Genomic DNA, 144,179 nt, shown 5'->3' with positions numbered 1-144,179 from the left:
ACCCTGGTCACGGTAAAATTTTACCTTTCATCTACAATCTGTGTCAAGCTGCTTGAGGTAACAGGTAGAAGTGTTACAGAGAGTAGATACTCTCTCTTATTTTAAGATTAAGAGAAGTGAAAACCTCAAAATAATTTTCAATAATCGTTGATTCAACTCCTGATGTTACACATAATATGAATGAGTCTGGATATCCTGAAGAACATTTTATAGATTTTTAAAAATTAAGACTACAGAAAAAGAACTTAATGGTTCATTTTTTGAATTTCTTAAAGTTCATGGCTTATACATTCGAATTACCACAGACAATCGTTTGATAGTGCTTCAATTATGACTGGGGTCTAGTCTGTATTACAAACTAGATTAAAAGAAGCAAATCTAATTGATATTTTATGTGCTGTCCTCTGCTTATTCCATTAACTTTGTGGAATCTAATACAGCAGAATACTACAATCTTTCTAGATTATTCATCAATTTGTTACTAGGCCTCTACAATTTTTTTTCTTCATCGACCCGTTGATAGAATCAATGTTAGAATAATTTTTCAAGCCTAATGATAAGAACTTCTCTGTAAAATCACTGAGCATAACAAGATAGCCGACCAAGGAAGAAGCATGTAAAAGTCTAAACAGAAATTTTGAGTCAATTGCAAAGGTTCTCAAAAGTGTGACCAATATCAAAGTGAAAATGAAAAAACAAAGAACAAAGTCAAAGGGCTTTTAAGAAAACTTGTTTGCACAGAAACTTTGTTTATTGCAGCCTTATGGGGTGACAATCTCAATAAATTTAACTCTGTTAATGAAAAGATATAGTTATGCTATATGAATGTAGCTACAGTTGTGATGAACAAATTTTTGATGGAATAAATGGTCTGTTTCACTTCTATAAGATGGCGGGTGAAAAAAACTAGACTGTCCAAACTCTTCTTGAAAATGAATTTGATGGTGAATGTGTAGAAGATAGCCCTAAAAGATCAAGAAAAAGAAGATGTTGTTTGAAGAATCTGATTCATCTGAACCAGGAGAGGAGGAGGAAGAAGAAAACACTGACCATAGTTTACAAGAAAGCTTTGATGTGATCCTTAATAAGCTTCTTTCAAACTTAAGCAAAATGTCAGTGTCTGTATTGAGTTTCACAGCAGATTCTCCTTCTTAACAAATCTATGCAGCTTGAATGCTGGGGAAATCACCACAGCAGTCTTCTTTACAGAAAATTTATGCAACTGACATTGAAGAATCTTCATTTGTTGTTGAGTGTTTTCATTTAAAAGAATTTTTAACTCAAGACAAATTAGTCTTTACCAATGCTGAAGAAATGTCACTATTGCAATTTAACAGATTTCTAATATCAAAAAATCTTCAGATCTTATATCCTAACATATGTATTTTCCATACACCAGCAAAAATATGTGCAGCTGAAAGATCATTTTCCACATTATCAAGAAACAAAAATTATTCGAGATCTACTCTTTCTCAGAAGAGATTGGTACATCTAGCTGTTTTAGTAATTAAAAAAGACTTGACAGTTAAACCTGATTTTCTTGCTGGTATTAATGATTTTGCTCATATGTAAGCAAGACATAAGGACATAAGCAGTTTTGATGTATTATAGTTTCACTTGTTTCAGAAATTTCACATACATAAGCTAGCTTTTTTTGTAATATAACCTCTATATTATACTTGAAAACTGTTATACCATGTTGAATACCTTTTACACCATGTTTTTAAAGGTCAGTTTTCACCTTTGTAATTACAGTAGTAATGTATAAAAAGATAACGTATTAAGTACAAGTATATAGTAGGATAGTATACACTTATACGTGTATAACTTGTCTACGTTGTTTTAAAATTTTTTAAAGAAAATGATTACAAACTTTAATAAATTTTATTTTTTTATTAAGGTGATTTAGTAGGATAGTTGGAATACCAACTATGATTAAACCACCTGTTGGTTAAAAACTGAATCCAGAGGAGGATAGTCAAGGGGGAGTGACGGCATCAGTGGGAAGCATGTGGGGGCGACAATTTCACATTTTTGCATGCAAAACATGTAAATCACTCTCCACATACAGGTAGGAAGGAATTTAAGAATGGTAACTTGTTACTTTTACTAGAAAAAAATTAATCAGAACACTCATGAATTTTTCACTTGCGTAAATGCATGTTTGAGTAGCATTTAAGTTAGTTGATCATTCCAATAATAAATGAATAAAATGACTTCAGATAGGAACTTTGAACTTCTCTGGTATATCTTTTGTAATTTTCTAAACTCTTACGATCTTTTTTTTACAAATCCTTCTTTTCTAAGATTCAAGGTTAATTTCATAAAATTAGGTACACTTTTGTGAATTATTATACCTTTATTAGATTTATTATCCATTTATTTACTAGTAGAAAACTATTAAGTGCTTTTCTTCTAGTTATTTTGTTTTTTCTTACTGTTTACTTCTTTTTTCCTGTTTAGCTTCTGGTAATTACCTTTCAGATAATACTTCAGAGGATGAATGAGGATGATATGTATGAGTGTAAATGAAGTGTAGTCTTGTACAGTCTCAGTTTGACCATTCCTGAGATGTGTGGTTAATTGAAACCCAACCACCAAAGAGCATCGGTATCACGATCTAGTATTCAAATCCGTGTAAAAATAACTGGCTTTACTAGGACTTGAATGCTGGAACTTTCGACTTCCAAATCAGCTGATTTGGGAAGACATGTTCACCACTAGACCAACCCGGTGGGTTTTCTTATTGTTTACTAGTTGAACAGATTGCAACATACACATTAGAAAACAAAAAACTTTAATTTAATAAAATAATAAATTAAGAAACCTTGAAAAATAAATGAAAAACCTGATACCTTACAATTAAACTTCTTTGATAAATTTTGTAAAAATAATACTCTCTTAGTCCACCAGGCTGGTCTAGTGGTTGAAAATCAGTTAACAGCTCTTTTTCAAAGTTGAAGGTTTTGAGGTTCAAATCCCAAACTTAAATTTAAAAGTTAATTGCTTTTATTCAGATCTGAATAATAGTCAGCGGATACAGGTGTACTCAGATGGTTGCGGTTCAATTAACCACACATCTCAGGAATTGACGGCCTAAGTCTATACAAGACTACACTTCATTCCCTATCATCATCTCCATGAGCCGTGGGGGATTGCTTATTGTTCACTAGTTGAACAGATTGCAGCATATAAATTAGTAAAATATAAATAAATAATTACACCAAAAATAACATTATTTGTCTGATATAATATTAAAGGCACTGTTGGTATTTATTATTATTATTATTACTTAGAATCATTGTTTTGTACGTTGTTGAACAATCTGTTTATTCATTTAATATTTCCAATGACGCTTGTCGCACATGTTCAGCCAACATGCAAAATGTAAAATTCGTAAGTATTAATATAAAAATAATTATTTTTGATTTAGACTTTTTGACAATCAAAAATTTCGCAGAACTACTCTTAAAAAATTACCAGTAGTTATAAGAGAATACTTTCAAAATTTAATTAAATAAATCATCAAACAGTCAACATTCTAAAAAAAATACTTTGACGTAAAATGAATATATTATAAAATTACTTTTAATTTAATTTGTTGATTAAATAATAACTATTTCTAAATAAATTTTAGTGTATTTTTTGGCGTGATGGGAAAAATAATTTCTATTCTATCGCACAATTGTCAGATTGGCTAGCACTGTTTATTTGTATATAACCTATCTTCTAGATTTCAGTGTTTGGTGGTCGTTGTATATAATTTGTTATGTGAAAGCTTGTTGAGTGTATTGTTTCGCTGGTTTTGTAAGTGATTCATTATGTTTAGTTTTTTATGGTTAAGCTTGTATAATTATTTAAGACCATTTATTAAATGGATATTGAGAAAAACTACTAAATTGTGTGAACTTCAAAGAATATGTTACGGTGAGCCGGTTGGCTATTTGCGTTCATACAGCGTTGAACAGTCTTTGTATTTATCAAAGAGTCGAGAAATTAAGGAGATGCTGGCTAGTTTAAATAAATTAAGCGAAGACCGAAAACTACACGGAAGATGTCTGAAGTCTGCGCTTGAATACGCAGTCAATACTGTTGTAGGAGTAAAAGACATTAATCCGTATTATCATAAACAATTTATACCATCGTTTGTTAGATGTTCGGAACATATCTGGGGTTATCGACAACTGCTACATGAGGTAGAAAGTCTTCGAACTACACCATATGACCCTACCAATAGTGAGCATGAAAAAAAATTATTACGTTTGTGGTCGTTATTAATGCCCAATGTGGAACTTGAAGGAAGGGTTACAAAACAGTGGCAAGATATTGGGTTCCAGGGTGATGATCCTAAGACAGATTTCCGAGGAATGGGAATTCTGGGGCTTGATAATCTTGTATTCTTTGCAGAAGAATTTTCTGGGCCTGCAACTCATGTTCTTTCACATTCTTTACATCCTCAATATGGTTATGCATTTGCAATTGTTGGTATAAATTTGACAAGTATGGCTTACCATCTCTTAAAAGATGGTGCTGTTAAAACTCACATTTACAACTCATCAAAAAGTATGCCAAGTATAAGACTCTTTCATCAGTTATATTGCTATTTATTTTATGAGTTTGATCGTTTTTGGTTACAGTCTAAACCAAAAAATATAATGGATTTTACATCTGTTCGTGATAAATTTGAAAACAATATTCGTACTTCATTATCTAATCCTTATACTGTTTTTAGAATAAATATATTAACTGTTGATACTATATGAAAAAGGTAATAAAATAAACAATATTTTTATTAGCTTTAAATTAAACATTAGTAAAAATCTTTACTTTAAGGTTTTATTTATGTGTATGGTGAAGAGGTTGTTAAGACTACCTTTATTAGTAAAATATATTATGAAGTTTCATATTTAACTTTATAATAAATATATAGGGTTATGATGGATGAGTGTTTCTTTTTTTCTTTTATTAGTACATTTTTAAAAACTGTTTAGTATTATTAATAACTTCTAATATTGTTGTTTCTAGTAAAAAAAATGACCATACATGAATTGCGACTGAATAAAGAATTGTTATTAGGGCCATTAATCTCTTTTTGCTGCAGTTGTGTCAATATTATGTATATAATGTAGATTTCTTTATTTGTTAGACATACTGTTTACAGTAATTTTGAATTTACAATAATTAGTGAATTTTAATATTTTCAATTTAAAATGTTCTAAGCACAGTTTCATAATATTTAAAACATGGTTCTTGCTTTTACATAATTAATATCATGAATTCTGCTAATTGTATACCATGATGATGAAGTACTTATTTTTCTTAGTTTTTTGTTTATATAAACCATAAAATTGGACATGGATATTCATTTCAGTTTTTTGTATGAGGCTTCATTGAAATAGTGTAACTTGTAAGTTATTTTAAGCTAAAAGTATATTTTTTCAACTAACCAAAGAACTGTAATTTACAATGTGTAAAATAATTATAAATCAAATAGGTCTAAATCTCTGTTAAGTCTGTTATTCTTTATTTTTGTCATAATAAATTTGTAATGATAAAAACAGACAAATTATAGAAACTGGAAAAAAAACAGTCAAAGAGGCTCATTTTATTTTTATTTAGTATATTTTTTAAATTCAGATTTTTAAATTGTACAATTACAGTCTTGTCACACAGGAAATGCAAAACTTGTTTCAAACCATTTGCTTTCTGCTTTACATTACAAATACTGATATATTAATTAGAGTAATTTTGTTAGTACATCCACATCATTATACTTGTGTGTGTGTGTGTGGGTGTGTGTATATGTATATATATATATACACACACACAAAAATTGTTTATGTGCAATATTTATTTTACATAGAATCTTACATTTTTTAATCAATATTAATTAATATATTTTTAATTTGAATGAATATCTTTTGATTAAAAAAAAATAATTTTTCATTTCAAATAATTTCCATAAGTATACAAAATATTTTTATCTGAATTAAGTTTTCCAAATTAATTTTGTATATCTATTTATTCACAGTTGGATAAAAGTAACGCACAGTGGTAATTGAGCTTATTAGTCTGTTGTCAGGTAGTTTATATAAAAATAAAAAAGGTGTGTTATCTTTATGTTTTGTAGAAAAATGACTGAAAAGACTGATTACCAAATTGTAATTAGGCTTATAGTCTAATTAGGCTGTTGTCTGACAGTACGTTTCAATATAGAAATAAAAATGGAGTACTGCTGTGAAACCTCCTAGCATTTTTATAAAACTTAAAATGGAATTTCTACTGCCTGTCAGTGATAAAATTAAAAAATTAATTGTAAAATTTCAGTAATGTTTTAAGGGTTCTTACCAATAAAAATATTTTTTATAATGGTATGTTAAGCTGGTCAGAATTTATAAAAACCATTAAAAATACCCTAAATATCTGATAAAGGTTAAAAAGAATTCCATTCTGATTTAACAAACAAAACAGAAAAAATAAATTGATAAAGTTTTATTAATTCCAGTTTATTTAACAAACAAAACAGAGTCATGTTGATTGAAAGAGAAAAAAGTTAATAAATTTAATAGAACTTGTATTTCTAAATGTGGCATTGTATTACACCCAAAACCCTCTGATAGGCTCGAAAACTATTTGCACACTGCCATCTTATTTAGAGAAGACAGATTTTGATAATCTCTTAGTAAAAAATAATTTTAAAAAATCCAAAAAGCTCTGTGTACATTTCCATTGTTAAACTAATCATTATAAGTAGGTAAAAAGACATCGATAAACATTAAAAAACTAAATAGATGAATAAAAAAGAATTATTGATAAAAATAAATTAGTCAATTAATATGTTTGAAACATTGTTGTGATAAGTATATTTCTCTACACATGTTAGTAAAACAAAAAAATCATAATTGTTTAGGTGGTCAAAAGATAAAATTATATTAATTAAATTATTTATGGGCAGGAAAGTTCTTTTTCAAATATTTTCTTCAAAGATTTTTCAGTGGTATTTGTATTAGTCTTTAAAAATCTAATACATTATGATAAAATATTAATACATTTTGTATAAATATATAAAAGAAGTACTTCATCTAATTAGAAAAAAACCTAATACATAAAATTTCACACATTTCATTATTATTTATTAAACTATTCCTTGGTATAAAGCCATCTGGAGTCCAACAAACACATGTATCCATATAAAATTTTAGTATTCAAAATATTGAAAAATCCTAAGATCGACACTGTTCCTTAATTGATTGACAGCAGTACTTTTTCTCCATTATGTTCTTTTTATTACATCTTGGAAGTAAAACTATTCAGAGAAAAAATTGAATAATTTTAATATAGTTTTGATATTTTTCAAAATGAATCAAACATTAGGTCTTACTTTATGAAAAATGTTAATGTTTTTTAAGGAGACTATATTTGCAGGACAGCAGTTTACTTAATTTTTATGTGCTAGTACCTGCTAGATTTGAAGTTAGCTCGGTTTTTGTGGAAACCAATTTTTTAATTATTTATTTTATCCAAACCATAGTTGTATTACATTTAAGATGTGGCAATATTTTAATAATATTGATAATATTTAATAAAAATAGGTAAGATTATTTTGCTTGACTTAACTGAATCTGATAAAAGTAAGCAAATGACAGACATCTCTTAAATTTTTATAATAGACAAAGATAATAGTAAATTTTATTATGTTAAGTAATAATGATATAAAAATGTAGAGATTGTTAGCAGCATCTTTTGAAAATGAAAGAATTTTATTTTTTTAAGCTACTTATGAATGTTATATAGTTTTTGTGGTTATATTGTTGTCAATTTTGTTAATATATATCACAATATATGTATTCTATTTCCTGTGATTCTTGTGGTACTTCCTTTTGTAGAGTTTGGTTTTAATATTTATATTTTTAATTTCTGCTTTCTTCTTGAAATGCTCATTGTTAAAGTAAAAGTAACAATTAAAAATAAAACAATTTAAATTTTTACACACATACTATTTAAAATTAATTAAATTAAAAGATAACATGTGAAATTTCTTTTTGGCCCCAATAATTTATAATTAGTTTGCATTCTAATTAATCATACGTTGTGAGAAAAGAAAGTTTATTGTTGTGTTAATTCAGTAAATGAAAACTGTAGAGTAGCACAATATATATATATATATATATATATATATGTATGTGTGGGTGTGTGAATTTATCTGTAATTTATTTATTTATTTATTCATATTGTTTTTCATTATCTTTTATTTGATATGTAAAATCTAAAACTGTTGTTTTGTATATAGAATCTGAATATTAATATTATGATATGTGTAATCATTGACTTATAGACAATATAAAATTACTTTATCAAATTTGAATTTATTATTGTGGCCTTTATTCTATAAGTGAATTAAATTATATACATAGTTAAGTTTTACTGAATTATTTTATTACTGTTTTTATTAAGTTAAATTTATTCTCTATTCATAAATATAAAGGTTGTTAGAATTTTAATATTTTATTAATCCTTTTGCAATATTCTACTAGTTCCTTTCTACAAGGTTGTGCACATGTTGAGACCGATTAACTCTCCCATTTGAGAAAAATACTGGAATGCTCTATAGCTGTTTATTTTTTAATAAACCCCCTTTTAAAATTCTTGTGCACAAGCTTGCCTTTCTAAGTATAATATTCAATTAGTTGTATTATTCTTGCCATATTATAGTTATTTTCTTATAAATATATATATATTGGTTTTGTTTTAATATAAGTATTAAAACTGCAATTTGATTGAGAATTATGTAGTCTGAATGATAGTTGATTTAATCTTGTGTATAACATGGTTTAAAACTGAAAATATAATAAACTGAAATAATAAAAAGTTTTTTTTTTACAACACAAGACCTAGCTTTGAAGTCCTAACAGTTAAAGTGTACAAAGTATTCTCTCACAATCACAAATATATTGACAATATTTTTTAGCCTCAGCCATTTAGAACAACTCTATTGGAACAAGGTGGGTCTTATTCAAAAAAGAAAATTTAATTTTTCAGTGTTTTTTTTGGTGCTACCTTCTTGTATGTTTCTCTGCTATGAAAAAATAATGTCTCTGAAGGTTTAGCTATATTTTATTAAATTAATATTTGCTGCCAAGTTCAGGAAAATTAAAAAAAAATTCATGATTATATAAATTAAGTATATAAATTTATATATTATATAAATATAGATTATATTTTTATTAGATTTAATTTTTTATTTGATACCTGTCATTATTTTTCTAATGTATTATGAAATGCGAAAAACTATTTAAGAATCTTAAATGTGTACTTCCTTCTTGGCTTTTGTTTGCCACATTATAATTATTAATATAAATTTTGAGTCATGAAATGTTAAAATAAGGATTTTCTTTACTATATTATTAACAGTTTATTATTATTAAAAAATTACAGTGATGAAATAATTCTTGAATTATTATTATTATTATTATTGGAACTTATTTTGTAGTTGAAATTCATACAAGTCTAGTAATAGTGTGACTACTGTGAGATCAGATTATTATTTTCAAATTGTATGTTGTACCTTTAGTTAAACTGTACCAACTATCATTTAGATAATCTTAAATATAGTCAATTTGTGGTAACTACTTTCATTGTTAAATGTCTTATTTGAATTTATTTAAGTTATTTATTGTGTACCTGTTAAAATATTAATTAGATTTATTGTGAATTAATGGTTATTTAATGTAATTTTGTTTTGTTAAAAAGATTCATTCTTTTTCAAAGTTGTTAAAAATAACATTTGTGTTTGCAACTGTTAATATAAAAGCATAATATTGAGAAATGTATTTCTGTTAGCTTATAACCATAGGGGGAACTAATTGCTAGCTGTTCTTTGTTGTATTTTGTTCAGATTTAATTACAAGTCTGGTTTCATGATTGGCTTGCTGCTTCGTAGTTATATATTCTACAGACATCATAAAAAAATGTGTCATATTTCATTTTTTCTCTCGAGTAGAGTATGTTCATTAGAGTAACAATTAAGTTTTTCTAAGTATTCTAAGATTTCTTTTTCTTTTTCTTGCTCTGCCCTTTTTATACAATTTTATTAAATCATGATCCTAATTTATTTTACTATAAAATAGAACTATAGATTTTTCAAATAATAATAGATAATTTTTATTCTGATTAGTTTTCCTCTTTGAATTCATATTTGTACAATTAAATTTACAAATTTTGCTTTCAGATGAACCCAGAAGTATAATGTTTTTAATTAATCCATTTTTAAATAACTTTTTTTGCCTCTGAACTGGCCGTATTTATGAGAAATTACCAAGAATTGAACTTAGAATCTACTGTACTTGAGTACCAATTACCAGTTACCATTTTTTTAATGTTAGGATACTAGTGAGTGGTGCTAAACAGGGTAGAAATAGAAAGTAATTAATTTGCCGTAAGACAAAATTATAAAAAAATTATCTTTTAATTTGTTTTAACTTATTATTTTAGTAAAGCTTTTCCATTTCCCACCAGACCACCAGAGGCTTCTTCATCTTTTCTTTTTGCTTCTACATTTTTTAATACTAATTACTAGCATATGATTTATTATATTTATATATATATATATATATCATTATGATTATTTATATTTGTCTCTTTTTAAGTATTAAAATCGTCAATTAGGCCCCCAACACAATGCTAAAAAAGACATTTATTAATCATTTTTAATTATTTATTTTAATAATTGAGTTTTCTTCAAGAAACTCAATATAAAATTATATTGAATTTTAAGATTTATAATTTAATTTTATATTTCATTGAGTTATTCAAGGGTTTATTATATTATGGATATTTTTATTATATTTTATTGTTTATGTAATTAAATTGCATATTTTTAATTAGAATTAAATTGTTAAGAGTTTTAATATTATTATATTTTGTACCTGTTTCTTAATAATTTAATTATTTTAATGAAATTATGCTTATGTTAGGGAGTGGTAGTTTTATTGTTATAATTAGAATTCCATTACTTATTTTGATGTTAATGAAAACAAATTATCAATAATATCTATGTATTTTAGTGTATTAGTTAGCTAGTGATATTAATATCTTATTTTATTTATTTTAATGTTGTTTTTTTATGTAATTGTAATCAATTATTTCACAATGGACACCATATTGTACAATCCATAATTAATATTTTTTAACCCAAATTGGTGAAAGACAATAACCATATTTACCTTTTGCTATTGAAAACATAAGATTTGAAGACAATTTTCAATTCTGTTATTGTGTAAACATTATTTATAATAGGGTTTATAAACTCTATTAAAATTAATTACAAGAAATTAAGATCGATTGTACATAGGTTGTGGAAATTATTTTCTGATAGTTAGAAGCTGTGTAATAAATTTCCAATGTTGGCTACTCATGATTTTCCTCTTACTATACTTATAGACAGGTAAAAGTGTATAACATTTTTAGAACAATTCTGTATTTATATATTAGTGTAGAGCTTTTCGTGGGTCACATAGCACGTACAATTTGTGTCATTTCAGCATTGCACAAATTGTATGATTAGTTCCATTGTTTTTCTAGCTGATGATAAACTGAATGATGACGTTAATGTCATGTTATTTATTAGGTTCAACAAAGCCTGGAACTGGATAACACCATTAAGTTCTGGCACTTGCATCAGTTAGTGATTTAGAATCAAGATAAGTAAGAATCAAGATGATTTCATATTATTTGAACTGTCGCTCATGTTTTTCTTAATATACTTTATAAACTACATCTGTACTTTTATTTTTTGAAAAGAATGAAATCCTCTATATATCATAATAGATTTTTTCTGTGTGGTCGTATATTTCTTTGGTATCAATTAGATTGTTGATTGGGGCTCTATTGTTTGTTTATATGAATATAAACATTGCATTGTTCATATTAGTGCATAATGTAATAAAGTTTATATTTACCATAATGATTCATTGGCAGGTGGGTGTGTACTGAAGTATCATTCCAGCACAACTTTTTTACTGAAATATATTTATTAACTATAATATTTGAATGAATATCTTTTGTTGAGGTAGAATGACCATTTGTCCCAGAAACTCAGAATAGTTATCATTTAACATCTCATGAAGCAGTTATTCTTAGTATCACAACTGTGCTGGTGACAACTGGTTATACAATAATTTGAAGAAGATAAATTTTTTATGTTAAGATACATTTTTTTCTTTTGTACAAAAAAACAAAATTGTTTGAAATTTGTAAATTTGATTATTAGACTAAAAAAAACTAGAAAGTAATTTCCTGAAAATGTATACATTGGTTTTTTTTTTTAATAATATCGCCCATGAAAAATAGTTAACAGTTACAAAAATATAATTATTCATCACTTAATTAAATATGAACATCTTTTTTTTAATAATTAAAATAAATTGAATCTGGAAATTATTAAGAGAAATAGTTTGAAAATATTATCAAAAAACACGTTATAAACTTAAAAATTAATATAGTTTCAGTATTCATTTTAAAAAATTTGCATTTAAATAAATAGAATATTAAATTACTTGAACACATTTTCAAAGTATCACAAGGTAATATTAAAATTTAAAAGAATTTAAAAAAAAGTTTATTTATGAAACCAATATAATCATTTCTATTTCTTAGCTCCAGAATCCCATCATCAAAAGTCATTTATCTTTTAACTTTTATAATAAAAATAATATTTTGACCTAATGAAGCAAATTCCTTTTGTATTGATCTTTCAGCATTTAGTCTCTGTGTGATTGCAATGCAGCTACTGCCAAACACATTTTGTAAGTTTAATGAAATTTTATAATAAGTTTCCTGCTGTTAGACAAAATATCGTACAGTAATGATTTTTCATAAAGCTTCAAAATGGGGATTGATATATTTTTAAGGTGAAGGAGAGCTGCAATATAGGATAAGATTTTGTTGACAACTCATGAACATATTGTTGTCTCTCCGCTGTTGAATATCACCAACCTCTTCCTGTCTGTCTTTCTGCATATACCAGTTTGATGTCTTACTCTTTTATGTTTTATACTTTACACAATTTGTAAGTCTGACATTTATAATTGAATATTATCTTATTAATGTACTGTCTCATGCTTTTCTCAGTGCAGTAAAACTATGTATTTATAAACTTTTTTTGTCATTACCCCCTCAGATACCATATTTTTTATTTAAAAAAATGGTATAATTAAGATAACTGTGTGACAGTATTCAGGAATGTTCCTTGGAAACAGTGCCTACAATATTTTTAATATATTAAGATTATTATTTCTGGCACTAGCTAGGCCTTTCATATCCAATTGTAATCAGTTCTATTCTGCATTTCATATAAATTTCATCTTATTAATTCATTTCATTGTAGAGCTCAGTTTATAAATTCATTGCATAATGAATGAGGTCTTCTGTTCTCTCAGAACTAGCTGTTTTATACCCAATAGATTTGTAGACAGCATATATATTAGTGATTGAATGTAAGGTGGAATTTCTTTTTGTTCATTTTCAACATTATACTTGTTTTGAGGCTTCATTGATTTGTTTTACTATTTTTCAGTTAAAGTAGGAGATATTTTAGTCAAACTATTTATCATTTATTACAAGATAGAAATGTGTCTTAAGATGTTAAATTTGTTATTTATGACTGATCAAAGAAAGATAACTGCATCTGCTTACTGCATTTTTTAGGTCAGCTGGCATTGATTTTTTGTTATAAATCAACTCACAATCCAAGCCTTAGGAATTAGTATTCTTTAATTATATTTTCTCAAATAATTGTGCCCAGCAATGGGAAATGATTACTGATGTTGGCTTTCATGCATTCTATACAAGATGAACTGCTGTAAATCTGCGATACACATGTAACTCATGTGTCTGATTTTGTTTATGTATTTTTTTAATGTTTTTATTGTTTATTTTCTTAATATTTTTCAGGCTGTATTTCTTTTAACGTTTATTATAACTAATTATTACATATTTACTATTATTTAAGTTATGGTATTAGTTGCCTTGCTACAAAAACTGCACAACTACAGCTGCAGTACTAATAAAAATAACATATCTATATTTATAAAATGATACTTTATTATTATTATTTTGCAGTAACTTAAAAAGGTTATTGCAGCATGTGCCCAAGGCAAAAATATTTGTTACAGTATATAGAATACTTATCAGTTTCATTTTTATACTCTGCCAGTGATGAAATGGGTGTTACATAACAGTTGGGTTAAAATATTCCAAACTTTTTGCAGATCTGGGAAAATCTTCTTGTGATTGTAACATGTAATAAAAATTTAGTTCTTGAGTAAATTTTCATAAAAAAAATTTACTTCTATAAAACAAAATTGCCAGGAGAAGAATTGACTAGACTAGTATTTTGTTATTTTAAGCCACTGACATTTAGAATTGAATAAAAATATCTAAAATTGCCAGTTTCTGTAACATTATATATAGTAAGACATCTTTTCAGTATGTTAACACTAGATTTCATATCATCATGAGCAATCATGTCTAGCCTGAAATGGCCTCCTATCATTTAGTTAAAGGCGTTGGTGGAAACTTGATGTAGCAATATTTTCATTATTTTTGTAAATATGTGGTATTATAGTTGATGATATTTGATATATATTCATTATCTTTCCTAGCCTTCTCTTTAGCAACAAATTACAGTGGAAATTTTGCTTGACTTTCTTAGTGTTCCAACAAATAACAATATCCTTTTAAGAAAATATTCAAAAAATCAAAACTGAACTAGAGAAAGGTAAAAAACTTGTTTACATGCGTGGTCATTAACTATTTACAATAGCGTTACAATATTGAAACAGCATCTATGATCATGTTTTTTGTGTTCATCTTTCCATGTAATATATTATTTAATAATTTGTGGAAAACCAGCTCACATTAAGATTAAGCTAAAAATTTAATTCATGTTTTGTAATATGTATTTTCTGTATTCTCTTCAATCTGTACTTAAAAATATGATGAGAAAATTTTTACATTTAAAAATAAAGATTACTTAAATGTTTAAGAGGAATAATAAAAAGAGTAATGCAAGTTGTTCTAAATATAAAGTAGGTTGACTTATCCCTCAGATACATAACCAGCACCTGTATATTGTCTGGTCAAGTTGTGTACAGTTATTGATCGTGTACTTGTATTTTTCATTTTTCTTAATACAGTTTTGATTTCTACATAAACTACACCTAACTTGCTTCTGTAAATCAATTAAACCATTATTTTTTTATTTGTAAATCGATTGGGATGGTACTTTAACATCAAAAGATTTATTATTGACCTTACATGGCCAGCTTGGAATGTGTTCCTGCATATATATTTAGATTATGTATTAAGTAAGCTTTAGCATTAACTGAAGATTATTTTCTTATGAAAAATACATTTGCCAGTGAACGATGCTGACATCAATCTTGTATTATTTTTACAATCCCTGAAAATAGATCTTATATCAAAGGTTATTTTACATTTTCTTTTCTTGTTGTTTAAACTTATTAAATGTAAAAATTGAAGGAGAGACTTGAAACAAATTCACTCATTGCTAAATGAAACAATTCCATACAGTCACCATCTTACCTCCCTGAATCAATCAAAACAGATCAATTTCTATGAAAGATTCTATTAAGAATTGAAGTTAATCTTCAACTCATCTGAAGTTGAGTCAACTAATTTTTGACAGTGCATTGGCCATTTCTTTCATTTACAAAGCTTGTTTTAATTAGTTGAATGTGATAAATAATGGATTTGATGATTAAATATGACGTTCAGCTCAAATAATTTTGTTACATAATTAATTTCAATTTCCATGTATTTCATTGCTTGGTATATATGCGATCAGTATTCAATTTCTGCCCATGCATGATATCTCATCTGTTATAGTTTTAATAACTTCCTTAATTCGTCCTTTAAGTAACGTAGGTCATAAGAAAAAATCACAAGGGGTTCTGGATTTCTTGGAGACAAGGCTACAGAACCTTCTCTGTCTATCCATCTGTCTGAAAGTTTTTCATTCATAGCTTGGCTAACAAATCCATTAAAGAGTGGGAATGTACTATCTTGTTCCAAATAAATTTAATGTACATTTTAGAGTTCATCCACTTTAGGAGAGCAATATTCATTTATCACATAGATAGATAAACATATCTATTAATAGTCCTTTGAACAAAGGAAAAACTCTATTACATGATGTTTCATCAAATCATACCAAATATTAACTTTAGGTTATTCAGTTTTTTTTCTGATACAGAAGAATTTTATATGCATACAAGTGCAACCTTTTACATAGAACTTTATGAATGGATGTTTTTGGAATTTCAATACAAGATTGATTTATTAGGAATTCTGTTAGAACATCATCCAGTTCATTCAACATTTCTTTTGATACTAGTAACCTTCCACATGGTTCCTTTTTGACCACAGAAACTGTTTCTTTGAACCGATTGAACTAGCACCACATTTTGTTTTCATGTGGAATTGCACAATGAACTAAAATTATTGACCTGAGTTTGACTGCCATAAAAAATGCACTGTGCTTTTTCTTGAACAGAAAACAGAATAAACTAAGAAACACATTTCAACGACAATGCAGAAACTGATACAGTGGTTAAAATGGCTGTTGTACACATTTTTCAGGTGAAGGCTGTCAGTGCTATCAACTTAATTTCTAAAAATGTCCGTAATTCCTGGGATCTGAGCCAATGAAACCTCACCATTCTTTTATGATAACCCTGTATTTTCAGTTAACAAAATACAGTGATACTGTATTTTCAATATATTCATTTATGAATAATCTTGTGAATTAAGTCAAAAGGTTGTGCTGTTTTTCTTCTGCTACATTTAAGCTTCATCACCCTCCACTGTGTTTTTTTACATTTAACACTAGAAAAATATGATAAAAGGATTTTCAACTGTTCCTTCGCGAGTTTTGTCTTGTTATGTATGTTGCCTTCTTCGTGTATATTCAAGTCTTCAAATCCAGTCATCTATATTGCAGTTCTCCATTCAATATGTTACCAGTTTAAAAAATACTTTTTTCCCTTTAATGTTACTTATATCTTTCAGAAAAATATATCTTTGTTACATAATTGAATCCAGATCTGTACAGGAATTACAAATTGGTTTCAACAAAAATACTTATATTGTAAATTCAACAAAACATCTCTTCCACCGCAAAAACAGATTAATGTTACTGGCCATGTAAAATATATTTACAATATAAATAGTGTTTTCCAAAGGTTTAGGTCACACATTGTTAAATAATTACAGTAAATGTAGCAGAACCGTCGGTTTTTAGAAATTAATATTCCTTTTAATATAAATTTACCTCCCACTAATACCATTTCACACAGATGCATACTAGGTCAGATACATGAAATTTAACTCTATGTTTTAGTGCTATTCCATAATATTAATTGTCAAATATAATATTTATTCTCGTTAAAAGCTGTGTTATTTTTTTTTTTTAATCCCGACTATATTTTAATTTGTTAAGGTTCAGTTGGTTTTTATTTAAAATAAATGTATAAATTAATATACATATTTCCAAAATTTGAATTATGAAACTATTAATTGATACTTTACTCAAAAGAAAATAACAATATATCGTTTAGTATTTTTTTTAAATATTTGTACCTTTTCAAAAGTATTGTATGCTACTTATATTATATTATGAGTAAGTTGATTTTATGAATGAGCATTTATTATTGTTATTATCATGCATTTTGTAAATAAATAATGTTGATATTTCTTATCATTTACTATAGGTTAAACTAAGAGAAGAAAATAGTTTGGTTTTCAATTAAATGGAATTTTTAAAACTGCAATATTTTTATTATGTATTCTGATTTTTTGTCACTTATTATTTATTATTAGGTGTTAATCATTTCAGCTCTGCATTAAAGATAATTAAGTTATGTTATTTTTATAGTAATGCATTATTCGTATTTTTTTAAACATAAAATTGATGTGAATTATTCTAAATTATTATAATAGTATTTGTTGACTGTACTGTGAAGACTTATTACATTATAATCTAAATCATTTAAATTAAAATGCACAAAATGTATTATTATTATTCTTGTTTTGTAATCAAATATAGTGAGTGGTATTAATTCTGACTAATTATTTAAATGTTTTTTTAAAAGCGTTTCATTTATAAGATTTTTAAACAAATTTTTTAACTACCACTTTGCCTTATCATGTGAATTTCGTCTTCCAATTTTTTTTTTTATATAAGAAAGCTAAAGTTAGATAAAGAAAATATTTTTATTTTATTAATTTGGTCAGTTTTTAATTTGTAATTAATGATTTTTTAACATATTGTGCAGATACTTATTAAAAAAAAAAATCAAAATAATTATTTGTATTAAGGAAATTATAAATATTCTCCAAGTTTCTTGCAGCCCAATACTAAAAATAAAAATTATTTTGGAAGGATTTTTTGCATTTAATGTTTAATAAATACCAATATTTAAATGCATAAATATTTTAATTTATAAATTGATTTGATTTAAAGTGATATAAATTAAATTGATTTATACAAGATCAAAATTTTCATGTATTTTTTGTTATATTAAGTAATTTTTTTAATAAAAAACCTTTAACTTATCTTTATTAGAATGCTTTTGGCCCTAGAATCTCTCTTTAACTGTGTTAAAATAGTTTATACATATATATTTAGAATAATTAAAAATAAATCTTTATAGTTTTTTTACAATTTTTTGAACAGTAAAATGTTTGTGTCATCTTTGTATTTATTATAATCTTGAAATAAGCTTGTTATTATGCCATATATATACACTTAATCCTTAACAACTCATTTTAACTAATTTATGTGTATACTTAATTTTTATAGAGATCAATACCATTATGTTTTGAAGTTTTAGGGCTAATTTTATCATGATTGTTCTTAAATATTTCTTTTTAATATTTTAATTCATTTTTTCATACTATTAACATTCATGGTATTTTCCTTCTTTTTTTTTAATTTGAAAATGCTGGTAAAATTATATTGTAGTTGTTTTTATATTAAATTTTAGTTTACTGATATTGTCATAATCAATACTAACACATGATTCTGATGGCACAACTGTGTTCCCAGTTGATAGAAGGAATTAATTTCACTAGCATTAGAGCATGAAGGCATAGTAGAAAAGCATATTTGCCTCAAGATTTTCAGTTAAAAAAATTAAATATAGAATAGAATTCTATAGCCTTCTAGCATGTTACATGAATCAAGATGTTACCATCTGACTGTCAAGTTTGGAACATCTGTTGCTAGTATTCTCTAGTTATATATGAATAAGGGTTTTTGGATATAAAAAGAAACTGCATAACTGCAGAAAAAACAGCTATAGTTAGAAGAAAAACAGAATTTTTATAGCTATAGTTTCACACAATATTTATTACATCACTGTGCTCATTTTGTTAAAGATTTTACTGTGGTATTACCCAAAAAGATGATAAAAAATGAATTTAAAAATTTGTGTGAATGTATTGTTAAATTGCCTTAAATCACTGCCAATATTAATTTTTCATTAATCCTTTGTTTTTAAAGTTTTAGCCAATTTTTAACATGCTATCGAATCTAATTATAATTAATATTGTAATTTTTAATCTCAATAATATGCACATTATAAGTATTAACTTACAGTGGAACAAGTTGTATTTTTTATGTATCAAATGAAATTGTAAATTTTATTTTTTGTTCTTATTTTAATTTGCATTGTTTTTTTAGCAATTATATGTTCTTGTTCCATGCTGAATTTGTTTTTCATTTTACCTTGAATTAAGTCTTAGTCTTTATACTGATTTTGTTTCTGAAGCCATTCAGGTAAGTAATATAAATTTTTGACAGTTTTATTGATTTTTCCATTTAAAATGATTTTTGTTTTATGGAGAGAATTAATTTTAATAAACAATTCATGATGAAAATCATGGTGTGCTGATACTGTCATAATGAATACTAACACATGATTCTAATGGCATAACTGCTTTTCCAGTTGATAGAAAAAATTAATTATCTGCAGCACTTACTGTGCCACATAGAAAAAAAAACATTTTGTTTTTACAGGAAACAAAAATTACAGTGTATACAAAATATGTACAATGTTAAAATGTAATGAGTTTTGTGTTTTTTCATTAAATAAAAACTTGTACAAACAATACGGAAGTATTGTTCAGGAAATAAAAATTATATTAGATTAAGACTTTAATTTTTATTTCTCTGATTCAAAAAAAGGCTATATTAGATAATTATATTTTTTAATGGTTTATGATTTGTTATTTTTAGGATAATGTTTTTTTTTATTTCATGCCACTCTTTATAACAAGAGTGGATATTCTTATTTAAGGATTGAAAATTGTTATTAATCCTTTTTATTTATTATTAAGAGATGTATTAAAATATTTCACTTATCTTGTATATGCCGCCAAATTAATTGTAACATCAGTCCAGAACTGTAAAACTAGCTGTGTTTTATCATTGTATTAGCCAAAAAAGAAGTTCAGTTACGTTAAATTTCATTACTTGATTTTGTACGTACGTGATTTGTATCATTACAATAGTTGTGATTTATAACAGGATTTAAAAAAACGATTAAATTAGTCAAGAGAGATTTAAACAGATCCTCAAATGTTAGAATTGAAAAGACTTTGTGTTCCTGGACATCTGCTATGTGTGATAATACTATTTTCACACATTTTCAGTATTACATTATTCCGGGAGATGTTTTCTGCCCATGGAATTGTGTTACCTGCAGTTCCACCAACAAAGGACCATAAAATTAGCACAATAGATTTTGTAGAAGCATAATTCTTTGTATTTTGAAAGCATTTTTAATTATTTTAAAATAGGATGTATGATTTTTTATCTTTAATAATCTGTTCTTTGTCTGTTTTTTTTTATTGGTGCCACAAATATAAAGGTTTAGTTAACCTGATATAAGTCATTCCTGAAAATGGATCACCTTTTATTGCTTTAATAATAATATCTTTAGTATAATACTTCACTATATTGTCATTTAGAATTCCATTTATTCCACTGATTTATCAATGAAGTTTGTTATTCTGAAGAATAAAAAGATGCCTGCTTACTAGGAATAGTTAGGAAGCAAATAGTTTCCCTTTGCCTTTTTCACTGAACTAAATAGGAGTGCACATCTGCATACCAATCTCATCAAAGTGCAGGTAAAATTTAATCATAGAAATATCACCTTCAGTGTGTACACCAGAAACTAACTGGTGTCTTGTACCAAATGTGGTTAACATTCATTACGAATATTAGAAAGGGTAAAATGGTTTTGTAAAATGATTATTGCAGTTTTTTTGTTGTCAAAGAATGTGTTACACGCCTCATTTTAGCACCCTTCAAGTTTTGTTTGCTACACATCATAATTAAGCATATACATAGTATTTGCATCTTGACAAGGGAGTCTGCAAATCATTTGAATTTTTTTTTTTCTTTTTACACAATTCTGAAAAACAGGAATTTTTGATGGTAGAAGAGGAAATGTTTGGAATTATTCACAAGTATAATTTGTAAATCAGCATTATGAGATTGAACATTTTTGTGTATTAATGAATTAAATTCTTAATTTAAATTAACAATTTCCTTTCAGTTTTATCTTTAAGTACATATGTATATTGGAGGGGGCATAGATGGTTAGTGGTAGCCTTTCTATACAGGAGATTGATAGAGAATTTGCTGAACTAGTAATATTTTACGACTAAATGCTCCTTAAACAGTCACTCGGCTACCTCTCAGATGTTGGATTCTAATTAACCAAATACCCGTGGACATTGCAATTTTCAAATATTCTCATGACATGATGCAGCTGCTTATAGGTTCTGACTGAAAAAAGCTTACAAAATACAAGTAACATACAAATTGATCTCTTCTAAGTAGGTATCAGCATTGTGTAATACTGTTTTTTTTAAGAATATAAATTTCTAAAAAGAAGGAATCTAATTAATTCATTGCATTATTTTTTAATAGATCCTGTTAGTTTTTGTTATAAGAAGTTTCTGTTGGGTAATTAACTAATCGTTCATTAACACAAAACCTCGTACAAACGGTACTGAAATACTGTACTGGAAATCAAAGTTATATTAGAACAATACTTTAAACTTTTATTTATTCATTATTTCTGTAATTCAAAAAAAGGCTATTTTAGATAATTATCTTTTTTTAATTATTTTGTGATTGCTACTCATATTTCCATGAAAAAGTTGTGGAATTTTAATGTTTTGGATTTTTATAATGGCATGATAAAAATGTATTTGCCAAATATCTGGGTCATACCTCCTCCACTATAAAAGAAGTGCCTCTGTCAGAATTTAACAAATCAAACTTCTACAAAGTTTTAAATAAGTACAAAAACATTTAAAAAAAAAAAAAACCAATAAAATATTCCACTAATTTTTTAAGAAATACATTGTGAAATATTACATTAAGGATAATATGAATAAAATTAAAAGATACTTTATTAGATTATTTATATATAGAATATTTGTATAATTTAAAAAAAAATATCAACTTTTCTGGGATTCAAACTCAGAACTTAACAGAAAATTATGTTTCTATTTCGACCCAAAAATCGATAGTTTCTCAGACAAATTTAAGTTCTATATTCAGTGTGCACTACAATTGTATGTAACTTCTCTTCGATACATGAAATAACCTGAATCTGTAAGAAAGTTGAAACATACAGTGAGGGTATTTGAAAAATAATTGTACATCTGTTGTGTAGAGTAATTGTGTTGTGTAGTCACAGTAATTGTTGGAGATAGTTTCTTTGAATATCCGGATATATTTGCTTGCATTTCTTGTTCTCACACAGACTGTTCATTTAGAATGTTCTTGGTGAAAAAGTTCCTGCAGGCTTTGGGGCTTTCCTTGATAATTATTACTTTTAAAAACAAGTTTGCCTCAAACCCCTACAAATGATTCATTCTCCAAAAACCTGAAGTTCATGGACTGCCTGGCTCTATCCATAGTCATGCCTTCTTGTTGAATTTATACATGGCTAATTTCATCCTGGTTTAACTTTTCCATGAACTGGTAAATGATTTCATAATAATAAAGCTAAATTTATTGTTTCTGCCAAGAGTATTGGAGACCAACTATTTTTCTCTTAGGTATTCTAACCAACATCCCAATCATCTTGTCATGTAATTATGTTAAATATTTAGGTTATTGATACACTATAATTGTGAGTTCTGTGCATGCACATAGTCCAAAATATCACAGGATTGTCCACTAAAAACTACTGAAACCATTTACATTATTGAGTTTGCTTTCCAAAATCTTGGCCAATAATTTTTTTTATTTATGTGAGATAAAACAGATTCTTATGAACTCTGTTATGTGCAGTAGCAGCACCTATTTTTCTGATGGCCAACTTTCATATGGACTTATTGGGATTACATTGCCCTAGCAGTTTATACATATTGATGGCCTACCTTCACTCATAATCTTTTACCAATCTGGTCTTCCTAAATTTCTCAATTAGCACTCTTAAACTAGGTCAAATAGGAACCAGTAGAAATCCAACTGGCAACTGTTCTTTCATTGTCTGTATATATACTCACCATGCTCAAAAAAGAAGTATTCGATGAGAAATATTCATCATTCTGAGCGCTCATGGAAAGACTTTGTCTCAATTGTTCAAAAGCAACAAAAACAAAGAACCAGTTACCTCATCTTAGGTCACCACTCTGACTGGCTTACGAAAGGAAACTGCACATAATGCAGGATTACCAATCTTTGCAGAAAAATTACTTGCATTGCAAGAATTCAATCCCTGAATATTATTTTATACAATAATGTGAAGAATATGATTCATGATTAATACTTTGTACATTCATAATTATAATATATGAAGGAAATCTTGTAAATCCTCTCACCAATTTTTAGTACATTAATTAATTATTAATAATATACAAACACCAGCATAGAAAATGAGAGAAAGGTCATTTTACTTTTATGTAATCACAATAATGTACGTGATTATTCAATCAGTAGCCTGTTTTTTTTATTTACAAACTCACATAAGCTATTAATAGTCATGCCATGATTTATTTTAATAATACTGCAGGAAATTTCAATAATGTAGAAAAAACAAAACTACTTATGTTTGATTTGGAACCACAAAAAAACACTTGTTAAGAAGACTATTCATTCTCTATTATATTAAAAAAGCTGATAAAGTTGTTATATTTTCCTGGCATTGATTATTTATTCTTATATAGTGGAAAAATTATACATCTGTATATTAATATATAATATTGTCATTAATACTGCATAAAGTAGAATTTATGCAGTATTAATGACAATATATATTGGAAAACAGTACATGGAAAAAATTTAAAAAATCAATATTTTTTACTTTTTTGCCCTCCCCCCACATTTTGATTATGGGTGAAATTTTTTTTTATTGTAATAAGCATGCATGCATGTTCCGAATTTAATATAAAGTGGGGTTATGTTTCCAAAATTTTGAGAAAATTGATCCCAAAGAAACTCTCTTCCCAACCCTGGGGAGATACTGACCTCAAACTTTTATCAACAAATTGCCCCATATACACAAATTTGTAAGAAATTTAATCAAAATCGGTTTACCCAGTCAAAAGTTAAGTTTCAAACACATCAACACAAAATCAGTGGTGGGTGTAATGTTCATATGTATGAACACATTTATTGTTTTTTTTTGGGGTCCGTGGGTCATAAAATGCAAAAAACCCATGCCTCATTTTTTGACTGATTACACTGATAAACATAATTTTTGTTTCCTAACATGTGATACATGATAAGTCTTTTTATGCTTAAAATGAATATGAACTCAATCTTCCTATCGCCCACCATTTTTGAAAAACGTTTAAATTTTAATTAAAGGATTTTTTCATTTTTCTCTTACAAGTATATTGTATTTTGTTAGCTCATTTTTTATTGTTTAACATTGTTAACATAATTTGTAAGTTATAAATAAACAGTATAAAAAGAATTAAATCATATCATAGTTATGTATTGTGATATATCTAATACTGAAGAGTGAGCCTTTATGGACAAGATTAATCAAGTCTGTGCTAGTCAAAACATGTAGCTGAAAACATAGCTGTGTTTGTATTAAGCACTAAATTTAAGAATGGAATTAATTTTGTTTATTGCTGTCTTAAGTTTCTTAACAGTACAGTGTCATAATGCCTTGAAATTGTGTAAATAATGTGGATGCCTTTTGTTATGTAGTGGTGAGTTACCGTAAAATCAAATATAAAAAACTTTATACCTTTAATTAAAAAAGATATCGTTTGTACTTTCAGTGTAAAATTGGTGATCAGGACTTATCCTGATAGTATGCACTAATTGTTCTATATATTTAAGAGGATGGCTGAAAGGTACATGGAAGGCTTTGCCATTTGGTGTACCTATGGTTTGGTGTGAACCAAAGGATCATGTAATCAATTGTTACTTTTGTTTAACAATCATGTCTGGAGTTTCTAAAAAATCCAAACAAACTGTAAAATATCCTTCATTGCAATCAGGCCTGTACCTCACAGTGAAATTCCAGTTCCTGAGCCGCCTGTGAATGTATGTTTTTAAAGCAGTGATGAAGAATAAGGCAGTACTGAAGAAGACAACAATAATTTTAATTTTGAATTATATTCAAATAAGCTATATTTTAAGGTGAATTAAATGACTTGGTTAGGGATTTAAATTTATGAAAAAATCAAGCTGAACTGTTAGGATTAAGACTCCAAGGTTGGAATCTACTTCAAAAAAATACAGAAATTTCAGGCTTTCAAAGACAACAAAGAGAACTTTCTCAGTACTTTATTGATGAAAATAATTTGGATTATTGCACAAATATTGATGAGCTTATATTGCACTTAGGACAAGTTCATAAACCTGAGGACTGGCACCTTTTCATAGATTCATCCAAGTGTAGTTTAAAAGTGGTTCTGCTATACAACAGTAACAAATATCCTTTGATACCAACTGCTTATGGTATTAATTTAAGGAGACATATGATGTGATGAAAGATGTTCTTGAAAAAATAAATTATAAAAAACAGCTGGAACATATGTGATGATTTGAAAGTTATAGATATTTTGTTAGGCAAGCAGTTAGGCTATACTAAGAACAAGTGTTTTCTTTGCGAATGGGACAGCTGAGCTAGGGATAAATATTATGTTACCAAAGAGTAGAAGAATCGATACAACTTAACTCCAAATGGCAAAAATATTCGTGAGCCCTTAGTTGAACCCAAAAAAATATTTTTACCCCCTCGCCATATCAAGCTAGGAATAATGAAAAAGGATAGTCCCGGATTTTTTTACATCAGGCAGAAATTTACGAATGTAAGTGAAGGAAAAATTAAAGAAGGAATATTTGTTGGTCTTCAGATAAGAGAGTTAGTCAAAGATTTAACTCGGTGTTAAATAATGTAGAAAGTGCAGCTTGGGCTTCACTTAAAGGTGTTTGCAAAAATTTTCTCGGCAAACAAAAATCCGACAATTACCACGATATTGTTAATAACTTCTTACTTCATAAAGATATGGCATGTAATATGTCTTTGAAAATACATTTCCTCCGCTCACATTTGGATTTTTTTCCCGGACAACCTCGGCGATTTAAGTGACGAACACGGTTAACGTTTTCACAAAGACATTTCGGTGATGGAAAGCCGCTAAAAGGGAAGTGGATACTAACATGCTAGTTGATTACTGTTGGACATTAAATCGGGATGTGCCTGAGGCTATTTATAAAAGAAAAGCAATAAATTTTACAGAGTTTAATTATATTTTCCCTTAATTTTTTTTGAAGCGTAATTTATTTAAAACTAAGGGTTATAGAAAAGTTGTATTACAGATTTATAATGTATGCAAAACAGCAATTCATGAAAATGTATCACCCTTAGAGAAACATTAAAAAAATTTATTTTTGTCTATCAATACTTTTTGCTTCTTGAAACATAGCTTAAGAACTATGATGCCAGGAGTGTAAAATTGATTTAAAGATGTAATTTAGTCCATTTAAATGTTTAAATATTTTTAGATACCATTTATAGCTTTTGCGTTCTTTGTTCATTCAATGCTTATTTTGTGCGACTTAATATTTATGAAATGTTAAAATTTCCGCTTCATCCATTATTCCACTATCAAAGGGATTGAATTTCTGTATAAATAATTATTATTATAACATATTATTGTTTAAAAAAACAAGGAAAAATAAATAAGAAGTGTTCGCTTCTGCGAGTATTTGAATGATTTCTCGGTTTAATTTCCTTTAAACATTCAGGGTTATTTACTATTAGTTCTGGTAATAGACAATCAATGTTAGCCGATTTCTGTTTATATAATTTAATTTTTGATGAATAGGAAGAAATAACATTTTCCCCTAATATTATGATTTAAAATATTTTATAATGATACAGGTTATATATTTGTGGTGATTAGTATAGCTATATGAAATATTACTTTTTCAAGAAAAAATTTTTATTTTTATGCAATATATTTTAATCGTTACAATATTGCGTTGTTGAAGAGGGAAAAGGCTTTACAACTACCAAAAGAGCGTTTCGATAATTTGTAACAGCTTAAGGTGTTACGATAGTTTTCATGTTGAAAGTATCGAGAGGTAATATCGTTTAGATGAGTAACCGTTGTTTTGTACTGTGGTTGAGTCAGTGCTGAGTCGCATAGAACACGCCCATTAAGTGCGTTGAGGAATGCTAGAGTGTAATTATATCAGTTAAACGAGTGATGTTTTTTAACAATGTTTCCTAGCAAAGTTGTATTTACTGTTCTTGTTACTTTCGGAATAAGTTTTGTGAAATCAGGTAAATATTTCAGTTTAGAAATTTTCAAAATGGCGGTATTGATTTCTGTTTAAATGAAATTATAACATTTTATTCACGAGTGTTACTACTTTATTCTTAAGAAATCCTTGAACTTTTTGATTTGAGTTTCGTAAACTGCTATTATTTAAAATCATTATTTTGCTCATAATTTATTCATTGACCAATGCAATGATAAAGATCTTACAGTTCTTGAAAGTTTTTGGTTATATTCTGCACTATTGCATATGATAACCTTTTAATTAGTTATGAACATCTTAAGCCTTTCCTACATCTCTCACACACCCTTATTTAGCTTTTTGATAACTTGAGGATAGTTTTGTTGTCAAATACTTTGAATTTATGTTTCACTTATAGGTATAGGTTTCACTTGCTATAGGTTTTGGTATTTTGATTTCTGTGTACTCTAAAAAGTTATTTACAAATGACAGCATGGTTTAAATACGGGCTTCTGCTTTTTTTATTTATTTGTAGCAATTTTTTCTTTTGATCATCATAATTTCCTGTAGATTTACAAAAATGTCTTACAGATTCTAATTTTGGCAAATAACACTCGTAATACTTTATTGCGGTGTATTACTTGCAGCTATTATCTTGAGGAGCTATGTATATTGTTTAAAATAACAAAATGTATGTTATATAAAGACATTTTTTTATTATTGGAGTATATATATTATTTGAAAAATATTGAATCTCTCTTATTAGTATATTTTTCATTTAGTAAACTGGAAAAAGAGTGCATATTCATTTTATGTCTATTTTTTTTGTTTTATTATTTTAATTAAATTGTAATAAAAATAGTGTAATGCCTTATTAATTGTAAGCACTATATTAAAACTGTTAATACAGTATCCAGTAAACGAAGAGAATGATCATTAAACATTATATCAACTATGATCAAATTATATATCTATAGTACATAGCAATAGGGAATAATAAATATGTTTTTAACATATTGATATAATTATTATCTCACAAAATAAATAGATAAGCTTTCAATAACCTCAAAGGCTGCATTGCATTATTCTAACAACATAATGGAATAATACTTTTTCTTTAAAAAAAAATTAAATTACTAACTTCCAAAATTCTTCAGCATCAGATAAAACATGAATCATTTCTAGGAGTGGTGGATATTTTCACATGTTTTTTATCCAGCTTTTTAATTATTTTTTGTTAGAAATTATTAAAATATACTTTAGTAAAATATTTTTTTAATTTTTTGCACTTCTGCTGGTTACATGATTATTATAATTATTATTAGATAATTTATGATTTGTTATTGCTAGTAATAACAGTCTAAATTACACCAGTAAGCAAATTTTTATGGAAATAAAGATTTTTAACTTAATTCTCAACCTTGGCTTTCACTTATTGATTCTGATTTCTGATATTATGATTTTTAACTTTCTGTTGTATTTATTGGCTTGAAAATTCATTGTATTTTAGGGAAAGGTAATTACTTGATAAACTTTCTTTAATATACCGTAATATATATATATATATATATATATATATATATATATATATATATATATGCTTAACACAAGTTCTAAATGTCAGAAAGCAGGTTTGGAAGGTGGTGACTTGTGCAAGGTCAAAGTTTACACTGTGTTATTAGCACTAGTCAATCAGCTATCAGTTTTATAAATTATTGAGACCTATTTAGATGCTAAGCAGTTAGGAGGAGGTAGGCCACATAACAGTTGCTAATCTGTTATATTTCTATTTAAATATAAATTTGGCCAGGTGTCGTATGAGATGGTGTTAAGTATTGCGACACTGGCAATTTATCCCTAACTTCTGTCCTCAGAACAGATTAGCATCTTAACAGGTTTAAATAACTCATAAAACTGTTAACTAATTGACTACAGTACTGATAACGCAGTGTTCATTTTGACCTTACTCAGGTCACCTCCTTTCTGACATTTAGAAGTTCTGATCTTCTGATTCTAAGCATATCTAATATTAATATTGAACTATGAATAAAATTGAAGTTATAAAGTAATTGCTCAATTCCTTTGAAAATATTCGCTTGTCTTAAAATTAAACTTTGACTGTATTTTATCTTTCATATAAAAAAAGGCACTGTAGTACATAATTAATGTGGTGATTTTTCTGTTTGATTTATGTATAATTTCTGTTTTGGAATTTAATATACTGTAAACATCACATTGATTAGATTGACATTTAGTAATGTTTTTCAAGTGCTGAAGATTGTTAAATGGAATTTATACTTGAAGATCTTTTCATTTTTGTTTATGGTATTCATCTTAAAGTGTTTAGAAACAACTCCTCCCTTTTTTATGTATTGACTCATGTGGTGGTTTCTTTTTCAAAATTTATTGGTAAATTTTGTTTTATTCACAGGTTTTGAAATATGTTTTTTTTTTTGTTCTATATGTAAAATTATCATCTTTAGGTTAATATATTTTTATGTAGTACTGTTTCTATGAGGTCTTTTGCAAAAGTTGATTTTGTTGTGTAATACGTAAGCTTTGTAAATAATTTCTTAGAAACGGAACATTTATACAAAAGACATTAACAACATGCAAATTTTACACATAATTCATAAAAATTAAACATATATATTAACATATAATTTCTAGTTTAAAATTGTGCATTTGGTTAAATCATAATTTTGAACTTGTAATTATCGTTACAGTTATAAAGAGATAAAATAGTAATAGAGATAAAATTTTGATTTTATGGTGTAATTTTATCTCTAAAATTACATACAGCCTTTTTTTGAGATTGTTATAGACTTTAGTCATTTTGCCCTTTGAGAATAGAAATCTATAGCGATGAAAAATGCCATGCCTGACTGGGATTCAAACCTAGGACCTCCAGATGAAATGCTTTAAATGTTTCTAAAATTTTTGGTTTTCCTCTGTTATCCCCTCCCCCCACCTTTGTGCATTTCTGGCAGATAATTGTACTAGTAGTTTGGGAAAAATATTTTTTAAGAATTAATAAAAAAATATACACAGTAAATGTGCAAAAAAAACAAACATTTCTTTAAAATGTAAAAAAAATTGCAGATTGAAATTATTAAATACAAATTAATGAAAACTGAAATATTAAATACTTATATATAAACACAGATATTTATTGCATATGTCAAAAAGTAGCATAATCTTCCAGAATTACTTGAAACACACATTGTGGTTATCAATTTTCACTTTTTTTGCCATATATAAACAGGCCTTCTTTGCTTCTTCCATGCCTATTAAAATACTAACCATATCAATTGCAGCAGGTGAAATGAGGTTTTCTGCAATTGTAGGGATTTGGACATCTTAGCTACTCTTAATGGTACGAGATATGATGCTTCAAGTGTAATTTTATCAGTATGGCTTGATTTATAAATTGAAGTTTATTGATTTTTCAAAGTATGTAATTTTCTTTCAAAAGATTCCAAGGGTTTACTTTAAGAGCCAAATGTAATTTAGCTTTGAAATGCCAATTTCAAAGTGTTAGATTAATTTTGATGGCTTCATGCTTTCATTAGAGAGGACTTGAAAGCAAACAACTCACTGTGGCTTTCAATCCAATGAGGTTAAACTATAATTTAAATAACTGTCATTGTACAATCTTGTCTTTTTACCAGTCGATTCATTGGATGTAGAAGTCTCACTTCATTTTTAAAAACATTTACACAGTTTAACTGAACACTAAAAAACTGAAACCTCACTTATTATTTTTAATGAAAATATACTTCTAAAAATTTAAATAAAGACACCAGACACATGCTTCACATTTGAAAGTAAACTGACATTCTGCAATCTCTTGCCTCTTTTATAATACTAAGAACACGTCTTCAAACATATCATTTGCATGTTTGAACATGATGTTCTCACAGCGTACCTAATTATGCAAGCAGATAAAATTTCAAGGAGCATATACATGCCAAGTTAGAACTTGTTAATTGCTCATGTTTGTACACTTCATACATGCATGTTCAAACCCATTGCTATGCCACTAAAGAATTTTAATTAGGTTTCATTGGGTTGGGGTTTTGGGTTGCAATATAGTCATTATTTATTTTTTTTTTACTTTTTAGGGGTTGTAAAAGATTGAGAATCACTGTAAATCACTATTTATTTTTATAAAAATTATTTTTATAAATAATTTCTAAATTAGAAAGTAATTTCTAATTACTAAATTTCCTCTTTAGTTGCTGTAAGTAAACTTGTGCATTTTGTTTATTAAAACTTTCTTTTATGTTGGTATTGAAATTTGGTTCTTATTTCTGTTTTAATATACTCTTATTACATAATTCTTTTCTTTTTTTTCAACAAGTGTATTGTAAACTGTAATTACCAATAAATATAACAATTTTTTATTGCATTTTAAGTCACTATTTATTAAAAATGATTAACATTTGTTTTTTAGTCATATAAATTAATGATAATTTAGAATACTTCTTTGGCTCCATGGAGTGTAATTGGCTCAGTTAGAGATGTTTTTCACCTTAATTGATTATAAAAAAATATTAGAATATTGAATGAAAATGGATTAATGTTTAATTTCTTAAATTTTAAACATCCATATTCAGTTATATTTTGCTGCTTATGACTTCACATTTTTAATTCAGTTTAGTGATTGTATGATAGTGATTACATAAAAAATTACATGATGGTAAAATTAGCTGTTACATTTTTAGTGATTTTTGGCAATTGCATTTAAAGTGCCTTTTTTATAATCATGTAGTTTATTTAAAGGGAAAAATTAAATTAAAATTCTTTTTGATTATTAATTCACATTCACATGTTTTATGAGTAGTGTAATGGTACTCTAACAATTACCAAAAATTCATCTGAGGTTCTAAAATAGGGGTTGGGTTGTAGAAATTGTATGTGAAGAAAAAAATTGTACTATAAATACTTAACTAATCACCTCAATTGTTATTTCAAAAATAAAATTAGGAGTTATGATTAATGTGATAGTTTCAGAATTTTTTATTTGTTAGTAACTATTATAATTTTTATTTTCTCATGAAAAACTGCCAGTTATTAGTTTTAGTTTTTTTTCTTCAAATATTTACTGGTGAACTCCTCAAGTAACTCATAAGTAACTGGTGAAGTTATCAGATTGTAGGTAGTAGAATTATGAATTTAAAAAAAAAATTGTCTACCTAGTATACAACTTATGATTTTTGTAGTATAAAAATTTGAAAAAATATTGAATAGTAAACCACAAAATTATTTTGTTTAGATTATTTATTGTGTACTTAAAAGTAATTAAGAATTCTGCTCTGCTGTTCTATATGTTGTATCATGTACTTTCTTTACCTGTTCCATTTTTTAAATTCTTTAGGTGGTTTTTTAAATTATCTGTAGATATATAACCATCTGATTAAAAGTTCAATGTGTTTAGAACTTAGGGCACATTAAATTCTGAATCAGTGTTTCAAAATTCACTTTTCTGTCTGTACTTATTTTAGCGAATCTATCAGTGTCAGTTATAATATCTATATTCTAATTTTATTTATATATTTGGTAAACATATAGACATATTTTTATTATGATTATTACTTTGTTCCATATTGTTAAAAATAAATACTTATATAAAATCATTGTCACTGCATAAAAATTATTAAAAAAAGAAGTAAATACTCTAATTTTGTGTTTCCATTTTTCTTTATAATTTGAAACTTAGTTATTATGAACTAGCCTCCATGGTGTGAGTGGTAGCATCTCAGCCTTTCATTTGTGGGTCCTGGATTCGAATCCCAGTCAGACATGGCATTTTTAAATACTTCAAAAATTGTCATTCATCTCATCCTCTAAAGCAATACCTAATGGTGGTTTCGGAGGTTAACAAAAAAAAAAGAAAAAATAATTAAATTAAAAGCAGAAAATTATGTTAAAATTAGCTACTTTAAAATAATTATTAATTTCAGAAAGTTTTAAGAATGTGAATTACTTTTTTAAATCAGTTATTATTCTGTACACTATCTGTAAATCACACTGGAGGATTTTTATTAAAAAAATTTAATTTATAAAATTCAATTTAACGTTTATTAAAAATAATAAAATGAAATTTTTTTAGACAGGTACAGTTTTTGTGGAGGAAGTGTAATAAATTATGTTACTAGAGGTTGTAATCAACTATTTTTTCAGGTCAGCCAATTGTATTTGCAGTATATATGATTTTATTAATTTATCTAAATGAAAAAAGAAAAAGATTTTGCTTTTTGTTAAGATGGTAAACTTAAACTTAGAATTGAAATTTATTTTGTTCATTATTTTGTAAAGTAAATGTAATATGTGTACACAGGTGTATTATTATTATTAAAAAGATCTTAGTACATAAACTATGATTATGCAAAAGTAGAATATTGTTTTGTCGATACTTAATATTATCACCCTGAAAAATCTGTGCTATTGCCACCCTTTTTTTTTGTACTATTAGGAAGCTTGTATAACAATAGGGGTGAGGGTATATGACATAGGGATCAATAAGAGTATGTGATATTTATGATTCTTTTCTTTGGTAACAACTAAATAACCTGTTTTAAATTCATCTCCCTTGTTTTTGTCCCCTTTTATTTCTAACAACAACAGTAATAATATAGGCCTGCACGCGTGCGTGCGTGTGTGTGAAATGAATGCACATTAACTTGTGAATGTGCATGTGTGTAAAATATTTTATTTTAAGCCATTTTAATCTGATAATCTTAATTATACCTGTCTGTTATGATTACTTTTGTTGTATGGTTAATCTGTTAACAGAAGTTTAATTTATGAAGTTTTAAAATTAGTGTTAAATTTTATGAAATAGTCAAAAATTTTCTGCTTTAATTGATTTCCCTCAAAGCTAAACCAGAGAAGTTAATGTCTTTAGAATAAAATATTGTATTTTTTCTGTTTTTAAGTATAAAGAAATTATGTATTAAATTAAAAAAAAATAAACAGTACATTTTAATTCTTTGAATTTTGATGGTTTGAAGTTAGCATCAAATTTAAAAACTGTTCACAAAATTTATTAAATGTTTAATTTGACACAGACTTCGAAACATAACAATTTTAAAGAAGAATTTAAAAAATATATTTTTTACAATTTTATCATTCTTTAAAAGAATTTTGTTTTTAAAAATTATTTTACATTTTTCAATTTCATACTATTTAAAATATGTGTAAGTCTAGAAAAAATAAAAAATTCAAAAGAAATTTGAAGTTGTAGTACCTGTGTTTTGATAAGGAATGCAAAAAAGTTATATAAATAGCCTACCACCAAGAGTAAGCTAAGGATGTCTAAATGTGGGTACATAAACTGTAGTGTTTTTTTTTTACTGAACATTGAACATTTCCCAGAAAACACTTAAGAGAATGAAAATTACATCATATTACTTATGTCATTATGCATTAAAAATCCAGTGCTTAAGTAATAATGATCATAATGATAAAAAATGAGAAAGTATTTTTAGAATGTTTATGTAAATCATTAATTTAAACTAATTTAATTTTTCGTTAAAAAACAAAAAAGTCACACTTTTTTTTTGTAAACAGTAATAATGGAATCACCAGAGAAACTCATTCTACAAAAGAATTACAAAAACTGACTTTAGAACGACTTCTTTTTGCTAAATTTTAGAAAACTGTTAAAAAATAAAATATTATGGAATTATAATCTATATAACTTAGCACCATAAATCAGATATTTTGTTTCACGTGGATTAATTTTGCTGTAAAAATACCTTGGTAGGATCTATAATGAATATAGGGTTTAAAATTATGTTCAGGAACACTTATGTTGTAATAAATAAACTATTATTTGTTTTTCTAAATCTTTTAGATTATGTTTTTATGGTTAATTGCTCTGCTCTGTAATATTAAAAAACAACCTATGTGAAACAAAAGTTGCTGGAAAAGCACTGCATTTTATTAAATAAATACTGATCACTCCAACTTCAGGAGTTGTTTTATACTGAGGCTTTTGAATTTAAATAATAATTTTATATATCCAGTGAAATAAAAATGATTACATATGGTATGTTACGTGGCCCAATTATAGTCATTCATTAGTGTCTTGAGGTAAAACATTTACATTAATTTGTTTGAATATAATGTAACATTTTGATTTGTTCTTGGTTGAGAAAGCCAAAAATGAAATATTACCATAAATTATGTTGTTTGTATTAATTTCTGTTTGGTTTTATTTCAGATTATTTGGACTGCAATGATCCTTTACTTGAAAAGGCTGCACTGAAAGCAACTTCATCATTAAGAGATCGTGGGGCTGAAAATGCTCGACTTGAAGGTATGATTTTCATTTTTTTATTATTGGTTTTTTGTATCTGCTGTAGTGTGTGTGCATGCACACACATACCTTTTTTATATTAAAATAATTTACTATAATGTGAAAAATCTTCTTTAGATGGCAGTTTTGTGTGATCTAATATTTTATTTTTATCTTTGTTGTTCAGTAAAGTTTTATTTTTACCTTAAGTTATATAATTCATTCAAAAATTAATTGTGAATCTGTTAGTGTTTGATTTAAATGCACTCGTTTGAATTTGTTCAACAATTTGGTTTTTTGACTCTTGTAAATAGTATAAATTGGGGAAAATAGTATTAACTATACTCAAAACACCAAATCATCTTAAAATTTCTCTTGGTCAGTCAGTTAACTTTTAGTAATTTGCTAACTGCTATACTTTCTTCTCCCTTGAGCATTTCAGTAAAAGATAATATTAGCGTGCGTTTATACGATTATATTAGTTTGTATTGTGTAACCAAACAACACGCATTAGCGTAAATATTATGATAAAAATGACATTAAATAGTGTGAAACAAGTGTGACATTAACTTGTTCAGGTATTCTCTGATAATATAGTAAGTTTATGTGAAAATTTATATTAACATAAGTCTTTTACATTTATTCTTTGTAATAATACTTTCTCCATCTTAGATATTATTAATTTAAATTTAAATACTTATATCTTTTAGAAATATTATTATGAAAGTCAAAAATTGATTTAAAATTGGCTGGAATGTTTATTACACTACATATTATAGTGTAAACTTTAATAAACCAGCTTAAAGAACATCAGCACTAAGGTGTTGGTTATTAACCCCATTCATAAGCTCCCTCACTGGTTTCAAATCATTGTGATGCTAATCGGACATTATTTTGGTTAAGAGGTGGTTGTTATGTAGTGCTAAGTCTGGGCTGTCAGCAGATGGTCAGAAGTCACCTCTTTCATTTATTGTACTGTTATAGGGACATGATATTATAGTAGACATTCTTTAAGATTTATGTGCCTGTCAGTTGTCTTAGTAATCACTTTGTAGAGAACTTAACTGAGATCCAGCTTGCTTATCTGAATCCTGTAAAATGTTCTTGAAGTTTATGGGATTTCATTTGAAATTTCAGAAAACATAAAAATGAAATTTTTTTGTGTTACTTTTTGAATGAGTTTGTCATTCATGATCAAGGATTACAATTCCCTTTCATTGTGTGCATCTGTTACCCTCTCTCCAAATTTACAAAACAATCTTCTGCTGCACTGTTACTCTTAACATATTACTTTAAATAAATCACAATCATAAATGTTTCACAATCATTCTACTTGCAAAAAACTAATTGCACCATATATCTCAAAGTATGTGGACTGATCCCATTTTTCCATCAACTTCTGCTTTACTGGCATTGACAGACTTTAGCGTTTTATTAAGGTCGATGTCAGTTGGGTGAAAATTATAGATGTGCTGCATGTTCTGTGTTGCTGTAATGACCAGTTTAATTTTCACCAGCCAATCTGATTTAATTTTTGATAGTATTCGTGTTTTACATGTAAGAGTATGTAGTTAATTTTAATTTTATGAATAATTAAATAAATATTAAATTAATAATAATTAGTAATTATTAAACTTTTTTTAAAATTTATAATTAAATAATTATTACTACTAAATTATTATTATTATTTATGAATTTTATAATTTATTTTAAATTGATTAAAAATTAATAAATTAGTATCTGTAACGTAACTGTGACGGTTATTTGTAGTTTCAATAAATTAATTTGAATGTATTTTTATATTAATTATTATTTATGTATGCATTTTATGAACTTTCCTATAGAGGAAGAGGTGTTTCAGTTTATAGAGGTGTTTTATATATAATTTAATAGAATATGGAATGTAAAAGATTTTGTAAGTTGAAAGATTAGCACAGAACAGAAAGGAATGCAGAATAGCATCAAACTAGTCAACTGACAAAAAAAAGAATCATTTATTAGTTTTCTCTTTATTGATATCATTTGATTGAACGAATACAACATATACCATTTATTATATTTAATTAAGTACAGTATACATTGACAATTTACCAAATTGCTGTTTTAAAGTGATAGTCAATTGATGCAGTTGAAAGTACTGTTTGATGTTTTAAGTCTAACTTGTAATGAAATCATTAATAAAGATTAATGTTATTTTTAAATTTCTAAATGTAATTTATTTTATCCTGCATTTAGATGTATAAGTGTAAAATAATATTTATTCATTGATAAATAAAGATGGTTTAAGAATCAAGGGAAAATGATTTAAGAATTAATTTTTTTTGTAGTGCTATGACTTCAGAGTTTTTGAGGAATTATATAAGCTACTGAGATGTTTGTTGCATTGAAAAATACCTAAACTTATACTTTTTTTTTTGTTATTAATTTCCAGTAATGTTCTATTTGTAGGATTTTTGTTAAAGTTACTTTGTTGTTTTAAAAGTTCTTTCGTTTTTAAAAATTGTTTATTACTTTTTCTTTCTTGTTGAATAGAAGAAAATAATTTCCGATACTCTTTGTTAATGATCATCTGTAATATTTAACATGTTATGTTGGGTGTTATTGCATTCAAATGCAGTAATGTGCAACTTCATCATTAAAATAATTATTCTTTAAATTAAGATCAACTAATTATTATAATTTTCTTTTTAGAACCAATTATTTGATCTTGTGAATGATTATTTGATGTTAAAAGGCTAGATATATTTGATTAATACTATTGTAATTTATTTTAAAGAGGTGTATGAAGATGCCATATGTTAAAATAAATATTTTTAGAGTTATAGTGTTAAAGTTTTATATTATTATCAGATTTACTATTGTTTATTGCAGATAAATCCATGTTTTGGTTATAATTTTTTACTCATTGGAATTTTATCTAATTGTGGGAGAAAACAATTCATTTTTGTATTAAAAATTATAAGTGTAACATGTAAAAAGTTATTTAAAAATCTAATTTGTTTTTTTAGAAAAAGTTGACCTGGTCTGATAGGTTATTATTTTTTTCTTGTCACAGGTGATGACTAGGTCTGATAATAACTAAGTTGCATTTTCGAGTGATATAATAATTTATTCGTATAAATAATGGCTTCATTAATAAAGAATTCCAAAAGTATCAGGTGGGCATATAATTGCAATTCTTGGAATCCTACTGAATCTGATTGGTTACGGATCTCATCGGGTATACAAGAAGAAGAGAAAATTAGAATAGGAAAGTATGTTTTTAAACGCGATGCGAAATTGTCTATCGCTGGTCGTTTGTTAATTAGAAAATATATTGTCGATTCAACTGGCTCAGATTGGAATTCATTCGATATTAAAAGAGATGATCGTGGTAAACCTGTATATAATGACAATTTATCTCTAAAATTTAATATTTCACATCAAGGAGATTATGCAGTAATAGCTGGTGAATCGCTTATAAATAGAGTGGGTGTAGATGTTATGAAGATTGAATATCAAGGTGGAAGATCTGTTTCTGAATTTTTTCGAATCATGAACAGGCAAGCTTCAGATTATGAATGGAATGTTATAAAATCACAGAAAACAGAAATAGAACAGCTTGCCATGTTCTATCGGTTTTGGAGTCTAAAAGAAAGTTATGTTAAAGCTACAGGGACTGGTTTATCTGTGGATTTTAAAGAAATTTCTTTTAAATTAAATACGCTAAATTTATTAAAAGATAAATTTATTGATAATACTGAATTATATTTTAAAGGGGTTAAACAAAACGATTGGATTTTTCAGGAAATGTTAATTGATGATCAACATTGTGTTGCAGTAGCTTTAAATATATCAAGCAATGATTATAATCATTTGCCTAATAAACCTGACAACTTCAAGTTTTTAGAATTTGATGAAATTGTAAAAAATTTAAAGCCTATCACTCTACCCGATGTAGGTTATTGTAGAGAGTTTTTGTCTAAGGAAGATGCTCCAATGTAGGGGTATCAGCTATTTCTTTATACTAGTGAATATATATATTTGCTTTAACATACACTGTTGCAGTGTTAATTTTCTTATACTCTTAATTTTCTTTTACTTTGTAATTTATGTATTAGTGAATTGGTTATTTTAGTAAACATAAATGTTAAGTTTATTCATATTAATTTTATTAGTTATATATAAACAACAAAAATATATATCACAAGGGTGTAATTTTATTTTAAAAATAACAATAATTTGATGTTGACATATATTTAAGAAAAACTTTTATTTACTGGTTTGTTTTATATTGTATGTTAATTTTATTTTATTCCAATATTTCTTTTGTAATAAGATATGGTACGTAGGTGGTAGTATATTTAACTTAAAAAAAGTTTCTTTTTTGTTTAAAATGTGGTTGTTTTCCTCTTTATTATGTAGAAGAAAGCTTGAATATCTGTTAAAAACAAACTAATTAAAGAAATTTGTAGCTTGTTCTAAAATATTCACTGATGAATTTTTTTTATTATCTTGATAAAACAATTGTATATTTTAGAGCAAATATGTTGGCTTATATTTTTCTAAGTAAATATCAAAATATTATCCTGGGTTGAATTTACTATCTGTGATAGCAAGCTGCTTGCGATCCCTCACTTCTTATACCCATTTACCAATCGAACCAGATATTTATAAAAGTGATAATATTTGGTTTCACATAGTGCAGATATTAAAATCCCTACCTACCTTGAGGATTTCATCTGTTCAGTTTACCTGCCACCTTTTACTGTCAAGTTGTTATCAATCACCTCACAGCTTGATAGAAATAGAATGTAACACAGCTTTATGCATACTGTTACTTCACAAACAAAGGATGCAGCAATTCCTAAAAGTTTACAAATAAATGAAATTGCAGCATCTCTATTTTAGATCTTGCGACATATCCTCTGATCTCCATTGCAAAGGGGTCTTGGCCTTTGATCTGGAGGTCGTGGGTCATCGAATCCTGGCCGGGAATGGCATTCTTATACTACACATTTACATTTCCATATCCCATGCATATTTCCATATCGTAGCGATTTCATCAAGCAGAAAAGAAAAAAAGAGATTTGTAGATTATCGGAGAACTCGCATAATAGTAATTTAAAAAAGCAAAGATGATTATTTTGCATTACGATATTCACTTCATTCTTATACAATAATACATTTTATAATTTCATTAACCTGTGTGGATTAGAATCCTCAGAAAATATGTTCGAATCTTCCTCATGTGTGGAAGTTTCTTTTTATTATGTTTGGAAATGAAACACAGCCTCTTGCACTTCATTCAGTTTTTTAGTTGGTGTAGCGGTTAACATTTTGGATTTTAGATCAGCTGATTTCAGATCAGATTCCTGGCGAAGTACTGTATTTTTCAGCTATCATTCATTCTGCTCATCTTTCCTGTCAAAATAATGTATATGTTGAAGCATATCTGTGAGACTAAAATAAATTCAGATAGATAAATACATTTTTGAAATTAAAAAATGTCTGTTATATTATTTACTGTTTGTCATAATGGTGTACTAGATAAAAATTTATTATCGTAAATTTTTTCTGTTTGTTTTAATTGTTAAAATGAGATACATGATAATAATAATGTAAATTATAATGCATAGTACATGTAGTACTACTTTCTTATGTATCATTTATATTACTAAAAATATTTTTGAGGAGATTTGGATGTTATGAAATTATGTAATATATTTATATTTATTTATTATTTTTTTTATAAAATTATTATTATTTTTTATTTATCCAACCATTGTCTACTGACGTTACTTAACTATATGGTTAGACTGACAGAACTGTAATTTCTGTTATGATGAAGATTACGTCTTGTTGATTTATTGTATTGTATCGACCATTACGATAAGAAATTTGTTTTTGTCATGCAATAGTCTAGAATTGAAAGTTATATCTTTACTGTGTTTGTGTTTCTGTGCAAATAAGAATCTATTCTGCTTATTTTTTTTTTCTTACTAAGCAGAATTTAATTTTTTTTTTAAATTAAGTATTTTTTTATATAACCGATAGCTAAAATATAATGGGTTTAGTTTATAATTTTATACATGCGCTTACAAATGTTGAATCTTTAATGTAACAAAATATATACCTCGTTTATATTACTGTTTCCTTTTTTTTGCTTGATGAATAATTTACCATTAGCTCAAAGCTTGTATATGGGAATATGAAAATGGAGTTTTTTTTGTCTATATGAAAAAGCCATGCCTGACTGGGATTCAAACTGCGATCACCAGGTAAAAGGCCAAGATGATTACAATAACTGTTTTAATTTTAGAAAGCCATCCATCCATCCGTTTTTGCTTTTTCTATGTGTTGTGTATATATCGTTGATATTGTTGCATTGTGTTATAAACTTATACATTAAATTGTCATTAAAATTAAATTAAGAGAATGTTAATATGAACTAATTATAGTAAAGGTATTGTTTAGTATTAGTTTCATTTATTATTGTTCTGGAACAATAATAAATTTTTATGGAAACTTTTCCATAAAAATTTCATGTAACATTTAAATTTAATAAATAATTTATGAAATAGCATCATAGCAGCAAAATATAGTTGGAATTATTAATCAGTATTATTCTTACTAGCTTTACATTTTTCCCTTTTTTTCATAAGCACATACTAATTCAGTGGGTGAATAAATACATAATAATGTATTAAATATTTTTTTAAATGTAAAAGAAAAATGACATCTCTTTAACAAGTCATTTTTATATTTTAACTTACAAAATAATTTGAGGCTGAAAAAAATAACATATTTATTTATCACTATAGTGAATACTACAGTGAAGTAGTACAAATTACTACTTCATCCAGTCTATTTATCTTGTAGATAGATTTTTTTGAAAAAAAAATTGAGAGAATTTGATTAATTTCTTATTTAAATGTAGCTTTGCTGATATTCCTTATATTTAAATATGAATTTTAAGCTGCATTGACTATTACTGTCATTAGCTATAATATAAATACTGATAGCATAAAACTGCACCTGACATTATACACCTTAAGTGATCTGCTGGAACTAAATAGTTAAGTGGTTTTTTAGTAGCTAAAGGTATTTTATCATTTTAACTTTACCCTTCAATTTCCAGTACTACACTAAATCTTGAGATATTCCAAGTGTTGTGGAATCTTCAGATTGTTAGAGATGTAGTTTACACTCAGAACTCATTTATTTATTTATGTGAGTTTTTCAGATATAAAAGAGTAGGCTATATTTTTTTACTGACCCCAAAAAAAGACAATTTTACTCAGTTTTTAAGCGAAACAAGAAATAATTAAGTGATTCTGAATTGGTTACAGCTGATATAAAAAGCTTTACCAGTGATCTGATTATATGCTGATTGTAACTTATTGTACCTCAGTAGTTCTGCTAATTGTAAATTCTGTGTTGACTTTTTTATCAGACTTAATAGTTTTTATGTAAACTGTAGAGTAAAATGCATAATTACTTGTTTAACTAGTCGACATAGAAACTAATTTTTTGTGTCTGTTATACTCAATACTTCATTTACAGAATACCACTCTGCTCAGACAGCTGTGGAGAAGTGGTAACATCACTGTTTTTTATCTGGAAAGTTCTGGGTTTGAATCCTGGTCAGGCTTCTTATTTTTACGCATTAAAAAACCTGTCACATCATTAAAAAAAAAAAAGTTTAAGTTGGATGTTACAACTAGTTGTTGTAACAAGAATAAAGAAAATATCACTTGTTTAATTTATTATTGCTTAAATTTGAAACATAAAAAATTATGTTGTTATAATAGTATTAAATGTTATTTATTATATAAGAATTTTTTTTCTGGATTTACCTATGAAATGATTTTATAAAATGATTAAATATTTAATAATCAAAACATAAAAATATTATTTCAGTACTGTGTGTTGTCGCTGAATGGCTTCGATGACACATGGCACTTTAAAACCTTGTGGTAGCCCTGAAAATGGCTGTTTGTGCATTTTGTGAGGAAGCTCTAAAAGAGCTGTTGGGTCCAGAAGCTGGTCTCCAGAAATGTCGGCTTGTCTGTAGCCGGGGAGTTGCAGCTCCTTCATTGGAATCAGCCCAAGCTTCCCCTCAGTGGTAGTTGGGTCTCCACTTCAGCATTATAGTGCTGGTCCCCAGAGCCCTGCAGTGTCTGGCGTCAGTCGTCTTCCACCAGCACGACTGAGGCGGTTCTCCCACTCTGGGCCCGCTGGCCAGGGAGATTGAAGCCCAATGGGCTGGGGCAGGAAGGTAGTGTCTGCGCCTAGCGGCTCCGTCGGCGGGCTGGCTAGGAAACTTTCCTTCTTCCATCTTCTGCTTCTCCAGGCGGTGGTAGACAATGAATTGAAAATTCTCTCTGGTATTTCCCTTTTATTGGAGCCTGCCAGTTGTGGGACCGCAGGGCCACTGGTGGGAGAGTGCGCAGTCAGGTAGTAGGTGGGAATGACGCTGTGCAGGCAGGTACATATACTCTACTCCTGCTGACATCTGAGCTGCTAGTGTTGTGTTTGCTGATGTGAAGCTTGGCATGTATGGCAACATCTCTTTGCTCCCCGTCTAGACGGGCAGATATCGCTGTAGTTAAATTTTCAGTGTGTGGTGTGCAGGTTTGAGCGTGGAGACGTGTACCTTTAGCTGGGTGTCTTTCTGATTGATTTCATAAACTTACCCTGTACGTTGAAGGATAGTGTACAGGTCTTCCTATGTAGCTTCGAATCCTGCATATTAACCTTAATGAGCACAGCTGGTGTACTGCCTGACGAACACATGGTCGTTCACCTCAAATGTTTGTTGCTCTTTTATGTTGTCTACATACGTCTTTTGACAGACCTCTTCGTGTGATGCTGGCTTCTCCTCCCTTCCTCAGTGGGTTGAGGCAATTTCTCTGCTTTTGGGTGCTGCCAGTCCCCAGGTCTCTAACTGTGTCCCATTGAGCAGTTTGCTTGGTGCTGGCCACAGCATTAGTTCGATTTCTTAATGCTAGTAGGACTCATAACACTCTTATCCCAGGTTAGAAGTTGGACATCCTACTTGAGGGGTGTTCTCTGGGGTCTTCTTCATCTTCTCATTACTACTTTCTGTGGGATTCGCCCGGGGATATACAGATGTAGTCCAGTGTGCAATATGTTGTTGGCGGCATAACTTCTTGTACTTCTGGCTTGTGAATGCAGTCCCTTTATCTGTCAGGATAGCCCCATTTTCTTCTCCTAAAAGCTGAAGATTGCGTCTTGTCAACTCGAGGAGCTAGCTTAGCCTCTACCCAGTGGAAATACAGGTCAGTCACCACCGCTAGGAACGTGTTGCCTCGTTAATCGCCACATGCTTCCAACAAGTTGTAGGTCTCTGAATTCGCTGATTGTCTGGTGGAGGTTATAGCGGGCACATGGGCAGCACTCCCAGATGTACTGCTAAATGTCCTTTGTTTCTTCTGCTTCGGGATGACCGACTTCTGGAGTGTTGTGCTACCACAATGCTTAGCGGTTGCTGGGTGGGACGAACACTTCCACTGGTCAGGGTACTGCTCTACTGCTATGTCCATACGATGCCATTTTTGTCCACTGTGAGGTGAGTGCCTGAGGCTGAATTTGGATCCTGGCATAATCGTTGGCACTCAGTATTGGCTTCTTGTTCCTCTTGCACTAGTTGAAACGGAGAAGTGGCAACGACTTCTTGCAGTCGGGGTGTAACTACTCCACTCTCTTCTTGGCCAATTCAGTTGGGTGTAGTCTACCTTCATCATGCACCATTTTAATATTTTCTTCTGCTGGTTGTCTTGACAACAGATCTAGTAGTTCATTCTCCTGGCTATCCTGACCCCACAGGAGAAAACACCCGCCATGTGACAGTTGCAGTTGCCACACCACCCTCTCCGTTCCTATTCCTAATGGGCTTTACTGGAGGTCATCTTCAAAACTTCAGCAAAAGGTATCTCTCAGCCTTGCTCTTGCCTCAGAGAGGATGCTACCAATGTGAATGCCACAATTGACACTCCCATTGGTGTAGTACTACCTAAAGAACTCTACAGACAAAACACATCTCAAGTCTTTAATAAAACTGATCTTATACCTGAAGGAATTGACATACCACCCGCGAGTGTATATGGTGAGTTCAACACGCAACAATAAACTGTACTAAAAACAAAAAAAAAAACTAAGAAAAAATAAAACAAAAACGAAAACAAATCACAAAAACATAAAACAGGAAAATACTAAAATAAAACAACATAGGAAAAATCCATGCAAAACCCTAGATCTCTGCAATACTCTTCTTTGCCAAACAAACAAGAAAATTTTCCATGATCTTCCATTCAGCTTGGTCTCTCCTGTTTACACAGAGCTCCAACGTCGACCCGATGATATTGAGCCTACAAATAGTCTCTGTGCTTGTTAATTCATATTTAGTGCATTCATACACCGTGTGGAAAGCGTCAGGCTGTCCATATTACAGACACCAGGCTGAATCCCTGCAGTATTCCGCGAAGGCACCATAGCCAGAAAAAAATTGCATCACATACCTGTTCAGGTTTACTCAAGAGGCGCCCCACAAACCAACAACATCTGGAAAGAGATCATGTGTGTAACGCCCACTCTCCTCCGCCTCATCCCATCTGGCCTACCATAAAGCATTGCCATGTTCAGTTTTCCAAAATTAATTTGAAGTCAACTCTCCTGACCTCTTAGCAACAACATAAAGCAGTTGCCCTCAGATTCAATCGGGTCTGTTGGTTTCACACCTGCTATCATCAAGATTGCATCCCGTGAAACATTGTGGTAACCTCCTGTTACCATTAAAAGTATAAGGCGTTGAGCCCTTGGTAATACATCCCAATAGCTTTTGAATTTTAACTTATCCTCCCAAACAGACGCTGCATATAGCATAACTGCCTCACAAACATCTCTATGCAGGATTGTTATGGTATCTCATACCATATACTGGTATCTCATATTCATGGTCTTAAAAATAAGACCCCAGTCAGGATTGATCACACATTGATCAATACCAAAGAAGGCAATGCAGGTGTCTGCAACTTATTGGAGGTGCTTCTTAAATTACATTTTCCATCAAGAAACCCTGTGGTACTTCTGAACCTGAACATACTTAATACACTGGCCTGACATCGAAACATGAGCTTGATGCCTCACTGCCAGATGTTCTTTGAGGATCATAATTTTGGTCTTTTCCAGGCTGAACGTCATTTTATGTTGATGACCCCCACAGAATGCTTGGGTGGCTCACAACTCAACTGCAAACATCCTTTGACCAGCAAGAGCCCATCATAAGCATAAACCATGATGCAACATCCGGTGGGCAACCTCAGCTGCAGAAGAGAGTCAAATTCCACCATCCACAACAAGGGACCCAATGCGCTGCCCCGGGGATAACCCTTGGACAGCACCTTACAAACCTCACAGCCACACTTGCGAAGCAGCGCATCTTGGTGACTGAAATAACTTCACAGTACATGCAATTCACTCACAGTACAGTTCTCATTTCTGAAGTTGAAGACGTATTCCACCACACTCAAAGACAGTACTCTTTACTTTAAGCACTGCATTTTCTCTACCTTTTCCGGGTCGAAACCCGTACTTATTTTCCATCAATACACCACGCAAAGTCAATCTCTGTCATTTATACGAAGAAACAGAACCTTTTTGAACACTTTACCAAGAACCAGCAGCAACATCAAGGGCCTGTAAGACGAGCTAACAGTGGGAGCCTTGTCATCACCCTTTTACAATAGTTTTATAATCTTCCCAATACCCTTCTTCCAACACATTGGGAAGTATCATCAAAATAATATGCAATTGAAAACTTGTGTGATGATCTTTACACATACCCCAAGGGAGCGAACAAGGAGCTCCACTGCTATTTTGTGAAAGCCGGGACCTTGTCCATCCCCAAGCTACAAATGGCCTGACTCATCTCAGCCTAAGAAACTTCCAAGGACAATGCATCCTCGCGAAACAGAGCAACCTCATACCGAACCCAAAGATGATAGGTGGTTTTTCCAGCTTCGTTGTCATCAGACATCATAGATTCAAGGTCTCCAAACTCCTACCTAATACTCGTAGCCTGGCTGATAAAAATATTGACAAATTTTTGCACTCCATACACCTGTACAGAAATCTACCCTGCCGAACAGGAACATTATATCACTAGCGCCCACTCAAGCCACCAACAATCTCATATACAATTAATCGATGGTCATTTGCCCAATCATCCACCACAAACTTCCAGCCACAAACATTGGCAGGAATAAACCTACAAACTGTGAAATCAATGTTTGTTTCTCCAAACATTGTCGCCCATCAACCATATCTGCATATGTGGGGTGCACACCAGAAACATTGAAGACTTACAATTCAAACTGGGCTATGAAGCCCATATTTAGTACGGCGGTGGTTGACGATGAATTGGAAATTTGCTCTTTATTGGAGTCTGCGAGTGGTGGGATGTGCATGGTCAGCTACTATGTCGAAGTGATGCTTGTGCGGGTGCTTACGTATACTGTACTCTCACTGACATCTGAGCTGTTAGTGTTGTGTTCACTGATATGTAGCTCAGCATGTATATGGCAACAATATTTAATGTGTCTTCATAATGATTTATTACTAACGTAACTTTCAACTGATAAATGTTTAGAAAGTTTAAACATATTTTTGCTCAGAATAAAATGAATATAAAATAATGATAAACATATATTGGTATATTACTTATATGTACTGGAATAAACACTATCTCTTCTCATTTTTAATGTTTTTTTTTTCTCTGACTTGCGAGTACATTTATACCACAGATATATATGTATGAATATAACACGTTTGTTATCTTTATGATGGTGAGAATGTTAAATATTATACAGATATTCATTAAGGAAAAAAAATTAGATGTTTTATCTCATTATGTTGTAGTGACAGAAATATAATGGAGTTAAAGGATTAATTATTTTCTTTAATGAATGTTTTTAATTTACAACTTCATCCCCAAGACGACTAGGGCCTTGATCTATGGCTTAAAAACTTCCCTGGAACAACACTAATTTAAACTTCAAACTTTATTTGACACTACTCATTGTTTTACTTAAGATTTTCTTTTTTCAAATTATAATGTGTTTTTCATGAGTTTCATTTTTGGCTGTATAGTTAACATTTTCTATGAAGGCATTTCATTTCAAGTTCATTATTCGTGTTGTGTTATTTTATAAAATACTTTTATGTACTTATTCTTGAAAATTCTTGTAGCATGTTAATGTAAACAATTGCAGGACATTTGTATACAATTGATTAACTGACTGACTGACTACCTGGGTAAAATAAAATCACTGTAAAATTGGTGTGTATTGGTAGTTAACTACATAATCATAGAAAGTGAGAACATAGATCCTTGTTATATCATTGTAGCTAACTTGCAAATCAATTAAATCTTTTCATTTATTATTCAAGAATAAACATTGAAAGAAGTGTGCACTGTCTAATTTTTGTAATTTTATTTAGCACAAAACTATCTGAATTAATATACTTGAATTACTTTCATTCAACATATAAAATGTAAAAATTAATTACTAATTAAGCTATGCTTGTGTCTAAATTTCTTATCTTCTGTGGGTCATGTGGGATTGTCTATTGGACTGATAATTATTTATACTTTTATAACAAATAATATTTTACTAGTAAACAAACTGTTATTTTATTTTTGCGACAACATTTAATAAACTGTAATTTTTCTTTTAATATTTACTATTTATTTCAGTTAATGGATGATATAAACTTTAAATGTTCAGGAAGTTTATTTTAGAACTTTAAATTTATTTAAAGTCTATTTGGTTTTTAAAAAAAAAATTAAAAACAAGCAAGCATTAAATTATTGACCATAATAAAGGGAGAACATTTTTGTAGCTGTAAAAATAACAAGAACTGATACTTGTCTATATTTAAATTGAATTCTGGTTGCATGCAAGGAAGCGATTAACTGATTTCCCCTTTTATTGACCTAATATATTAGTTTTCTTACAGATGAAGGGATGGTGGTAGATGGAAACAAGATATTCAGGCTGTGTTTGTGATTTTGTTACTAAACTGTATCTGTTCTGTGGTAGTTACTACCTGGTTCCTTATTGATTATATACTGTTGGTTCCCCTGGTTACAATAATTGATATAAAAAAAAATTGTTTAAAATAACAAAATTTTCTTGGTTTAAAATGTTATTTTTTATCATAATATTAATGATTAAGTTTTTCTATATGTACCTTTTTTTTTACATGAGCTAATACGTCAACAGCATACAGTGAAAGTGCATCCAACATTATTTAATTTAGATGGTCTCTTTGGATAGGTTTTCTAATTAGCATATTATTTTCACTTCATATCTTTCAACTTCTAGGATTTTATTCTCTTAACATATCACGCATTGCAGATACCAGTTCCAAAATCCTTGTAAGCTAATGTCGTTTACTGGTCTACCTAAGACAGCCTTAAATTTATTTTTATTATTATTTTTCAAAACTTACTGTGTAAAACCACTTTTTATAGGTAAAAGGGAATATATAATTCTAGAATCACCAAAAATTTCTTAAAAACAGTTGCTATAAAAAAAAATGTACTTAAGGTTTATCCAAAAATGCAAAAAAACTTTTTCAAAATTATTTTATTTACTTCTTATTCTACTTAATCAAATTTATCCCTTTTAAAATTGTGTCCTCTACTAACAATTACTGCCAATATTATAAATATTCTTAATCCTGATGCTACAGTTTATACGGATGGCTCAAAAAATGTTAACTGTGGGTTGTGCTTTTGTGGCTAGCAACAGAACATACATGTTTGGCCTCCACAGCATCACCAGTATTTTCATCACTGAGCTCTGTGCTATTAATAACGCCTTAAATATAATTAGCCCAATATTTCGACATGTACTTGTTTTCTCTGATTTCATGAGTGTCTTACAGGCAATTAGTGATACGTACTCCAGACACTCTGTTATATATGAATTTCTGCTGGATCCCTAGACAAATGGGATTTCAGGCAATGAGTGCGCTGATAGTGCGGCAAAGAAGGCTTGTTTCCAGCCTCCTTTCACCAATCGTGTTTCTTTGAACAATTTTGTCTGTTTTTTTTTTTTTATGAGGGTGGTTATGATGAGTTGCTAAGTGAATGGAATGCTACCAAGAACACTGTCACTGTGGAGCTCCTCATGAAGAAATAACCTTAGAGAGGAGATTATTATCTGCCATTTGCAAATTGTGCACACTAGGCTCACTCATGGATATCAGATGACTCAAACAGATACACCACTTTGTGCTTGCTGCGACTGCCAACTAACAGTGCGCCACATCCTTGTGGATTGTATTTGTTATGCCTCATTGAGTTGCAAGTATAAACTAGGGGTTTGCGTGCAAACTCTTCTATATAATAAAATGGGATAATGAAATTTTACCTTATGCTTTATGAATTCTTAGTGCTGTCTGTTTATATTCAAATGAATATATAAATTATTGCAGTGTATTCCAACTATTCAAACTATTTGCCGAAAGCAGATGGTAGTTTTATTAGTTTGAAATATACGAGGGTTATTTTTTTTTCAAGGTCCGATCGGTCACGTAATTAAAACCACAGTGAAAATAAAAAAAATTTTATTTTTAACAAGTACTCACATAGTTACGCCATTTCTCTACATGGTCGCCACTCCGATTTAGACATTTGTCGTAGCGTGGTACCAACTTTCCAATACTCTCGTCATAGAACGGAGCCGCCTGTGTTTTCAGCCATGCTTCTACGCTGGTCTGCAGCTCGATATCTGTGCAAAAATGTTGTCCTCCTTGCCAGCGTTTTGTGTGAGCAAAGAGGTGAAAATCGGATGGAGCCAAGTCCGGGCTGTATGGTGGTGATCAAACACTTCCCAACGAAAACGCTGCAGGAGCTTCTTTGTTACAGCTGCAGTGTGCGGCCGAGCATTGTCATGGAGAAAGACAATGCCTGATGACAACATTCCTGTCCGCTTATTCTGAATTCCCCTTCGTTGAAGAGTCACGCAGCATGAGACTGCAGTGATGGTCGTGCCACGTTTCATGAATTCCACCAAGAGAACTCCATTCTGGTCCCAGAACACAGTAGCCATATACACTTTCTGTTGGAGAAGGTTAGGTTGAACTTCTTTGGTTTACTGGGAGAATGAGAATGCATCCACCGTTTGGATTGTTCTTTTGTTTCTTCAGTTTCGAAATGGACCCATCTCTCGTCCCGTGTGACAGTTTTGTTCAAAAAATTCTTCTCCTTCATTGTGGTAGCGTTGGAGAAACGTTAGGGAGACGTTCATTCTCATTGTTTTGTGATGGTCGGACAGCATCTTGGGAACCCATCTCGCACACAGTTTGCGGTACTGAAGTCTCTCACTCACAATGGTGTTGAAAACTGACCTTGAAATTTCAGGAAACAAATCACTCAATACAGAAATTGAGAACCGACGATTTTCTGGAATTGCCTCATCCACTCGCTCAACGAGATCGTCGGTTGACATTCGCTTCCTTCCTCGACCGTCTGCATCATGAACATCTGTACGTCGTGCTTTAAAGTTCCTGCACCATTGTCGCACTTTGCTGTCACTCATTGAAGTTTCACCGTACACATTACTTATTCGTCGATGAATTTCAGCTGCATTACATCCCTCAGCCTGAAGAAATCGAATTACCGCACGCACTTCACACTTGGCGGGAGATGCTATTGTTGTATACATGTTTACATGCTAGCTGCGTGTCAGAACTATACGAAGTGACGCGGCGTATACTAAGGCCATACTAGAGACGCTGCGCAACACATATGCGCAAAGGTTCATCCGATTTTTGTGCAGATTTTTATTTCGCGACCGATCGGACCTTGAAAAAAAAACAACCCTCGTATAATGTGATATATATTTATTTTTATTTTTTTTTTTACTTTGAAGATGTATTTTTGCATTTCTGGATTTTTAGATTTTAATTAATTTTGAATTGTCCATTTTTTTAAACTTATTTTTTACAACAAATATATTGTGTCCTAATGTTGATAACACAAAAGCGTTTTTCGCCCAGAAAAAAAAGAAAAAAGTCTTTTCTATCTGATTTTATTATATGTATTTTGTAGGGTATCCTGCATGTTCCAAAGTAAATATTCTTTAATATCTACTATTATCTGGAAATGGTGTTCTTCCAGAGTGGTATTCATCCTCAGAAAGAAAAAGAAGTCTTCAGATGCCAATTCAGGGAAAAAGTACTGATATATAATAATTGTGTTATGCTTTAGTAAAAACCCTGGAAGCTTTGAATATTAGGTTGTGTTATGATTCAGTATTGATGTTTTGTTTGCTCATGATCCAAACCTTTTTTTTCTTACTGCCTCCCGTACATACTCCATTATTCATGATCTGATCATGTAATAAATGATATCATTCCAATAACAAAAATGATCAGCCTCATCTTCACATTTTTGCATGTACAGCATGCTCTAACAGAAATCAAGGATAAGCCTCCATGTAGTTGCACATTTCCTTTTTTGTTGTTTAATACAAATATTTATCCAGAATTCAGAATGTATCTTGCGTATTAGATGAAAAATAACTACACCTCAAGGGATTATGGACAGGAAGGACATCTACCGTCTGTAGGGACTTGAGGTATTTTTAGATGAAGTTGTTTGTCTTCTGTTCCTCTGAGGTTAGCCATCCATATCCTCAGCTACCCCTTTTATCATTGATTCCTTCCCCTTTCTAGGTACTATAGTTGTTTGGTCCATGATAATGATGATAAAAGTCTTGTTGATTCAGTCTTGCATAATGTGATTCGGTTGAGAAGTTGACTGGGACATTCTGTTTCCTATCCTGTGATTGTGCAATAAGCTTAATAACTGAAGAAACTGTGTAAAGCTAGGTTACATAATATTTTATAAAGTACCAATATAGATATTCTGTTAAAGTTTTCCTTAACTTAAAAAAATATGGTGATTTGTGTCCTACAGTTGTTTGTAAATATAATTTATTTTAGGATTTCTACAATGCAGCACTGAGCCATCCGTATGAGAACTTATAGAAATCAACAAAGAATAACTTTTAACAAAGTTTTATTATATAGTACCACATTACAAATACTACTCATTGATTCATCGTTATTATGAGAAATTCAAGTTTTAGATGTTGCCCTTTCTGTTAATAATTTTTCTCTTCTCGTACCTTGGATTTTTTTATTAAATGCCATAGTTTCTATTACTTAAAATTTAGGAGTTCTTCTGGAAACTTACATAGTTATTATGTTCCTAAATGGAAATGGAGTTTTGATAAAATATGTAATTTTTATTATTAAATGCAAGTTTTTTTGTAATATTTGATCTCTTAAAGAAAATTCTTATTATTTTTTTAATGTATTTTATTTTCCTTTCTACAGCAGAATGTGGATACATTAATTTATTACTTTTGTTGGATATCCTCTTATGCTGATCTTTTTTATGGCTGTGACATAAAAAAGTTACTAAAAATAAAATATTTCCTTTATGTGTTTTCTGTGAAAATACCTATACCAGAGGTATAGTATTTAAACATTTTATTTGAATGCCGTTCAGGTACAAAGGGCACAGATTAATTTATTTTCTCGTGAGAGTAATGCTATTCATTAGTAAGCCGTTTCCTCTTGTGAACAGAATGATGATGTCACTTGTATAACTGAGTATTATTTTTTAGGCTTGACATGATATGCAGCATATTATATTTTGCTCACTGAAGAAAGCAACAGAACCTGTTTACCTTTAAGCCAGGTCAAAATGTTTGTTATTATTGAGAATGATTATATTGTTTTTGGAAGTGATTTGTGAATCATGTCTGTTGATGTATAACCATTATAGTTACAGTTATTAATATATGAAAAAATATCTGTAGTAAACTTACAAAAGTATACAAAATTAATTTAAAAAATGAATTATTTAATAGATTTAAACTATAGAATAAAATAATACATACGGTTATATTAAATCATAATATTAAATTTTGGTTGTAAAAATGTTGCTTTCATGTAAGTGTTTTTGTAATCGCACAACTGTGTGCCAGTTAAATGTTGAAGTGGTGCTGAATTGTTATCAGATTTGTGCTGCATTAACTCAATACCATTGAATTCATTTTATTCTCTGTTTATATATCAGTATTCTGTGAAACATTTACTGTCTATTGCATGTGGGATTTTATTTATCCACTACTTGAAAGATGTCTGTTTTTATAGTTGGTTGTAATATTATTTTGTTTATTTTCATTCGTCTAGCCACAAGATTTTACTAGATAGATCTGTTCTACCATCTTTTTAATTTTAGTTATTTTGTAATTTATTTTAAGGTATTATTTTACGGATTTGTTGAGAGTACTGTTTATTTCTGAAAAATTATTCATTAAGTATTTCAATAATTTTTCTTTCAAACTTGTTTTGTATTTAATACAGAAAAATTTCTTATTAGTTACCTAGGAACTAAGTGAATTGTCACTGAAAAAAATGTCAAAGATTGTGGATTTATTTGTGTGTGTATGTAAAATATCTTTCTGAGAAATTTGTTTTTACCCATGACGGAACGGAAACGGTATATGCGTTTGGGGTAAGAGGTTATGTGTGTGTATGTGTTACCATTTTCCTCAAAAACTACTGAACTGATTTTGATGTGGTTTTTTGCATCACACCGGTATCACTAAAGGAGCAGGTTCTTAGACATATTACGGCTTTAGGCCACCAGGGGGTGCTGCAGTAGATGGGTTTCTTCAAAACGGCTTCGTGGGTTTTATGAAATTTTTAATTTTATCATTTGTCTAATTAATTGTGACTTATTACAAAATGATTAAGTCATAAAATAATTAATTGATTAAAATATATAATGAATAAAAAAAAGCTATTTATTGTATTTACCTTGGTTAAATAAAAAAAAAAAAAAAATTGTTCGTTGTAATATAAATTGTTAAATGGACTTAATAATAATATGAAGTTATTACTGGCTGACCTTTAATTATTTTGGTCAGTGAACTTGTCTGAGTCACTTTCTTTATCCAAGTCTCTTTATTGTATTCTTTACGTTGAACATTTTTAATAAAATACTTTTGGTTTTTATTAAGTATTTAGTCACTACATGGATTTTGGTTACTTCTTGAATGTGTAGCATATTTGAAACATAAAATAAATAAACTTTAAATTAAAGATAATTTAATTAGTGAGTTTACATTTTATAGCATTAAATTAAATAATTACTTGTACAATTAATTTCATTTTACCCTCATGAGATCATTTTGCTTTTATAGAAATGTTGTTAAATTTTACTATAACTAAAAGTTACTAAAAATAAAATATTTCCTTAATGTGTTTTCTGTGGAAATACCTATATCAGAGATATAGTTTTAATCATTTTATTGGAATTTATGTGGTGGAAAAAATAGTAGGATGTAATTACGAAGATTTGTTTATCAATAATTTACAATCCATTCATATTTAATAGTAATTTATATGTTCAGTATTTATTTATTTCTCATCATTTCTATACAAACAGTATAAATTAATGCAAGTAATATAATACAATATAAAAACAGTAATACAATTATTTAAAATATAACTTTGCTGTCTATAAAATAAACAGCAAGATTTATGCTAGAACCCCAAGAGTGCAAAGATTACAATACTAATATGAGATGTAAAAAAATTCAGTTCAACCAACATTTGTTAAAACAGTTTTAATAACTGAATGAGAGATGTAAATTAAAATAACACTATTCAATTTTATATTTAAGAAAAATAAATTACAAAAAAGGAATAATTTATTTATTTAAAAAAATATATAAATATGGGTAAAGATGTAAAATACAAAAACAAATTGAACTTAGTTCATTGATTTTTGTTTTTAATATAAATGTTAGTTATTATATTGCCCTTTTTGTTGTTTATTTAACACAGAAAATTTTATCATTATTTTAATTATTTACATCAGTCCAAAAGCTGGGATTAATCTTTCCAGTGCTTTCTTCAGTTTATTAATGAGGAGGGTTTCATTCACTTTTTAATTCAGTTGAATTAAGGGCTACCGCCTGTTCTGTTCAAAAGCATACATTCACTTATAATGATTTATACATTATCTAGTAAAATATTTCTTATGACTGAATCCTTTCTTGTCTATATCAAGTCAGAAACTGTCAGATAGATCTACCATTGTAGATGGTGCCTGTGTTGGACTCATGTGCTGCATTCTACTATGTAACATTGGAAATTTATATTTCCTCTCATTTATCGACTGATTTTGTCATTTGACTCATAGCAAAGGCAGTAATGCAGTCAGAGGCAACTGCCTCTTGGCATTGCATAAAATATAAAAAAAATACTGTTTTATTTAAATGTTTATGTAATATGTCAAATAGATTGTATATGTATGGAATGAAAGTTAATAAAATTTACAATTATTAGATTAGTCATCTGTCAGTTTATGCTTCTGAGAAAGAAAACAGTTGGTTTGTTTATCTCGTAATTTCTGGCTTACTGTTGGCTGTTGTAGTTCTTGATTGGTCTTGTCCAATCTTAATCTAGCAATTACGATACAATGTTATTGATTGAACTTTAATCTCCCAAAGTATATTGCAGTAAATTACTGAATTTTCAGGTAAGGACTACTTGGTTTGGTGATGAAACATATTTTTTATTTAAGAAAAAAAAATATCTTGATACACTACTCTAGGTTTTTTCATAAATAATGTATTAAACAACATATACATTATTTAAGAAATGTAGGAATGGTAAAATGAATTATTCAGACTTGAATGTTCATGCAACTAAAATGAGAGATGACAGTGATTTATAAATGATATAGCTTGATGTAAGGACTGATATATTATGAATGACTTAGATATAAAACTATGAGTGATTTTGATAAAAATTGTAAAGCAATTGCAAAATTTAATTCTGACTGTTATAATGGTTACATTATAATGAATTATGGTGCATTCAAATGAAGTATCACACGTTATGCAAATTACAAACTGTTGTGAGTTATTCAGTGATGAAAATATATCAAGTGAAAATATTGATATATTTTCACTGACTGGTTTATATATAATCATGTGAACCCAATTATGAATTGCCAATAGCGGAAGAAATTGTTAACAAAGTTCAAATTTAATTACTAAAGTGTACCAATAATGAAAGTGATAGTGAAGAGCCGAAACATTGGCCTACTTTATCTTGTATTTGCTGAATAATGTAAAGCTTTTGTTCAATTATTTTTCCTGGGAAGAAAGCATATTAAGAAACAAAATAATATTACATAGATTATGATGATTAATGTTTTTGCGTTTATTTATTTCCCATTGACACTCCATTAAAGAGACATGTAGCCAGAATCAGAAACATTTAAATAAAATTAAACTTGTTTTTATTATTCATATCAAAGAATAGTCAAGTACCTGTAACTGATTAGTTTATAACCATAATTAGTGCATAACAATATTAACCAGCATTAAATCTAAAGTTATTTTTATCAGAAATATCTAAAGTTATTTTATATACAAAATTAAATATGTTTATACAAAAGATTCTTGCCAGTTATTTTAATGAGTTTTCAACTCATTTTTGCCAGTTAATTTCAACCCTAGTTTTATACATGTAAAATTTATATCTTCAAATCATATTGACCAAAAAAAAAAAAACAATTTTGAAATGTGTCAGTAATTACATAATTAGATGAGGTGTTATTATTACTAGTAATAAAGGAGATTGTGTTTACTTAATTGTTTTTGTTCCTGACACCACTAGCTGCAGTAAACTTTGATTTCAAATTACCCTATAATTAACCTTTCCTTATACTGATGTAATACAATCTTGAACCCTTCCAATCAAGGTATTGATTATCTGTGGTATTAATGAATTCATGTTGTCACAGTTGGATACACTGTGATTTTAAATCGTCATTGTATTTGTACAAAATTATTACTCATACAAATTATTTTATTTGATTTTGATCCAGAAATCTTAGGAGATAGTTTGAAACCAGTCGATGGCAAATAAAAAGTGTAAAATATATATTATATTATATGTTAATATTATTATATTATATACACACATATTATAATAATGTGCAAACCAAGATAAAAAACAATTAAGAAAAATTGTATTAATTGTGTTTGTGTGTGTGAAATAAAACTGTGTGTTTTGTGTGTGACACACACAAAATATAAAAAAATATATATATTTTAATAGAATCATCAATGAATGCACCAAGATTTTTATAATAAATTAAAAATTTATCAATTTCATCATGGCCTTCCTGAAAATTTCGAGCCATTTATTGCAAACCATTTTGCAGACACAACTTGTTTATATCTGAATGTAATTACTTAAAAGGATTGAAAATTATACTATAGCAGCTTAAAAGATTATTCACTGAGTGGATTCTAACCTCTAACTTCAAATATGAATAAAACCATTACGTTTTGGTTCTTGGGTGGATGTGTAACATGCAAAATGTCTAGGTGTTTTATTAGATGACAAGTTCTCATGGTGTGATCAAATTGATTTTGTTTGTAACAAAATCAAGCCATACTGTTGTACTCTGAAGTGCTTTAAATGAATTGTTATGCTTGTCTTCATTATTAAATATTTATTATTCTGCATTTATTCTCATATAATGTTTAATATCTTCTTTTGGGTCTACCTCAAAAGTCAGAATGGGTTTTTAAGTTAGAAAATTGGGCTGTCACATCATTCTTTTGCTCCCATAGGTATGAATCATGTTGATCAATATTTAAAAGATTAAGTATGTTAACTTACCTTTGTGTTTATGTTTACAAATGTGCAGTCTTTGCCAAAGAAAATGGTCACTTATTCTTGAAAATAACAGTATTCACTTGTACCAGACCAGACAACAGAACTGGTATTTTTTTTTGTATAACTCAGCACAATATGTCAGCTTTTAAGAAATGACCCTGTTATGCTTCTGTTACCATTTTTAATAAATTGCTGAACAATTTGAAAAATCTCCCACCAATTTATTTAAAATACTTTCTGTTAAAATATTCATTAAAATATTTTTTGTTGTGGAAACAAGATTACTCTGTTGATGAATTTTTAAATAATACTAATTATAAAAAACAATTTGCGTACATCCTGTTCAACTTGTACATAAATATATGCTCAAAATAGTTATCAATGGCAGCTTCTTAATTGTGCATTACTTTGTAGTAATCTTTTATATCTAATTTATTTGCCATAATATTATTTCATGAATTTCTATTTAAATAAATATGGATTTTAACGCACAAATGTATTATTTTTTATCTTATTTGTTTTTATATTTATAAATTATATTGATGTGGTCTATATAATGTATTTTTATGCAACAATTACAATAAATATTTTTTTTATAAAAATTCCACAAGCGTTTAATTACATGCTAAAGAATAAAATGAATTTAAATCCATAAAACAAATTATTTTTGGAAATTATAATAAGATTTTGGGTAATTTCGTATTATACATTTTTGTGATACATTTAGATCTGTGTTGTTTTAAATAAGTCAAATTTTATAGACTTTTATTTTAATTTACTTTATATATTAATTTTCTGAGAATAAAATTTTATTACACTTGTTTAGCGCCAATTTATTAAAGTAGATTGCACCAAACTTAAAATAGTTTGTTTTTTGATTTCAATTTTTTCTTTTTGATTGTTACAATAATTTTCTGTTAAACTCTTGGAAGTACACTTTGGGGATCCAAAAAAAAATCCGGAAATGTATATAAAAAAATAAATTTCACCCCATATGAGGTCTGTTTCGAAAATAACCGAACATTTTTAATTACGTGCCAATGAAGATATTTAGTGATGTGCGGTTGGTAGCATTGTGTTCTATATAACCTCTTCTGTAACCATATGTTCTTGGATTGTTGACATCTAGTTTAGTTTTCATGTTTTTGTTATTTGAGTGCAACATGTTTAAGTGTTAGTAGCGATTTTTGTAATGTGTGATTTTCAGTAGCAATGATACAACCTAAAGTTTTGCATGAAACTGGGGAAAACTTTCACAGAAATGTTTGAACTTTTGAAATAAACTTACAGAGATGATGATCTTGGTTGTACGCAATGTTATGAATAGTTTTCACAATTTCAAGTGGTTGTCAGTCAATTGAAAATGACTTGACCAGGAAGGCCTTTGATTTCAAGTGATGACAGCCGCGTTCAGAAAATCAACGATCTGGTGGATGCAAATCACCGGTTGACTGTCAGAGAACTTTCAAAAGAGGTTAACATCTCGATTGGATCATGCCATGACATTTTGACTGAAAAATTGAACACGCATCGAGTTGCTGCAAAGTTTCTTCCTTGTTTGATGACTGAACAGCGGAAGAACATGGAGTTCTTCAAAATTTGTTGACTGTTGTTGATTTGACAAACATGGAGTTTGTCGGAACTTCTTGAACAAGCCGATGATGATGATGAAACATTGACACAAAGGATTGTAATGGGAGACCAAAGCTGGGTTTCTGGTTATGATATCGAGACAAAAGTTCCATCATCACAATGGATTGGCAAAAGATCTCCACGCCTGAAGAAAGCATGTCAGTCAATCTGGGAAAAGTTTGAATAGGGGAGGGAAGTACTTTGAAGGGGACAAGGACTAGTAATCTGTAAATTAATAATAAAGATTAAAAAAATAAAGTTCAGTTATTTTCTGAACAGACCTCTTAATTTATGTTCCAAGAATTTCAGTACAGTGTCTGATTTTACCATTGAAACAGATAAAGAAAAAACTTTTCACCAGTTGTTACTTTAAAGTGTATGTAGATCCAGAAATATCCAACTATTCAGAAAATGTTTATGGATCAATAAGTTCTGAGTAGAAATTCCAGAGAATGTTTTTTGATCTTCTCTTTGTGATCTAAATCTTTTCCTTTAAGTTAAAAAGTCTGTTCTATATATACATAATTACAATTACAGAACTCTGCTGTATGTTTTAGAATTTTTATACAGGTCTTATATAAAAATAAACATTGAAAAAATAAATGTTCAGCTGTTAGATTCATTTCAGAGACTAGAATAACTCAACTGGAAAAAACATTTTATGAAGAATGTCTATATAAAATAATAAATATAAAAAAAAAATATTGTAGCACACTTTTGGAAAGTATAAATAAAGTATAAAACAATATAATTTCATCTTTAAAAAATCTGGACTGTACTAAAAAAGTACAAAAATAAATTTATGTACTTTACCAATAACTGTAAATAGAGAGCAAGAAATCACAATACTATGTTTCATTCTTAGTTACAGGATTGATATTGTAATAATGTTAAGATTTATACTAAAATTCCCTGCTGTTAAATTGTATAGTAAATACAATTATGAGTTTTGTCTTAATAATTCATTTATAGCTTGTATCTTATAAATATTAAATTGCTTTATCTATAAATGGTGTAAATGATGTGTGTTGTTTAAATATAAGTGACTACTTACTAATTTTGTAAGTAATAACTTAGTCTACTCAGTTAATATAAAGTACTATATATATTTTATATTTAAACATTTTCAATCTGTTATGTTTGTAAAGAAGCTTGTTATGAATGAAGCAAGCAGCAAAAGCAAATATGTCAGTAAAATTTATTTTATTCTGAAATTTTGGTGTTACATGTGTTATAAAGCAATTTTTCTATTTAAAAATAATGATAAGACTTAATTGAAATTTAATCTACATTCATATTGTATTATGAGAATTTTACATTTTATTTTTATATCCATTTTAATTATGGGAAAATATGTTACTTGTCTTATTCATTTTGTACTGTAGTTAAATTTATTTATTCTTACCATTCTTTTCTATGTGTTTGAGTTGGTTAATGATGATTTAAATATGTATGCCTATGTTAGTTAATATATAAACTTCTTGCTATCTATAATAGTTACTCATTTCCCCTCTAGTTTAGTTTTAGCCCCTAGTTCAGTTTTTTCCCCTCTAAATTACTCTTATTTCAAAATGTAACTTTTATTTTGAGATTGCATTAACAGAGATAAAATAATTCATATTATATAGTTTGTGAGTTACTGATATTCTATACGTTACTTAGATTTTAAATACACAAAGCTTTATAAATAATCCTATTGTCAAGTTTTGTAAATCATGAAATGCATTAATTAAGAAAAATTGTTACATTTTGATGTTTGTATTTTAAATTTTTACTAAGTAGTTTTAAAGTTTTTAGTTTTAGTATGTATTATTTTACCCACTGGGTTGGTCTAGTGGTGAATTCGTCTTTGCAAATCAGCTCACCTCAAAATCAACAGTTCTAAGCTTCAAATCTCAGTAAAGGCAGTTATTTTTATACAGATTTGACGACTAAATCTGGATACCGGTATTCTGTAGTGGTTGAGTTTCAATTAACCACATATCTTAAGAATGTTCGACCTGAGACTGTACAAGTCTACACTTTATTTACATTCATACATATCATCCTTATTCATCCTTTGTAGTAATACCTTTTGGGTTGTGGTTCTGGAGGCTAAACAGAAAAAGAGATTAGATTATGTGTACTGTTTTGAATTGAATTTTTACTTCTTTTTGTTTTTGCATTGAAACTCACTTTGAAGGTGGAAAATTTAATTTATATGCTAGTCAAAAAAAAATTTATTCTTAAGAATGACAATAAGAAAATATTTATAAACTAATGTAAATATTAAAAATAAATTTCCCAAAAACACTTTAATGTTAAAAATATTTGGGTATAAAATGGATTAAATTGATGTTTTGTGTGAAATATTATTTCTGAAAAGAACGTATAAAATAAATTGATTTATCTGGTGATAGATTCTGTTATTATGTAACAAATATAACTCCATGTGGCTTCTGTAAATAAACAACTACTGAATTTGCTAAAATCTAGGTCAGTTGTATGAAATTACATCACATAGGTTTTGTAAATATTTATGTTAAATCACTGTTATTATTCTCTGTAAACAAGTAGATAAATTTTATGGAATAAATAATAGTGGTTTAATGTAAACTCATATTTAGAAAAATACAAATAATTAAAATAGAAGTTGGTAGTGATGTGTCAGTAAAATATATATATATTTTTTTCAATGAATTGCCAACTTTGTTAATGCTTAAATAAATTTTAATTAATTACTCTATACAATATTATCTTTAAAAAAAAATTCTCTTTATAATTATGAAATCCCCACAAGAATATTCTCATAACCTGTCGTCTCATAAATATATATTTCTACCAGTTTAACATTTTAAAAGTATTAAATCATTAATTATGATATTTATAAAATGATGTAAAATTTGTTAATATAAAAAACTGAAATAATCTTTATATCAGACACTTTATGTCGGTTACAAATAAAGTATCATTGTAAAAGAGTTATTTTATAACAAAATAATTTTTTATTTTACTGTGGAATTTATTAATAAATAATAATGCTCAATATTTGCGAATATAAAATTCAGTCATTGCAATATTTTCATAGTTTCAATGACTTTTTCTGTAGGAGTATATTCTCGAGATTTATTACAAGTTTTAGGAAGTGGAAAAAAGAAAAATCTTTTCTTTTGGTTACAAACAATAATTTTACATACAATTTATTTCTTTAAATTTTTTTTATTGAAAATTTTAACTTTCCTTAAAAGCCTTGGAATCCAGCCCTCTGAATTGGTATATAAAAATAATTAAGTAGGGTAGTCTCAGAAAGATTTATACACTAAATGGACAAAGAAATGACTTATCTAAAGTGTTTATTTTCAAATTAATTTTGAACTTATGTTATGGGTATTATTAAATTTTTATGCACTTTATCCTCTTCTAAACAAAAATTGTAACAAAAAACAAATTGGTAAATAACATAATGTAATAATCAGCTGGTTGATTTCTCATTGAAGTCTGTAGATTTCCAGCAATTATTTTCATTTCATCAACACAAAAAAAATTCCCTATAAAGTATCATTGTAAATGGAAATTGGAGTGATGTCATTTGTTACAAAAATAAATTTAAATAAAGTTGATTTGGTGTTTATGGTATAGTGAAAAAAAACAACATTAACAAAACATAAGATTTATTCGTCTTTGTACTTTTACAAAAATGTGTTTGTATAGTTAAATGTAACTGAACTATTCCTTCTTTATCACATTTTAATGTTGTAATGTTCAGTATTATTTGTATTAATATATAGCAAGTTGATAGCGACAGAGATTTTTTTTTTTTGTAACAAAATTGTGGAAAAAATTGTTTTTTTTTTTTGTAGTATTATAATACCATGTTAAATAAATACTTGTGATAATTTTTCATCTACTTTACCTTTGGTACGGTTAAATGTACCAGTATTAATTGTGGAAAGAAATGAATAGTGTAATTAAAACAAATTAACTAATTTTATGCTTTATATTTGTTGGTATTATGTTTCATCAAAGTTTGTGTGCATTGTTATCAAAAATTTAAATATAAAAGAAGAGATGTTACTAATTCTTGAAGAAAGTTATTTTGTAGTTTGTGTTGCGTAAAGTGAAGAGGTATTATTTTAGGAAATAAAAATACCAGCATCCAGTTTCTCGAGTGAATCAAGTATCATAATTGTCATTGTTCAGCAATGCAGTACAGTTTAAAAGGGTGTAAAACATACTCTAAAATAAGACAATTACACTGTTCTGTTATCTGTCTTGTGTTCATTTTTTTTATCTTCTTTTATAAATTATTATCACTAAGTGATTTTATTCACCTTTATTATTTAAGTATTGTTACTTATAGGTTTTTTTTAAGTATTATTCTCTGGATTATTTTTTAATTCTTAGATTTTTAAAATTTAATTTCCTTATTTATTTTATTATGTAAATTGCTATTGTGAGTTTTTTTAATATTGTTTGCTATTTTTTGATTGAAGAGTTTTATTGTGCATGCTTAAAAATATTATTTTCTTTTGACATCATGTAGTATTCAAATATCATGTATTCTCAATCTGTCACAGTTATACTTTTTATCATAGTTGTTTATTTCAATATTTAATTTGACTTTTTAAGTTATTTTATTAGGTTTTTGTGTTATTAAGTATACAGTCCAAGCTCTGTATAATGAGATTTCAAGATTTCACTACATATTTTCATTACAGAGGAATTTTGTTACTGGGAAGGTTTAAAAATGACCTTTCTTTCTATCTGCATCTGCCATTACTGTACCAGAAAAAATTAATAAAATAAGGAAAGTGAAATTGTGGAATATTTAAAGGTTTTCTGTGGTTTACATAATACAATCTATTTTCTTACTATTTTTAATAGTAACAATAGTAAATAGACTTACAGGACTAATCGGAAGGTCTTTTTGCTTACATTACAAAAATCTGACACTAATCTGTTCATTTAGATGTGGTTATTTTAAAGTTTTTTTCATAAAATTGTGTTTAAATTTCTCAAACTTCCACTTGCTTCTGAAGAAATGTGTGATTTTTGGTTGTTAGTGTCTTGTTTTGTAATAATCCTCAATGTTATTTTCTATATTTATTACTTGATGCAGCAAAGTGTCAATACTGTGGGATCTTAAGTTTGTTGATGGCAGCCTTATTGGCAATTTTGAAATGGGGGTGGGTAGGATTTCTTGATTCATTTCTTATTCATCTTCATTTTCATCATTATCATGGGTAAGACATCTTCTTTCTGTTATGGTTTTTCAGATTTTTTGTAACACTGATATATTGGTTGGAGAACAGTAGTCATATTCGCCAGAAAAGAAAATAATTTTAATTTGCTTGAGTCCTTGTATATCTATTTGTGCTGTATTGTTATTTATTTTGCTGTTTTCCTTTCATTTTAGGGAAAGTTCAGAGATTTTTTTTCATTAACAGAATGTTTAATTAAATTACACTGGGTGATATAGATTTGTGAAGGGACCAGCCAATATTTTCGTTATAAAGGAATTTTCATTACTGAGAGTTTTGTTATGGAAAACTTTGACTGTATTAATTAAATTAATGTTTTTGATTACATCCAAATGTTTTTTAATCTATGAACACTTATGCATATGAAATGTTTTTAAATTTTATGATTTATTTATAGAAAAACAGATGCTTATAAATTTTGTTCTGTTGTATGTTTTTAATTATTGTTTTGCTATACTTCAGTTAATCTTACACAGTATTTGGCTTTAGATTATGAAGCTTATATTTTTCCTTTTTTTTTGTAATATTTAGATTTTAGCAGCATTTTAGTTTTTAGTTGCTGTGTACTCACATGATATGTAGCAGGCATTTTGTTTTTGCTTTTGTATAAAATTATCAAATTTCATTTTTATTATTTTGTTTATAAAACAGCCATACTGTAAAGAACAGTAACTTGTTTTTAATGGAATTTATTTTTTTAAAAGGTAAACTATTTAATGATCAGGATTTCTTTTGTATGCAAAATTTGACTACTCAGAATATTTTGTTAGTGCTTTTAGATAGATTTCATAAGAAAGCTACCTACTGTAATATGTAGCCCACTGGGCTAGTCTAGTGGTGAACTCATCATCACAAATCAGCTGAGTTCGAAGTCAAGAGTTCTAAGGTTCAAATCCTAGAAAAGGCAGTTACTTGTATATGGATTTGAATACTAGATCGTGGGTACCGTTGTTCTTTGGTGGTTGGGTTTTAATTAACCACATATCTCAGGAATGGTCGACCTGAGACTGTACAAGACTACACTTAATTTACATTCATACGCATCATCTTCTGAAGGAATACCTTATGCTGGCTCCAGAGGCTAAACAGAAAAAAAGAGAGGGTTGATTTATATGTATGGCTGTTTGTGTTTTCATTTTATTTATTTATTTTTTTACTGGTTTTAATTTAAGTTTGTTCTAGTGCATGTTTTGAGTTTGCTTGAATTAAATATGTAATGATCTTAGGAGATTATGCCTGGTCTGCTGCCAATTCCGATTTTGCACAATACCTGACTATTGATTTGGGACAAGTGATGAAGGTAACTCATGTCGCCACTCAGGGTCGTCCTCATTCCAAAGAATATGTCGAAGAATATTCTATCAGCTATGGATCTAATGATTATGACTACACAGATTATAAAGATCCTGGGGGAAATGTTAAGGTGTGATTTCACCATAATTTATTTACGTTATATAAAAAAATAATAATTAATTGGTGGTGGATTTATAACTAATACTATTCTAATACAAATACTACTAACTAATACTACTAACTAATACAAATACTATTCTAATTATTTTGTTTGTGGGTGTATACTAACAAACTAATAAACCATTAATGTTTACATTTGTTTGGGTTTATTATAATGCTTTTATATTTTTTTTTTGTAACCAATTTTTTTCATGACTAATTTAACTTTTTAATTTTTCAAGATTAACTAGAAATTTTCAAGTGTGTGTTAAATATGTGCTTTCTATGTTTCTTCTTTTTCTTAATGAACTCGTCCTTGTCATGAGAAATTTCAAACATAAAATCTTTGAAGTTGTTTACAGAACTTACGCACAAATGTAAATTACTGCTACAGATTATTTTTGATTACATTAAATTTGATTTGTTGGTTATTTTCAATTACTGATAATTTAAACCGATCAGTTATTTCTTATAACTAATTATTTAAATTAGTATATTTAATTATAAGATTGTTGATTTTTACTTCCTTGTATGAAGTAAAGGAAGTATTGTAATTGTAAAAAATATAATTTTTTTAAATTTCAACTAGAATATCCATCCATTTTGATTAGTTTCTTCGGTGTGACGTCTGTACGTATCTCGCATAACTAAAAAACAATTAGCCGTAGGATGTTGAAATTTTGGATTTAGGACTGTTGTAACATCTAGTTGTGCACCTCCCCTTCCGATTCCAATCAACTGGACCCAAAATGTCCAAAAAACCCCAAAATCCAAAAACAAAATGGATTTTGAACTTTTTGTTAACTGCATTAATAAGCCCTAATTGAAAGCTTTTCAACAATCATAAGTGGTGCTTATTTTCATTGGTTCCAGAGTTATAGCCAAATAAAATTTTAATTAATGAAATATTTGAATCTTACAAGGGGAAGGCACATCAGTTCAAATCAAACATCATCTGCCCTTTTTTTTTTTCAACTTTTTTTAATTTAAATATATTGATTTATTAATATTTATTAACCTCTGATGTAAAAAAAATTACAATAAATAATAATTCAATATCAATAAAAAAAATAAATAAAAATGAAAAATATCAGAAGTTATTAATGAGATAAAATTTTATGTACTTTTCATTTAAAAAAAAAAAATGTGTATAAGTAATTTCATATGTGTACAAGGAACTCATATAGTGTCCACATCAAATTTTTAAAAATGGATCAATTACTTCTTTGAATTAATTCTTATTTTTTAGCTTCCTTCAAAATGTCCTTATATTTTAGGTTTTACATAATTTTTTATTCATAGTATATTTAAACGTTTTACTATGCTAGACTATGCAAAACAAAGTCTAGCACAAATGAGATGTGACTGTTAGATAATGAGGCAGAGTGTGCTGTGAGTTGTGCATTTGTAGTATGGATACACTTACACCATTGATTGAACTTGAGGGTTTTAGAATCAGTTGATGTAAGCATTGTTCTCTTTCACATGTAGTTGGTCTGTTTTTTAGACATATTATTAATTATAAAAGAAACATTGATTTGCTTTGTTGGAGTAATGTTTTATTGTTAAACTTGAACAACATATGAATCCTATAATCCTTGTGAATTGAAGACACTGAGTGTTTGAAGTAGTTGAAGGAAGTAATGTGATGTCATGTACACAATTATTTGAATGTAATTTATCAATGTACAAATGCTTTGCTGAAGGTTGAGAAAGTATTGAAGATGATGAACGACTTGACTGCTCTTTCGCAGGAGCAACCAAACAGAAGATGCAAAAATTAATTAAATTATCCTCAGTGATCACCAGATAAGTATTTGGATGATAGTAAACATTATTAAGGAGTCTACAACAAATTTTGCCTATCCATTAGATCATGAACAATGCCTGTTCCGAATTAATCCCCCAAAAAAATTGAGTAAGGAGAAGATGAGTAAGGATAAGAGAAGTTGATGTTTTGGAATGTCTGAAAGCAGAGCTAGACTTCACAAGATCATCATCATATGTGATGAGACAAACCAATTAAAATTCAGAAATAAAGAAACATTCAATTTGCTGGAAAAGTCCTACATCCTGGGAATGAAAAAGCAAGTCAAATCTGAAGACAGTGGAATTGATATTATATTTTTATTATATCAATGGTTTGGTAATACTTGAATGGGTACTAGGGGCTCAGACAGTTAACCAACATTATTACCTTGAGGTTCTGGCCAAGATGAGATAATGAATGTGAAGCGGAGATGTAATTTGCGAAAGAAGAACTGTAATAACCTGCAATGGAAAACACTGTCTGTAGAACATATCTGACTGATTAGAAAATCATAGTATTGGACAATCTAGTACACTCGCTGGCCTTAGCTCCATGCAACTTTTACCTTTTTTTTCCCAAAATTAAAATCCATATTGAAGGCACCATTTTCAGACAGTGTATGAAGTAAAGAAGAAAACAGCAAAGCTACTAAAGTAGATAATACTTGATGACTTGGAACACTGCTTTCAACAAAGAAAATTTGGTGTAACATTATGCAGATATGCTAATTTGATGTAATTAGTGCAGGAGAGTATATCGTACAATTTATAATACATTACGATTTTGCAATTTGCCTTGTTATGTAATAGCCTAGCGTTTATGTGCTAAATGATATGTATAGATCTGGATAGGAGGGTCAATAAAAGCAGAAAATGTTGTTGTTGATTTTTGTCTTGTATAAATCATTCACAATTCTCAATTTTTTGGTCGCACATTGATTATATTAAAGTTGTTTCTGATTACATTTTTCTATGTAGGTCTTAATAAGATCTTTTCTTTTGATACTTGAAGATTGAGCATTATTGGTTAGTTTTGTGAATCTGTAGTTATTACATTACCATGCTTACTTAATCTGTAGCTTTCAATTTTATTTTACATTGTGTCAAACAATTTTTTTTTATCCGGTTTCATGGTCATTATATTACCATTCCAAATCTATACAGCCATATTCATTATTATTTAATTTGTTTTTATTTAATTTTTTTAATCATTGTTATTAAATATTAAAATTTCAGCATCTTTTACACATTATATATATCCTACCTTTTTTCTTTTTTAAATAATTTCCATGTTTTACTTTGACACAAATTAGGGGGGTGGGGAGATTCATACTGTAGTTTCATGTGATTGGTTTTTTATATTAAAAAACCAATCATTATATAATAATGATTTATATGAAAACCAATTTATACAGTATTTGTTCACATGGCAATATTTTTGCAAATAAATTTTGATATAGTTCAAAATAATTCAACTTTTAACAATTAATATAAAAAGGTAAGTATTCTTTTTTATTTATTTGCATGTGGTTGTTGTTTATATAATTTTATTTAAACTATGGATAAATTCCTCACTGTTGCATGGTTTTTTCTTAGTTTATAACAAGGTTGTGCTTTTTGGTTAAATCTTCGATTTCTTTTTCTCGTGTTTGTGTTTAACCCATTACTAATGCATCATTTTTTTTTATTAGCAATCTCATTTTAGTATTTAAAAAAAAATTGGATTTTTTATAAATTATTATTTTTGATCATATCTTTTAATCAGAATTAGATGATCTTTCTGTTGATAATTTTGTTTTTTCTGGTCATCTTAGGAAATAAAAATATGTATATTACATAAATTGATTACTGAAATATGTTATACATTGATTAAAGTATATATTCAAAATTATGCTGGGTATATTTTTTCTCGTTGTCCAAATCTCTTGCTAAAACTATTCTATTCTGTACCTCCCTAGGGACTGGAGAAGGAGAGAATAGGGTAAAATCCAGCAAATAAGTATATTTCTTAATATTATATTATTTAACTTGCATTTGTTTCTAATAATATTAATTACTTAGTTTATTTTTTTATTATAGAAGTTAGTATGATAAAATTACATTTTTGATTGTGATTTTTTTTTTAAACATGAAAAATGCATTTTTTTATATGGATTATACACTGTCATCCCCAAAAAAATGTTATACAAAATTGCATATTAAAATATAAATAATTCCAGTTTTTTTTTTTCAATTTTAGTGATTGGTGCAGGATTATACTATATAGGCATCTTATCTGCTAATTAAACTTTTTGTGCAAAATCCCCCCTCAGATGAAAGTAGAGTTAGTCCCACAGGAAGAGTAATTCACTTTTCAGTGTCCAAATTAGGGAAGTGGAATGTTAGATGGAGTCAGTATAAATAGTGGTTTATACAATTCTCGCAGTCCAAAGAATAAAGGATGAAAGATATACAGTCAGTTATCTGAGGTACAGTTCTTTGATTGTGCTTGTTTATGTCTTGTTCAGAACCAAAAATATACTTAAATACTTAAAATATATAAATACTCTGTCACTTATTTAAGTCACTCTGATGTTTATTACAATTTGTGTAACTTAGAAATAAAATTTTTTATTTTTCATGTTTGGTGAAACTATGAAATAATTATAGAACATAGATCAATAACATTTTTACGCTGTAAAATAATTTTTTATTTGAAAGTTCCCACTTTCTCCTTTTTTCAGCTGATTTCTAAGTCAGGAAGTATTCGATTTCAGATATTAATCTTTTCTTTTCTTTTAAAGCTGTACTCACGTCCAAATGTACCTATATTGATAATTATTTATTTTGTAAAGTGCTCCTCTGGTAGTTGTATGGTAAGTTTACTCTATAATATCACTAAAATATTTTTGGTCTTGAAGATTTTTGTTTGTTTGTCATTATCATTTCTTACTATGTTTCATTTTGTTTAAAAAAAATCTAATTATTCAGTTTATTCATGTAAATAAAGACCAAAAAATAAAATGAAAATAACATCAAATATTAAAAGTAAATTTATTCTGTTACTCAGAGTATTTACATGTGAAAATTAAAAAAAAATATATATATATTAACTTTAGGTCTGATTTGGCACACTCGTGGAATTCCTTCTTTCTTTAGATAAGTAGTGTATATTTTAAACTTAAGGTAAATAATAATATATATTTTCAAATTGAGAGCCGTGTTGGTTCACACTGAAAATTTCTATATGCCATTTCTTTGCATTCCTTTTCTTTTATTTTTATCAAGGTGTAGGTTTATGGATGGTTCTTGTAAAAGAAAAACACATGACTCAGTTTAGTGTTTTTGAATGTATAAGTTAAAAATAAAATAAGCTCTTTTTAAATAAATAAATCTTACTTTAAAAATTTGTACTAAAAGTAACTTAATCAGTATTATTTTTAATTCGTTTAAATTTTTTTAAAGCCCTATCAAATTAATAGTTAATAAGTTATTTTAATTTGGCACTAACTTAAAAATATTGAATTTTAAAGGATTGAAAAAATATTGTTTATCAGTTTTTTTAAAGTTCATTTTTAAAATACATCTTTTAGTTGCACCTAGATATCCAGATTATTTCATCGTATTACTGACTGCCATAAATAAATTAGTAATAAATAAACTACCAGCACTTGCCTAATTTTTTACTTATCGTGCGTTTCAGTTTGCCGCTCAATCCATTATCAAACGATTAGATCTCATATTAAATTATGTACAATATATATCAAAGAATAACAGCATATATAAAATAGTCAATGATAATCTTAAAACATTCCACCATATAAAAATACACAAAGCACATTACACTCAGTAATAGAATAATTAGTCAAGGTCAACCTTGTATAACCTTTATAATAAGATTTTAACATTGATTTTACTATTCTTCTCCAAAAATTTGAACTTTTTAGGGTTGTGTCATTATTCCTGTTAATGCAGTTTATAAATTGTTAAACATAATTACAATTAAAAAACCATTTACAAAAACTTTTACTTAAAATTTTAAATGAAAAATGGCCATTTTGATTGTTTTTAAACTGTTTGTCATTTAATACTTATTATTTCTTTTTTAATTTATTTATTTTATAATATATATATATATATATATATATATATATATATATATATATATTATTTCCTCAGTGTCAGCTATTGATGGACGATTAACAATTGAAACGGCCATCTAGTTTAAGAGTTTAGTGTACATTTTTTAAATAGTTTTTGAGTTTAATCTTGCTTTCCAATTTATTTTAATAACCACTTGAAAAAAGACAGGTTTGCGGCCCGCTGTGAAAATTTTACATAGTTTATGTTTCGTTATACGTCTTTTTGTTAAATGTTTTTGCCAATTGTAACTAAATAACGATCATGAATTTAGCATACTAACAACAACAAAAAATTTTACGACAAAAAGCTTCAAAATCCTGAATATTTTTTACTGTTTCTTAAGTTGTGATTTTTTAACACAGCTCTGACCTCAATGTTTTCCTTTTTTATCCCCAAAAATAAATATAATTTTAGATAAATCGTTGTTTCAAGAAGTATAAATCTTTTGAGAAGTGTAAATTGTTCGAATAAATAGATCATTTGTGTGCATCATTCAAAATAAAATTGTCAGCTCATATAGCAAACAAACCAATGCACCATGTTTTTTATTGGAGAAATTTATGACTGTTATTTTATACATAATAAATGTATGACAAATTAAAAATAAGGGACTCTTTTGCCTTACTTATTATAAATTAAAGAAATTTTTTCTGAAAAATTAAAGATATATTTTATTTGATGGAAGCTTAATTAAATTTGACTTTTTATTGTTATTTTATATGAAAAATTAAAAAAAAAACATTGTGTAACTTAAATAATAGTAATAAAGTTCATCATATTTTTTTCTTTGGTTAAAAAAAAAAAAATAGTCACATTTTATAGATGTTGAATATAAAGAAACAATAATTTGAAGATATTAATTTCATATAAATTTTATTTACATATCCTTTCATATACCCTTTAATTGTTAGTTCTATCTGCTTGACTTTACTACTCTTTCTACTGTCTTACTTTCTCTCACTCTTTTTTGCACTGGTTGGCTTTGGTTTTCACAGGTGATTCTTCCTGGACACCTTCAGAAAATACTTATTACCATTTCTTAACAGTTGACTTAAAAGGAAAGAAAAAAGTTGTATCGATTGCAACACAGGGTCGTGCTAGTACTCTAGAATTTGTAACTGAATATATTGTCCAGTATTCGGATGATGGAGAAGTTTGGAAAAGTGTGACGGATCCAAACGGGGATACTGAGGTACCTTTCCTTAATTTCATTGTTGTTTGTTGATCATATATTTATTTTCACCTTTATTTTTTTTATTTATTGTAGTTTGTAGCTGTGTGATGGTAATGCAAGTATTTCATATTTTCATCCTTGCCTTTTTTAATAAGCTTTTTGTTCCTTTTTATCAAAATAACATAACATTAATCAAATTATCATTATTAAAACATCTACTTCTACCTATCTTCTTATAGCCAACAATGTAACTGCACGCACAAGTAATTAATTACTAACTGTTAAAATTTAGGGTTTGCTTTAAAAAAAAAATGAATTTTTAAAATAAATTAATGTTGTGCAGCATTTAGCGTTTGATTTTTTATTTTATCTTTGCCAATGAGTTAGAGATTTTAACTTGCTTCATAATAACTCTAAAAATTTGAAGGTAGTCTTGCATAATTCTTAGTATCACTTATCTGTTAATGTACACAATTTCATTATATTATTGAGATTTGTCTTAAAATAAATGAAGAAAAACTAAAGAAATGAACATTTTAAAGCAACTTAGAGTCCATATGAATTTTTTTTTAAATATGTCCTAATAAATGCCCAATAACTAATTTTTTCTTATTTTAGCATCTTTGGACCAACAAATTTCCTTTTATCAACCATTATCTAAAAAAAATATTGTAGTCAGTAATTTATAAATATTAAAATAATGGTTTTCATAATTTTGATGAAATAAATAAAAAGATGGTATGCAGTAATTGATTATAACCATTATTATGATGAAAAAATGTAGCAGAGAGGAATAATAACTAATAATCTTTTAACATCATGTGAGGCTGGTATTGCAGAATCCTGCTGTTTATAAGACATATGCTGGAGATTAATTCTTTTTAATGCACTTCTCTATATTGCCTAAACTGGTGCAAAATATTTAATAGTAGTTTTATTTATTAGGATCAGTTCATCTGTATTGTTTTGTTGACTACTATTAATTATTGTATACATTTTCTTACTTAGCTTATTAAAATAAGCAAATCAGGTTTTTTTTAAGGTTTAAGAACAACAAAGTCGTTCCCAATGTAATTATTAACTGGAAAAATGATTGATGAGTGGAGTATTGTTGCTGAATAACACTCAAATTGAGTGAGTAAAATGAAAAAAATATTATAAAGCAATTAAGATATATTTTTTAAAGTTTTTCTTGTAAGTTTCACATATGCGTAAATTTGAATTTGTTAAATCAAACGTTTAAGTAGTTTTTTTTAGTTTTTCTCCATTTTTTGAATACATATTTATGCAGCATAATTTAATGAAATTGTATACTTTGACCAAAGAATGATTGGAGAATAAAATATGACCACCCTCAATTTTTTACTGTTTCAAAATCTTGTTGATGATGTAATGCAACTATAGTGGTCATTATAAAAGAAAATGCTTTTCTTTTTATTTTGTGAATCATTTGATGAAAAAAACTGAGTTTCATAAAATTAGATTAATTTTTTTTTAGTTTCAATGTATTTAAAGAAAATTTGTTGGGATTATGAAAAAAAAAATTCATGATTTTTGCTTGTTTTTGTGGTAGTGCAATTTCATATTCCATAACTCAGTCGATTATATAGAAGAGTATTAAATAATGTTTTAATATTTTTAAGAAAATAGTTATTTCTAATTAAGAATTAAAGAAAATATTATTATGTTTTTCATGTGAAAATCACTTTAAAAAAAAAGTTGCTGCTTTGGGGCTATCAGTGAAGATTGAATTTTTTTTTGTATTGAGCTATAAATTTTAAAACACAATCAAAGTACTTATATAATTTCAATCAGCAGGAAAGGATTGTAAAGAAAACAGCAGTTTTCATAAAATGTGTGGGAACTTCCTTTACAGGAAAGAGTGTAGTTACTTTAAATTAAACCTGAAATACAATGCTGGCTTAGTTTTTGTTTGAAGAGCTATTTTTCTGTAGAACAATGTGAAATGATTGTTTTCTTTTCTGACAGAAAAAAAAATTGGCAGCAGTTTTAATTTGTATTTTTTTCCTTCATTACTTTTTTCTTTTTTTTCTCAGTGTATTGCTAATTGAAATTTGTATATTCCATAATGTTATTAAAACCCTTAAGTTAAATGCAAAAAATGTTCCTATTTTAACTGACTCAAAAAAATAACTTTTTAAAAATGTCACTATAATGAAATGAATCAACAGAATTTTTTTTATTCCTAAACAGAAAAAAAAAATGTTCTCAGATATTTTGAATAGTAATTGTTCATTAATCAAGAAAGAAGTTATTGAGTGTTAACTACCATAAAAATAAGCAAAAAATAAGGTGTGTTTAATGTGTAATTCCTACAGATGTTTTTTCTTTTTTTTTTAATAAAATGAGACTCGAGAATAATGCAAAAAGTTTATGATTTAAAAGTCAATTTTTTCCCATTTAAGTGGTTCATAGGTTATAATTCTTCAAAGACAAACTCTTTCTTTTGCAGTGACTACTCTAGAATTGTAATTTATTTAGGTAAATGGTGTTTCAATTTCTTATGTTGATTGTAAATGAATTTACAATCATTGAGAAATTATTTCTCGCTATTAATAATATATTATTTTATGTGAATTATTTTTAGTTTTCAGAATTGTTCCTTGTATAGCAGATTTTATCAATAATGTAACAACATTTTTAATGTCTAACTTACTTTTATGACTGCAGCTGTGATTACTTTGTTGCTGTTGTGTTATTTGAGCCCTATATGTTTAGATAAAGCTGTTTACCTCTTTGGTAGTAGTGCTGTCATTAGTGCTATGCGAAAAAAAGCTTTTAATTTTTAATGCATGTTAACAAGTAACAATTGTGGTCCACTAATTATGATCACTGCTATCACTCAGGTTCACTCTTACTGAGAGATGAAGATCCATTGATTTACCTGTACTATAATCCCATGCCTTTTGCAAAGAGGTATGTTTTATCAATTTGCTGTAAGTTGTCTGAGACAGTCAGTGTCCTGGAAAAAATGGGTATTCCATTCTTTAACGACTTGAGTAAGACATAATCAAAATGTTTGTGGTAGAGTGTAAAATTATTAAATTTACATGCATTTAATGACTGTTTATAATTATTTATTGGTGTTTATGACACATAAAGCTTTGACACAGATTTCTAACTTATCTTCTTAAACTGTCTATTACTAAACGTTTGTCCAGTATAAATTACTAAAATTAAAAAAAGTAACAATCTTTTAAAATACTTTATTTACAAGACTAACCAAACAATAAATCCATTAATAACAATAATAATTTATTATTATATCAAGGTAAAAACTTAAAAATGCATATTTTATACTATATCAAAAATATTTATATACATCTAAAAAGCTTTTGTATATCATCAGCTAAATTTAATTCATATTTTCAATTTAAGCTGGTAGTAATTTGTATGGATTATAAATTTTTTGAGCGATTGTGCAAAATAAAATACTTTACAATCCCATATTTGTTTACAAACTAAAATAGTGGCCATAAATAACTGATGTCAAAAATTCATTTGAATATTATGACAATATACGAATATATTTAAAAACAGGCATTTTTTCTTAAAACGATTTTCTTTTATCTACAGAATGCATTACAAATATTTCAAGAAAAACACTGTAGGGGAATGTATAATCCAACCAATCCAGAAAACATTCATGAGTAACTCTAATAGTGAAATTAAAAAATAAAATTTCAGTTGTTGTGAAACTTCAGGTTTGACTATATATTGTCTGTTATTAAATATTCTAGCAAAAGAATTGAAGTAATAAGAAAAATGTACCTTTAGAATTGATTGAGATACAGAATTTTGTGAAGAACATGATGAAAGTTAATTTGGTGCATTTCATTACATTTTACTCTTTTTAGGAAAAGGCTGTATTTTATTCATGGAATGTGAAGTGAACCTCTTATTTGTGAAGGTATACCTTAACAGAAATTGAAACTATTTTATTTGTATTATCTCTTGAGAAAAATACGATTATGATATTTCATCACGTTAGACAGATCAGTCATGTTAATTAAAGTAATTGTCCTGATACAATTCTAAGAATATTGCATCTTGAATATAAACATGAAGGTGTTGATTTATAATGAACTGTTACATATATAATTGTAATGTTTCATTTATTTATTTTTCATATAATATTTTGTCCCAGTGAGATGTTATAGAAAGTTGAATGAAAATATATCATTGTATTTAAAAAATAATTAAATTTTACTGAAAATATGTTTATGTACTTAAAATGATTTTTGAATTGGAGGGAGTTAATTCTGAACTGTCCTATTTAAATTATTTAAAGTAACATCTTTTAACCATTTTGAACCTAAGGACAAGCTGTTATAGAAAAATATGATTAATGTTATTGAAGTAGGGTAGAATGAGATTTATGAAGTGGTGGCTAATAAATTTTCTGTTAACTCTTTGTGTGGCAAAACCGTACTGCATAAAAAAGGCTCTGAATGTGCAGTCTATGTAGAAAATATCAAATCCACATTTTTAACATATACTCTTATTTTGTCAGTTTTTTGACAAAAAAATAGCAATATTTTGTAATAAAGCTCTAGATTTTATATTTAGGACTTATTTAAAAGTCTCAGAGTGGAACCACTGCAGAATAAAAGACCAAGGAAATGGCTTATAATAAAAACATTTGCAATTCAGAGATTACAAATTATATTAAAAATCAGAATATATATTGATTTTTTTTTTTAATTTTTTACTAAATTATAACTAATTACTAATCAATTAAAAGTATTAACAGAATCATTGAAATGCAAGTAAATTTTTAAGTATAAATGTAGCAAATTGAATTGCATGTACAGTGTATTAGTTAGTAAATCTAAATTATTTCAATATTTAGTTTCTTTAGGTCTTATATCTATTCAAAACTGTGTTTAATATTTTATTTTGAATGATAATCATTGAAACAATGTTTCTCTGAATGAAGACATAAAGTACCACCACAAACACTACAATTCCACTAGAGGGGGGGGGGGGGGGATTTAACCAGCTTCTTTTTTGTACTACAAAATGCTTAATGCTTATCAACATGGTGAATCAAGATGTTTTGCCTGGTGATCACTTCCTTCGATTTGCACATATTTATCTCTACTTAGATTTTTGTTTGGTTTTGAAATCTTGCTTCACTAAATGATCTCTGTTAATGTACATCTAAAAATTAAGCAAAAATAAATTTGTGAATTTCTCATCAAAAACTTTTGTTACTGAAATGTTCCATCTCCATTTCTTTATGAATAATAAAAGCATTTACTATAGCAAGTCTACAAAATGAAAAAAACAATCTCATCCACCTTTTTTCCCATTTTCTGTTAATTTTGTTATTATTTTTCTATCTGTCAAAGTTATTGACAAAATTCATGTTCCTGTTATAATCAGCAACAACTTTTGGGCACAAAAATATAATTTTAGTACTATTCTTTTGTTTTTTGTCAGTAGTTGTTACATCAAATGGATCGTGTTTACTACACAATATATTAACGTTTTGATTGTCCTTCCATCTGTACGTGGCAACACCACTATTGCCTATAAAAAAACGAAAATTCTCCTCTTGCTATCATTTTTTCATGCACTAGGTGCATGAAAAAATGCTTTGCTTTTTTACTTTGATTCATACCATGAATCAAAGTGGAAAAGCTCTCTTTTGTTATTAGTTTTTCAAATGATGTGGGTCAATTTTGTTTGTCGAATTCGAGGTTTGAGTTACTCTTTATTTTTAATTGGTTAAAATGGAATATCAGTGACAGTGTTTTGTGGCTGGATAACATCACAAGAAATATCTGATTCATTTATGTCCTTCAGTATACTGTCAGTTTGAGAATCATTATCTGATTTCAAATCTAAAAAAAATACTTTATTTTTGCCATCTGACGGCATGAAATCGCCAGACAAAATGTGGCGAAGTTCTTTGGCTATAATTTTTTTTATTCATGACTACTTTTTTATAGCAGTGGTTAACACGGTAAAGCCGCCAAAAAGTTTTTATTTTTAACAAAATATGAAGATTAACTTTAAAACTTAAAAAATTATAAAATATAAACTATTATCTGATGTAAATAATATAAAATACACAAAATATACTGCACTAATAACAAATTACACCATTACTAACTCAGTGTAAACAAACACAACATATTGCTCAAATACAAAATGTCTATAAGAATAAACATTTAATTGTTAGCACATGATTATGTTAGCAATGCTACAAGTTAGACATTTAAGAATTATTAAAGTGGTATTATTAGGAAATAATGTCATAAATGCAAGTGATTTCATGGTGTAGCCACTGCCCAATATAATATCTAATATTGGTGGTTACAATGTGTCACCTGTTCTCAGAGAATTAAAAGGTAGATATTACTTTATAATACTTCACCCTGTTAGATATTGTGTACTAAAAAATTAGTATATTCTAACATGTGCTTTAATTGTTTATTAATAAACCTGAAGTATAGATTTATGAACTACTTACATAATATATTTTTGTTGAAATCTTTATTAGGTGTTTATATAATGAGAATAGTTAAAATCTGTTTTGCACTAAGCAGGATGTTTGTTTCAAAAGAACCATGAGCCAAACGTTTTAATAGATTACATGAATGAAATTACGAGTAATAAATATTATAATTGTAATAAATTTCTTGTTAATTTTTTTTATACCATCATTTATTTGTATCTGAAGTTAATTTAATATTTTTTTCAAAGTAATTTTTTCCAAAGTAACTAGATATGAATTGTTTGAATTATTTCAGTAACATTCTTTTTTTGTTCTGTTATACACAATGTTATTTGAATGAAAAATTCAACTGATGATATGTATAAGCATAAATAATCATAATTATTTGTGGTATTGGAAAGTTTTTGAAATATAGTTGTTTGTTTTGTAGCTGTCATTATTACATAGAGCACTTTTGTTGATATTTAAGCACGAATTAATTTTTTTGAACATAGTAACTTATTTTTGTTTGTATTCTTATCAATCTTAAATAATTTACCAGCTTAATTACATCCAGTCATGTATTTGTTTAGAACCTGTTATGCTGGGAATCAAAAATTAGTGATATGATTTCTAATTATCAAACAATTAACATTATTATAATTTTTTTTTTAATTTGTATATCAGTTTTAATTTTTTTTCTTTTTGTTTTACAGATGTTTAAAGGAAATATAAATGGTGATAGTATAAGAAGAAATACATTTGAAGTTCCAATTATTGCACAATGGATAAGAATAAATCCTACCAGATGGAGAGATAGGATATCATTGCGTATTGAGCTGTATGGGTGTGAATATGGTATGTTAAAATTAAAAAAAAAGAAGAAAAAGTACACTCCTGTTTTTAGTGTATTGATATTTTATTTTAATTTCAATATTGAAGATTTTTTTTGGGTGCTTAGAAAATTAGTGCTTGCCTTCTAATGTGAAAGATTGATAGTTGAAGGCCAAGCTCAACCTGTAGAATTTTAAGGACATTGGTTTTTTGATACTGTCTCAGCTAAATTCATATCTAGAGTTATATCTAAAAGGACATAAATTGCATCCTTTATGTTATAAATTGTATCTTAACAGATGAATGCAATTATTTGATTAGGATTAATAAAACTTTTTGTACTTATTTTTTTACATTACATTAAGTTCTGTCATAGAACTATTGTTTTGGTAACATATCTGTATTTTTAAATGAATCTTTGAATAATTAAATCAAAATTTATTATTTTCCTAAACCAGTCATCAAGTTTGAATTTTACATGTTTGTTAATTTTATTTTCATTTTTGTTTTATTTTTCATTTTGTTTATTTTCTCAATTATGAGAAAATTAAATTCAATTATTGATTTCTAAAATTAATATGTTTCTTGTACGTTATATGGAGGAACATGTACCAAAACCATTCTGGTTATAATTGTCCTGGTAGAAGAGGAAGACACTTAAAAAAAAAGCCCCAAACTTGCTCATAGTTAACAAAAACATGCCAAGCATACTGAAATTCAGACTATATTAGTCCTACAAATGACTACACTGTTCATCATACTACATAATAAGCATTATTATTCCCATAGAAAGCAACTCTGGTTTGTTCCATTTGTACCTGAGATGAGAAGTATAAAGCAACAAATGGTTGTACCTCTTTCTTAGGAAAGAATACACTGTTTGCATTAACTGGAGGATACGTTATTGTTTTAAAGATGATAATGTTAATCTTTTCTGTTGTGAATGGTTTAAATTTGTTACTATTGGTTTCTAAAATTGACCTGAAAATTTCTGTTTATTTTCCCTGATATATTGAAAATTCTAGTAATATTCTATCCTAGAAACCCAGGGATCTGACAAGGCACAAGTATTTTTGCTACAAAGAAAGGGATGTGAATCAGTCACTTAATCATTACAGATTTTTTTTTTTAATACAAACATTTAAATTTGTGGATCCTTTTAATTCTGGCATTTCTTGCACTAGAATGAAAAAAAAACAGTCAACTGATTTACTTTTGGAATTACTTAATTTTATTTTCTTTGAAAAGGATCAAGGTGGATGAGATAAATTCTCTCTTCAGTAGATTGTTCTTTACTTTTAGATACTTACCTAATCGTTACTGTAGAACTGTCCATTTGCTACTTAGCTTTCTTTCTTATGCTCTCTAGGCTATTTTCTCTGTTAGAGGGTTTAGAGTTCTTCATAGTTCATTACTAGCAATGAGTATGTTCTATTGCAGCGTTTATCAGTCTGGGGGTTGTTGTGGTATGAGAGGGAGGTTGTGAAATTACTCTATAACTTTACACATAAACAATAATAAAATCATTTTATGAGAAAAAAAATCATTTATTATAAACATTATTTGCATTTATGAGAACACATGTAAAGAAAATAAATTATTTAGTTGGTTGAATTTATTTTTCATTTAAAAGTTTCTCCATTCATGTATCTATGTTAGAAAAACACATAGCAAATTGTTTTCAAGTGTTAAAAGATGATTCCTATGTTTAGTTTTTAGTGCAACCATAGATGTAAAACCCTTTTCACAGAATTAAGAAGATGAAAGGGATAATATTTTTAATTCTTCTGTGACTATATTCCCATATTCACTTAACAAGCAAGCAAAAAGGAAATAAATATTCATATGTGAATTGTAGTTGTATCATTTTATTGGCAGATGTTTCGATGATCTGGTGGTGAATGTCAACTGGTAACTTAAAAACTACATCATTTTCACTAAATGGATTCAGTATCCATCTCTTTAAGAAATCATTTTTATCTTCTGCGGAAACACTTCATCAATTGAATTTTTAAAATACTAAATCCTATAAAAGACCTATAAAAATATTCATTCTATTCTAATCTAATGAATCAACTTCTTTTATGATATTCTTATCTGATTCCAGCTTAATTTAACTCTTATAGATTTTCATTGTGTAAATGAAATCCCTAATTTGGTAACTCTGACCTCTTGAACCAGCAATTATGAACTATTGACTAGTACTTTAGATCTATGACACACTTAGTTTTAGTAATTTTTATATACATATCTGTATAAATCCTTAGAATAAAATCAGAAACTAATCAAAATACGAAATTATTCCGATGATTTATTGTAGTTATTAAGATAAGGAAGTAATTTTTGCGATGCGTGGAACTTAAAACTGAATAAATGAAATTGGCATAATAATTTTATTTTATATCTTGCAGTAATTAAAATGTTTAATTATAAGATAGCAGCCAAAATTCTTTGATTACTCTGTAAATATTTTTAATGGTAGTCAGAATTAACCTATTGTATTTATAGGTTACATATGATAACCTTTTTTTTTTAAAGTAAAAAGATTACTACTACTAACCTCAAAACCTTTTTCACTTTCCTCTTTGTTATCTTTTGTTCATATTTATGACTGTCCCAATTAAAATATTACAGGAAAAACTTGACATTTTCAGAGAATAATGAAAAACATGTCTGCTTAATTAAAAATCTCTAAGCCAACCTCATAATGAGTACAGGCTTTTAAATAAGTATCAAATACCTAATATTTTACATTATTGATAGATCTTAATGTGGACACTTATGCATTATTAGATATATTAATAATTTTTTTAATACTTTTTGTTTTAATTTAGTGGCAGAAAATCTTTACTTCAATGGTAGCTCTCTAGTACGTTGGGATTTAAGATCCCAACCAATATCTTCTTCAAGAGAATCTATCAGATTTAGGTTTAAAACAAATGCAATGCATGGTGTTTTGATGTACTCTCGTGGTACCCAGGGTGATTTTATTGCACTTCAGTTACGTGATAACAGGATGCTGCTCAATATTGATCTGGGTAAGTGATTTCTTAAGTTATTTATGTAGTCTATATATTGATATGGCAGTGAATACAGTTTTTCAGATCAATGTTTATAATATAAAGTGTATTCCCAAAATAAGTTAAAAATATATCTGCTATAACTCTATGTTCATGTCATTTCAACATGAACATTGACTTTCTCTCTCTATTTTTTGGAAAGGCAAACTATTATAAAAATAGTTCTTTAAATGTATATGTACATTTAAAGTGTTCAGATTGACTTCCTAATGTGAAACCTGGAATAATATAAGTTTTGCTATAAGAAATGTAATTCTGGTTGGTATCAAGTAGGGAGGGATGGTATGTTAAGTCTTAACATGAGAATGCCATAATTGAAGAAGCGGTTCAGAGATGGGTCAGACAAATCAGCGAAGGCTGTAAAATAAATGTATTATGAGGGATAGAATGGTAGAATATCTACAATATATGGCTTTTTATCTTTTCTTTTTTTTTGTCAAAGGTTTTTGTGCAGAGATTGTTCATAAGTCTTTTTTGCTTTCTTTGGATTTTTTTTTTGTAAATTTCAAGGGATGTACTTTAGGGTTGATCTATTAAACGTTTTTGTCATGCTGGTGCAAAAGATGCTCTGTGAGTACTTATACGAGTGAATTGGCTGTATGTTGATTTCTTTCATGAAATATAGAGCAAAATTCTTGAACCATAACATCTGTGGTGATAAGATATGGTCCTTGGATTTAACCAAGCACTCATCACTTATTAAACTTGAAACAGATCACATGTATTTATAGTTAATTTACTTCATGTTCTTAATTCTTTCTTTATTGTTTACCTTATTTTAAAAAAAACTTATAGGTAAAAATGGCAAGCATAAAAAATTGTGTATTTCTAACATTTTCCCCTAATTTACATGTTTATGGTTTATGTTCACAATGAATACTGAATCAACCATATGATAAGCAACTGCCACTCTGAGCAGTGCTATCTGCAGTCTGTAAAATAAGCCGCACTCTTGTGGAATATAAAAGTGTATCTTTGGTTTGTGATAATTTCTCATTTATTTGTTAAAATAACAGGGAACTATTTGTCTGTTTATTCTAGGTTATATTGTAGAGTAGCTTTCAAAAAGTTTCTTCTAAAAGAATAAATTATTAGGGAATCTTTACTAGCAAGAAATTTGTTTATTATTTTTATGGAAGGAATGTATGCTTTGTAACATTTATACATGTATTATGTACCTATAATATTGTAACAATTAATTTTTTTTAGGATCTGGAATGATGACAAGTTTATCGGTTGGTAGTTTATTAGATGATAACATATGGCATGATGTTTTAATTTCTCGTAACAGATTCGATATCGTCTTTTCTGTTGATCGTGTTATGATTCATGGAAGAATTAAAGGAGAATTTCAAAGACTGAATCTTAATAGAGAGGTATGCAATGTTTAGAGTTTTTTATTTTTTATTTTTGTCTATTTTGATGTCTAAAAATATTGATTACGTTAAATGATAATTTTTTTAAAGTTGAACGTATAATTTTTAGTTCATTAAATTGTAGTAAAAAAATACAATTGTAGTTTTTTATGTTCTTCTTATTTTTTTTTTTTAACTGTGTTCTAAACAACCTTTAATTTTGATAATAAAAATTTAGGAAAAATAATAAATTCATTCATTAGTCTAATGATGAAAATTAATGATTGCTTTATTTGCGAACCATTAGTTAATAATATTATTAAATAATGTTGACCTATAATGTTTTAGGAAGTTTAAAGTGCAACTTTTCCAAGTGCTGCTGAATGGTTGCCCCTCTCCAGGCCTACAACAAGCCCTACAAACTTGGATATTGCAAAAATGTTTCCGTCTCTTTTTCCTTTTTTTCTATTTGTTATTTCCTAAAAAAAACAACTGTATAAAGATTTGTAGGTTATTATCACAACTCTGCAAATGTTTAGAATAGTGGAATCAAATTACATATCTTGCGTACATTATTGGTAGTAAAAACTCAGAATAATTTACAATCTAAAATTGAAGAGTTGCAGAGTAGAATGTAGGAATAGGCACCTGATAATTCTGGAAAATTTTAGGTCCAGTGATTATCTGCAGATGTCGTGTCTTACAATCTTGAGATTATTAAAAAATGAGTTTACTTGAAAAAAATGAATTTTTCAGTTACTCTGAAGTATGTGTGTGAATGTACATCCACCTATGGAGTAATTTTGCTGTAGTTTTGCTGATTCTTTTTTTTAAACAGTGTATATAATAACGTTATGTTATCAATATGAAGTCTTTTTCAACTAAAATTTTAAATGGTAGCCTAATTGGAAAAACATGAAATCTTAATTTTTTCTAACAAATGTAAAAAAAATTATATCATTCAATCATTTTACTAGTTTGGTAAATTGTCTATAATTTTCTATTCTGTGCAAAAATTTTATAATAAAAATAATTACTCTATCTCTATGCCTCATGTCCTCAATTTTCTATTTAAAAAGTTGTAATTCTTGTATGTACAATAGTTTGTATCATAAATATAAACAATAAAAGAAAAAAGAATAATTTAGAATGTAAAATATAACTTTTAAGAAATTCTAATTTAAATAATGTAAAAAAAATGGCTGAACTTATGAAAATAAATATACATATAAATTAGGCTGATTGATATGTTTATCATAGTTTATTAATTCTATTTTCTCATTCATTTTTTTTTTTAGTTCTACATTGGTGGTGTGCCTAATATACAAGAAGGTCTTGTTGTAAATCAAAACTTCTCTGGTTGTTTTGAAAATCTTTTTATAAATCATACAAATATTATTGCTGAAATAAAGGAAGCATATTATACCGGTGATTCTTGGCAGATGAATAGATACCAGAAAATTAATACATTATATAGTTGTCCTGTAAGTATAAGTGTTTATATTGCCTTTAATGTTCACTTTGTTATAAGTTAATGAGATTTATTATTGATTAACTCACAATATTTGCTGTCATATTATTAGAGATAAGGGGTTTTACCCATGCAACACTTAACTTTGTTATTTTTTATGCATAGATACTTTTTCATAAATTTTATTATTGATGACTGGATTTTGTTGTCTTCAGGGATTATAAAACAGATATAAAGGGAGTTATTAGCTTTCATTTTAAAAACTACTGGTGTTATAGTGACATAAATATTGTACTTCAAGATTATCTTTTTTCTTATTTCTTTATAGTAGTTTATTTATACAGTTTTAGTACAACACTTCATCTTGGTGCAACTGTGTTGTTACACTTATTGAAAAATAAATTTTTAATTTAAAATCAGTGACTTAACAATCACATTAGGAAAAGATAGATATGGTTCCAATGATATGATTTCAGTTATTAACATTACTTCTCCTTGCTTCATATTTTTTTAATTTCAAGTTGCTATTACAACAGGGTGAATATTATTCAAATTTTATTGAACTTATTAGGCTGATGTGGAATATAGTGTTTCTTCAACAAGAAGACAGCTTTATAACTCCACTATATCCTTCATGTGCATGGCATACATGGATGTTTGTTATTGTTGAGTACAGTTATGCAACTGGTAAATGTGATTAAAACTTCTACCATATGATCTAGTACAATTCTCTATTTGTATTCTTTAATTGTTATGTTCTGTTTTGAAATTATTTTGTCTGCATATGTTTGTATTTATTAGAAATAATGAAAAAATTCAACCTTAGTAATTTAATTAAATGATTCAAATTCTTTCAATACCACCCTACATTGTTGAAAGTATTTTAATCATTGCCCAGGGATATCCTGTCACAAGAACTAATTTCTAATTTCTTTCACAAGAAATTAGAAATATACCTAAACAAAAAAAAAACATATTTTAAAAACATTACATCAGACGTCAATATCTTTTGTCAGTTGAAGTTTTATTTTTATTCAGGAACCTCCAATCATTCCAGTCACATTTTTGACAGCAAGATCTCAAGCAACTCTTAGAGGTTATGAAGGTTTTGCAACACTAAACATATCGCTTGCTTTTCGTACTTATGAAGAAGGTGGTCTGCTGTTGTATCATAATTTCACAACAAATGGTTATGTCAAGGTAAATAAATCAGTTCTATTAATTAAGGGATTTTTTCAAAACATTAATATTTTTCTTTCATTGAAAGCATTATGTTTCATCTTCTAATATTTTCTGTATTAAATATTAAGAGTAATTATTTATTGCAAATAAAAATGTAAGCTGAAAATCCAAGTACTGTTTTTATAACACTAAAGTATTCAGTGGATTACTGGCATGAAAAGAGATTTTTAACTTTCTTAACTAACTGAACAGTTAAATGCCCAACATGTATATTAAAAACAAGTTTATGGATCATATTACAATCATTGCTTCAAGTGCATTGTCTGATTTTTTGACTGACACATTTTACAGTATAAAATGTATATCTTTCTTATAGACAATGTAAAGGTGGCAGTTAATTGGAGAGTATTATAATTGTTTAAGAATGCAGTTTAAAAATATAAAAAATATTTATGTATTACAATAAGGAAGTATTAAATCAATGGATTTATTAAATTTTGACAGTCACAAACAAAAAGTTATAAGAAGGTGATAAATAATTAATCTATTAGCAGTTTGATGTGTACGTATGGTTTTCTAGTTGTAATGTTAAAATCAATTTAGTTAAATTATGTTTGTGTGTTGTTTCTCATTATGCTTTTTCTCCTTTTACCTCAAGAATATTTGTAAAGTTTTTAGGAAATTGTAATTACATATGGGAAATTTTTTGAAATTTCCGGACAGGGACATCTTAGTTAGTATGTTACTTCATTTATAATTTGGGGCTGGCACCTTTTGCCATGTATCAATAAAAATCTTGTTTACCTGTTAAAACTATTTTCAAATACATTAAAAACTTTATAAATTCCACTTTCATTAAAACATATGTTGAGTATTAAACATATGTTTTCAGTTTTTTTTTTCATTCATTTTCAAAAAAGTGAGTAAAAATATTACTAAACATATTCTTTCATCATATATTTAATAGGAACTGTTTATAAATGAGAATGATGGTGGATGAAATGAAAATATTTCATCAGTAGTTCTTTATGTTTATTAAATTGAGAATAATTCAACTGGACATAAATTCAGTAGGAGGAATTCAGAAATTCAGTAGGAAGAGTAGGAGATAATTCTACAATTTCAATACTGTAAATTACAATTTACAGTTGAAGTAAATTAATAACATTCACATAAGTCTAATATTGAAATAAATAATGGAACCTAAAGATAGGTAATAGTACAATAATAACATTCTTGGCAATCATCTAAATTTTTACATATACACCATGTAGAGGTGGTCATTACCTAAAATCACATTACTTGACATAAAATAAAAACAACCAAGTCCTAGAGCGATTGTATTCAATCAATCAAAAGTAGCAGTATGTTTCATAAATCTTGGACACAAATGTAACACACACACACACACGCACGCACGCACGCATGCACAAACAAGGAAATTCTTTGTGATCAAATAATATCTGTAGAGTAGCTTAGATTTTTATCAGTGACTTACAGAAAATGATATACAGAATAGTTGCAAAAAGCAGCCACACCAGCATCTACAGTAATCTATATAAGATCGATATTAAGAACTAACATACCTGTACTAATCTTCAGAGTAAATTTTGCAAATGGTCTCCACCAACAGCTAAACAATTGCGTGCACAGTTTAACAAATTCAGATATGTCTGTATCAATTCCACTGGAGTAATATGTTCTGATATTCTCCTTTAGTTCATTTGTGTGGATTGTTTTGATACAGATCTTGAGCTTTCAACATTCTCCATAAGTAAAAGTTACATGTCGACTAATCTGTTGACCATGGAAGCTATAAGCCTCTGTTTACTGTTTGCTCAGCAGTAAACAGTTGATGAACATTAGCTAGTGTTTTCCTCCTTGGAAAAACAGTACTCATGTTCTTTTGTCAGCTGTTGAGAAAAGCCATTCAAAGTGGTCATCTGTGTTTACTATGGTGTTGAAAAATATTGAACTAATAATATGTGTAGCAAGCTCAGCACACCACACACCTATTTTCTGGTTATGTAAGGGTAACTTGTGTATTCGGTGTGGATAATTGAAACCATGCCTCTTCTGATATCATAAACATAAACAGGTTCCCTTCAACTGTTGCACAACTGTGATGCAGTACGGTTTAAACTTCAAACTCTTCAGGGACATATGGAGATTGTTCTACTCACCCCAACCTGTTGCATTTGTTTTCTGGTAAACTTCTGAGGACTATGAAGCATCACTTCAGAAATGCATGCATGAAGTTCAGGAGTGGAAACAGATGGCACCCTGTTCTTTGGTGCATTTATAACAGATCCCATTTGGTGCCATTTCTTCACCAATTGCTGAATGCTGTCTTTAGCTGGGAAGGGATGATTAGGAAACGCTTTATGTTATAACTCAAGTGTTTAAAAAAAACATTTTTATATATGACTAAAATATACACTCGCTTTGCTACTGAATACATTGCTAACACACATTCTACACAATACACCTCATCTTCTTGATCTCAGCAGACAACTGACAGTGAGAGCATGACAGAAAGGGGTGGGAGGGATGGTTACATGACTCATGGGAGGGGATTTCTTATGTAGGAATGTAAGTCCCCTTCCTTTGCTCCTATTTTCCATGACATTGAACTTATGATGTTAATTAATTGCAGTTTCAATTTCTCTGGGATTTTTTGGTGCAGTAGGTGTTTTTATTATGATTAGATGAAATTGTATTACTTAAGATTCACTAAATGGTTGAATAGTTTACAGTTTTATTCCACGCATGGTACTTTTGTTTCATATGAAAATATTTTTGAACATTGGAAAATCTAAATTATACACGTACAAATATCATAATCTTTGTAGTTGAAAGTTCTGAATTACCTAAAATCTTATCACGTGATGTTAAATAAAAACAACCTAGACAGGTGTAGGACAGGCAATCAAAAAGAGAAAAGAAATAGAGCTCTCTTACCAAAAGAAGCAAATAAAATAATTCAATAAAATAAAAAGTATCGTCAAAAAAATAAATATAAAAAAGATAATGAAAAGAGCCAAGATTAAAAAAAGTACCCACGCTTAGAATCAAAAATGCATCACCAACATGATTTATAATAATCAATCCAGAATGAAGACCATATATCAGGTTATGTTTCATATAGTTTTGTTTATTAACAAAACTAATTAATGAAAATTTGCTTTATCACTCATCAATTAATAATTTACTAGATTCTGGTTTTCATTAATCAACTATAAAAGCATCTGAAAAAAGTAGCTTGGTTTTCATAGCTTTGTCCATTAAGTGGATTTATTATTTGATTTTCTAAGGGTGAATCTTTGTTAGGTGAACAAATGTTTCATAATATTTGTTTATTTATGTAACAATTAACAAAATTTATTTGTTTTAAAATTGTAAATATTTTTGATTAATTTTTATTTTGTAATATTACATTTAGTCAACTCTAACTTAAGACCAGCCAATGACCAGCCTTCAGATTAAGACCAGCCAATGATATTATATATATATATATATATATATATATATAATGTAAAAATGGGTGCTCAATTTAGCAAAGTGGTTATAATTCCTGCTGTATACCACTATGCTAAAACATGTTAAAGGGTTAATGTTATAGTAGTAATACAGTACATTATACATTTTATATGTTAATTTATGTTTGTTTCAGTTGTTTTTAGATGCTGGTAAAGTTAAGGTTGAAATAAAGACTGATAATAATCCTAAAGCCTTACTTGATAATTATAATGAACAATTCAATGATGGTAAATGGCATCATTGTATATTGACAATTTCTGATAATTCACTAATATTAAATGTTGATAATAAACCAATGAGAACAACACGTCTATTAAAAATGTTAACTGGATCTAAATATCTAATAGGAGGTAAGTTTTTTAACAATTTCAGAATTTATTATTAAAACTACAATTGAATAAACATGCCTTAAGTACTGTTCTAAACTTTTTAAACATAGAATGAACATAAGCTTAAAATACATAGCTTATTTTTTTTTGGGGGGGGGAATTTTGAGGTCACAGTGGACCACTTTAGTCAACTCTGGTTCATTTTTTCTATTTATTTTTCTTCTTCATTTTGTCAGATCTTGCTTTTTTGAGTTCTTCTGAACAAACCCTCTCATTGTTTTTTTCTCTTTAATTTTAAATCTGGAGTTGGCTTCTTTTAGTATTTTTATATTGTCAGTTTTGTTTCGTAAAGCTTCTATTGTGATTTCTAGTTCTTGCATATCTTGTTTAATTTTGGTGATCCAGTTCAGTGTTTTGGTTATTTTCTAGTATTTCTTGACCAGTTTCCTGACGAGCCTGTTCGGTTCTGTTCTTATTATGTGTCCAAAGAAGGAGATTCTTTTCTTTCTAAACTAGTCTAGAGCTGGTTCTACATCTTTATGTACCTCTTGGTTTGGTATGAATCTCCATTCTCCCTCTCCCTCATCAGTAAGTTGTCTTTTATTAAGCATGTTCTTAGAATTCTTCTTTCTATTCTTTGCATCTCTGCTGAATAGGAAATGTTGGATCTTAGTTTGAAAAGTGTTTTGCTTCCATAAGATATTGTATGATTATAGATTACAGTTTTGTAATGTTTGAGTTTGGTATCTATTGAGATGCATCTTTTGTTGTATGTTGTTTTGGTGGTATTTTGTGAATAACTGTGCTTTTGTGGTTTTTCTTTCAGGTCATGTGTGATATTTTCTCCTAAATATTTAAACTGCTCGACTTTGTGTCCATTTTTGATTACGTGGTTCAATGCCAGGCGATTTATGGCCATTATTTATATATTAAATTATATAAATTATACTTATATTGCATAGCTTATTTATATTAAAAAAAAGAAATATAATTTTGAATTCCATTGTATTTGTGGACTTGGACAATAAAAAAAATTTTACTTACTAGATTATTTTTGTTTGCATCTTAAAATTTTACATAATATATCTTCTTCAACTTATTAATTTTGTTAAACATTGGTAACTATACATCTAATATGTTTTTGATAACTACAGTTAATACTTGGTTAAATCAGCTTTGGTACCAGATACAGGTGGCTGGAGTTGGTTGGGTAATTTGCATTCATTTCAATTGAATTTACTAGTTTGCTTCTAATTGATTGAAATTTTTAGTGTTATATATTTTTTTTTTATTATTGACATTCAGTTAGTCATTATATGAGAATTGGTCATTTTGGGACTATACAATACCAACTTTTACTTGCTGTGATTTAGATTTTAGCTTGATGTGAAATAGTATTATACTTAAAAAAAAACAAAAATTGAAATATGTTTAAAACATTTAAAAAAGTTTCATTTTTAGTATCAATAGCTTCATTATTGTAAAAACTTACTGAACCTTTACAGTCTTCAGTTGGAAAAGTTCTGTTTTTCTTCATCAGAAAGAAAAATTCTTTCTTGAAAAGAAGGTATAAAGTAACTTTTTTCCTCTTAAGATTTTATTCTGTTTCTTTTTTTTAAACATAAGATTCTATCAAGAATTCTGATAATGCCTTAGCCTCAGTAAAAAAGTCATGTGTTATGTGTGCATCATTATTCTGTAAGATTATGCAACAATTGTTGCAAATAAAGTAGAGTTACATTGAATGTCAGGGTACCAAAGCATAAAGAATGGAAACGTTCCTATTATTGGGCATGGATTATTCTGGAGGCACTTAATTACTACAATAACGTCTGGTAGATATCCTATGTCAAGTTTGTCATTGATGTCCATAGACTGCTAAACATCATTCTTGACTGAGATTCTCTAGAATAAATACTTTTGTATTTGGGATTTATAATTTGGAATGTATCAACATTTTTAATGTTGCATCAAATATATTTTATGCATTTATGTGTGAAAAAATATATATTAAATTATGTTTAAGTTATTCTTTTATTTATTTTTATAAATTTTGTTTCAATATCAGACCTTCCCTTGTTTATATACCTTGCCTTTTATGTATAATATTCCATTTGCATTTTTATTCATATTTATTCTGAGATATATAATTTTTATTACAGGTGGTATGTATGGTATGCCTGGTTTTATTGGTTGTATGAGAATGATTACAATAGATGGTAATTACAAATTACCTACCGACTGGAAACCTGAGGTAAGTCTCTTGTCTTTCTGTTCATCTGTATTCTCTTTTTTATGCTTATAATTTTTTTAATAAAAAAAGTTAACTTCCCACTCGGTTACAATGATTGAATTATAAGTTTATGGATATATTTAACAAAGTGTGACAGAATTTGAAGACATTTTATCACGTTATGATCATATTTGCACTAATACACCAAAGGAAATGAAAAAGTTATCTTTCACCTGATTAAAACAATTTTTCTTACTAAATGTTTATATGTATATTCTATCTACTATTCGTTGAGGTCTGAAGTAAACAGTCTGCATGTGTGTGGTGTGTGTTAATACACAACGCACACATATGACAACCTTCAACCAGTTGATGCAATCCACCGGGTGGACAAAAATGACACATCACGTTTGAAAATAGCTAGCACACTGTAAGAACATTAGTCATTTCTTATGCCTGTTATTAATCTCAGATTATCACATTATTAGTTATTATAAATTTGTTAGATCTACAGCAATGTAAACAGTGCACTATTATTGAAAAATTTGTACTAATTTCAATTTTATAATATTCGTATATTTGCTACTTGAGGCCTAGAGTAAACAAATGTTCCTTGTGTTATTGTAAGTATTTAAATTGGAATTTGGTACATATCATGTATGATGTTATACAAACAATAGCAATACTTCTTCATTCTTATTTAAGGTTTTATGACACAGTTAATTTATATTTTCAACACTGAAAAATATTTCTGGGTCTCGTGAAACTTCATTGTTATTTTAACTGTGGCATTGTTAACTGCTTGTGAAAGAAGTTAGTTTGAGTGAAGTTGTTTTTGACATTGATTTGGTTTAAATGAGTATCATACCGAAATTTACTATTCATTTGCTTTATTACAATATTAGAAATTCAATTTAAGTGTTGTGAAATTTAATAACTATAATCGAAAGTCCTTGTTGTATAGTTAAACACAGAAAAGGTAAACTATTAGGAAGTGGGGAAAAGACGATAGTTCTTTAATGTATTCAATAAATTTTCCTAAAAATATCCTACTTTTGAAATTAAACTAGTAGAAGCGCTTAGATCTTAGGCATTCATGTATTTATTTCAAGTATTGAAAAATTGCAAGCTGAAAAGAAAAAATACGGGATAGTGTACATGCCAAAAAAGAAAAGAAAAGATTCAAAAACTGTTTTAGGTCAATTTGATGATTTTAATAAAAATGCTTTTGATTCAAAGTCCATGATTTCTTTTTTTTAAATAAATTGCCTACACTCAATAAGGTACTTTCAGCTGTCAAAAGTGATCGGGATTTACCAAAAATTAGTGACGCTAGTTTATGTAAACTTCTTTATTAATGGGGGTTCAAATTTGCAGAAAAAAGTAGAAAAGTTTTATCATTGACAAAAATGGCATAAAGATTTGGTAAAGGAAATATTTGAAACAATTAAAGGGTTTAAAAAAAATGGGAAAAAATATTATTAATTTTTTTTTTGCATGTAAATAGAATTTCAGGTTTTGTGTAAACCACTTAACAAATTATTTACAAACCTATTTATGTTTATCATTTCATTAAACCATTATAATTTGGTATAGCTATTAACTTTTTTAACTAACGTTAAAAAAAATTACCATCGAAGATAGCTTTAATATATTTAATAATTTATAACCATTTCATAATTTAATAAACATTAAATAAATGTTTTAGAATATATCAAGCAATATGCAACTATTTGTGTATTATTATTAAGATAGAAACTAAACCAAGCGCCCATTGGTTGTCATGCAATTTTGTGTATACCCGATTCATACTGCTTCACTTGGCATCTGTTTTGTTTACTTCAGGCCTTAATGTAAAGTAGACAGAGATTAGATTGTTTTACAATTGTCAAGAAATATAATTGTATTCCACGGTGATTAATGACCATTTTAATTCATAATTCAGTTCATTTATTAAATGTTTGAGTGGTGAGTACTGGTTTAAGATCTTACAAAATGTACTGAAGTTGCTTGTAGTAGTAGATCCTGTCACCATAATCTTTTTAGGAGTAGGTTAGTATTATAGATAAATTTATATTATTTGTTAATTACAATAAATATATTATGTGAATGGAACTAATCAAAGTTGTTTTCTCTTATAATGTTTATTATAAGTAATAATGTTAATATACAGTGTAACAGAGTGTACAGAGTAATAATGTTAATTATACAATCAGTCCCTATAGGAAATAGAGTGAAGGAATTACTGTGGAGTTGTATATGACTTACAGTTAGTAGTTTGACATGCTTATATGCAGCATTGAAGAAGACAGTGGAAAACTACTCTTCATGAAAACTCTGGCATGGGATGTTGACTATTTTCTGACACAGCTATATCATTTTTTTGGTGAGACCTTGTCTCATGTCAGGTTGCCTGTAATTATTGAATTATGGTACTTACATACATGATTGTATGTTAATTTATAACTGTCTGTTGTAAGATACCGTAATGTTTTCCCCTAACAGTGTTCAGATATATATCTGCTGCTCAATCTCTTTGACTACCACTCTTGTTTTTTTAAATAGATTCAGAATATTTCTTATATAGGATAAACTGAACAAAGAGCTTCATTATTCAATTTCTACAAACTAATTTTCTTAGGTAAAATTCAATACAGCAAATAATGGTAAAATGGCTTTCCCATTTAGTCCTGTATTGAAGAACACTACACCAGTATTTTCTTAGAAGATATTCTTGCCACCTAACTAAGTCCAAAACTTTCAAGTTTTCCATTCAAAGTCTATCAAAATCCATCCAGACTTTCTCGAAAGTTCTTGAGTATAGTGTGAGCCATGTGCAGACATGCATTGACATGAATCCTAGAAGTCAACATGCTGCATCACTTGTTTTGGGTTGCTCTCTATAGTTTTTTTAGGGTCTCGCAATGCACTTCTGCATTTATTGTAGCGTCATGTTCCATGAATTCAACAAATTTACTCTTTTTCTGTACCAGTACACTGTTGTAAAAGAAGTCTCATTATATCTTTTTAATGCAGTATTTAAACCATTATTACACTGGTACAGTACACTGGTTACATAAAACCCTTTTGTTTTATTTAAAAAAAAATTTTTGAAATAATTGCTGTCTATATTACATACAATATTAATAAAAAATTTAGAAAACAATAAATTTAGCATCCTGACCTGTTGAAACGTTGCAGTAGAGTATTTTATATAAATTTAATTTTAAGGTTGGAAAGCTTATCAATAAGAGAAGCATATTAATATTAAATTAACCCGCCATTGCTGGCTAGAGACCATTGTGCTCATCCTACATGCTTTTTTTGTTACAGTTTTTAGAAATACGATTGACTGTATACCTTTTGTAATGGACATTTAGAGAGATTAGTCATTATTATTTCTTATATTATCATAAATGTTTTCAGAATTTGTTCAGTGTCATTATCAGTGAATGCAATGCTCTGTAGCTAGTAATTGGATTTATGGAAAAATTCAGTTTTTTCTAGTGTTATTAATGTGTTCAATATTCTGTTATATTTTTACATAAGTTTATGCTCCTATTGCCCACATAAAAAAAAAGAAAACTAAAGTTAGGTGTGTAAAATGACATTCTATTATTTGTAGGGAGCATACAGTTACAATCTGCACAAAATAAAAAAAAGGGAGAGACTAGACACTGAAAGTGATGATAACTAAAATATTACTTTATCTATAATAATTGAACAATTTTAGCTGTATGGGATACATTTTTCAAAAATGTCACAAAAGTCTTTCATTCATTTGTTTTGTTATTGGTAGTATAAAAACAAATTTTCTTGTAATTTATAAAATGTTGACTATTATCTTTTAATTTTCAAACTTATACGAGATGATAACTATATCAACTATAACTATTTAAGTTAACTATATAAGTTTGATATGTTATCAAACATATCAAACTTATGTGATATATCAAACATATCACACGTTATCTAAAATCTCCAGAAGCAACCCAAACAAAATACATCATTTATGTAAGTAAATAATAATAGTTATTTTAAATATTATATAACAGAAAATTAATTTTACATCATTAATTAGTAATAACGAACAATAAAAAAATACTTATTTGTGTAAAATTGACAATAATCGAACTACAGAAGAGAAAAAGCCAAATGGTGAGCAAAGCGCTCACCAGCCAGTAACGACGTAACTTATGGCCTATGCAGCAATGCCGAGTTAAGAGTAGGTGAGGAACAGGCTCTGTGCAGTACATTCATCTATACATTTCTGTACTTAGACTGTTGCTTAAGACAAAATCCAAAATTCAGATATTTCCTCTTTGCTAATAACAGTATGGCCTACATAAATAAACTGCTTTCATTAAAAAAGGAAATAACTCTAAATATAAATTCTATAATGAAATACACAATAGTATTTTATGATGAAAATATATATATATATATGCGTGCACACACCTACAAACAAAAGTTAAACGGCTAAAATTTTATATTAACAATTTATTTCTATTAATTGTTTACTCTCCTTTATTGCGAGGTATCTTTGTCTTTCTTGGGAAAGATCTGGGTTTTAAGTCCACGTAGGCAAAAAGTAGGTCATCACCTTTTTTGATCTGGGAGATCCCAAGGCAGAATGACTAACATTTTGTTATGTAAAAGCCTTTATTAGGCTTTTAACTAACATTTTGTTATGTAAAAGCCTTTATTAGGCTTTCAGTTTCTTTTGCAGTCATATTTTCCTTTATTAACTTGTATGTTTGCTTAACCTTTCTTACCTTAAAAACTACAGTTTAATGTTTTCAGAATTCAGCTGATCTTGCTAGGATAGAGTTGGTTATGTTTTTGACCGTGATAGTCAACATTATATAATTGTATTTTGTTTGGTTTGTAAATAAATAAAAAAATTGATTGCTTTTCCTACCTCTGTAGCAGAATAGTTGTGCTTCTACCTTTAATGTGAAAAGTTCTAGATTTGAATCTCAGTCAAACTTAGCTTTATCACATGCACAAAATCATCTCTCATAAAAATCGTCATCAATAACTAAAATTGGGTCAAGTATGTATATCCAGACAATAAATAATTTTCACTGCCTATTGTCATATAGAAACACATGTATGGTTTTGTATTTGACTACTTATCCAGACTGTAGTTGGTGACTACTACTTCCTAGAATCTGCTGTTATTTGATTTCTGCAACAAAAATTTAGATATTAATTTATTTTATTTCACGTAACAAATATTTTACTTTAAAATTATGGTGCTTTGTTTGTGATGTGTTTTACATTTTTGTACAATACTTTATATCAAATGTGTTTAGATGTTCTATGAAATAGAATCTGACCAATCAGGCAGATCTTCAAGTATCAAGATTTTTAAGATTAAAAATATGCATTAAAAATTATAAAAATTTATTGTAATTAGGTTTTGTGATGTATATTTATTATTTTTTTTTTTTAGGAATATTGTTGTCCAGGTGAAATCGAATTTGATACTTGTCAGATGATTGATCGTTGTAATCCAAATCCTTGTAAACATGAAGGATCTTGTAGACAAAGTTCTACAGAATTTTTCTGTGATTGCACAAGCACAGGATACTCAGGAGCTGTTTGTCATACCTGTAAGTAATTATACATCTTTAAATTAGTTTACCATGTGTAGAGCAAAATGTATTTGTTGTGCGTTTATAAATATCAAATAATATTGATAATAATCACTGATATACAGGTTATTTACCCAAATTATACTTTGATATGTTAATTAAATCGTAGACAGCACTACAGAAATGTACTAACAAGGAATTTTGGATAAAAGACCAGGTTTCTCTTCCCCATTAAATCACATTCTACCGAACTAACTCATTTGTGTACTATGCAAAAATTTAATTTTAAAACTATTAAAATCTTTTTATGAACATATTATGTTAAATGAAATCAGTTTATCACTTACTGCTCAAGAAACCATATTTTTTTTTAATGAAATCTGTTTTCTTATCCATGTAAACATAACTTTACATACAGAGTATGTTTTCTACTTAACCAGAAGAAAATTCTGCACTGTAGATCCCCATATAACTAACTCATTTATGATTTATGTGATTTATTATTCAGTCCCATAGTTGTCTATGAAGTTAAAGTTACCTATTTTCATTTTCTACTTAATTTTTTGTTTACTTTTTGTTTTCCTATGTAATTTCCCATTGCTTGCTAATGAGCACTTTGTTCACTCCACATTTTTTTTAATATTTTTATTCTATACTTCTTAGAATTATATGTTACATTATCTTTTATTGGATCTACAGCACTAGTCAAATATATAACATTAAGGAATTCTGGATAATAGAGGCAGGTCTCTTTTCCCCTTTAAATTACATTTTACTGAACTACTTGTAATCAAGTTTATATTGCATGCAGAAAAAAAAAGTGAGTGAACTAAAGCCTTAACTGCCAGTTGACACAACAGTCTTAGGGTTACAAGTACAGGCAGTTTACAGTTATCTGTTACAGTAGTTCATATCTATTACAGTATATTGTATGTTAAGCATTGTCATTTTCTTTTATTATTATTATTATTATTATTATTATTATTATTAATAAATACTAGGAAAAAAGGTGGGCCTACAGCCTACCATGTCCTGAACATTTTTCACTATTTCTTGAGTTCTGATTTTTTAACACAGAGAGCTGTGTTAAAAAATCATTGGAAAACATTGGGGTTACCCAATGTTTTCCTTTTTTATCCCCAAAACACAAATAAAATTTTAAATAAATCATATCATGAAGTATAAATTATTCTAACTAATGAATCGTTCGTGCACTGTGCACAGCCGGCTGGTACACCACCATTGGTCCACTCTCTGGCAATAGCAGCTGAAATAAAAATGTGAGCACATATAACAAACCCACATACCATCCATCTATGGAGAGTGCTAGCACATTTTTATTAATATTATTTTTACTATTTTATTCAGTATGGATATTAATATTTAATTTTCCATTATTTATTTTTTGAAATTTTCAGTTATTATGAAATTTAGTCTACTAGTTCTGTTGTTATTTTATCATCTATCTCATTACCTTTTAGTATTTATTCTGTAGTGCTTAAGACAAAGAAAAGTCCACAAATTTGAGAAAATCGTTTATTCATAGCACAGGTAGAAATATTGTTAGCAATGTTATTAAATATTTTGATGAAAAGAGAAAAAACTAGTAGATTACTTCAGCTACTTCAGTCACAAGTTGTTTGTCCACTTTTTTTCCGGATGTGAAGTTGGTTGAAGTGTAGATTGGTGTTGGGTACAACACTTTGCTGATCAAGTCCAAATGCAACATTAATTTGATCATGCAGTAAATCATTTGTGTTCTATATAAAATGTGTACCTTTAAAATATTGAAATGAATCATTATTTTATTTTTTAATATGAAAGCTACTTAAAGTAAATTTTTTATAACTTATATAGTTGTATAGAAATAACAGTTCCATTCAGTTGCTACTAACTGCAACTGGTAATTTTCAGTACATATCAGTGTTTTACGAGTGTCATTGACATTTGCTAGTATTGTTGTTTCATTTCATGTCTTTTATAAGTGTAAAGTTTTCTTTTTTCAAATATTGTTTATTTTTAGTTTTCTAATTGTTATCTTATTTTATTTTTATTTTTCTCAATGTTTTACATTGAGAAATATTAATTATTTATACTGGTGTATGTGTATTTTAATTTACTTTTTATTTTGTAAATGGCAAGTTGTTATAAGATAAGAAACAAAATATTAGCTCTTTTCAGTTGTATCAATTAGGCTATCACTTTTACTATAATAAAATTAGGTATTGTTTTAAGTTTTTGCCAATTAGTTTCTAAAAAAATATTTTTATTATTTATTAATAAAATTTGTAAATGTAATAAATATGTTGATATAAAATATTGACTTATATACATAATTTTTAAACTATTATTAAGTTTTCAAAAAAAGTAACCTTTTATAATTATTTAAGAGAATTTTTAAATTATTACTTAGCTAGATTTATAGCTTAAAATTTGATTAATCCTTTAGGGTTAGGGGAGCAGTCATTAGCAACTGAAGATACTGGTTGGTAGTTACTAATATCAGGTTAATAGCATCTTTTTCTTTATTTCATCACAGTTAAACAGTTTAATGAAATAATAAATATAAAATTATAACAATAGTTTAAAAACTGTTTTTGATACAATATTGTTTTGTACTATAATATTTATGTGATAAGGCTATTAATTTTTTCTTCTTTTTTTAGCATTACATTCTTTATCTTGCCTAGCATATAAGAATGTTAATTCTGTTGGCCAACGTGCAGAAGTAAAGATTGATGTTGACGGTAGTGGCCCTTTAAAACCTTTCCCTGTAACATGTGAATTTTATGGTAAGTAGATTTTATTTTAATTAGTACGATATAAAAAGCTTACTATTTTCTGTTGATAATAGGAGGAACTTTATTTTTTATTGATTGTTTTGTAACTCATTTATATATACTCTGTATTTTGTTGAGTGATCGAATCTTCTCACAATCAGTCAATTGCCCAATTTACTTCAAGACATCTTAACGATAATCTCGGTTTTATGAAAATAAGTAATTAATCTATTGCATTTCCCAAAGATTTAAAAAATTAACAAGATGTACTAATGTTGGTAGAAAAAAGATAGCTGTAAGTTAAACTGTAGCTCCAATTGAGCTAAAGTCAATAATAGACAACTCATTTCAGTTAAATTATTTTATCACTTTCTTTAATTTTATGGTGTCTTCTGCTACCCATTATTTATCCTTCCTGGAAGTATATTTATTACATAAATATTTAGACTATTTTTTAACTTGAGTATAACTTAAATCGTTATTCATCAACTTATATTTTAAATTATAATTTTAATTTATATTTATTTAAATCCTATTTTAGAGTAATGCATTTTAAAAAACAAATAAAGTATTGCTATGAATAAATTGTTCATAGCGACATGATTAAATATTTAATAGAAATTTCCCTAAGTGTGGATAGAGATAATTAATTTCAGTATTCAAGAATGTTTAGGCGCTTTGGTGCATGGCATATGCTTCTGTTGAACGCAATAATAATCATCATGCTGAAGATAGCATGCACATGGTGTGATATTTAAGGTGTTAGAATTTTATGCACTGGAATTACATTCAAGATCTTGTATTTTGTAATAGTTAAAGTACTTGAATATTCAAAGATAATATCAGCCTTTCATTAAGAAATATTATGAAATTATCTATTGTATATGTAAAATTCTTCAATAATAGCAGTAATTATTGATTGATAATATAATTATCAATGCATATAATTATTAAATAGTGCAACATTATTTCTCAATGCTCTTTGATGTGAGAGTTTAAATTTATATTTTATTTTGAAAGTAAACTGGTATTATTTTTTATTCACTGGTTTTTTTGCCTCTGTTTTGTTATAGTCTCATTTTTATGTAAAAAAAAGCTTTTTTAATTACTTTTTCTGGGTATTTCAAAACAGAAACAGAACCTGTTGTTTTCTCAACAGGTTTTTTATAAGTTTTTTGTTTGTTTTTTTTTTAATAAAAGCAAATCAGTTTTTTTAACTTAGCATTATTTTATTGTTTGTTTGTCTGGATATATAGTAAATATAGAATTTTGATATGCTTCATCTTTGAAGCATATCAAAATTTGCAGTTCTGAACTTGATTATATTTATAAGGAACATATTAATCTTGATTGGTTTGTTATGATTGTACTTCATTTGCAATGATTAATGGGGTAATTTATTCCCTGTATCACCTCATTAACTAAACACTCATTACATTAATGCCTCACCCCTACCTTTTATTTTTATCTATATAATTTTTTATTACTAATTTATCATCTGAGCTTGAAACTAATGTGTGTGAGTACAATGTGAAAATTTTGTAGTGTTTAAAAATGCAAATTTTGTTAGGGATTTTTACCCAATAACTACTAGTTGATAAGATGAGATACTACCACAAAGCTTTGCAAAGTTGTTAAGTTATTCCAGATTATGTATGTCATAAAAAAAATTATTTTTTTTTGAGCTAAACTTATAGTGTCTATTTTTTAGAAAGATGAATTAGTAAAAAAAAAATTATTTCCTAATAGTGTAATATATCTTACATTATCATTTTTATAATTAATCTAATTCTTAAAAATTTCTTATCAATTAATTTTATTCAATTAAATTTGCCTCGTAATATATATATATATTTTTTTTTAATAGAATAAATACATTTAAATGATTAAATTAGTTAAATATATAGGGTGTCCAGGCTAAAGTTACCTAAAAGTAATGTCCTATATTTAGAAAACCAGTTGTTATTTCTTAGACTCAATCGACAAGAAATATCTCAAAAGTTTGTTCTGTATACTCTCAAGGTCAGCATAATATACATGCACAGGCAAGCCAGCCAACTCACACTGTAGTTGTCAATAGTAGTTGGTCCCCACAACAGAAGATTCAGTGTGTACTTTGGTTAGTGTTTCCATCAGTTACATGTACTCAGTGTTGTGTACGAACTGAGTGGAATATTGATCCTCCTACATCCAAGTCTGTTTGTCAGTGGGGTATGACTTGAAGAGAGACTGGATACCTGGTTTCACAAGTTGGAAATCATCCAAAAGTTTCAGTTAGTGGTGAGACTGTGGATCATGTACGCGATATATTCACTGCCAATCCTGGAAAATCAATTACAGGAGCTAGTTACAAAGTGCAAAGTCCTTGTTCCACTGTTCACGACATTGTTCATAAACGGTATTAGTCACCTACAATATCTGTTTGCTGCAGAGGTACTGCACTATGTCAAAAACAGTCTTAATCATCCTGATATGTTATTGTTTAGTGATGTGGCTATCTTTCATATATGCGGGAAAGTTAACTCACAGTTGTCAAATTTGGGATACTGAAAACCACCACCATACAGTAAGTGGAAATAAAAGAGACTCATCGAAAGTCAGTGTCTGGTTAGAACTGCACAAAAATGGTATCATTACAGTTTTTTTTTTTTTTTTCATGGAGCCCACAGTGACAGGATACACAGTGCTAGGACAGGGGATAGGAATACCTTGACATGCTTGAGAGCTTTGTTCTTCCTCAGATTCCTACAGATTTCAATTTCCAACATGATGTTGCTTCACCACACTTTCATCAAGATGTTACCATGTTCTTGAACAACACTTTTCCCAGATGTTGGATCGGACGAGGAGGTCCAACTGCATGGCCACCTAGATCTCCAGATGTACTACTCATTTGGGCTTTTTTGCTTGGGGATTTATTAGAAATTGTGTGTGCCAAAGAAAAGTTTGAGATTTAGAAGATTTAAAACAGAGAACTGTGGAAGCTGTTGTACTAATAATGCTGCAGATGTTCCTAAACATCTGGCAAGAGTTGTATCATCTAGATATCTGTTGAGCTGCAAAAGGTACAAAGATTGAACTTGACTAATATACATTAAAACTTGATGGGTTGCTGTGCTTATTAAAAAAAAATTATATTAACTGGTTCTCATAATATAGCTGTTACTTTGGATACCTTTAACCCGGATACCTGGTATTATTTTTACAAATGAAATGCATTAATAGTTTAAATTGTGTTTAATTTTAACACGATATATTTTTAGTTAGATAGTTATGCTTTTAGAAAAGCTAGTATGATTTTAGACTCATAAAATTTATTTAACAATTGTTTTCTAGCTGATGGTCGCGTATTAACAAATTTACATCACAGTAATGAGGAACCAACTCCAGTTGATGGTTTTCAAGAGCCTGGTAGCTTTCGTCAAGATATTATTTATGATGCTGATATGGCTCAGATTGAAGCATTGATTAATCGCTCATCTACTTGCAGACAGAGACTTACGTATGAATGTAAACAGTCACGATTATTTAATTCTCCATGTGAGTATTATTTTATTATTACGTACTGATTGAATTAGTCAACTAAATTATTCTCAGTAGTTTCCATGACATCCTTAAGTAAGGATGTCATAGTCACTCGGTGTTTCCTCTTTGAATACCTTTCATCTTATTTACTGTAGATTCCCTAACAAAGGTGACAACAATCCAAGAGCCATAATGATCTACATAAAATTTGGGCACTCTCCTATCTTTAAAAAAATAGGAAATTCGTTTTTAGTAAAAAAATTCATCGATAAGATGTTAAACAATAGAATAAACGTTATTGTGTATGTTGTAACAATAAAAATCCTTTTAGTAAGCACTAATGTGGAATCAAATGCAATATGAAATGTAATGGTTTTGTTTACTCATTTATTTAAACCATTGCAACAGGTTGATGTCCAGTACTAATTACTATTTTTTGTGGTGGTCCACACATTTTTTCTCTCTGTGTGTGTGTGTGTGTGTGTTGCATGCGCGCGTCTATTTATGTATCAGATACTATATTTACTTTGTTCATTTTTTAAACAGCAAATGCAGATGAATTTAGGCCTTATTCATGGTGGGTCTCAAGACATAACCAAAAAATGGATTATTGGGCAGGAGCAATTCCAGGATCAAGGAAGTGTGAATGTGGAGTTATGGGACAGTGTATAGATAATACAAAATGGTGCAACTGTGATGCAGGTATTAAAATACATTTGTCTAATATTCATGACTAACTTTTGTAACATATTTTCTTTAAAGTATATTTTTAATATGTAATATATGTATATGTATATATATTATCCTTGGTAATATATTTGCAAGCATATGTTTTTTATTAATAAAAAAAATATATAAAAAAGATAACACTGTTGCCTTCCGTTGTAAACTTTGTTTTTGCTTAAATATATTTTAAAATCAAATGTATGAAATTAGACTTAACTTCTTTTTTTTAAATACAGTGTAGGCATCAGTTTTTTTTTGTATATAAAATAAATGAAAAATGTTGTTCTTATGTAACATTAATATTTGTTTATTGATTTATTGTCATTTTTGAGCACAATCAATACAATGAGAATATTTGCTTTTGTTGAAAATTTAATGACAATAAGGCTCACCTTTCCGGAATTATTTGATAATCCAGTAATTGGTTGGACATACATATTTTTTAAAGTACTCATATATACTCATTTTTTGAGTACATAGGAAAGATAAATTACTGTTTAATTATAAATTAAGTTAGTTAATTTTTCATTGTAATGCAATTTTTTTTTTTAGGTTTGGAAAGTTGGCTTGCTGATGGTGGGGATATAACAGAAAAAGAACATTTACCAGTTAAACAATTGAGATTTGGAGATACTGGTAATCATTTGGATGAAAAAGAAGGACGATATACTTTAGGTCCTTTACAGTGTGAAGGCGATGGTAAGTGAAATTGTTTGTTAAATAATGATTTTTCATGGGCAACTATTGTCACTTATTTATTGCCAAATTTAAGGAAACTTTAGTTTATGGTGAGTTAAATGTAATTTTCTAAATGTATTGGATATAAAGGTTTTTGGAATTTATTATTCTTTACTAGTAGGAAGCAGCAGTAATAGTAAAAAAGATTCATTTTGATATGTTACTGCAATTAGATTATTATAAACATTGAAAACTATATTGCATTTCTTTATATACTTTTATTATCAAAATTCTGATTACACACTTTTAAATATGTAAAACACCTTTTGTTTAAGAATGTTATTCGTCCTAGTTTTGTAGCTCTTATATTTATAGAAAAAAGTTAAAAATAAAATTTTAACTATATAATTTTTTTTTAATGTAAGGTATTTGAATTTGAAACTAGAAGGGTCTACATAGTTAAACATTATCAGAATTGAACAATTTATAAAATTATAAAAGGAATTTAGTATGTGGGTATGTGCTGAATGAATATCCTTTTCACATTTAATATAATATGGATATTACACTTAATATTGATGGGATGTTTTGCAATTCTAGTCAGAAAAGCTGAACCAGTTTTAATGAGATGCTTTAGTCTCATTAATATAATATTATTGATCTCTGTATACCTTATTTTAAATCTTCTTTTTTCAGATTTATTTAACAATGTTGTGACAATAAGAATAATAGATGCTACAATTAATTTACCAACATTTGATATGGGTCATAGTGGTGATATTTATTTTGAATTTAAAACAACGGTTGATAATGCTGTTATTTTACATTGCACTGGACCTACTGATTACATCAAATTATCAATAATAGGTATGTATTTGTATACTTTTTTAATACTTTTATTTTAAATGTTTATTGGATATTTTTATGTATTTTTGATGCTTCATGTACACAATATAATTGGGTGTATATTTTTTAAATGTTACTTTATTAATACATAATAGCTTTATTCTACTATTTATATACTAACACTGTGGACATTTCTTAAATAACATTCACTATTTTTTACTTAATTTGTATTTTATTTTAGGCAATATTTCTTTATAAACCTACGTAATCCTTCTGCTTCTCAATGACCCAGTTCCTTACATTTCATAAGATTTCTTATTCTGGTGAGGTCACCACTTTTGTTTAACCCTTGGATTATACCTAACAGGTGCTGAAAGAACGCTTTTTCAGGGAGGTAAAACACACCCTCATCTAGGTTCTTTTAACTAGGGCAAAAAATTTCAATTTTGATGGGTTTTGAACTAGACTGAATGGTACACACAGTAGTGATCTCTCACTTATACTTATCCAGCTAATTGGTCACAATCTTCCCAAATGGACATACTTTACCATCTTTACCTGTGAAGGAATGCATACTTTCCAGTATGGATATGTATTGTCCAAAAGGTGTGGTCCACCTTTGAATAAGAGAGGTCATTTGTGAATTTTTCTGCATTTTGCATGTAATTATAATAGTTATGATATGATTCTTTCGTGATTATAAGCTAAGGTCATTTGCTTGAATTTTTATCCAACTCATTAAAGTCTAATACAAGTTTCACATTTTGCTTATTTATTGATATTTAAGGGCTTCATGGTCTTAAATCATTGGTTGTGTTTACATGCTTTCATGAAAAGTAGCCCAAGTAGAGTTCTTCACATACTTCACTCAAAATACTGTAATTTCTGTGATGTTCGTAAAATCTCAGTTGATGTATGATCTTTGATATTCATTCATCACATCCTTGGTATCTGCAGACATCATTTATAACTGCTACAATTCAAAGTGGTATACACAGCTGGAAATAATGAACAGATATGCTGATTCCTCAAGTTTTCAATTGTAAGTGACTTCACTTTTCATTGGGATTGCATTACCCAATGTTGCCACGTTGTACATTATTCATGAAGTTTCCCCTCTCATTACTATGCAGTAATACTAAATTTTTTTGTGTACTATATGAATTTTATTTTTACATGTAATTTCTCATTTATAGGGGGTGATACACTACAGTTTACATATCAAGCTGGCAGTGGACCTCTTGGATTCAGTGTTGAATCTTCATCAAAGTTTGCTGATGATAGGTGGCATACCGTCTCTGTAGAACGAAATAGGTCAGTATATATATGAATTAATGTGTTTTAGTTCTAAGATTGTTGATAAAACATTTTACTTGCAGAAAGAATAAAGCATGTATATACTGTGTGTGTGTGTGTGTGTGTGTGTGTGTGTGTGTGTGTGTGTGTGTGTGTGTGTGTGTGTGTGTGTGTGTGTGTGTGTGTGTGTGTGTGTGTGTGTGTGTGTGTGTGTGTGTGTGTGTGTGTGTGTGTGTGTGTGTGTGTGTGTGTGTGTGTGTGTGTGTGTGTGTGTGTGTGTGTGTGTGTGTGTGTGTGTGTGTGTGTGTGTGTGTGTGTGTGTGTGTGTGTGTGTGTGTGTGTGTGTGTGTGCATGCATATTTTATTTATTTAATTTTTTTTTTAAATTCAAATAATTCATTAACATATTGACCACTGTTTTAATATAATTTAATATTAATTTTCAAGAATTGATTTTTGCAGGATCCCACATCTTCAGTTATTAAATTTTATAATTACTTTAAAATATATTTATTTGTTAATTTATCAAAATTGGTTTTTGACAAATTAACAAATAATAAATAAAATATTTTAATATAATTATAATAACAACTGAAGATGTAGGATCATGAAAATTGATTCTTGGAACTAAAATGGTAAGTTTAATTTATCTATTTACTGTTTTGTTGGTTTATAATTTTGTTTACTATCAAATTTTATTAGCACAGTAATCAATATGTCAATGAATTAATATCTACTATTTTATTGTAATTAATCTTTTTAAGATTCATATTATTCCTCTGTACTATTAAATTATGTTAAGATTTTACTAAACTTCTAGTATAGAATGTTGAGATAAGACATGTCTTACCTTAATTTTTCATGAAAGTACTTTCATAGGATCCTGCGTCCTCAGTTATGATTTAAATAATTCTGTTAATTCTTAATTAAAATTTAAAAATAAAAATACTAAAATAATGAAAATTGTGTATTAATTTACAGGAGTGCTGCTATCTGTTTCAGTTTTTGTAGGACCATTTCCCTCAAACACTGTTTGTTGGTTTATCAAATTTAAATTTTGTTTGTATTTATATTTATAATATTTTTCTAATACAGTAGTAGTAGTTTTCTAATACAGTCATATAGTGCGTTTGAGAAGTTGCTGACCACTACAGTTATGGAAGTGTAATGACAAAACTTTCTTATTTATTACTTTGTATTTTTATTTCATTATTTTATAGAAACAGATATTGCAATAACTGGAATAGTTTATAAAAAGTGTTGAAAATGACCTCCTCCAACATCATTACAACCTGCACATGTTTCAGTCTGTTTTAAAACACTTAAGCAGTGATATACTGGAATGTCTTGTACATATGCCATTATTGCTGTTTTTAGTATGTCAATCATGCATGGTCTGTTGTGATACACTGCTGTTTCACTGCCCCCTGTAGAAAGTAACCTGGGGAAGTCAGATCAGGTGATTGTGCAGGTAACAAACCTCTTGAAGTGATTCATTCACCAGACATTGACCTGTTAGCTGTGTGCGCTGTGGCACGAATTTGTTGGAATCATCTGTGATTGATTTTCACTTGTATTAACTGACTATTGAAGTTTGTTAAAACAGCACAATAATGATCACTTATTATATTATTAAAAAATATATTATTTTTGTGTATTTGTTATTTTATTTTTAGAAAAACTTGGACCCACAATGCCAGGTCTATTCACATTGACCCAGACTCCAATTTTTGCTCATTTAAATATTGTTTATGTAATTCTTGGAGGTTTTGTGAAATACACAATTTTGTGAATTAATATACCCTCCCAGATATTTTTGAGGATAGCTATGGAATTTTTGTCAATAAATGTTTACACCATTGACCAAATTGGGATGATTTGTTCAATGGGAGATTGCAGATTTGATCTAATTTAGATTTTTGGGATGATCTATAGGTTTCAGTTCTTTTCTTAACTTTATTACAGTTCTTTAGCTTTTTATACAGTAGCAAGTCTAATATCTCTTGCTGCTGAGCTAAGTTAAGCATTGATTTGGATGGACTTTCGGTCATAGCTTCCGAAATATCAAGCAACTTCTGTTTGTTTAGTTTAGGTGGTCTTCCATTCGGTCTGTGTCTTCAACAGAGCATGTTGCCCAAAAAGTTTTGATAAGAGTTCGAACTGCAGTACAATGAGGAGCAGGCATATTTGGAAACTTTTCAGAAAACTTGGGCATCACTACATCAGTATATTTATCACCTTCACAAATGACAAGTTCAATGAGAAAAATGCATTCCTCTACCAAAAGAACCATTATGTTTCTCACAACTGTTGATTCCGATAAATGAACAACACAAAACGAAACTAAGCATGTTCAGTCACAACTCAACAATTGATGTCTTGGTTTACTATTGAACAACGTCCAACAAACTCACAGGGCAAATAACCTAACGCTGAAAGAACAGAATGCACCACATAATTCTAAAACATATTGTACTGTGACTTTTCAAACACACTGTATATTTAATTTTATGTCATCTTTATTAATTTCTAATTTTGTGTTAATATTATAAATAGACACTATTTTATTTAATATTTAACAGAATTTAAAATACATAAGCATGCACACACAATTGATTCATGTTAAAAAGTTTGTTAGCTTATACATGAATGTTTTGGTCAAAGTAATTATAACTAATTACCTTAAAATTTTGTTTTGAATGTAATAAGGAATAATTTATACTTATAATACAGGTACTTACAGTATCTATTAAGTTACATGAAAAGAATTTACAAATTTTGTTATAAAAAATATTATTAATATGTACTCCAGTTTTCTGAATAATATGCTTTGTTAAATTTACATAGAATTTTACAAACTGATCTCTCCAAAAAATTGAATTAATATAGTACAAATGAAATTATTGGTTGTGATTGATTATGAAGGTTTAGCCAGGGCCAAAAATAATCTCACTTTATAGCGATATCATATGCACTTTTTAGGGACATTGGATATTACGGAATGATAACTTACAGTACATTTACAAACTTTTTTTTTTATTAAGCCGCTTAGTAGGTAAATGATATAAATGATTGAAAACCCATATAAAATTAAGTATTTTATAGTTGTCTGAAAATGATATACTGTTGTATCAGAAAGATCTTGGGAGACATATATTAAGCTTAAAAATAGTGAAAACATAAAAGAGTGAAGTATTCATTACATAGTTGATGAGCGACAGAGCCCCACTGGGTTGGTCTAGTGGTGAACGTGTCTTCCCAAATCAGCTGATTTGGAAGTCGAGAGTTCCAGCGTTCTAGTAAAGCCAGTTATTTTTAGACGGATTTGAATACTAGATCGTGGATATCGGTGTTCTTTGGTGGTTGGGTTTCAATTAGCCACACATTTCAGGAATGGTCGAACTGAGAATGTACAAGACTACATTTCATTTACACTCATACATATCATCCTCATTCATCCTCTGAAGAATTATCTAAACGGTAGTTAACGGAGGCTAAACAGGAAAAGAAAGAAAAGCTGATGAGCGATAGAGGGGGAAGTGTTGAGTGATATTAAGTGTAAGTCATGTAAAAGCGAAGGGAAAATATGTTGGTAGCTTAACAATGGGATCTCCACTGCACTTCTCCATCATGCTTGTCTTAGCAAAAATAGAAAAATATGACAGTAAATTTTATATGTAATTGATGCACATTCATTAACCTGCTTAATAGTAAAGAAGATTACTGTAAAATCTTTAAAAAAAAAATTACATTTGGTCATAAGTGTTCTCATCACTGACAAAATGCGGAAAGGTGAAATTAAATCAGGGCCTTGTGCTACCCAGTCAGTTATTTGAAAGATAATTATGACTTGGTCAAAATAAGTTGTACAATTTTTAGGTGTGAAGAGGATAACTGATGGTGATTTATAAAATCAAAATTTCACAAAAATGCAGCTTTCTTGAAAGTGGTCAGTTTGAAACAAAAATAAGTTTTGTTCTATTTGGGATTTCCTTGGATATGTTATACAGAACCCCATGTCTAGAAAGAAAGCAAATTTATCAGCTTGTCATTTTTGTTTTAGACCGATTTTGATAATTGTTTTTATTATATCTGTATAATAAGAACTCATATTAATTTAAATTCCCTTTGATCAATATTTCTAACACTAAAAATAAATAAAGGAATATTTTTGAGTAATATTTTGAAAATAATTTTGGTTTTCTTCAATGACCTTATCAACTGATAGCTATAAAAAACTGGATTCACCATTTTGTTTTGTTTTTTTAGCTGTTATGTCCTTCATGTTTCAAGTCATCTCTAAATTCAAATACAAAAATGTTTTTCCTTTTTTTTCCCCATATATTGTTTTCTAAACACAATTATATTTTAATATTAAGGCCTATACAATTAGCTTGTTTCTCTTAAAAGAAGTGAAAAAAATGTTTTCCTATTTTCTTTCAAAAACAATTTGTTGTTATAACAAATTTTTCTCTGTAATTATATTTCAGAACAATTTACTCATTTTTTTTATTTTGTACTTTTTCACCGTTATTTTATCTCTACCATATAATACTACATCCCAAACATGTAAAATTGCAAATAGTTTTCTTTGATTAATTTATATAAGCTTTTTAGCACAAGTTGGTTTCTAACTTTATTGAGTTCACTTTCATTTGTTATTCTACTTTGACCTTTGCTATGCAGCTTCATTAAATTTTATTAAATTGTGTAATTATTTATAACTATTAACATTTTATAGTTTTAAACCACAGATGATCCTTACTTTTCTTCTCTATCTTGATATTTTAATAATTTTTTGACTTGTCATTGTTTACTTTTATGTTTTATGAGGAGTAATGCTTGATTTATTTATTCTCTCCATCAGTGTTTCTTTTTCTTTTACCATTACTGCCCTGGTTATCCAAAAATGTAATTGTTTGTATCTTGTAAAGCTTATTATTCTTATTAAACCTTATTAAGAAGCTTATTAAAGCTATTAAGCTATTAAGAAGCCTATTATTAAAGCTTATTATATGTATTGCCTTTGTCTTATTCCTCTTTCTACCCTGATTTTTTTTTGTGTTTTTCATCTTTTATTTTAACTCGCATTATGTATCTCCTAAATATAGTTATGTTGTAGATTCTTTCTGCCTCCAAGGTATTCCAGTATTATCCAATATCCTTATAACTTATCCCAGCTCACTGTGTCAAAGGCCTGCTCCTAAACAACACAACAGACATACATTTCTTTGAGTAATTTGCAGAATTTATATTAATATTTTCATACAACTTACTAGTCATCCTTCTTTTCCTAAAGGTGAAATTTTAAAACTCTTTTATCTTTTATTTTTACTCGACCTCTAAAGTATAAGATAGGAGGTTTAAAATTTTTTATGCAATATTAAAATAATATTAAATATTATTTGTTTACGTAACATTAAATTTACAGATGGTGAAACATTTTTACAAAAGCTTAGCAGATTGTGGACATAAAACTTACTAATATTTTTAAACTCTTAAAAAATTAAATTTTGAGGTTAACAGATTTAAAACAGTTTTAAAACATTAAAAAAATTACTGTTTTTCAGTATATTTTAATATTACAACAAATAATTTTTCAAAAATGTTAAACTTTAAATATTTGAGATCATATCTATAATGAAGAAGTTGTAGATTTTGTTTTCAATTTAGTGTAATATAAACTATTTTGTGAGTATAATAGTATCAATTTAAAAAAGAAGTTTTAATGTCGGTATAGTTTAAACTTGTATTCTAACTTTATTTTTGTGTTATGTGACCTACCATGTGCATTTGGATCTTCATTTTGTTGTTTCTGCATTCATAGAGAACTTTTATAATGTATCCTCTATAATTTTGAAAATTTGACAATTTCTTTATTATTCCGTGAAATAATTGAATAAGTACATGGGGATAGTTAATGGTATAACTATTGAAATGATTAAATATTTTTATTTATTGTTTTTCATCTTGCAGAAAAGAAGCTCGTATTGTTGTGGATGGTGCACTTAAGGCAGAAGTTAGAGAACCACCAGGACCAGTTAGAGCTTTACATCTTACATCAGATTTAGTTATTGGTGAGTTGAATAATTTACTTTATGCAACATGGGACGTGTAATTTTGAATCTTTCATTGTAATCTGGATATATAATTTGAGTTTGTAGGATTATTGTGATGTCATAACATTTTGTTTCCTATTCAATGCGCCGGCATTGCTCAGATTGTTTCTTGGGTTTAAACGTTTTAAGTAATTGAAGCTGCATATTGTGAACTTTTTGCTTTCAATTTTGGCATCGTGATTGGTTACATCAGCTCATGCCATTAAGACATTGAAAATATTTAATGTTTAATGTATATTTAATGGGTTTAGTGTTAAGTAACCACAAACATCCTGATTCAGTTAAAGATATCAGAATACAAGAAATTATCATATTAAAAAAAAAAAATATTACAGAAGGGGTTTTTTTTGTTATTGTGTGTTTAGGGTTGAGCCTTATTCTGTTAGAGTCTTGTTACTCTTTGGAGAGAGTAATGACTCTAGATAACTTTTTTTTTGTTTAAGCTTAAGTAGAATTGAAATATTTATATTTAATGGGAGAGTTATTTTTATCGAACAGCTTTTAGCAAATTATGAAAAATAAAACTTTCTTTTAAAAGCTTTATATTTTATTAAACTGTTAATTAACATATATCAGCTACATCAAACATGAAGAATTATCCTTGTCACTTGATTTTGTTTCTATATATTATTGAATTGTCTAAATCCTAGTCATTGAATTTTTTATGCAAGTCATTTTTAACTGCTGTTCTATGCTGTATAATAATTATTAACAAAATATAAATGTGAATAAGTATTCTGTCAACAGGTTCTACAATTGACTACACTGATGGTTTTGTTGGATGTATCAGAGCTTTACTTCTTAATGGGCAGCCAATCAACTTGAGGAGCTATGCTGAGAGAGGACTGTATGGTAATGTGATTGAAAATACCATAATTTATTCTAATTCTAATTTTATTTATAAATATTATGTTGAATTACTGTTTGTGTAAAGTTTCAATTTCAAGTCATATTTTCTTCAGTGTATTGTTTTGCAATACATCACACTTCATATAAAACTGACTTGACTTTTAACACAAAAGTACTGGGTGAGTTCTTCTGCATTATCCACACCTTTGTTTGCTGTTTCAAAATTATTTTGTTCCCATCATATATATTTTGTCATTGTCCATCTAAAAATTATTGAATTAATCCTTGAGCCAGCTTGTAGATTTTCCTAATTCAGCAAAGCATTTTTAGCATATTTGTTGCATAACAAAAAAGTTTTTTAAAATAATTCTATTTTTAAGCCAATCTCATGTTTTATGTATAAAAATAACCGTCAAACTCAGAAGAATTTTTTGAAAATCTTACTTATTGCTTCCCGTTTGTATGATGGTTTGCCTTTGGAATATAAGTTTATTTTTAGCAATTTTGTTTTGCACTGCTATTACATAGTTTATAAATCTGTATTCAATCTTTTGGTAAAATGCAAAGCTTAATTGTCAATGAAAATTATATAATTTTTTATCAAGTTAATTTAAATTTTAATAAACTTGAAATAAAAATGCAACCTCATAGTTTTGTTTATTGTGTGAACTAAATTGTTGTATTAACCTGGACAAACGGTGAAACAACATTTCTACCTGGAAGTGTTGAGAAGATTGCATGAGATTCTGCGATGAAAATGCTTGGTAATGTTGGAGAATGATGATTTGATTTTTGTATTGCAACAATATTCCACACCCATACCCTGCCCTCTTCATGAAACAGTTTTTTTTCTTTTCAGAAAACATGATGACTGTTATCCCTCACTTTTCCTATTCACTGTTCTGTATGACTTGTAACCTTTTCTATTCACCTGTTCTGTGTGACCCTTGTTACCATATATGAAAAAACCCAAAGATTTTTTTCTTTATAGAGGAAATCAAAGATAAATAATCACTGCATGCTCTGGACATTGTTCTTAAAGAATTCCAAAAATGTTTCCAGTAATGGGAAAATCATAGGGACAAGTGAATTCAGTCACTTTGAAGAAGATTAATGTTTAGACAAATAAAAATTATTAAAACAATTTTTTTAACAATTCCAGTTATTTTTTTTTTTTTACATCCTCTCTTACTACTTTAATATCTTACAACATATTTACAAATCATTGTACATATAATATTACATTAATATTGTGAGAAAATAGTACATTATTTATTTTATATCATTGTTGATATTATTTTTAAAAACCTTTTTTTCATGTATGCAAAAAAAGTAGTAATTTAATTACCTACCAGTCAATCTAATAAAAAAATTAATGTTAATTTTATAACATAACTAGAAGCGTTTCCAAATCTTCTAGTTATGTTATAAAATAAAATAAATAATGAAAAATCTTCTAGGGTATACAAATATACCTTTGGATGCAATGTAATCCTTGTACTGAATAACATTTCCTAATCAGTCAGAGCACAGCCATGTGTTATTTAAAAAGGATCAGTGATTAACTGTAAAAAAAAATTAAATCTGACTTTTTAAAATTCAAAATATTTTAAAAAGTCAGATTTAATTTTTTTTTGTATACATTAATAATACCGTAAAATGAAAAAAAAAAAGTAAAGTCCCTGACAGACAGAAAACAAAAAAAAATTAATAAATACTTACCATGTGTTATAAATTATACCTTGTTTTAGATATATATGGAGTTACATTTAAATAAGAGTGAAAAAAGGAATTAAAATGTTGTTTTGAAAGATTTAATTTGACATTTCAGCTCATTCGATCACAACAAAATATTTATTTCTGAGTTCAAATTAATGAATCATATGCTATCACTAGTTTGGTTGTACCTTAAACTGGGTGAAAAATACTCTTATTTGATCAATATAAGTCTTTCAAAAAGAAATATTTAATAATTTTTTCAAAGTTTCTAAGCTTTATATGATTACTCATCTAAGATGTAAATTGCCTTAGAATGAAAAATACAAAGTGCTGACTTGTAAGCCACATTATTTATAGTAAAATCTTTTAAAAATTCTTGAAACTTTTTTAATTAATTTTATTTTTTGGTAGGTGTGGTTCCGGGTTGTATTGGCAAATGTGATAGTAATCCGTGTTTGAACAATGGAACATGCCATGAACGTTATGATGGATATTCGTGTGATTGCCGTTGGACTGCTTTTAAAGGACCAATCTGTGCTGATGGTATGTATATTTATGTGATTTTCTTTTTTTTATAGAATTAGATTCTTAAGTCTTTTTGTATCAAATAAAACAAGTTCTTAATAAAGTTGTATAAATATTCCATAAATGTAACAATATTCTTTTAATTTTTTTGCAAGATTTAATAAAATCAACTTTGCCTGCTGTCATGTAAAATTTTAATTGTTGATTAACAATTAAATATATATTCAATCAGTATTAGTTTCTTTTGATCCATTGGATTTTAATAGATAGATAAAAATCTACAAAATTAATTGAAAATATAAGATATAAGTAGGAAAATACTTGTTATATTAATAAACTGAAACACTTCAAGTACACGCTCCAAGTGACTTAGAAATAAACATGTTCAAAGTGTGTGACACATTAATTACATAAACTCTTGTACTCATGGTGAGTACATGCCATTCCAAACTCAAGTTCAAACAAGCGTGTTGATGGCCCGGTATTCGGTGAGCTCTGTTTAATACTGTTTTTGGTAATGCTAATATTGATAAAATTATATGTAATTATATTTTCTTGATTGGCAGTTATAAACATAAACATATTAAATAATATTAAGTAAATCATCTGTTACTGTAAACCTTTAATATATACATTTTTTAATATAATATATTTTTTTTACAGAGATTGGAGTTAATATGAGACCAAATTCAATGATTAAATATGATTTTATGGGAAGCTGGAGATCTACAATTCGAGAGAAAATCCGTGTTGGTTTTACAACCACTAATCCAAAAGGATTCCTTCTTGGATTATTTTCTAATATATCCAAAGAGTATATGACAATTATGGTATCAAACAGTGGTATGTATAATTACTTATTATAATGTAAATTGTAATTACATATTTTTTGTCAGTGTTTTAATTCCATTAATTTGTTAGAGGTGGTATCCTTCTATACCATATGGTGATCATGTATCTAAGCAAAGAACAACTAAATTAACATCATATTTTTAATAGTAAACTGTAGACTCTTAAACATCACTGAATGTTTACAGCATATTCAGTGACATAATTTCCTTCTCTTCATCATCTAAAAAGTATAGGTGAGCTTCTGCTCATCTATCAAGGAAGGGATCACCTGCCCAGGCCCAACATAAATGTCAGATGTTTTATGGAAATTATCTAACATTATTTTTTGGTTATTTTTAATTAACCAACTACATTTTTTTTTTTTATCAAATCACTTACTTAGAATTCCTAAGTAAGTGATTGAATTCCTAAGAAAGTTGAATTTGGAATTCTACCTAAGTAGAATTCCAAATTCAACTTCTGCCCAGCTTTTAAATTTTTTTTAAAAATATTTGCATTTTAGTCAGAAAATATAATGCAACCTGGCTCATGCCAGCTTGAACTCAGATCATGTAAAATTTTTATGGTTGAACAGATTGTAAACTGTAAAATCTACCCCCACAGAAATTTTTATTATTATTATTATATTTTTTATTATCTACCCCAGAATTCTTTTTTATTATTCTGTCTAAAACTATTTCTTGAAATTGCTCAATAAATGTTCATGAACAGATGAGATTTTAACTTTGTAATTTTCATCTCTTCAGTTTCTACTTTCTTGGTTTTAACCACTAAAGTCATTTGTATTTAGCGATTGATATTTTACTGTACTTTTACACCATTCAGTTTTCAGTTTGACTATAAAAAATTGCTAAATATTTCTCAATGTTTATAAAAGTATTTATTTTTCATGAAATAAACCCAGAAAGACTGTTTTAAATTTCTCGTTTATTCAATATAAAACTTAATTTAACTGAATATATAAGTATGAAAAAAAACATGTGAAAACCATTCATTCTGGATATTTGATGTTATCTCTAAAAGTTTTTCGGTATAAATGTTTCCAATAAAAAACTTTCAAATTCACCTTCAAAGTTGTTGTTTTTAATATTAAAACAAGTATAAGTTGTAGTTTTATTATAACCTTTATATTCATAGTTGTAACTCTTATGAATACCAGTTTTTAAACTAATTTTTATGGAAAAAAAAAACACAAAAAAATATGCAACTTATCTATTTTTTATTTATTCTGTGGTCTGTGTTACTATTACTGTCTAATTTTTTTTTAAATATTATTATAGGTCATTTAAGAGTTGTTTTTGATTTTGGATTTGAAAGACAAGAAGTAATCTACCCAAATAAATTATTTGCTCTTGGCCAATATCATGATGTGAGGATTTCTAGAAAAAATTCTGGCGCTACACTCGTTATGACAGTAAGTTGTTTTAATATTGTACTTTTTATACTTGTATTGTGGTAGGACTAAGTAGTAAAATCAGTTGCCGAGTTAAATTAAAAAAATTTATTTACTTATAAATGGTAGTAATAGACTCAATTACAAACATTTGCTATCCTAGTTTTATAAAATGAATAAATAAAATAAATATTTTTTTAATTTTTTGCAAGATTTAATGAAATCAAGTTTCTTCAATGGGTCTGTTTGGGCCTTGCAGTGCCCCCAGTACTTTTTCATACATTCTGATCTTTGTGCTCTTTCTAGTGTTGAAAATGTTTGTGTTGTTTTTCTTGTGAGTGTTTTTGTTCTTGATTTTCTTGTTTAATTTTATCTTATCTGTGGCATACTGGTCTAAGGTCACTTTTCTTCAGATCATCTCTTATTTCTCAGATCCATCTGCATTTTTTCATTTTTCATGTCAAAATTTCACTATACTAGCTGTTTCAGAATTCTTGAATCGTACATCCTCATGATATGTCCAAAGAATACTAATCTCCTCTTACACATGGTATCACTGATGGGTTGTAACTCTTTGTACACGACTTTGTTGGGCACAATCCACCACTGCCTGTCTTTCTGGTACTTGTTATTGATGCACCTGTTTCCAATTCTTTCAGTTTTCTGGAGTTAGTCTGTCTTTGATTGTTCGTTCAGGTGGAAGAGTGTTTCTGTTGCATATGATTATGTGGCTTCTGGTTTTATAACTATGTTGTAGTGTCTTATTTTTGCATTTATTGATATGCATTTTTTATTGTAAGTGTACCAAATTAATTTTTGAGCTTTAGCTAGTTTGTTTCTTCTTATTTGGTTTCTAAGTTTTTTTCTTATATATATATATATATATATAATATATATGTTCAACTTTTGACAATCCAATATAGACATCCAAAATAAACAATCAAACATAAAAATTCATAAAATGTGTAAATATAAGCTAATTACAATAATAATATTACTTAATGATACTTATTATAATGTACAGCAAAAAAAAAGTCAACCACAGTACGAAAACAATTATACATGAACCACTTATTCAATATCTATGAGGTATGCAACATCTGTCTAAGGTGGAATATAGATTTGCTGGTTCATTCCCTCATTGTTTTCTTTCCTGAGTCAACCCCTCTCTACAATGTGTGAGCTGACAACTCTGTATCCCTACCTTCTCAAACATAGATTCCTTTTTTATAAACCTTGCTTTTCTTGACTATTGTATTTTTAAAAATGAATTGTATTTTATTCTTATATAATTAATTGTAAAAATTTACCTTTTTTTTAAATTTAAATAATTATAAGAAAAAATTGAAATGTCAAAGATTAAATTCATGAATGCACCACATCATTAAAAAATATCATTATTTTAATACCTATCTACTCTATTGAAAAGAGCAGTCAATTTTAAAGATATCTTTAAAATTTCGAAAAATAATTTTTTTTCTACAAGCATGCGTTCACGTATATAGTGTGCAGTTTATACTATGCTAGAGATTATTCTTTCATGCATGTTAATTCCTTATCATCATCTTAGGTAAACTTCGCCTTTCTTTTACTCATTTTCTACAGTGAATTAAAATGAAATATTTATAAATTATCAAAAAAAATATTTTATTTAAAAACCTCACTATAAACAAATAATCTTGCAACACTAAACATACTTCAAATAAATAATAACTCAGTCTAAATAACTCATTTAGAGGGGAGAAAAAAATTGTTATCTGGACTTTTATAAGTGGAAATGGTAAAGGAGCATATAATAAACATAAAATAATTAATACGAGGGGAGGTGGAGGGTTGAAAAGGGGTGAATTATTGTGATTTCTGGCGAAAGTTGATGCTAAAAGAATTTGTGGTTATTTAAGACACACAAAGTTATACTTTCACAAAGTTTTGTCAAAATTAAATTATTTTTGCAGGAATTAAAAATAAAAAACAAAAAAAAATTTTTTCACGTGTTTCTCAGAAATTTTGAGCTTATGTTTAAGAGTGACCTCTACAAAAATTGTAGATTTTTGCATTATCTACGATTTTTGTATTGGAAAATGTTTTTTCAACCCGAAATCACCCTTCCACCACCTCTGCTCACACATTTTTTTTTGCATTTATTATAAGCCCTTTTACCATTTCCACTTATAAAAGTACAGGTAACAATTTTTTTTTCACTAAGTGTAATTAGGTTGTACTACAAGGCATGAAGTAAAATTATAATAATTAATACATAATTTTATAATTATTATAAAACTAAAAATTATCAGCATAACAGTTGTAATCTTACAGGTAATCAATAATACCTGTTGTTTTTAATTACTTTGTGTTGTTCTTTAGTTCATTGTTACATTGTAATTTTTATTACATTAGTATGACTATAATTACTTAAGTTCAGTTATAATTTTATAGTAATATAGTTCAATATAGTTATTAAAGTTTATGCATTATTATAGCTAAAGATAGCACTTATTGATAGCTATCATAGATTACAATAAATTAGTATTTTGCCGTGATGTCCCTCTTTATTCTTACTTTGAATGCTAGAATGTCATTTATAATGAATTGTTGACGAAAAAAAAACAACAACTTTAGTTCTGATAAATTGAGTAACTCATTCTTATCTTTCTTTAGTAAAGTTTTATGCAAGTGTTTTGAGTGATGTGTTCTCATTTTTGTAGGCTGTGGTGTGTTATATATTTTTATGTGTTAATATATTTTTTAAGGATTTTAACAATCCTTGTTGTTATGTGGGATCAACAGATTTCCACATAAGCATTTTCATTGCGTTACTCTTCATCACATTTATATTGTAACAATCACAGTTATGAGTAAACAAGCTTATTGCTTTTAGATCTTATCTTCTTTCTGGGGTGATTTTTTAACCAAATTTGTTTGTTCTTTATAGTAACGTTTATCTTATTAAACAAAAGATGTACAAGTTAAAATGATAATTTTATTTTACTAATCATTGTCACTAAAATAGTTATAATACATGTTAGTATTATTTAACATCTACATTGTTTTCAAATGTAATAGCAATTTGTGCAGGTAACATTAAATATAAACATAAAACTTATCTAAGTAAAGATTTTTGATATTACCAACCATTGGTCCAGGGGGTGGAAAAAATGGGGTTTGAAGACAAAAAAATCACCTCCCTTAATAGGCACAGCATCAAATTGGTTTAAACTGGTCGTTAGTCCTGTAAACATTACCTAAAACCTTTGTCTGAAACAATTTTTGATATGACCAACCCTTACAGCAAGGGATGACCAAAATGTTGCTGGAATTGTAAGAAGATGGGGCTTGTAATATGCTAAACATGTGAAGCTTTTTTCACATGCAACCGTTGTATTGAGTAAATTTGAAGTTTTTCTTAACTTTAAGGTAGAAATTTTTTTTATCCCCTACTTAGCATCAGTCAAATCTATCTCCGCCTTCCGGCATGCCAAAAGGGATTATTTTGATTCAGAGATTAACTTAAAAGTTTTTAGTTCGCATATTGTTTGTTCAATAAGTAAATTCATTTTATCTACTTGAGATCTGGTAGAAACTAATATAATATTGTATGTAATATTTTTTTCATGTCCATTTCTAGTCAGGTTATGTCACTTCTCTATTACATATTTTTAAGTGACTTTTGATTAAGATCTTGTTGGCGATAAGTTTTTTAATAATAATTTTTTTTGCATACTATTTATTTTTAGTACATTATTTTCTTTTTTTACATCATAAAGTAATCTTTTATGTTTTTTTTTTTTATAATTTATTTGCTACAATGTACAAAATAGTGTTAGAAAACAAAATCATGTGGACTATTTTCTGGGATGTGTTATATTTTTTTTATAATATTTATTTACTGAATATGTGATTGTTTTTATTGTTTCTGTAGGTAGATAACAATGAACCCGTTGAATATAATTTTAATATCAAAGCTTCAGCAGATGCACAATTCAATAATATTCAATATATGTACATCGGTAGAAATGAGTCGATGACTGAAGGTTTCACTGGTTGTATTTCACGTGTTGAATTTGATGATATATACCCATTGAAATTATTCTTTCAAGAGAATGGACCTCGTAACGTTAAGTCTATTGGAGGTGAGTATTATACGTACAGTACTTATTATATTAAAAAAAATTTAATTCTTGGTTTTAAGGTAAATAACTCCTGGGTGGATAAGAGTGGTAAATTACAGGTCATCTATAATTTTTTTGTTGACTAAAAACATTGTGTAAAATAGTGCACTTTCTACACTCTCTTCCCAAGTGATAAAATAGCCATTTAATTTTCTTTATGTTTTTACAGCTAATTAATTAGCTATTATCTATTCATATAGCCAGTAACAAAAAAATTATTTTCATTATTAGTAAGTTTAGTATTAAGGATTTTCTGAGCAGAGAAATATTTGGTTTGATTTATTAAAATTATTTTAACTAATTTTTTTTTACTATGAATGCTCAGTCTTAACAAAAAAAAACTGGCTGAATAGAATTAATATTAAAATTAATTATTTTTTTAGAGCAAATTCTTAATGAGGATTTCTGTGGAGTGGAACCTGTAACACATCCTCCAAATATAATAGAGACTAGACCTCCTTTGGATTTGGATGAAGATAAAATTCGAGCTGCGTATCACCATACAGATTCTGCAATTCTCGGAGGTACATTTTCTAATTTTATCAACTGATTAATAAAATATTATTTTTATATCGGATAACACCATTAGCAAAAGTGAATGATATAGAATTTTTTTTTTGTAATCTCATAGTAAAACCAATTTGATTTTTTATTTACTTCTTTTATTGCAACCTTCAATCTATGAAATATGTCTTATTAGAATAATTAATGTATAGTTCAATATTTTCGCTTTCTTTTATATTTTATAATGACAAATCTATTGTCAGTCTATTTTCCTATTAACTGTCAATCTTAATTTAATTTGATTATTTTGGGTATCAGAGTGATATAGTAATTTCAGGAAAAAATTGTGATAGATTATAAAATCATTAACACTTTTACATTATTTGTATTCTCATGCTGAAAATTTTTTTGCTTTTTCTGTTTTATACAGTTCTGTATCTCTCCTTCCTACAAATGTTAGCTAAAAGCAAAAAGCAAAATTTTAACATTAAGAAAGTTTACTTTGCTTAAAAAACATAATGAAATAAACTTTCCTAGTCTTTGAGTCCCTCCGTTATTTAAGGAATTTTAAAAGAAACAAGGTTAGCTAAGGGAAGCTTACAGATAGCTTTAGATAAAATATTACATGTTGCATGTTTTATTCCAAAGTAAAAAATGTTAAATCATATAAGAGAAAAAAAATTTCCAGATGCTTTTCGTATTAAAACATAGGACAGTTAATTTTAAAAATATGAAATATTAATTGAAAGTATACTTTTATAATTTGTATAATTCATTTCTGAACATAAATATGTTAACTCCTTTTTTTCTTTGTTAGGAATATTGGCTCTCATATTTCTGGCAATTGTAATAATGGCAGTACTAATAGGTCGATATATTGCAAGACATAAAGGTGAGTATTTAACACAAGAAGATAAAGGTGCTGATGATGCTTTGGATCCTGATTCAGCTGTTGTACGATCGGCGACTGGACATCAAGTACAAAAACGCAGAGAGTGGTTCATTTGATCCGATCAGAATGAATTGACTGTTGTTACAACTAACCTAGAAGAAGATTTTTAGCATTAGCCTTATTTAATAAATTGTTGGGAAAAAACAGATAACGTAATGACACACAATTCACAGTGCCAATATTAATCTTAGAGATCGGCATTTTAAAATAAGCACAATTTATTTTGTGACTGTAAGATTTTTTTTTTATTGTTTGTGCTAACATTTTTTCTTTATTTACAATAACTATTTATTGTACAATATAAATGAATCTGGCCTACTACTTATTAATTTGTTATTCAGTACAAATATTTGCCTAGGCTTTCATGAAAAGCCTTTATTTTCTGAGCTTGCACATAGAAAGAATAATATGTCCTTTGAAAGTGTTACAATCACTTAAATTATTTTTTAACCGTTTGGCTAGATTCTGCTCTCTGTTTAACTATAATAATTATTCAGTGTAGATTACATAAGATTAAAATGCAGTGTTGTTAATTTAACTTTGAGTTCAGTCAGAGTTTGTTAGTTTAATCTTTGTTTCGTTATATTTTTTTAAAACAATTTGATATTTATTGATAAAAAGTACTCACGTAGGATAGATCATTAGATGTGCACGTAATTATTGAAACGTATTTAATTTCAGGAAAAATGTTTTTAATATATTTACAGTAATACTTAGCTAATTGAAGTTTAAGATAGATAGATTTGCTTGATAGATATTAAAAGATTGTACAAAACCAGTGAGAATTACTAACATCTTTTAAATGGGATATTACTTAATTATTTCTAGTAAAGTGAAAAAATCTTGCATGAAACATAATTTAAAATTTACAGAGTAAAATAACGCTGGTCTTTATTATAACTAAGGATTTTGTTTAGTATAATTTTACAAAATTAATTTGTGTGTCATTTTGATAACAGTTTAAATTAAATAAAAATAGTTTTTTTTAGCTGTATACAATTTTGTACTAAAAACATTTTTAAAAGATTAAATTAAATATTGTTTTTCAAGTAAAACAAGATTCACAAACAATAAACACTTTTTTATTGCTGAGCTGGCTTAGTCAAATAACTGATTTTTGAGCTATAAGATACGAATTTTTAATGGAGAGCCAACTGAATTTTCAGTGTTCTAATCTAATATTAAAACCTTGTTTCAACTTATAATATATGTATGACATGAGAATAATCTCATAAATTTAATTAAAAACTTTTTAAGTCAATCCAGTTTTAATCGGTCTATATAAATTGAATAAAAAAACTACATAAATAGTTACGTATTACTGTATTTATATAAAAATTAGTTAAATTTTACATTTTTTTAAGTTATTTTAACTTTGTTTTTAATTTTTTTAAGATATAAATTGCCATGTTGATAATCATAAATACGCCTTTAATATTTGATCTAAAATATTTAGTACAAGTAAATTTTGTGAAATAATATGACAGTTTCTAAGTTTTTAATTATATATTTCAACAATCATTGGTATTATTATTTATATTTGTAAATTTATTTTTTAATAATAGTAATATCCCTTTTTTTATAATGTTATATAATATTTCACAGTATCAGAATATATAATATTATAGAAGTGTGTGTTTTTATGTAACTTTTTTCAAGATTATGAAAGATTTACATTAAATTACTTTAATTTCTTACACCGAAATTGAAAAAAACATGTTGTAAAACTGAAACCAAGAAATAACATTAGGTAGTGTAATATGACTATATTACGTGATTGTAATTTGTAGTGATGCACCACATATTTTTTATATAGTAGTTTAGTGCAACTTGATGAATTTTTTTTTTTTATAAAATTAATATGATTAATTAATTATTCATATATATTTTTTTGGCTTCCAATTTATGAATTATTGGTTTCTAAGTACAATTTGTTAATCTTATATTTATGAAATATTGTTAATTAATGTTATCATTTAAAAAAAAATTCTGCTGAAAGTGGCCTACATATCATTTAAAATTTTTATACATTACTATATTTATTTATATTAATGTTACTGTAACATTGTTTAATATTTTATTTTTTATATTTATTTACTTATTTTTAATAGCATTAATAAGATCACTAATGCTAGATTTATTTTCGCTATTATTTATTTATTTTAAATAAATATTTTGTGATTTTATATATGTATTTTCTATGTTCATTATCCGTCCTGAGTTTTATATTTTTTATTTTGTTTTATATCTATTGATTTTGTTATATAATATTATTTAGTAGGTGTTATTTGGTAGTATTAGGAATTTTTTTTATAAAATGTAATATTTTGTTTATTGTTTTATTATAAAAGTGTGTATTGTATAATGTGATCTTCCAAATAAATTAAAACTAACTTAATACTTTTTTATGATTTTTTTTTTTGTGAATAAAACAAAATTATAATAACATGTTTTCTATGAACTTCCACTGTCCAAAATATTCTGAATATTTATTTAAATTATATGTTTGGTTATGATTTATTTTAGTATAGATTTTGTTTTGTATGTTCTTTTTTTGTTGATATTAATTTCCTGTAAGAAAATAACCAAATAATATATGTACATATTATGGAAGTTATAACAGATGTTTTAACTAAACTAACAGAAGAAATATCCTTACAGAAGTGATATCTTTTATTAACTCCTTAAAATTTTCTTTAATATTCAGTTGCTAAAACTAATCTGTTCCATTTAATCTACACAATCGCACTAAAACATAATCGCCATGAAACTAATTCAGAAATTAAACCATAATTTTATTAATTTTTATCAACTGCACATGATGCATGGTCCAATTTCTTTTTAGCCATCTATTCTGTGGATTTTTCAGTGTAAGTTGATAATTTTATGAACATATCCAGAGCTTGACTTGCACAATAAATAAGATTCTATATCAAATCTTGTTCTTTTTATTCTAATGAATTGTTTTTAAAACGATATCTGCCCCTCCATAGAAGCATATTCTCATCTATTAGAACATTTTTTCTGGAATATGAACTTCAAAATTTTTTTTCTGATACATATTCGGTAGTTAAGTTAAAAGGATGCAAATCAGAATTTAAGTTTTTTTTTTTGTGAAACATTCCATGACAGGATTGTGCTGATTTTATTCTCAGATTATTCTGAGAAATATGCTGGTGAAACTCAAGTTTTATGTTTTTATTGTTAATTAGATTCCTTTTCCAGTTTTTATTGTATTTATTTACAAAAATTCAGTATTCTTTATTTTAATAAAAAAAAATGTTTCTAATGTATAATCATCCATTTTCTAGTCAAAGGATACTAAGGCTCACCACAAACATTATTTAAGAGAAGGGTTTTGTAGCTCGTTTTATTTTGCATAGTTTTAAAAATAATTAACTAATATTAATTATGGTAACAAAATAATTAACGTTTATTTTTAGACTGTATAAACTGAAACTCAAATGGGTATATTTTAATGTTAATATTAAAAATTATAACATTCTGGTATTGTAATTATGTGTGTATTTTATGTGAATAATGTATGTTTTGATATACTGTATGATCTTGTGTTGTTAATGTGATACTTTTACATTATCTTGATCCCACTCAAGTTTTAAAAACAATAATGAATTTCATCATCTTGTTAATTACCTGATATGGCATGCAAATGAAGGTTATATATTTGGTCTTTCTATTTTTGCAAGTTTGTATCTCTGGAACTACAGATCAACGGCTCCTATTTTCATGAATTTGGTATTGAATAATTTTTTTGTCATATAAATTATACTAGTTACCTGTCTATTTGAAATAAAAGCAGCAACAAAATGGCGGACAATTAAGGTCATGCTGATGAGTTTTTAAAATTTTTAACACCTTCCCTGTTTCAGTTTTTTTCATTATAATTGAAATCAGCTACATTTTGACTTGAAATATAATAATAATGACTTCTGTAATTTTATTACTAATATTGTTTGATAGCTGATGGGAATTTCTTGATGTTTAATTTTCATGAACAAAAAATGTTGGTAGTTGTAATTTTACATTCACTCTTTATACTTAGGTAAGTTACTGTTTATACTAAATAAACTTTAAAATACATATTTTCTATTTTCTTGTAAAATTTTTATTTAAAAAGATTGAGTTAGATCATTATGATGTGAAAGAACTGTTAAGAATTTATACGCACAGAGTATTTAATATTCTCCATTATAATATTTGTTACATTCTTAAGAAATAATTGTAATTCGAAAAATACATCTATCAAAGATTGAAAAAGTAAGTGGATAATTCTTTATTTTCATATTTCATTTAATTTTACTTATATAATATAATTTCATTAAGCTGTTCCAGAAGTGTTAAATTTATTACTATAAAATGTTGGTTCTAGTAAAAATGAGTTATAATTTTATAATTTTACTTATTCAGTACATGTTGGCGAATTAATTATTCTTTGATGATATTTTGTATGATGAAGAACTAATATTATAAATTTTATCAAAATAATTCAGACTGCTTTATTTCTTTGTAAAGTGCCTTGCAGTACTTTGATATCTAATGTATTGTAATGTGTAAACTATTGTTACTATAGTAAGTAACAAGTACTAATAGTTTTATAATAAAATAAGTACAGTAAAAGCTTCTTTATATGTAAATAAATATTGTTATTACAATCTTATTGTTTTGAAATATGATTAAGATACGTTTTAATGTAATAATTTTTAATTTGATTTTCACTAGCAGATATGATAGATTTTTATTTTCACTTTTTTGTCTACCGTACATTTTACATACATCCTACTGTATTTTGTTTATTAAATCTTGCTTTACATTTCTCAGTCTCTTTATCAATTGCTCTATATAAATTTTCATTACAAACTACTAGACCCTAAACGCTGTGCAATTAGGTCTAATAATGTAGTTCGTTTGTTTGCTCATACTTATATTAGTTTTTTCATAGTAAATAGTAAATGGTTTAAATTTCATGTTATATCAGTTAATCTTTGCCAGCCTTTTAGTGATGTAGGACAAAATACAGTAAAAAAAACTGGACTGTCCTATTTGCTACTACAACTAAAAATATCCTATAGAATTGAAATAATTTGTTAAATAACATTAGTAATATTAATAATAATATATGTAATGATGTATTATAATAAGATAATCAGGTGTATATTGCCAACTAAATTTTATTGTTATTTCTCATTTTTACATTCATTAGAAAACTATTTTTTTTTTCTATTGTAGATTACTTTTTAGTGCGTTATTTTATTGTAAAAGTAGTTTATGTATAGTAGTTAAGTAAGTACGTTTTGAAAATTGTAATATTGTAAAATTCCATATTACCAGTTTGTTGTGGTAATTATGTAATATTAAAAAAAAAAGTATGAAAATCAAATGAAATTAGATATTGTTAAACAATTATCATAAAGAAATTAAAAAAATTTGTATTACTTTTTGTTTCACTAACAAATATTTATTTTATAATTATTCATGTTAATTTTGAGCGATATCAAATGTTCCTGTTTTGAAATACATTCTCCAATAAATAGAAACAGGTTTATTTCATGTCTTTTTGGCCTTATTGACCTTTACAAGAATTATACATTTTAATTGCAGTAATTTTTAATGAAGGATAACTTCAGATCTGTCCAATCGGTCTTGAATGATTCTTTATTTGCTTTATTTTTAAAGGAAAATTTATTGAAAGTGCATGAAAATTTGTCAAAATTTATCATCATATTTAGGATGCAAAATATCAGCAACGGGAAAGTTGGTAAGAAAATTAGTTTAATATGGGGTATAGATGCAATGAAGTATTAACACACAATATTCATGAGTTATTGCTGTTCTAACATATTCTCTTTTGGATGACAAAAGAGAGAGAGAGAGAGATAAATTTTTGATGGCCAAGATGAAGGTTTTAAGAAGCAGAATAGGAAATTTGAAGGAATCAAGTTAAAAATGCTGTAACAAGAAAATTTTTTACATGTTAAGATGGAACTTTCAGAAGATGCAAAATTAAAATTAGCAAAAGAAATTTTTAATCTAATAACAGGAGTAAGACATAAAAGATAAAGAAAAAAAGGAGGTCATATTGTGTTAGAGGTGACCTGAAAAAAATGATAAATGTGGATAAAGGTATGATGAAGAGATAAGTGTAAGTCCATGTTCTGCAGCACGATCAAATAACAGCTGGGTAAGTAAGATAATTGTGATCTTATGAACTTTATTTAAACAATAAAATTTTGAAAAATAAAATAATTTTCAACTCATAAAATAGACTAAATATAGGGGCCAATCAACCTTTGTGTTTTCTATTTATTACAAAACATTTTTGTATTCATATTAATGATTATAATTACATACATTGCAGATTACATACACTTCTTATATTCAGGTTTTTAAAAATACAAAAATTATGAAATTTAAATTTATATATGTGACCACACCTGGTCACGTTGGTCTGACTGATCTTTCAGAAGATTGTCAGGACTTAGTACATTATCAATAAAATTATTTATAAGTAATAATGTTTGCTTAATAAATGTAATTCATTTATTCTCCATTTAATTATGATAGATTAGATTAACTACAATGTATGTAAAATAGAACAAATAACTTTTTGCACCCAATTGCATTATTTGGTACTAGGAAATGATAAAAAAAGTATTGAATCAATGTTCATGTACTGTAAAGCATGCCTAGTAGGAGAAAATATATATAAACATATTTTCTTGATGATGCAGGTTACTATTAGCTATTTATGAATTTGTAAATTGAAAATCAAAATAATAAAAAAGATTAATGAAAAATGTGTATGCACTAGAAAATCTTCCAACATTAGTGGGAATTTTTTTTCATAATCTACTATTAATAAATAGCTTTATCTATTCAAGCCATTCATTCTGCACCAGAAGTTAATGATACCTTTCCTAAAAGTATGGAAAAAAAGCGTCATTGCAATGCCAACCCATCACTCCCAGTTTTTATTTCTGTATATATGTGTAAATATTAGACAATTCAAACTATTAGTGACAGTCTGCTGAAAGAGAGATACTGAATAAAAAAGGGTTTTGTATATTTCACAATTTTTATATTTATCATATAGTGTATAGTAATAAGTTAATATTACGAGTTTTTCATTCAAATTAATTGTATTAATTGTTTTTCAAATAGCGTTTCAAACAGCTCTTTGTAACTACACTTACATTTTATTCTGTTAACACCTTTTTTTTTTGTTTCACTTACCTTAATATTTATATTTTTCATAGTACTTTTTATTTGTATTAGACATACTATTGTAAACACATTCTATATTTAGAATAAAATAACAGAAAAAATTCTTTTTTATTTTGAAAAATCGTATGTTATATGAAAGAGATTGTTACAATAGTTGTTTTTCAGAAATTTTTTTGAAATTTGAATTATTTATTGGAGATTTACATTTACAAGGCATGTCAGAAATAATTTTTGTTATGCGTCTATGACAGTGAATGGATAACACACATTGTCACTAGAAATAAATTTTTATTTTACTCTACCAAAATAATAGTAGTATTAATGAATGAAGTTGATTTAATTGTGAAAGACTCATTTGTTTTATTGCTTAAATTATATTAATTTTTTTTTATGTTCATAAATTTTTAAACATGATGTGCACGAGACCAATAGTTATGAAATTGCTTCTGTAGAAATTATTTGGCTAAATAAAAAAAAATCTTCTAAGTAAGATGAATTATGATGAATCATATAATGTATTTATGAATTTTTTCATGTATCACAGTGATTTGTCATTTTGATGAAAAACATATAAGATTTGTTTAAAGATTTTATTAATTATGCATGCATCAGTCGTAAATATTATCATTTATGCATTTATTTTATTGGTTTAAATTTTTGTACTGTATATAAAAAAACAGTTAAAAAGTAACTGTAATTTGAAAGTATTAGTTATCTTTATTTTTACTTTTCTAAATGAATTTTTTTTTTAATATTTAAATTAGTATTGTAATTGATGCAAGTATTAGATGTAAATAAATTTTAAATGCAATTTTATAATATTGTGTAAATAAAAGATTGTTAATAATTTTTCTCATTCTAAGTTACTGTGATTGACCCATATAATATCACATTTATCTTTAAAAATAAATTATTTAGGTATAGTACTTCTCTTCTAATTAAACTTCTTATCTGTAAACTTCATACATAAATGTTTATTCAATCTTTTACAGATCATCAATTTTGAAGTTTAGAATACATATGGCAGTACCCAAATGAGAAAAATACCATTTTAAGTTGCTAATCATCAGAAGAACACCAAGCAAAATAAATTCTAGTAAAAACTCTACTAGTGATAATACTGTTCACCACTTCATTAATAGAATATACAATAAAAAGGGAGATTGGATTTTCATCTTTTTCATTAAAATTCAATTACATTTTTTACAGAGCACAATATTTCATATATCTGAATAGCTACCAACAGAAGAATAATATTGTTAGTATTATTACGGTTACACTATAGCTTAATGTGATTAACTTGCAATCAGATTTTTCTGAAACTTAAAATTCTAATAAATTAGAGAATCAACGGATTAATATTCTTCATTAGTAAAAAGTAATCTGCCAATCTCTGTGGTGGAGTCGTAGCATCTTGGCCTTTCATCTGGAGGTCTTGGATTTGACAACCACCATAGATATGGTGGTTGTCATAGATATTTCGCATATTTTATGTACTGATAGGGTTAGGTGAGTTGTAATGAGAAATACAATGTTTCACCAATTTTCATTTTTAGTAGAATAAACAATTATTATACTGGAAATAAAATGAAATTAAAATATAATATTAAATATTAATATAAAATAAATATAAATATAAACTATAAATATTAAATTAAAATAAAATATTAATCTTTTTATAGTATTTATGTAATCAGTACTGTCTAATCTATCAAAAAATAATAAAAATAAGGGGTTAAATTTTTCATATAGTTCACCATTTTTTTTTTTTTTTTTTGAGTAGTTTTATGGTTGTTGTCATTGATATTTCTCAGATTTTGTGTACAGATTGGTTTAGGTGAGTTGTAATCAGAAATACAACATGTTCCTCTAATTTTTATTTTTTAATAGATTAAACGATTATGACCATACTTATATGGAAATTATATTTTTTCATAACCATGCAAAAAAACAAAAAATTTATTTATTTTATAGTTATGTAATCAGTACTGTCTATTTTATTAAAATTTAATATAAAGGAGAGGTTAAATTTTTCATTTTTCCACAAAACTTGGACACTAATATCACTGTTTTTCCCAGTAGATTTTGTGTGCAGATTGGGTTAAGTGAACAGTAATCAGAAATACAATATGTACCACTAATTTTTTTATTTTTAATAGAATAAACGATTATTATCACACTAGGTGCTACCCAAAAGTTTGGGAATTTCAATTTCGCGCGCGAACCATTGCTGGTACAACCTGCTGCTGCTAGATGTGGCTAACAGTACTCTTTGTGAATCCATGTTCCAACAGCTTTGATGCTGAGAGGCTGCATTGTTGACTTTCGTGCGGTTGTGTTTTACTGCTTCGGCGAAGTTCTAAATGGCAGATTTTAAAGAGCAAAGAACCTGCACAAATTTTGCTTCATGCTTAAAAAACTGGTGCAGAAACCCATCGCATGCTTGTGGAAGTATTTAGTGATAATGCTATGAATAAAAGTAAAACCTTTTTGTGGTACAAACGATTCAAAGATCGACGAACGACAGTCGATGACAATGAGCGTTCAGGAAGACCATCAACAAGCGCAACACCGGAAAACATCGTGAAAGTGCGAGAGGCTATTGTTGCAGATTGTAGACAAACAATCCATGATGTTTGTGCAATCGTACAAATGTCATATGGGTCCGTGCAACTCATCTTGTCAGACAATTTGAACATGAGGCGCATTGCTGTAAAATTCGTACCGAGACTATTGAACAGCGACCAGAAACAAAATCGCGTGGCTGTCTGTAGTGAATTGAAAAATTCAGCAAGAGATGACCCTAACTTCATCTCCAACATCATAACCGGTGATGAAACATGGTGTACGGGTATGATCCTGAAACTAAGCAGCAGTCGTCGCAGTGGAAGTCGCCAAGTTCACCGCGGCCAAAAAAAGCACGTCAAGTTCGCAGCAATGTGAGGTCCATAATGATTGTTTTTTCGACATCAAAGGCATTATCCATAAGGAATTTGTTCCTCTTGGTCAAACTGTCAATGGGATGTTCAATTGTGAAGTTTTGAAGCGGTTACGTGAAAGCATTAGACGCAAACGTTCAGATCTGTGGAGTAACAACAGCTGGGTTCTGCACCATGACAACGCACTCGCGCACACATCGCTAGCCGTTTGGAATTTCTTGGCTTCCAAAAAAGACGTTAGTGATTCTCCACCCACCTATTCGCCTGACCTTGCCCCATGCGACTTTTTTCTCTTTCCGAAAATCAAATTTCAATTGAAAGGCCGTCGTTTTAACACAATTGAGGAGATTCAGGAAGAAACGCAGAACGTGCTTCGAACACTTACACCTGCAGAATTCCAGGGATGCATGGAATCATGGGGAAAACGCTGGGATCACTGTATCAATGCCCAAGGATCACTGTTTGAAGGAGACAGTGGAAATTATAAGTTACGGTAAGCTATTTTATTTTTATGGTAAAATTCCCCAAACTTTTGGGTAGCACCTCATACTTTAGTTCAAAAAATTAAAGTTTTATCCCATCCCCACAAATAGATAAAATATTAAACTGTTTATAGTATTTATGTAATCAGTACTGTCCAATTTATCAAAAAAATTAATCAAAAGGAGGGGATAAATTTTTCATTGTTTCACAAAAATTGAACAATGTACAGGTCACTATTTTTTCCAGTATATATATGGTTGTTGTCATTGATATTTTTCACATTGTGTGTTCAGATAGGGTTAGGTGATTTGTAATCACAAATACAATATGTTCCTCTAATTTTCATTTTTTAATAGAATGATTATTCCCATACTAGTATGAAAATGATATTTTTTTCATATACATGCAAAAACATAAATATTATCTATTTTATCAATTCCTTTTTCATTAAAAATCCAATTTTAGTCCTGTTAAAACAAAGCCACAAAAAAGGGTTTTCCGAACGATATTTCAATATTATGGAATGTGAAAGTTTAAAATTTACTGAAAATTCAGTTCGATTCTATCTATGTAGTACAGATAATAAAAAAATAATATTGCATTTCTTAAGTAGTATTAAGAATAAAAGGATGTTTGTGATTTAAAAAAAAAAAATACTAAGTTTGTTAAATTTCAATTGTAGTATAAAATATCCAAATAATTAATATTTAAGTTTGTAAACAGTCGTCATTTTTAGCACAACAGGGATAGAATTTAACCACTTACGTGGTTTTTATTGACCAAATTATTCACTTTAAAAAAAAAGAAAGAATTAACTACTCCATGTTTTCCAAATTTTAAAATTTGACCAAACACATTCTAAACTTATTCTCTTTTAACTTTCAGTAAAATAGAATTATATAGACTCGTATTTTTATGGATTGTCTACATCATGAGTTTTTGATTAATCTTTTGCTTATTGTTACTAGATCTAACAAATTCATAATCATGAGTAGCAGACAATTATTATATCAGAGTAGATGTATGTCAATAAAATTAAATCATAGCTTTAAAACAATGGAAAAGTAAAAGAGAAAAAACAAATGAAATAATGGTGAAAGAGATTTGTTTACTCACACTTTAATAAGTGTGTGAGGTAAAAAATCTGCAGGTGTATTAATGTAAAAAACATGTAAAAAAGGATGTTTAACAAATGAGGAAAGGGAGGTTCAATCCTTTTCTGTTTAAAAGACATAAAAAAAGTAAGATAAATGTTTACTTTAAAAATACATTTTTTCACATAAAATGTACAATATTTAAAACAGAACTAACATGTTTTTGGCTATTCTTTTTTAATACAGCGTTTAACAGAAATTAGATGCTTATTTATGCACCCACCAAACGTTTGAATGTAATTTCTGTATCATCAATCCAGTGTTTAATCCACACTACCCAGAATTGAGAAAAACTGACCTAAAGTTAAATTGACTTCTTTTATTACTGTAATTGTTGGTAAACATGTTTTAAGTAAAAATTAAATGTTTAAAATTGAATGAAAAGTCGCAATGATTATAAAAATATTTTACTTCTAACTAGTATTTTTACAATATGAATATTATTAAAATATCATAAAAGAATGTATTTATTTCAATATTATAATTCCTTTATTCAGTAAAATTATTAATTTATAATTCATCACCATAATCGTCAGCATCATCAGAATCAAGTGCGGAAATCTGTAACCAAATTTTTGTAGTATCAGTGGTGTACAGCTGGTATATACTGCAACAATGACATATCTTTTTTTTTGCTATTGAAATTAACCAAATGTCGAGTACAATTTTGCTCCAAAAATGGTCAATTCGTGATTGACCTATAGCAGTTTTCATTAGTTTTTTTTAAATGGTTCGGATTATAAAAAGGAATGTGATGAATATTTGCAGTGGTTCATTACAAATTAATTGAGTGAATTCTTAACTATGATAAAATACCAGGTTCTATTTTTAATCGTAGTTTCTTGGAATTCCTTACTAATTTAAGCCTTTCAATATGTAAAATTTTAAAACTAACCAATATACTCAGTTTCCTTGTTGAAAGATTGCACATCTGTTTAAAATCTAACCTGTAAACTTGTTTAAAGGTATTTTACTCACACTTTAACTAATACATGTAGGTGTAAAAAAAAATAAGACTCAAATCAAATAGAAAAAGGAATTTAATTTTAAATTAATACAAAAATAAACAGGTTACACTAAAAATCAGATACATTTAAATTTAGTGCAGTATGCTAATAAGATTATGTGAATACAATTTTTTGGCTGTTACCCAAGTAGTTCCTTTCCTAATAATGTACAAATACATCCATTCTTACTTTATCTTGATTAATTTTCATTTAAGCGTGGCATATAATATTTTCAATGGGATAATTTTTCTTTAACCAGTTAATATTAACAAGAACAGCATCAAGACTTCGTTTTATAGTCATACCTGCAGGAGAAAACACTAGCTCATACTTTTTTTAAAAACATTTTCATCAGAAAAAAAAAGATTCTTAAAATAAGAAATAAGTTTAGTAGCACTCTAAAATAATGTTTTTATTAAATTGGAAAATATAAGTACCAATTGTGTAGTGTTCATAATGAACAATTTAAGGGGTGTAAAGCTAGTTCGCCTTCACGCGGGGCACCCTAAATGAGCTAGCAGATACTGGTAATCAGACAAACCAAGAAGATTGGTTCTCTTGACCACGCAGACACAAGCCTACAGTATTATTAATTGCAGACCATATCACTAGATATACCCAACAGTCCTTTTCAGGACTTGCCAACAAGAAATCTTGTGCCTTCGATCCAAATTTGCCACATAAATATGGAAAGCATAAGTTATTCTAAGAGCCAGTATTTATATAAAACTACTGAAGAACGACAATATTAATCTGGTCACAATCCAGGAAACACATTGTAACACTGAGGAACAATTGTGGAATAGAGGCAAAATACCTCTGGATATGATTTATTTGTTGCCCTATACCGTGATGCATATGGCGTCGCTACTTCTGTTAGACGCTGTATAGAAAACATTACTCTCATCTCCACCTCCATGGGCAATGAAATTGATAATGTTGTAGTTAAAATCAGAAGCATAACAGTGTCCAATATCTATAATTCGTCAGTAATCCAAATACAACCTCATACTTGGGTGATTTTATTAGCCACCACGAGCAGTAGAAATATAAGGATTGTGATGCGAACGGAGAGGCTCTGGTGAGATGGGCTGAAGATGAGAATCTTAGTCTTGTTATTGATGTTAAAGACCGACTTTCTTTTAAATCAGTGGCTTGGAGGCGGGAGTAAACCCGGATCTATGTTTCACCTCAACTCACAGCAAAAGTTGGCCACTGCTAGTCACCCGAAAAGTTCTCTGTGCAACTTTCCCCACAGCCAGCACCGTCCAGTTATTATAGAGGTAAAGGTAGCCAAATTTCACTCGTGATCTCTGCACCCCGCTCTAGATGGAACTTCAAAAATGCTAATTGGGAAAATTTTTCTAGGGATCTGGATAATACCCGCCTAGGGTGGATACCACCAATCGGTGAAAACTATAGCAGATTTATTGGAGTAGTAACAAGTAACGCTAAGAAGTGCATTCCTAGAGGGTTTCGCAGAGAATATATCCGAGGGTGGTCACAAACAGCGAAGTTCTCTACCAAAGCTTCCTTGAGACGGGCTTCTCCATAGCCTCGCTGCTGCAAGACAACAGAAATGGTGGGAAGCCTGAACTTTCAGACTTCGAGTCATCATGCATGGACTCTGCTAAGAAAATTAGGAAGCAGATCTCCTATTCAGAGACAAAAAGCAAATGTCTCCCCAAACACCATAGCATCCCACATAATGGCAACATCCAGAGCACCAAGAGACAGGGCGCACACAATTGAGATAAATTGCAAACTAAGAAACTTGAGGAGAGAGGCAGGAGAGACTGCCCTTAATAACATGTTGAACGATGGAATGTTCCAAGTTATCATGGGATCCAATATAACTCACCAAAGAAACCCGATGACTGGGTGCTAATAACAAAATGTAGATCATTTGAAGTGTTTGAGGAGGTCCTGTTGACTGACCTGGATAAACTGGGAAGGTACTTTCGAAGAGGCGCCTCCAACCAAATGCTAGTAAAACAGAGGTGTCATGTTTCATCTAAGTAACAAGTTCACTAATAGGGAGCATAAAATTCTCTTCCAGAATACATGGCTCTTTCACAATAAGACACCAAAATACCTACGTGTCACACTTGAGAGAACGCTTTCATTTAAGGAGCCCCTAATGAAAACTGCAGAGAAATTGAAAGTGAGAAACAACATTATACATAAGCTCTGTGGAACAACGTGGGGAGCATTGGCTTTCTCACTTTGTGCACATCGGCTCTGAACCTTGTCTTCTCAGCTGCAGAATATTGTGTGCCAGTGTGGCTTAACAGCCCTTATGTTCATAGAATTGATGCTCAACTTAATAACACTATGAGAATGAATGCCGTGGGGGGGGGGGGGGTTTATCAGTCTACTCCTGTTTAATGGCTTTCAGTATTGAGCCACATACCACCCCCAAACCTACACCATATGTACGCATAAGAGAGTACATTATGGACAATTGAAACCTACTAATACATGAGGGCATTGAGGATGCCAATCATGGTTGCCTTTGATCTAGAAAGCCACCTATCCAAACAGCAATTGCTGCCACAGAGGAAGGATTTAACCTAACTGATGCCTGGCATCAAGAATGGACCACAAAGCAGAACAACCAAATCCCAAGTATTACTCAAAACCTGCTGGCTTTTGACTTGCTACATAAGACATGGTCAGCGCCAAACAGAATACAAACTCAGCATGGTAGGTGCGCCTATTTCCTGTATAAATGGGGTAAAACACCAATGCCCCTTTGCAAGTGTGATGAAAATCAAACTGTTGACAGCTTATGAAGGAACTCCTGAATATTTCCTGATGTCGACTCCAGAATTAGTAGGTTATATTAATTTATCATTTTATTGGTGTACAGCTGGTATATACTGCAACAATGACATATCTTTTTTTTGCTATTGAAATTAACCAAATGTCGTGTACAATTTTGCTCCAAAAATGGTCAATTCGTGATTGACTTATAG

The 144,179-nt window shown here is 28.0% G+C and overlaps 2 protein-coding genes across 2 annotated transcripts; both read left to right on the top strand.

Annotated features, from left to right (window-relative positions):
* The first annotated feature begins 3,755 nt into the window (after nucleotides 1-3,755).
* On the top strand, nucleotides 3,756-4,763 carry LOC142330416 (ELMO domain-containing protein 2). Its single transcript, XM_075375647.1, has one exon. It carries the CDS (start codon nucleotides 3,822-3,824, stop codon nucleotides 4,761-4,763), a length of 942 nt encoding a protein of 313 aa, XP_075231762.1. The 5' UTR covers nucleotides 3,756-3,821.
* A 22,894-nt stretch (nucleotides 4,764-27,657) lies between these two features.
* Nrx-IV (neurexin-4) lies at nucleotides 27,658-136,469 on the top strand. The gene is made up of 25 exons (XM_075375041.1): nucleotides 27,658-27,863; nucleotides 36,051-36,146; nucleotides 68,023-68,219; nucleotides 82,536-82,677; nucleotides 85,488-85,691; nucleotides 86,943-87,109; nucleotides 88,387-88,572; nucleotides 89,598-89,759; nucleotides 93,415-93,631; nucleotides 95,773-95,864; nucleotides 101,302-101,461; nucleotides 104,110-104,235; nucleotides 107,560-107,763; nucleotides 108,295-108,450; nucleotides 109,027-109,173; nucleotides 109,849-110,019; nucleotides 111,195-111,312; nucleotides 117,271-117,371; nucleotides 118,161-118,265; nucleotides 120,393-120,524; nucleotides 121,170-121,349; nucleotides 122,639-122,772; nucleotides 126,671-126,881; nucleotides 127,304-127,444; nucleotides 128,242-136,469. Exons 1-25 carry the CDS (start codon nucleotides 27,800-27,802, stop codon nucleotides 128,430-128,432), a joined length of 3,804 nt encoding a protein of 1,267 aa, XP_075231156.1. The 5' UTR covers nucleotides 27,658-27,799; the 3' UTR covers nucleotides 128,433-136,469.
* Nucleotides 136,470-144,179: the final 7,710 nt, after the last annotated feature.

Source organism: Lycorma delicatula, chromosome 9, assembly GCF_047948215.1.
Source record: "Lycorma delicatula isolate Av1 chromosome 9, ASM4794821v1, whole genome shotgun sequence".
Taxonomy (NCBI): domain Eukaryota; kingdom Metazoa; phylum Arthropoda; class Insecta; order Hemiptera; family Fulgoridae; genus Lycorma; species Lycorma delicatula.
This window is presented reverse-complemented; position numbering and strand designations above follow the sequence as displayed.

Bases quoted from the DNA above. Each gene is read 5' to 3' on its own strand.
- LOC142330416 (XM_075375647.1), top strand. From the start codon at position 3,822: ATGTTTAGTTTTTTATGGTTAAGCTTGTATAATTATTTAAGACCATTT.
- Nrx-IV (XM_075375041.1), top strand. From the start codon at position 27,800: ATGTTTCCTAGCAAAGTTGTATTTACTGTTCTTGTTACTTTCGGAATA. The intron at 82,678-85,487 runs GTATGTTAAAAT...GTTTTAATTTAG, and splicing joins GCTGTATGGGTGTGAATATG to TGGCAGAAAATCTTTACTTC. The intron at 101,462-104,109 runs GTAAGTAATTAT...TTCTTTTTTTAG, and splicing joins AGGAGCTGTTTGTCATACCT to CATTACATTCTTTATCTTGC.